Genomic DNA, 140,480 nt, shown 5'->3' on the forward strand with positions numbered 1-140,480 from the left:
TCAAAATTTCCGCTACCGGTTCTCCAGAACCTGTCAGAACCTGCTGGATTTCACCACTGATGCTAAGGTCTTAACCCTTAAGAACTGTCTGTTCAAAGCATCTGCTTTTCCTGGGACTTGCCCTGCTGGTGGCTTCAGTCAGCCTCAGCCGAAAGGGGGCAAAATGGCAAAAAGTTTGCAGATCTGACCAAGACTTCTGAAGGACCAGGCAGGGCTTTTGGCAGTTGCGGTTTAGAGGTTTTGTTTGCAAGATGGAATCACACACCACGCCAAGTGTAATCCCGGTTGCTGTTCCACTCAATTTTCTAGGTTCCCTGTAGGATTGATCAGTAAGTGGGTTGGGATTGCAGAACATGCTCTGCTAAAAAAATGTACTGGTGAGTTTGTGACTCAGTGTGTTGTGCCAATAGCCGTACTTTATCAACTGATGGTAGTGCCAAGAGATTCAGGTTGTCTTTGCAAACAAATTTCAAATTTAGCCTGATTTCTGAGTAAATGTGTTTCTCCGGTTTCTCAGGTTTCTCTGGCGAAATATCCAACTCTCTCACATGTCACAATGGACTGGATAATTCTTAGGCCATCTTGTAGTCATCTTTGTGGCAGTATAAAGCCTGACTTCATTAGTGTTTTACTGGCAGAAAAATGCTTGGATGCCATTGTAAATCACTAGTGAAGAAAAGAATGTGGTTTCCACACTAGGAAACTTTATCTAGCCATCTAGTTTGAAGAGGGTTTACATTGCTACAGGAAAGTCTAAGGTCACTTGTCACTCTGCAGAGAGCTGTTTGGATGATCACAGTCACATAATTAGGGATTGAGAGTTACTTATATAATATTTTAGGACCAGGTGTTTGGCTGACCTCTAAGCATATTTAATGAAATCTTAAAAGTGTCGCTTGGAGTAGTCCCATTCCAGCAGTAAAACACCCAAGTTTGTTATGAATCTTATGGTATTGTTGAACACTCTACCAATTCCTCAACAATACTTTGTGGGCTGCTGGTTCCTTCCCCTGGTTTGATTGATCCTACCATGGCTTCACTTTCACTGAAACGAGCAAGGCGAGAAAGGGGTATTGGTGTGAAAGTGGGTGAATGAACTCAGGGTGAAAATATCTGCCGTCTAAGTACTATTTGGAAAGTGACATTAGGGTATGTCCAAAAGGAAGACCACACTTGAAATAATGCATCCAATTCTGGTCACCACAATATAAAAGAGATGTTGAGACCCTAGAAAGAGTGCAGAAAAGAGCAAAACAGATAATAAGGAGTCTGGAGGCTAAACCATATGAAGAATAATTGAGGGAACTAAGTATATCTATCCTAACAAAGATAAGGCTTAGGGGAGACATTATAGCAGTCTTCCAGTATTTGAGAAGCACAGAGAAGAAAGGGTTGACCTAGTCTCCAAAGCACCTGACAAAAGGACAAGAAGGAACCTGTGGAAGATCAATAAGGAGAGAACTAAAGAGAAATGTCCTGACAGTTAAAACTATCAGTGGGACAACTTGCCTCCAGAAGTTGTGAATGCTTCATCACTGGAGGTTTTCAAGAAGAGACTGGACAGTCATTTGTCCAGAATGGCGTAGGGTCTCCTGCTTGAGCAAGGGATTGGACTAGAAGACCTCCAAGGTTCTTTTCAACCCTATTATTCTATAGTCTAAGAAACTTTTTCTGAAGGAAGAAACAGCTCCAAATGCCATCACTTGCCGAATATTAGTTCAATACACTGGGAATCCTGGAACGGCCAATCTGTTTCTTTCCATAACGTTTTTAAAATGTGCCTTTTTGTGGGGTATTTGGGAGATAAGTTAGCTTTCCCCCTCATTTGTTCTGGCCAGCACTAAGATATATATTTTGATGGAAAACCTGCACTTAAAAAAAGTATAATCTTTATTCAATATCAAAAGCATTGCTGGCTACAATAGCCCTTTCCCACCTAAAACACACTTTACACAACAACTTCATTTACAGGCCTATATGTATGGATTTACTTCTGACTGAACATTTTTTATAACCCCACAGGGAGGGTAAAGGATAGGATGTCAGCAGCCTGACCTGCTCTCCCATTATAATTTATTTATAACATAATACTGTAACATTTGGGTAACATTTGTAAAATAAATACATGAAAGCATGACCCCTCAAGCACGCGCTATATCATTTTCAAGAAAATACTTTTTTTGAATTTTGTAGACAACATGTGGTGTATGCTTTATAATGAATGGTGTACAGTGGAAAGTATTTTGGTCTCAGTTACAGGTTGTCATTTTTAAGACAATAAAGTTATTGACGAACTATTGTTTAACTTTTCTTAGATATTTCAGGGTTTATTTTTTTTTTGTAAAAAAGGCATTTGAAACTTCATTACAATACAGAATCAACAGAAGTTTCATTAAAAGCATGTATTTGATTCATATTAAGTGGCCCTTTCATCTTAACCATTTTTTTCAAATGAAGGAAACCCAATTGCTGTCTTCATATAACACCCTGACCAAGTCAAATAACAATCTAGCAACTTCATTTGCAAATACACTAAGGTTTTGGGAGGTTTTTTTGGTTAATCTTCCTTAGTTTATTTCTGTCTTATCTACTATCCCACCACACCAATTTTTATTAGTTTATGCTTGAATAGATTGAACTAACTAAAAAAAATGGGTTAATTCATTAGGCAGATTAGAGTAAGTGACTTGTTTCAGGAAGCCAATAATAATGTTTCGGGAATTGGAATGGAAACATCATAGATGAGTCAAGACTTCTACAAAATGGTACTAAAGGCACGTCAATGATGTCAGGTGTAGGAAAGCTAAAAGCACTGATTTGCAGCCAAAGGTTGAATCCTTAGCCTATTTGCTTGCAGCTCCCAATTCTGAGCAAGAGCCCAGGAATTCATGGGTTTCGATACCAATCCTGCATTATTTTTAGGCAGGTTCTTAACACAAACATGTAACGTTGGATTTTTCATTGCTACACAATGGACTGCAGTCTGCAAAGGTTCATTCATTACATCAACAGTGGCAATATTCACTTAGATATTTATATTCCAGACACAATGATTTAAACCTCGTTAAGACTGTGGTAACAAAACCTTCTCTCTGATTTCCTCTAGTCTCAGATCTAATTTCTTGACAGGTTAACAATAAGCAAGCAAATAAAGATTTTGTCAACAGATTCTGGGAATTTCCCATTTTTCTTTTTAAATTATTTTAAACGGTAATATCATTATAACACTAGAGTTTCATACCTTGGACTCCTTTAGCTTTCCTCCGGAGCAATAACGGATAACCCTCTCCCCCTGGAATTAAAACCATTATAAATTAAGAGATTCAAATCTTAAAACTAGGGAAGTCTTGTAAGGGGCAAAAGCATTTTAACAACCCATTTCTGTGGGGAGGGTTTTTCTGGACACAGTAATTGATTTTCGACTATATATAGTTGCCACACTGCAAAATATATGCATTTATAAATCGGGGACAGAGAAGGAACTCAACGCGTGCGCTCCAGTTTTAAAAGGCATTTATTTTTAAAATTTATATGATGCTGACCTCACTATCCAAAGTGACTCTGGGAGGCTCAAAGGAAAGTGATCAAAGGAAAGTGATTCAGAGCATGAGTGAGTGAGATTTGAAGCTTCTGGTAAAATGAGAATGTGCTCTTTTTCCCCCAATCTGATTTGTGGCTCTTCAGAAGCACAAATGCCAACTCTTTAAATTTCTTTTCCCACAGATTTCAATGGATATTTTGAATGTTTGGACATGGGCAGTCCTGAAGCATAGTTAGCTTCTCGTGATTCAGAGCTGTAGCCCAGCCTTCAACACTCCCTGATGCCCATTACATTCCTTAAGGCACACCTGCCATCATCCCCAGCTATTAAGTCCACTCCAAGGCAGCTGGAGAGAGTCAGGTGTTTGCTGTTGGGACTTTCGAAGGAAATCCAGCCCAATCTAAACCTGGCAATCCGAAAGGAAATCCACCCACCACTTGGTATTATTTCTCCTTTCCTTTGGTGGATGAGGCGCAAATATTGAAAGTATGCCCATCTTCTTTAAGGGCCCGACCGGAAATCCCGAAGCGTTTGGAGATTCCGGAGGACCCCAAAACATTATTCTCGTGAGCCGGGGAGGGGGAAATCGCGGCCAAGACAACCTGCAGCTGTTTTACGGCGAGCGAAACGCAAACTTTCGTCCTCTGAAAGCTCAGCTCCGGGCTAGGCTTCCTCCTGATTCCCAAGCGACTAGGGCGAATCCACGGCCGTTCCAGCCCAAGAGACGAGGAAGGAGGAGCTGAAGGAGAAGCCACGGCAACTTTCTGACTGAACCTTCCTGTTTCTCTCGATTCCACAGTTTCTCCTGACGCCCATCAACAAATACTGCAACATTTTCAATCCGCGGCTCGGTTTGAACCACGGAAGGTAAGATCCAGGCAGAGAAGTCGTCGCCCCCGCCTTAAAACACGAAAACCAGAAAAAATAAACTACCATAGCTTCAGGACTAGCAGTGATGATCTTATCTAGTTTGGGTAATGAAACATCTGCAAGAAAACAACCAAACTCAGATAGCGCTAAGGAATCCCCATTCACCAAGACAAATTCCTTGTGTGTCCAATCACACTTTTTTTGTTTTTTTTAATTTGATTTATATGCGGCCCTTCTCCGAAGACTCAGGGCGGCTTACAATGTGCTCAGCAATAGCCTTCATCCTTTTGTATATTTATACAAAGTCAGCTTATTGCCCCCACAAACTGGGTCCTCATTTCACCTACCTTAGAAAGGATGGAAGGCTGAGTCAACCTTGAGCCTTGGCGAGATTCGAACCCTGCAGTAATTGCAGGCAGCTGGTCTTAATAAGCTTAATAACAGGGTACCTTAAACCCCTGTACTACCAAGGCTCTTACACTTGGCTAATAAAAAATTCTATTCTATTCTATTCTATTCTATTCTATTCTATTCTATTCTATTCTATTCTATTCTATTCAAGTGTCCAATCCAGGGATGAAATCCAGCAGGTTCTGACAGGTTCTGGAGAACCGGTAGCGGAAATTTTGAGTAGTTCGGAGAACCGGCAAATACCACCTCTGGCTGGCCCCAGAGTGGGGTGGGAATGGAGATTTTGCAATATCCTTCCCCCCAGGAGTGGGGAGGGAATGGGGATTTTGCAGTATCCTTCTCCTGCCACGCCCACCAAGCCACGCCCACCAAGCCACGCCACAGAACCGGTAATAAAAAAAATTGGATTTCACCACTGGTTCAATCACACTTGGCAAATAAAGAATTCCATTCCATTCCATTCCATTCTCGGTACAAGGCAAAGTCTTGGAGCAGCACGTTTATCATTACGGCTTAAGCGTTCAGATGACTTCCTCTGTTGTCTGGGGTGCCAAAGAAAAAATCATAAAGAGATACGGATGAAAGAAATAAAAGCCGTGGCGTTGGAAGAAGTCGATCCCCGTCATCCAAAGCAGGAGGGAAGTAGGATCCGAGGCAGCCGCCTTTCAGGCAGGGTCACCCTGCCAAAGAACCGACCGCGCCAAGGGCAGAATGACGCCTTTGCCCCAACAGCAAAGTTTAGAAAAGTTGCAAAGCCTCCGACTCTCAGAGCTGGCGACTCGAGTAAACGGCCGCTGAAAACGCTGCGGGTCATTGATTGGGCCAGCGCCACATTTCTTCCGAATAAAGGACTAATATCCAAGCCAATATCCCTGGCCCCTTGCCGATCATCATCCTGCAGTGAATGGAGCTGGTTGCTTTCGCAATTTCAAGCCATTGCTTAGCCTCTCGGGACTTTCAGGCCTTCCTTCCCGGCTGCTGGACTTTTTGGCTTCCATGAACGCTTAGACAGTTTGAGATTGAAGTCATCCTTTGAGTTACAAGAAGCCAAAGTGACTGACACCTTACTCCACTCTTCCATTCCTGTCCAACCCTGAATAAGCTCTAGCATTTTATATTAATTAATTAAATAGATAGATAGATAGATAAATAAAATATGCAAACCAAATACATATAAAAGTGAATCCTTAAGGCGGCTTTCGGCATTCTATTCCAATGCTGCAACCTTTGATTTCTGCTGCTGCAACTCCTTGCTCTGCTTATCTCCAGAAAAACAGTTTCCATTGGTCAGAAATAGCCTTATGCTACTGCCAGATTTATTGATGACATTTTTGGCTTCTCCAGCCTGTTAGGAATCTAAGTTATAAAACACAGTAAAAACAATTACTCTATATCATCAAAGGAAAAAGTGGGAGGAGGGAGAGAAGGCAACATTGGCCTAAAAGACAAAATATAGTACATGGGATCCCTCATGAGCTGTGATTTATGCTTGGTGATAGAGCCAGTTTTTATAAGAGAGAGGGCCAAGGTGGGAGAAAATAATCTTAGAATGATGTTCCGGAGGACAAGTGCTATGACAGAGATGGGTCCCACTTCAGTGGTGGATTTCAAATTTTTTTACTACCGGTTCTGTGGGTGTGGCTTGGTGGACGTGGCATGGCTTGGTGGGTATGGAAGTGGAAGAATACTGTAAAATCTCCATTCCCTCCCCAATCCAGGGGAAGGTTACTGCAAAATCCCCATTCCCTCCTGTTCAGCTGGGAATCCCCATTCCCTCCTGTTCAGAGGCAGAGAATAGATGGGGGCAGGGCCAGTCAGAATTTTTACTACCAGTTCTCCGAACTACTCAAAATTTCCACTACCGGTTTTCCAGAACTGGTTAGAACCTGCTGAAACACACCTCTGTCCCACTTGGTAAATATGGTTTAGTCAATGAGATCTGAGGTATGCTGACTCCATCAGTTTGTGGGAGGTAGGTAGAAACTGTGAGATATAGGCAGATGAATATAGATGAATATAGTACTTGCAAGTCTCAGAGTGTCTCCCCCTTCTCATATCCCCAACTTAAACAACCTGTAACATGAATTTGAAACTTGCCAGTCCTATGGCAAATTAGTAATATTCATAAAAGTCCCAAGAGTTTTGATGAGGATTTCATTTAGACATGGATTTTCCACTTTGTACGTTTTCCGTCAATGATGTTCATCCATCGTGTTTGAAGAGGACCTTGACATCTAACAGGTTGTGGGCTGTCCACGATGTGTCCGCAGGTGGCTGGTAAGGCCTATAGGGGCACGAAATATTTCTGCCACATGTTGGGCAGACGTGTGGGTGCCATTGTTGCAGCGTTTGCAGCTCTGGCTTGGCAGAGTGCTCATTTCTCTTGTGCTATGATTGTTCTTCTGTCTTCAGATGTCTGGCAGCCTTGTGCCATGTCGATCGATGTTGTGCCAGGGTTTCCCAGGAGGTGGTGTTGATATCCAGGGACTTGAAGGAAGCTTTCAATGTGTCCTTGAGACAGCTCACCATAGAGGAGCTGTTTAGGGATGCGATGATCTGGCACCCTTGCAACATGGCCTGTCCAGCGTGTCTGGGCTTTCATCAGCAGAGTGTGAAATGATAGCAGGCCTGCTCTGGAGAAGACTTCTGTGTCTGGCACCTTGTCCTGCCACCGGATCCTCAGAATTCTACGGAGGCAGGTCTGTCAATGCACTTTGAGCTGCAGTGCTAAATGGGGATGTCTGAACCTGCTGACTAACAAAATTGAGGGTGTGTGTGTGATTGGCCTAAAGTCAATCAGCTCGCTTCAATACTAAAGGTGGACTAGAATCTGAATCTCTCCATTCAGCATCCAGCATCTTCTCTCCGTCTCTTCTGCAGCATCTTATTAGTCAATTAAGGATTATTTCAGGCACTTTGGAGGACACAAGGCTCCTTCCTTCCTTCCTTCCTTCCTTCCTTCCTTCCTTCCTTCCTTCCTTCCTTCCTTCCATCCATCCATCCATCCATCCTTCCTTGCCTGCCTTCCTGCCTAGAAGTGGAGGAGGGGCCCCTCTGATGTGCTGTGGTCCATGAGATTGCAAAGGGTCAGACATGATTTGGCAACTGAATCGTAGTATTTCGTAAGACTATGAGTTTCCTGGAGAGAGAAGCAAGATGAAAAAAGTCAAACCAGTGTTTCCCAGGGGCCACAGAATCAACGAAAATCTAAAAGTAGCTGGTCAGGTTGCAGACAGTGAGCATTTCACTGAAAAAAGTAGAAGTCATTAAGAGTGACTTATAAATGCAAACAAGATTCCAGATTTAATCTTCTTGATAAAATATTTGTGAACTAAAATCATAGAGCAGTTCCAAAGTGAAATTTTCTTATGTGTTTTTCAGATAGCAAAAGATGCAATTGCAAGATGCTTAGAAGAGCACGGAAGAAGAACATGACAAGTGTTTTGCTCTGTAAGCTCTGAGAACCTACAGTTCAATTCTCCTGAAGTTGACATGGTCTTCCAAAAATATCCTAGATGGAACATGTGTGGGAGCCAGTTGGAACTCTTCAGTGGAAAAGTGCACTCAAACTAGCATGAGAAATTACAGCTGGTTAACCTAGCTAAATGAGATTCATATGCTATTTTTACACAGTGCTAATGATAGTGGAGAATATGTGCACCTTAGAACTGAAATGTTCAGATCTTAGCATTTGCTGAGCTTGGTTTTTTTTTTTCCTGCAAGCATTTCATTATCAGACTCGGTAACCCTGTCAGTTCTTTGATGCAAAAGGAGGAGGATTTGCTGGTTTTTAAGCTGTGGCGATGATGTTATCGATTTTAGTAATGAAATTTTTACAAGAAAAAAAAACCAAGCCCAGTGAATATCTAGATCTCAACAGTCATGTATGTAGGTAATGCAGGGGATTTATTTATTTAGCGTATGGCTGGTCACACACAATATTAAAACACTTCATGTTTACAGGTTAAAACAATTAAAACAATTAGAAAAAAAGCAGTAAAAAATGCAGGGGAAAATTCATATGTGCAGCAGATCTGAGCACACCGGCTTAGAAACAGCTTTTGTGAATTTCAATAAGAAAAAAAAGCCCTAATTAATAATATCCAGATATTAAATTCAGATTTATAGCTTGAATCCAGTTCATTCTGGATCTTAAAGATTACCATTTTCGCAAGTGATGCGAAACTACAGCTTCCAGCTTTGTGAAGTTCCCTGATGAATTAAGCGTTCCAGTAACCATTAGCAATGGGGGTATTATTTTTAAATAATGTTTGCAAACCCTTTTTTTAAATGCAGGACAAATATTGCCTTGGGGCAAGAGGATAATTGTGGTGTTCAGCTGGACAGAGCTGGGACACTTACGGCAGAGAGAAAAAAACTGATTTGTTTTTTTTATAGCAAATGTATTACAAAATGCATTAATTCTTTTCCATTTGTACAATAAGTAAAAATAAAATTAGAAACAAAACCACAGCATGCGAAAGGAAGAGCATTTTCTTCCTATTAATATTATCTATTTGTAAACACACAATTTTATAATATGGAAGAACAAAGACAATTCAGTGACTTTATTAGGTAAGAGGAAAGTCAGTTTCCACATTCATGTAGAAAAAAACCAGCACCTTCTAAATTGTTATTTTAATATAAATTGGTTTCTGAAACCCTGTGGAAGGACTTGACATTCCAAACCTTTGGGTAAAATCACACAGCACTTTAATGTTATTAATATTTACTTATACTAGAATGCAAAACTAATGAACATGACATTCCTAATAATTTATTAGGAAACATGCCCCTATGAAAGAAATTTGAGGTGTTGTTAAGCAAAGGTGGTTAAAGCTGAAGTTGAAACTTGGAAACACAAGAGTTAAACATAGGCAGAAGAAAAAAAATCTGAAAAGTCTCTTAGAGACCTGGAATTGATGGAACAATCTCTAAATGTGAATTAAATCCAACAGCTGTTTTAGGGCAAGAAACAGCAGTGGTCAAAAAGAGTTCGGAATTCTTCTACTTCCAGAAGAAAATAAAAATAGCATTAAGGTTGATGTCAAACATGAGTCAGAACAATTTCTGTGCCATCACCTGGAGGTAAACAGGAATATGTCAAAATCAGGTTGAACTGCATTTGAGTTCACTGAACCATACCAAATAAATTTTAACAGCAGCAAAATGCTTTCAGGTATGTTCAAAATCAACCCAGTGAAATATTCTTCCGTGCACCATCCTGGATTTTGTATTATGTATTTGTTCTTTGCAAAAATTGCAGAAATAAGGATCTTGCCAATAGGGTGACATAAGAAAGGAATTGTATTAACATTATGAAAATATGTAATTATTCATTTTCAAATGAGTATACTGGGGGGGGGGAGGTTGGTAGATAGGCCTACATTCTTGGTGGGGATTATTAATTCTATTCAATATGTTCCATACTTGATGCAATATATCATAGATTATATATTAGGGGGGAAAAACCTGATTGCATGCATTTGGTATTCTACTACTACTACTACAACACCCAACAGTTACTATGCAGAGTGCCACAGGGTTTGTTGCTATCTCCTCTGCTATTTAACATCAAGATGAGGCTGCTGGGTGAGCTCATCCATTGCCATCGGATGAGGTATCAACAGTATGCTGATGATATCCAATTATACATCTCTGCCCCAGTGAATTAAATAATGTCTTGAACATCTTATCTCAGTACCCGTAGGCTATGAGAGTCTGGATGGGGAACAACAGGCGGACACTGGCAATACTCAATGGACTGTTTTGGAGTCTATTGGTTCTAGGACTATGCCACCATTGGTGCTGAATGGGGTTGCACTGCCCTAAACAGATCTGGTGTGCAATCTTGGGGTTCTCCAGGACCCACAGCTTCTGTTAGAAGAGCAGGGGTCAAACATGGCTAGAAGGGTCTTTCCATAGCTTCGTGTTGTGTGCCAGTTGCATCTCTTCCTGGATTAGGGGTGGGGGATTTGCTCACAATCACTCATGCCTTGATGACCTCCAGGTTGGACTACTGCAATGTGCTCTACATGGGGCTGCTCTTGAAGAATAATTGAAACCTTAAACTGATGCAGAATTTAGCGGCGTGGGCAGTTATGTCTGTTCCCAGAATAGTACATGTAACACTTTGGTCTGCAAGCTGCATTAACTGCCAGCTTGCTTTACTGCCTATTAGAAGAAAGATAAAAGGGTAATACCGATATTTGAATTATATTGTGGTCTGGATCATAAAAAAACAAATAGAAAGACTCCAGTTATCAAGATGTAATGCATTAGCACCTTTCACTGCTAATATATAGACTTTTCCTAAAATACTTTCTGCACATTTTATCTCATATACCTTTTTCAACATTTCTGTTCTTGTTTGCTCGGAACACTTCATTGCAAAAGTCACATTAAAATGGAATAGATTTTTCTCTCCAATCCTTTATTTATCCTAACTGTGCCCTAGCCACAGGTTTATCAATCTTCTTTATGTTTGTGCATATGTATATATGTGTGTGTGAGATAACTAGTTGTTAAATTCTTGTTTTTGTCAATCATTTTTAAAGCTCATTTTCATGTTATACCATATAACCATATCAATAAAGGTAAAGGTAAAGGTTCCCCTCGCATACTGGTGGGTTTCAAAATTTTTTACTACCGGCTCTGTGGGCGTGGCTTGGTGGGCGTGGCATGGCTTGGTGGGCATGGCATGGCTTGGTGGGCGTGGCAGGGGAAGGATAGTGTAAAATCCCCATTTCCTCCTGATCAGCTGGGACTTGGGAGGCAGAGAATAGATGGGGCCGGGGCAATCAGAATTTTTACTACAGATTCTCAGAACTACTCAAAATTTCCGCTACTAGTTCTCCAGAACTGGTCAGAACCTGCTGAAATCCACCTCTGCCCTCACACATATGTGCTAGTTGTTCCCAACTCTAGGGGGCAGTGTTCATCTCCGTTTCTAAGCTGAAGAGCCAGCGCTGTCTGAAGACATCTCTGTGGTCATGTGGCTGGCATGACTAAATGCCAAAGATGCATGGAACGCTGTTAACTTCCCATCAAAGGTGCTCCCTATTTTTCTATTTGCATTTTTTATGTGCTTTCGAACTGCTAGGTTGGCAGAACATGTAACAGGTGCTCACCCTGTTACGCGGCACTAGAGATTCGAACCGATGAACTGCCGACCTTTCGATCGTCAAGCTCAGCATCTTAGCCACTGAGCCACCACATCCCTCAATATAATCTATACCATATGATATATACCATAATGATCTAAAGAAACACAGTGAAATCACTGGAGATGAATAAGGAAATGACAAACTGAACTTATGCCCTACATGAGCTGGTCTGGGCAGCCTGAAGCCCAAGGTGAATACAGATTACTTTCTTGGAGTCTGCAGTCTTCCTTTCTCTAGGGAGATTCTCAATAATCCAGGTCCTGGTTGTCCCAAAATGCTTTTCAAAAGGCAACTGGACTGTCTTGGGTTTTTTCCCCCCTGAAAATGTTTTGCTTCTCATCCAATTCTGAAGAAGTTTTTTGGATGAGAAGCAAAATGCTTTCAAGGGGAACCCCCCCCCAAATGTCCAGTTGCCTTTTGGAAAAGCATCTTTGGAACAATCTCCCCTTGGATTTTAATGACTGAAAACTGGAGATAGGACTTTGTACAACCATAATCTTAACATATTTTAAAGGACTGAAGAGATCTCTCAGAACCCTCCCACCCCAAACCCAGGAAAACAAATCTTGGATCTGTTCATTTGTATCGTTATCTCTCCTCTCTCCCAAATGTTAAGATGGCCTTCAGCCATTATGAGATTGTTCTGTACACCTGAGCTTGGATACTTTGACATCAGTTAGGAGAGACCTGCTGAATTCAGCATCTGTCTCTGAGCACATACTTTCTGAAGTGTTTCATGCTGGAATGAACAAAGGAGGGATTTGTCACAACAAGGTCATACCTTTGTTGAGTAACTGCAAGGTTAAGTAAACAAATTGAAAATAAGAATTTAACATGCTGGAATCAATCTCTTAGCTGGATATGGGGCATTTAATCAATGCCTATTACATCAAGGCATCTGAATAACTGTTTGATTATTGTAAATTTATGTCTTAAATGCTGCTGGCATTTTCTTATTGAAAGACTACAGAAATACTCTGTCCTCATCCTCCTCAAGGCCTTGAAGCAATTGGTTCTTGGCTTCTTTTCTCTTTTAAGTCTTTTGTTGCCTTCTTTGTCTTTTTTGAAAAAAATTGGCAATTGCATGTCGTCTCTGTTTAATTCTCTTCTAAATAAATAATATTATCTGATGTGAACTCCTTGGTTGTTAAAAGGTGATTCACTTGCATAATATAAAAATGGAATTGCTTTTGTGCTTTTGAATAGGACGGGGATACTTCTTATGTGACACTCACAAGAGAGAAATATACCCTTTGATCTTTGCCTTGTTATGTACCTTCATAAAACTCATTAATTTTAGAACATCTATATTTTCCCTCCAAGAGGTTTAAGAAAGCATGGGTAGTTCTTTCTAACCATATATTATAGTTAATACCAGATAAATTAGTGTGCAACAGACTGCTTGGCCCAAGATTACCTGGATAATGGAGCTTTATTCCTGGAAGGAGATTTGAATCTGGATCTCTTCAATTAAAGCCAGCACCAACATACTTCATGGGTTCATATCTAACATTTTGCTTGCCTTCTTGCCTATCTATTTCTTTAAGAGAGAGGATGGGAGAGATTGAGAGAGAGCTATTTTCAGATTGTTTTAACATCCATATGAAATGTGATAGGGATTCCCATCTCTTTTGGGCCAACAGGCACATCATAGAGTAATTGAGGAAGCATTGAGGAAAAGGAACTCATAAATGCTTTGAATCTGTTGAGAAACATTGAGGCTTCATGTGTAGATGGAATAGCTGAAGAAATACTATAAAATGCATGTGGTCTGCACATGGAATAGCTGTGCAACTTTTTAATGCATACAAAGACTGCATTTATACCTGGCAATTCTAAAGTTATTACTGTCCCTTTCTGTAAGGAAGGGGGACAATAGTAAATACAAAACCTTCAGTGGTAGTAGTTTGTTCAGAGTGGAAAATTGGTTGGCAGAATTTTGCTTGGAGGATAGAATGTAGACAAAATATGGGAAGTATAGTATAGCTTTATTTTGGTAGGTGTGGACACATTAAATTATTATTCTTTAGAATTTTATTTAAAACTCTATGAGTGTGAAAAAGAAAGTTTGTTGATTTAGTGGAAGTATATAATAAAGTAAAAAGGTTTCATTATGAATTGATTTGTAGAAAGTTTGGGTACCGAAATGTAAGAACAGTATATGATAAAAATAAATACAACATTTAATGAAGGATTAAACATGTATTTATTCTTCAGTATTTATAACCTGCCTCATTAGTATAAACTCTGGGAAGTTTATCAACAGAATGGAAATATCACATCATCCATTCCAATTACAGGTAGTGTGTTGGTTGGTTACAAATTTTTTGTGCTTCATCTCATATTCATCATTTACTAACCCTCTAATTTCTCATATTATCAATCTAACATATATCTTTATATCATTATTCTCATTTATCATTCATTTAACAATGGCATTTTCATCCCATTAATATCATTTCCATATATTGTACTGTAACATCCATTTCATATTTCATATTTCATTTTCATGTTTTATTATCTAGCCATTGATAAAATAAATCCCATATCTTATAATATTGTTTATCTTCCTGTTCTCTAATTTCAAATGTCAATTTGCTCATTTCAGCACATTCCATAATTTTTCTAATGACATCATCTTGTTTAGGTATTTCCTCATTTTTCCAATTTTTAGCAAACACAATTCTAGCCGCTGTTAATACATTCACAACCAAGTAACTCAGTTCTCTGTTATATGTTTCTGGTAAAATCCCTAATAAAAAAATCTCTGGTTTAAAGTCAATGTGCTTTTTAATCATTTTCTCCAACCATGTGTGGATTTTAGTCCAGTATCTTTTGGCTTGTACACATGTCCACCAAGTATGGTAATATGAGCCCGGTGTTTGATGACATTTCCAGCATTTTTCCGATTTGTTCTTGAACATTCTGGCTATTCTCGTCAGGGGTAGATGCCACCTGTAAAACATCTTATACAAATTTTCCTTATATGCTGTTGACATTGTCATTTTATAATTTTGCAACCACAATTTTTGCCATTTCTCTAAATCAATTCCATGCCCAAAGTTTTTCCCCCATGCAAACATTGTTTCTTTAACTTGTTCATCTTCCAATTTTATCTCTAATAAATAACCATATAGTTTCTTAATTACATAGTCATCAGAACCTGTTAAAATTTTATCCAAATTAGTCAAATTGTTATAAAAACCTTATGTTTGACAATCTTTATCATATCTAGAACATGTTTGTATATAAGAAAACCAATTTATCTTAAAACCTTGTTCTTCCAATTCTTGCTTGGATTTAAGTTCACCCTTTTCATTCAATAAATCACTATATCTAACAATTTGTTCCCTTTTAAATGTTATTGAATGTGAAAATGCTTCAATTGTCGACACCCAGACTGGAATTTTCAAATAATGTTGTTTTTTGATCTTCTCCCAGTTTAACAACAAAGCCTCTCATATGTAATGTCTTCTAAAATATCCCTGTGTTTTTGTTCCCTTATACCATAAAAAAGCATGCCACCCTAACAACAAATCATGTCCTTCTAAAGTCAATAATCTAGTATTTCTTAACATTATCCATTCTTTAATCCACATCAAACTTGTCGCTTGGTAGTATAGTTCCCAATTAGGTAAACCAAAACCTCCTCTTATTCTAGCATCTTGTAACAATTTTAATTTTATCCTCGCCTTTTTTCTCTGCCATATATATTTCAACACTATTTTATTCAATTCTTCAAAGTAATCTTTCCCCAATCTAATTGGAATTGTCTGGAACAAATATAAAATTCTAGGCAATATATTCATCTTAATAGTTGATATCCTCCCTATCAATGATAATTGTAAATTCTCCCACTTCACCAAGTCTGTACCAATCTGTTGTTTGAGTTTATTATAGTTATTTTCTTTAAGTGTGCTACATCTTGCTGTCAAATATATCCCCAAGTACTTCACCTTGTTTGTGACCTGCATCTTAGATATTTCCGCCAATTCTTCTTTTTGTTTTATTAACATATTTTTTGTCAAAATCTTCGTTTTATCTTTATTAATTTTCAAACCTGCTACTTTTCCATAGTTTCCTATTTTCTCTATCAGAGTAATTATTGACACCAATGGATCTTCAAGAATAAAAACCAGGTCATCTGCAAACGCTTGTAGTTTATATTCTTCCTTTCAAATTTTCATTCCTTTTATTTCTTTTTCTTCTCTAACCTTTCTATTTAGCACTTCTAATGTTAATGCAAACAACAGAGGGGACAGTGGACAGCCTTGTCTCATTCCTTTTTTTATCTCAATAATCTCTGTCAATTCTCCATTAATCATTACTTTTGCTATTTGTTTATGATATATAGCTTCTATTGCTTGAATAAATTTTCTTCCGAAGTCCATCTGCTCCAGCTGCAATAATATAAATCGCCAGTTCACATTATCAAAGGCTTTTTGTGCATCTAGAAATATCAAGGCCATTTGCTTTTCAGGATGGGCCTCATAATATTCCAAAGTGTCCAGAACTATTCTCATATTATCTCTAATCTGTCTTTTTGGCAGAAATCCATTTTGATCAGAGTGTATACAGTTATTTAACTATCTTTTGTCTTTTAAGTCTGCCAATATTGAAGCAAAGATTTTGTAATCTAAATTTAGCAGGGATATAGGTCTATAATTTTTGATTCGTTGTAAGTCAGTATCTTCTTTTGGAACAAGTGTAATATATGCTTCTAACTATGACTTGGGTATTTTCTTCTTTAATATAACTTCATTCATAACTTCTAACAACGGGAGACTCAATGAATCCTGTAGTGTCTTATAATATTCCGCTGATAATCCATCCGGGCCTGGCGCCTTCCCATTCTTTTGTTTTTTAATTGCTTCCGTTAATTCCATCATTGTTATGTTTCTTTCTAGCATCTCTTCAGTGTCTTTTGAGATCTGGGGTAGATTCGTCTTTTGCAAATATTGTTTAATATTTTCCTCTTCTATATTTTCTTGTTCATACTGTTCAGTTCCTGATGCTAGTTCCTGATATTTTGATGCTATGCTGGATAGTACTTTAGGTGATTAACAGCACTTTGATCTGGGCCCAGAAGTCTAGTAACAGTGAATGCAGGAACCATTGGTTTTATTCTATTGTAGGAGAGATGATTTCACTAACAATTGGCTGTGGCTTCCAGGTTGTCTTGTGTATAGCCCAATGGAGGCTATGCTACATAATCCAACTGAGTAGTGATCACTCAGGCAGAGTGTTAGTTACTATCACCAGATATGGTTGCAAGTAGCATATCACCTGAAGCTAGATATAGGTCTTCTGATATGGTCTCTCTCAAATCTTTGGGAAAATCTTGAAGTGCTCTCTGAATACCAGATCTATTAGGTGTCTGGGATGGCTCACTTTCAGGTGGCTTCCACCTCTACAGAAATCTAAAGCTCAGATCTGTAGTTCAACCAGAAATAGTAATGGCAGATATCAGTGCCTTCATCCTCTATTCATGTCTTATCTGGTCTAAAGTGAACATCAGATTCATCACATGCCTGTTCAGGTTTGCTGGGGCCATAACTGCCTGTGATACATTTATAAATCATGAACTCATGTGCCACACTTCTCCCTGATCCCCAAGCATGAAGAATGGAGAGGAGGTGGGATCAGCGCAGGGCAACCTGACAACTCAGGAGGAGGGTGCGCCACCCCTCTTCACAAGGCTCACCTGGGGAATGAGATTTAAAGAGACTGCCTTCTTGGACTTCTTGGCTTGGTTGCTGCCTTGCTAACCTTGCTGGACTACTCGCAGCCAGAGGCTGTTGGAGGTGCATGTGAGAGCTTTGCTCCAGGACTTGCAGTAAACGTGGGGAAGTTTGGGGGAAAGTTGAAGCAATAAAGGGGAGTTAGAACTGTTCTCTGGCTGTGTTGCTTCCATGCTTTCCCCCAGATCATCATATATGGCAGTGTTGGCTAACCTTTTTGCCATCGTGTGCCAAAATAGGGGGGAGCAGGGGTGTGTGTCAAGCACGCATGCTCACACCCATAATTCAATGTGCCCCGCCCGCTGTGCATGCACGCGCAACACCCCTGGGTGACTCCGCTTTTGGCACGCGATGTCACAGTAGGCCCAGTAGGCCCATTTTTTGCCCTCCCCAGGCTCCAGAGGCTTCCTAGGAGCCTGGGAAGGGAGAAAACAGCCTTCACCATTCCCCTGGATGCCAGAAAGGCCCATTTCCCGACTTCCAGTGGGCCCAAAAGGCCCAAAAATCAGCTGGCTAGCGCACGCATGCGGGCTGGAGCTGAGCTAGGACAATGCTCGCGTGCCCACAGATATGGCTCCACGTGCCACCTGTGGCACGTGTGCCATAGGTTCGCCATCACGGATATATCATCTTATTTTTTATACACACTTAATGAAACTAAGGTGCTCAATAGTTCAGTCACCTGGTCCAGATTGGAGCATCTGAACTTAGAAGAGACCTGCATCAATATGCACATCCTGTTTCCTTTGTAATAGCCATTCAGGAACCCCGGACATATCTATCTCTGCTTATGATGGTCTCCATTTGAATTTCCAGAATGATTTTCTGGAACTCCCCCAGAGTAGCCCTCAGTCCTCTTTTGTTTTACATGCTTCTGCCATTCAGTCACCTCACTAATATTAGCAACCCAGTACAGGGCACTTCTGCAGATTTAGTTTGGCATCTACACACAATAAACTTCATTGACCACAGGCACAAAACCTTCTTATGATGCTCAATATCTACTGGTCTCTAATCCTACCGCCTCTTCACTCCATCACACAATTGGTCTCTTTCAAACCTTCTCAGAAACCTTAATTTGCTCTCCATGCCATAGCCTAAGGCCCTTCAGTACTCTACTGTTCCCTTCTGAGGTGTGCAATCTAAAAAGTATTTTACAGTTGATGCTTGATTGTTTGTTATGTTTAGATCAATTATATCAGCTCTACTGCAGCTTCCACACCACTTTCCATATTGCTCCAGGAAGAGAACACTACAATAGCAGCTGCTCCCTTTTCTTCCATGTTACTGGCCTCTGTCATATTTACATATTAAATGTAGCTTTTCAAAGTTAGTGCATTTGCTGCCATGGAATTATAGTTGAGCTGTTTCAACAAGTCTAGAAATTATGGAATGAAATGCCACTGTGAGGATTGATATAAGTATGTAATCTGTGTAGTTATGGAGTTTAATATTTTATTCATTAAGTGCAAAATGTAGTAGCCAAGTTGTAACTATTATGGGATTCTGGAAGCATTTTATCCTTGTGTTGAGAGACCAGCACTATATTGTCTATCTTGAGCTTTAAATCCAAGACTAACTATAATTTATAGACTGTAGTAAGTGTTAATAAAGAACTAAGGTTTTATTTGCTTTTTTATGGCAATGTCACATATATTTCAGAGAAGACTGTGCTGGGATTAATAGTAATAATAAACAATACAGGTGTTATGGCTAAAATGAGATGAGAGTTTATTTAGAGGACATTTCCCCCCGACCTTTTAAACAAGACAGAGAACAGATTCAGTTCCACATTTCATATAATATTTTCAGATCCAAAGAAACAATTCCTGCTTCTCAACAAAGCACCTGACCCTTTCCTTGCTGAAAAGACACTGCTTATCAATAACAAAACAAAGTCATTGAGGAAATTGGAGGGAAGTCACAGGTTGCTCTGGTAAATCACTCCTGTCAGGCCTCCTAGTCCTCCTCCAACTCTTTATATTTGGCCTCCCAAGCCTTTCCCCAGCCTCCCTTGACTCACATAGGGCCTGTGCTGGTCCTCCCAAGGCCTCCCTCATTCCCCACCCCCAGCTCCCCCGTACTCCTTACCAGTGGCTCCTGCTGTTTCCCACTTAATAACCACTTGTTTTAGGGTTACAATGGCAACAAGGACTGCTGGGGTTGCTGTTGCTCAGTGATATCGTCATGAGAAGTGCTTTATGACTGCATTGGTTAGGGATGGTAATACCCATCTCAATTGCCATTGTAACCTGAAGATTACTATAAAGCAAATCTAAAAAGGAAATTGCATTGTATAATGGGGTGATACTTGCCTAATCTGATTATTGTCCTCCTCTTGTTAACAGGAGACAGTGCATTGCCTTAATAAAATGGCTCTTACAGCATGACATTTATCCACTTTTCCTTATATGGTCCTAATATCCTGACAGCAAATCTGAACTCTAGAATTTCCCACTCCACAATTTAAAAATCTTATAAAAGGTCTTTCTTTTCTGTTCCTCTCCTTGTGAAGCTGGAACCCAACCATTGTTAGTTGGTTATTTCTCCCTAGTGTTTTACTCTGTCCTTCTGAATTTTCCATAACAATGGAAGACATTTAAGGAAGAATCAAGAACAAAATACATACCTCCTACACATGTTGCACATATGTTGATTTTCAGAGGGAACCTGTGACTAAGAGGGGGAACTGGTGAATAGTAACTAGACATGTCCTAATTAGGTGGGTAAGAAGGAAAATGAAGAAGCTTCCTTGGAATATTCTATAAACGGCAAGCAAATAAAGCCACTGTTGTATGTAAATAAGGAAAGCCTCCAGCCACATTGGGGGGCAACTTGGCATGAGCTCATTTTATTATATTATCATTATTTATAGAGTTTTCAGGCTGTTTCAATCAACAAATTCAATCCTATCTTTACTATTCACCTTCATGCTGCTTTGGGCAAGTTCTCCCAAAGTGTAGCACTGTGAACAGAAAAAAACCTGACTGACTGATTGAAGAGGGAATCAAAATGTAGAATTCTTTAAGTTTATAAAATGAAAAAAAAATCACTTCTCAGACATGTCCACTTTATTTACAATCTGTGTTGTATTCTCCTCTCTATAAATCTTGCAGTACTGATTTTATCATTCCATCTTGCTTAGAAGCAAACATAATTAAATAAAAGTGTGCATGAGTCATTTTTTGCTTTTTTTTTAAAAAAAAAAACCTGTTATGATGAACTCATATTATTTTGGGCCAATAATCTAACTGAATGCTAATATTGTTCCTCATGCCTTTGGGCTCTCCCACTATCCCATCTTTTCTTTTGAACATTATTTATTCATCACTTGCTTTTGGAAGATACTTTCTATGGAAAAATCTGTTTGGGACTGCAACTGGTTAAATTAACACCTGAGTCCTATAGCTGGCAGCAGGTTCTTGTAGGGTGCAACTCACACCAGCTGTAAAGGGCAGGTAAACCTGTTTGCTCAGGGAAACAAAGGCATGCAAATAAGGAACACTTCACAGTCTGGCAAAGATGAACTATCATTCACTTGTAAATGAATGTTCATGTTTGATGTTGGGATAAATTCCAGTTTTCATTAAAGACTTAATTACAATTAATACAATTACTGCCTTTACTTTTAATAATTTCCTGCTTTCATAACATCAGACGTTTTGGTTCATCTTTTGAATGAAGTAGTATGAGTGGTGGAGGCAGAGTGGAGATGTATTCCCATCCGATGTGCTTTGGTGCTGATCACTATTACTCCAACCCTCTCTTGATTCTCAACTATATGTGACTAATAAAAATAAAATAAACTTTCAGTACGTTGAGGGGAGGAGTAGGAAGGAGTTATTAAAAAAATGTCTCCCAAAACATAATTAATTTGCAATCCTCTCTGTTTATAGCTAGGGATAATAAATTATTGTAAAATATGTTATTGGATCCCCTTCTAAGACATTATTCAGACCTGCAGAAGCTACCCTAGTTAGTTTCTTTTGCAATTTTCTAAGCTATGTTTGTTACAAAGATAACAAACAGAACACCAATAAATCTTAACTCATCCTTAACACAGGCGATGCCCGATACCTTCCTCTTGGATAGGGCTGGGACAGTGGTTTTGCAACATCGAAAAATGTATGAACGGTCGAAAGAGAAGAAATGATACTTTGGAGAGCACGAATAGCCACCCACACAACCCCCTCCTGGGTTGTTTATTCACCTGATCTCTTGAAAAAGTGACGATAATTGCAGGACCCATATTTAGCTGTGTGATTTACCTTTGCAAGAGTTATTCTTTAAACCTACAAGAAAAGGGACCTGCTTTTTCAAGCAGACCACTTTGTCCCATTTCCTACGTTTATGGTTTAGTGGGCCAGCACTGAATACAGAGCGTGGGAAACTGCCGTCTGGATATGCCCTAGAGCAGCAATAAAGGAACTATCCTCCATCTGTTTGTCTGCACTTCCCTCTTGATGTTTCTTCTTCACCACTGAGTGATTTCTTCTATTAGAAAGCCTAATTGTATTTTCTTTCTCAATTGTTTTAAATGTTACCATAGCACTATTCAAATCTTATTGCTTCTTATGTCCAGGTTCTTTTGCTTTTCCTAGAGCCCACTTAAATGCAGGACTGACATACGTATTGTTGTACAATATCATTATGCCCATATTTAGTGTAAAATCCAGACTGATCGAATGGATTGTGCCCCAAATGTATAGATTCAATATTCCTCTGGTACTCTTCCTTTTTCTTTTAACTACCAAGTATTTGTACATAAAACTGTAATAAAAAAGCAATTACATTTGGCTACTGTAGACTGGGAAGCCAAAGTAAAATCCTGAAAGGAAATGGCAAGTCACTTTTGTATTGTAGTCAAGAAAACAACCTAGATTCATGTAATTATCAATAGTATATGTCATTTGTATCAATGACAATTTTCCTGGTATGTGTCAGCCAGTGGTGAGTTGCCCCCGGTTCACACTGGTTTTGTAGAACTGGTAGTAAAACCGGCGGGAGGCCCTGCCCACTGACTCTGATGTCGTGAAAACGCTTCTGCACAGAGGAGTGCGTGCATGCATGCGAAGTGAGCGCGCGCACACGGCCCCGTTGCAAACAGATAATAAAAGTAAGTAGAACCCACCCTGGTGTCAGCCAATGTATCTGTCTATCCTCTTTTTCTTTTTTTGAACAATTACAAATCCTGCTAGGAAAAAGTATTTCTAGAAAACTAAGAAGGAAGAAAAGACAGGATAAGACATGTGACCAAGGAACTTATGTTCTTACCCATAGACTGTAGCTCCTTTTTGATGTAACAGAAAGGAAAATCTTTTATGAAGATAATAATGGAGAGAGATAGAAACGGAGTACCTGTAATAAGTCACACTGAAACACTACATATTTCTGTGATTACATCTTTTAAAAATAAAAGCAGATTTGCCCAAACTTATTGTAGTATTTTCTTTATTAACAACTCACTATCGCATTATTCTAAAAACAGAGCATTTTTAATTTATTGATGAAATCCTCTTCTGGGAAAAAGTAACTGAGGTTACTTGGAATTGTTCTTACTAAATCAGGTACTATAGTGACGTTCTCCACTCCACTTTTGCTTGCATTCAAGATCAGAATAACTGAATAACAGAGTTGGAAGTGGCCTTAGAGGTCTTCTAGTCCAACCCCCCACCCAAGCAGGAGACCCTATACCAGAGGTGAGTTTCAGCAGGTTCTGACCAGTTCTGGAGAACCAGTAGCGGAAATTTTGAAATTTTACCGGTAGTAAAAATTCTGACTGGCCCCGTCCCCATCTATTCTCTGCTTCCCAAGTCCCAGCTGATCAGGAGGAAATGGGGATTTTGCAGTAATCTTCCCCTGGATTGGGGTGGGAATGGACATTTTACAGTATCCTTCCTCTGCCACGCCCACCAAGCTACGCCCATCAAGCCATGCCACGCCCATCAATCCACACCTACAGAACCAGTAATAAAAAATTTTGAAACCCACCACTGCCCTATACCATTTCAGAAAAATTGGTTGTCCAATCTCTTCGTGTTATAATTTCAGAAAAGAGACTTGGAGAGGATGGGGAAGCAGAGATGAGTAATATGGGGCTATGGTTTTTTAAATTTCTTCCTAAAGATAGAATCGATCTTATCCTCCCACTGAAAAAAAGTTGTACTAATTAAGAAAAAAAACCCATTCTTTTCCTGCAAGCGAAAAGGCTATTTCTGTGAGGAAACTTTCAATATTTGCATATTTATAATAATATTGGAAACAGAAAGCTTATTTATTTTTTTTAACAACACAGCCGAAAAATAACATACAGTATGTAATGATGGCAGAAATCACATTTTAAATAAATGAAAAGATTTTTTTTAAAAAAAATTGTAACTCTCCAATTTATAAGTAATTATAGCCATGAAAGAACCTTCCTGGTATGCTTAATGACCATCTTTTGTCCTAGCATGAAAAGTCGAGGTGTTTTCATTCAAGTCTTTGTTCTCATCAGCTTATTCCTGGCTGGTTGGAAAAGATAGAGGCAGCTGTTTTAATGACATGCCACATAGCCCTTCTTCAAGCCACCCAACATATTCTTGTGAAAACCAGCTGAGTGTATTCCGAGTCTCTTGAACCAGTCCAGAGAAAGATATATGTGGGTCAAATCAATAGAAAACTGCCTGTATAAAATATATGGGAAATATACTGCTGAAAATTGTTATTTTTTAAATCTCCAAACTTGGCAAAGAATACCTACCACTGTCTTACTACTTGGGATGTTAATACTCTAAATAAGGACGATGATGTACAAACAGGGCCGGATTTAGATGAAAAGAGGCCCTAGGCTATTCCACTTATGAGGTCCTTTCACCTATAGTGAAAGTGTAATTTTAATTTTGCTAACAATTTGAATGTAGGCCCCTCTTGATCTTGAGGCCCTAGGCTGAAGCCTAGTTAGCCTATAGGAAAATCCGGCCCTGTGTACAAATATACCTTTTTAGTTTCATCAGTAATTTTAGATTTATTGGTCACAATTGGAATAAAAAACATGTTTCTTTATAAAAAAGAAGCCAACAAATAAGCAATACAATAATCTAGATTGGATATTCTCAAGACACTGTCTGAATGTTTGGCCCTGTCTACCAAGAATAAGCATTCAACCTCAAAGGGACATTTATTTATGCACCAAAAAAAAAAAAAAAAAAAGATTAAATATTTCAATTTTTTTCCAGTCCTCAAAGGGTCAAACCTAGTTTGTTATTTAGTTGGGGAACTACAAAGAAATCCCAAACTCTGTAGGCTAAATTGGGAAATCAGAAAAAGATCCTGGAAGAGATCAGTAGCAAACAAGAAAGATGTGAATGTGATCATAAAGTCATCTAGAGTCAAATTCTTTAAGTGTGAACACATTCCATTCTTAAGAACTCTTTTGTTCATCTCCCAAATGAAAGGAATTTCTAATAAAGAGTTGATGTTGAAAAATTTGTTGATGCCAAAAAGAGAGAAAGGCCAAAATAAAAGAAAATGCTGGATAGGTGGCCCATATTTAAAGTATATATAATCTTGTTTACAAGCTCAACTTTTATCTCTGGAGCGCTTTAATATTTTAATCCAATTTCAACCTGAAAAAGCAGTAATATTCTTTAATAACTGAAACAATCTGTTGTGATCATGTTTAGGCTTGCTAGCAGTTTAATTTTATTTATAAATACAAACTTTGATGTAGTGGCTCTGTTTGCATAATACGTTTAATGGATCAAATGAAAGATATTAAGGCACCCTGGGTATAACACAATAAATTCGAACTAACCTATCAGGAGATAGTTTAGCTTGGAACAGATCTAAAGCTGATTTCCCCAAGTCAATTGTTCATGCAGAAAACACTTAAGTGTCCTTTCCTGTTTCTACAAAAAAAGGGCAACATTCTAGAAAAGTCCCAGAAAAAGAGGGCTTGAAGGCTCCCTTTCATTTTTTATCCCCTATGGCCAAACCAGGGAAAGGAAGGAGAACAGCAAGTCCCCTTGCCAGTTCTGTCCAAGGTGATGCCAACCAGGGGTGGGTTTTACTTACCTTTACCCAGGAGTGGGTTCTACTTACCTTTACTACCGGTTCGCAATGGGAGCGTGCATGCGCATGCACAGATTGTCAATTATGATGGGCGGAGCCTCTGGCCGCTTTTACTATTGGTTCTAAAGAACCGGACAGAACCGGGAGCAACCCACCACTGCCTTTACCACTGGTTTGCTGATTTCACTGGGGTGAAATCCTCCCGGTTTGGACCGGATCACCCGATCCAGTAGCGATGGCGGCGGGTGGTTTGGATAACCGGTAGCAAAAATCCCTGCGCCCCCCCCCCCATGCCCAGCTGAGCCACACGATCATCAGAGGCTTTTTTTTTACTTTTAAAAGCATTTTTTCTACAACCTCTTCCGATGAAAAAATGCTTTTAAAAGTAAAAAAAAAAAGCCTCTGATGATCGTGCGGCTCAGCTGGGATCGTCAGAGGCTTTTCAAAGCATTTTTTTCTGCAACCCCTTGGCCGAAGAGGTGGTAAAAAAAATGCTTTGAAAAGTCTCTGACGATCCCAGCTGAGTTGCCTGATTGTCAGAGGCTTTTTAAAGCATTAGAAAAAAATGCTTTGAAAAGTTAAAAAAAAAAAAGTTGGCCACGCCCACCCAGTCACATTACCCCCCTATAAGCCACGCCCACAGAACCGGTAGTAACAAATTTTACATTTCACCCCTGTTTTCCCCGTGTGCACACGCTCGCTTCGCGCATGCGCTCACTGTCCACACATGTGCCTGGCCTTCCATGCATGCTCATGCGCCTTCCGCGCATGCACCCGACCTCAAAAATATGCCTAAATAGCACGACTTGGAGCCAGGATGGGTGGGTGACCCCATCCCACCCACCCCACCCACGATCGCCACTACTGGTTCATCCAAACCAGTGTAAACCTCCTCAATACCACCTCTGATGCCAACCTAAATTGTACTATTTTTTTGAGCATATTTTCCTGTTCATAAAGAAAAGACATGACAACTTTCTGCCTTTTAGGAATTAGAAAACAGCTACTTTATCATTGATGGGTCTTGGCAACCATGTGCTGCTACTTCAAGGATGTGGGGCAACAAGAAGGAGCAACAAGAGAAGCCCAGATTGTTTCTGAAAAAAAAAACAAACTTGTGGGAAGTTCAGGAATGTTCATGCTAAGGAAGCACATGGTTTGTAACAAATTGATAGCAGTGGCCATTCCCTGGAATCCATTTCCTTTAATGCATTCTAGTTAATTTCAAATCTATATTGTCATAAACCAGTTTGCTCATTTCCTCTGAATAGGAGAGGTTTGGTTTAGCTGCTATCTGAACAGCTGTATGGAGTGCACTATATTCCTTATCACCAAAAAGGAAAGTTTGATTTGCCTCACTTTGTTAGCCATTAATTATAACTGATTGTCATAAGTAGGCCACATCAAGCCCAATAACTTTCCAAAATGGCTATTAAAATATTCTGTAACTGGAAAAGGCTGAAATAATTGGATGCCTTCCATTGATTTCACAGAAAACATTCACTCTTAACGGAATACGAGAGATGGAAAAAGAGAACATGCAGCATTTTAAGATAAAGCATACAGGTAAATGACTGAGTACCTGGTTTGCAATCAGTGGTTTTCTATTTAAGGTCCTGGCATTGTTCCAAGGACTTCTTTTCAAGGATGAAGCAGAGACTGATGAAGTTTTGAAGAACTTGGGCCACATGTTTTCAACAACACATTTAATTAACAAGCCTGAAGACAGTGAGGCCCTTGAAATCATATTAAAACAATAGCTGCATATTAAGCCAGCTTGTGAATGCTGTTGTGAAGTGAACAGCTTGAAAATACCATTAAATTGCCATGCAATTAAAAGTAAGTTTTAATTTTCATTCAAGGTTTTCTTTTACTTGCTGTGAATTGTAATCTTTGAAAGGATCTCCCAGTCTCATCAAAGAAATCATTTGTAAACAACAAAACACATAGAATGCACCTTGAACAAGACTGCAGAAAAGTTTTGATTTACCTTCCGAAGTACTGTGCTTAACCATTACATTCTTTATGTAAAGGGAGGAGTACCCTCAACAGCTATAATTATTTTGGCTGATGTGATTAGGATTGTGTTATGTTCATTTTTTAAAAAAAACACAAGCAGATGAAATCTGCAAAACAATGTGCATGATGAGAGAGTTCAACATCAAGAAAACCCTGATGCAAACTTCTTGAGAGCTTAACGTGGAAAGTTGGCAGTACTTTCTGTTTGATGTGCTGAAAGAAATGGAAAAGGTTGGTTTCATATCTGCACAGGCTTAGCATCAGCTTCCAATTTTGGGAGATGTGTCCAAGGTCATACGCAGCGGCCTAGGAATAAACTATCCACAGACCCAGGCCATCTGAGTTCACAGAACCTCACTCTAGTTCTTAATACCTTGAAATCACAGCACTGAAATTCTGGTTATGTCCCAGTTAGGTAATGTGTTACCAGATGATCATTTGCAGCACTTCTGGAAGCTTGGAAGCTGATTTGCAACCCTTGAACCCACAAACTATATTGAGCTATGCTCCAGTCCATTACTCAAATATTCTGAGAAGACTGGGTAGCAGTAGTGAATACCTAGGAAAAGGTATTTAAATTGCCATAAATACTCTGGGCTGTGTAGTTAACATAAGCAGATTGTCAGTTATCATAGTGGTAGAAGAAATGCAGTCTCAGATATCATAAAGCTTGTTGTAAAGGCAGTTATGACAAGAGATAAAAGGAATTATGCTAGAGGTCTTTTTACGCTTGTAGCTAGACAGAATCCTATTCACATCTTCATTGGGACTTCTTGGCAGTAAAAACCAGCAAAATTCCTTGTGACTTCTTGGCAGCAAAAAACGTACTGGCAGCAAAAATCACATTGTAGTGTATTACCGTAAATTTTTATTCTGAAATGAATCAAACATATTTTTTGCAAAGGGGAGAGAAATGTCAAATAACTGTACATGAAGACAGCTCTGGTTAATACTTTTCTCTTTGGTAACTCTAATGATTTTCTATTTACAATTTTCTCAACAATTTCATAAAGTAAATTGTGCTAGTAGAAAATCCCAGAAAAGTTTGTATTGTGAAATAAACGCCCTGAAAAAAAAATGCTGAATGTCTTGCAAAAAGGTGCTTTACACAATTAAACATATATAGTCATGCATTTTAATTTTTCTGATATTTCCACAGACAGGTGCTATGTGGCACGGCAGTATGAATCTTGTTCAAACCAATGTGACCTTCCATTTCATTAAACTGTCATTCAGAACATCTAGAACAGATATTCCTTTTGCAATAAAAGCAATGCAAGCTATGATGTTTAAAGCAATAAATTCAAAAACATGTCGGAAACAAAAATAGTACATTAAATCTTTGACTATTTGCCACTGCCCTTCAATTGTTTTGCTGTCTCCCGATTAGATGGACTCATCTGATCCTATAGAATTGGTCACAATTGATGATTGATTTAAATCCTTCCACAGCAAAGGGTAGTATTCTTAATTCTACCTCTCAATTTTCTCCATAGTAATGATCCCAATTATGTCAGATATCTTTGAAACATATTTTGTCCAAAATTTCCCAATGTATATATTTTTTGTTCCTAAATATGGGCTGGACCTGGAACCTGGTCTTCCTCATCTTAATCTAATACTTTAACCCTCAAACTATCCTGTCTTATACATTAAGATTTAATTCAAACATATTTTTTTTGATATTATTAAAGGTGGAAAACAGTCAAATCAACAGTACACTAGAAGGATGAAGACTAAACAGTTTTTTCAGAAAAAAGCTGGATTCATGAGAATCATAGCCTAAAACATTTGAGGGGAAAAAGGAAAAGCTGCATTGTAATAAATTCCACTCTCTCCTCAAATTAGAAACCTTGTTTCAGCCCTTAAAATAGGAATTGATATTGTTTCATGCAATAATGGTTCTCTTGGGTAGATTTTTCTGTTATTTCCCATGAACTTACAAGCACAATGAACAAGCCTTCCTACACATTTTTGGTGAAGCTGTTAGGGCAATGTTTGTCAAACTTGGCAACTCTAAGACATGTGCACTTCAACTTCCAGAATTTTCCAGCCAGCCTTGCTGGCTAGGGAATTCTGGAAGTTGAAGTCCACATGTTTTAAAGTTCTCAAGGTTGAGAAACTCTGAAATAGGGGATTGCCCCCGCTCTCATTTCTGAAGTTTGTTTTAATTGACTCCAGTAGGTACATTAACAGATGCATTCCTTGCTGTAGTCATAACATATATTCATGACGTTCCCTACCCCTTCTCAGCATCTGAGATCTGTAGGAGAAAAGAAATTATCACACAAATGATTTTAAAAGACTCAAAAGGGCCTGAGGAGTTGAAATGAACAGGGTTGGAAGTGTACAGAATTCTTAAAAATTGTTTCCTTTTTGTTCATTTTCTCCTTTGCTTAGTTATACCCTGTTTAATGAAGGGTCTACTTAAACCCTTTTTTCCCCCAAGCTAGTGTTAAATTAGGCGTTTGAATGACATTTTGTGAGAATTTTAGAGAAATATGGTTGTTTTTTGTTTATTTATTCATAAGATATTGTCTCTCCCTCCCTCTTTCCCTCAGTCAAAATATTGGGGGTGGGGCGGGTGGGAGGGAAGCGGAAGGAGAAATGGAAATCTGCCAGAAGAGAATTATATTTATTAACTTCCAAAGAAATAATATGCTACACTGATCCCTTTATTTTCTCCTGTTATTAATCCTGGGATGTGATAATCTTTGGTTGTCATCTAGTTATATTTAACAAGCTGCCTGTCATTGTTTTGGAGGTCAATAACCCAGTGTGATATGGATAACGTTGATTTGTTAATTAATGTAATCATCTCTCCTAATAAAAGCCAGATCAGACTGGCAGAAAAAGCTTGTTATCAATCCATGGATACTGGTAGACAGTAATTATAGGTAATGATGTTTTTGTCTTGTGGCACTCAGTAGATCATCTTGAGCTGCTCCTCTCAGGCAGAGCAAACGGACTGCCATGGCAATTCTCCTATCTGACCTCACCTTCCCTTCTTTCCAAGGAGAGAAATTACAGCTTGTTAGGTGGAAGCAGCTCATTTGAAGCTTTAATTTTCTTTGAGTGTCCGCCTCTCATTGGAAGGACCAGGTGTGCTCGAGCCACTTGAAAAAGCTACCGTCGCTTCCACTTATACATGCAAACTTTTACGGCCTTCTACAAAGCTTCAGATTCGTTTTCTCACTGAACTTTCCTCAACCACTGAAATTTCCCCAAGCCTTCATTGCATTTTAGCATTAAACAAAGAATTAAAGTGTGTTAATGACGCTGGGGTAAGTGGGGAAGTCAGTAGTTTTCTTGGGTCACAAAGCTGATCCGTTTCCATCTTTCCTGTTTCTTATTCTTTAACATTTCCCTGTCAGCTTTTCCAAAAGACACAAAGGAACATGTTTGTTTATCTACTCTTTTATCCCTGCAACTTTTCTGTGAGACAGGATAAGACTGTAAAGACGGATTTGTTAATGATCACCCAGTAAATGATATGGCTGAGGAAGAACTTCATCCCACAATCCCACAAGCACTTGTCCAATATTTCAGTCATATTACCATGCTAGTTCACATAGGCAGATGTAGAATTTTTATCCCTTTAAGCTACAGCAAGCTATAGTATCTTATTTGATCCATATCTATGGCAACCTAGAGGAAGCTCAATAAACTTCTCAGTATTGCTATTTAGGACTCTTTGGCACAGTACGAAGACTTCAATATTGCATTTAAAAGATGGAAGTTAATGTAGTGCTTCCGCAGTTTAGGTGTTACTCTACCAAAATGTTTCTCATTTGTCAGCAAGTGGGCCACTGCAATTTATATCAACTGCAGCTTCAAAGACAGACCCAAGTAGAGTGCATTAAAAGGTAAAGGTTCGCCTTGCACATATGTGATAGTTGTTCCCAACTCTAGGGGGCGGTGCTCATCTCCGTTTCAAAGCCGAAGAGCCAGCACTGTCCAAAGACATCTCCGTGGTCATATGGCCGGCATGACTAAACGCTAAAGGTGCATGGAATGGTGTTACTTTCCCACCAAAGGTGGTCCCTATTTTTCTACTTGCATTTTTACGTGCTTTCGAACTGCTAGGTTGGCAGAAGCTGGGACAAGTAACAGGAGCTCACCCCGTTATGCGGCACTAGGGATTTGAACCGCTGAACTGCCGACCTTTCGATTGACATTATTACATTATATTATTACATTATATATTATATTATTATAGTGTATTACAATAATACAAATGTGAGATGATGCCTGCTGTAACTATGGTCTTGAATATATAATTAGAATTAGTTATGTACTCTTTTTTATCCTTCTCTCTCTCTTTTTTTTTTTTGAAACTGATGATGCAAAATATCACATTGATTTGGATCTAACTTAAATTATTTGCACAAAGTCTAGTAGTGGATTTAATAGAAGGGGCTGATTCAGCTTTCATACTATGGAGTCCAATGTAAGTAACACAACTCTAGACAAAGTGCATTACCTGATTAATTAATACCCAATTAATCAAAGCCACGCAATACTATTTATTCATATTTTGAATATAACCTAGGTAGACTTAGATTTTTATTATTTTTGGTCCTAAAATGAACCAATGGTTTTCAGAGAATGTTTTCATTTTGCATTCTTTATTCTAGCATCTTGATAATGAGAATCAGTGAGGTGGTTGAAATATTGGACTAGCAACAGGGAGACATGCTCAAAGCCACAGGACTCATTGAGTGATTTTGGGCCAGTCATTTTTTCTCAGCCTAACCTATCTCCCAGGGTTGTGACCATAAGGAGAGTGGAAGAAGGGGAATACTTTATATGCCACCTTGAGACCTAAGCAAAAGATAGGCTGTAAATCTAGCAAACACATAAATAAATGAATATTGTCAAAATTAGAAGGCAATAAAGGATCATAATTTTTCTGATTATGCAAATAAAGCAAAGCTTTAATATAAATATTTAAAGGGGCCACATCTTATTTGAGATCTGGAAAACATTCTGGGGTCTCTTAACATGAATGGTGGTTAGAAGGGATGTAATGGACAAATCCTGAGAATGAAGTGGGATCCTGATTTTTCAGACATGACAAAAGGAACTTGGAACCCCAAACTATTTTCAGAGACTTTTCTATTGGAGAAATTAAACTGAATCAATACCTTTGCGCATTGTTGGGATTGGGGGAAAAGGTTCCAAGCACTCAGCTTTAAAGTAAAACTGAACTTGCACAGATTCAGTTTGATCAGAAAGTTTGTATCTATTCCAGTTCTTTTGGTGCAATTGCAAAATGAAATATATTTAGCTTGTATACATGTCAACTCCCAATGACTCTGGGCAGATTACAATAATATTACAATAAAACCGATAACAGATAAAAGATGGCAAGCATGACAGACCACATAGAATGAAGCAAGGGGTTTATCTTGCCCTTATGTCTTCACCATTCTTTTGAATGGTGAATCTGGATCTTGGGTGAATATTATTCTGTAGAGAAAGTGAACTTCTGGAGTCAAGATAGATGATATCCTTTAATCAAAAAAACCTGGAGCACACCAACCAGCAGGATTAAAGTGGCTGGACTGGACTGATATTGTGTTATGAACCGCATTACATTACAATGAAAACAGCAGATAGATTGCAGTCATCATAATGAGTGGAAGCAGAATGCTTATGTGGAATCTTATAATAAGCATAAATTTGGCATGTTACTCTTATCAAGACACATAAAATCTAACTTGCTTACTGTGTTTCTAGTACCCTGTGGAACAGTCCTCTTTGTGTCACTGCCATTATGGCAAGTTCCATAATAAAGAGCAAAATGTTTTTGTCATTTGTAGCTTGACTGAGCCACACAACTAGAGTTTTTGGAAAATGGAGGGCAAAGAAGGATTTGAACAGAAGGGACACACACAAAGACAAGGCTATCAAAGTTGCTTTGGAAGGTTTGAATAAAATCAATTAAGTTCTCAATTCGGTTTTCAATTCGGCTTTAAATAGATGCCAACCCTTTCACGTAATTATTGAAAAAGTTGCACTCTTAGGCTCAATTCACAACTAAATACCATCTAGGCTAATCATAAATATTATGATTGGTGTTCTTCATTACTACAAGTGGGCAGTTTTTAATTATGATTTGTGCATATGAATAATGATGAACGGACTCAATATTCATCTAATATCTATAGTTCCCGGGAAGTGTTGTGTAGTCTACAGGTTAAATGTTTACTAGGTGAAGATTGACGTCTAAGCTATGCCTCAATTTTTTTTTCAAAAACAGAGATCCTGTAGCAGGCTTCCTTAATAAATAAAATTGATGTGGACAATATTCTATGGAGGGATGATATATCTGACAAAAAATCGGAAATTATATCATATATCCTAATGGACAGAACTAAACTAAAACAAAATCAATGTTAAATGAGTCAGTGCACACATGCAACTGACATAAATGAAGTATCTTTTTATTCCTCTCAACTAATTTGAGTGAATAGGCCCTAAAATAAGCAACAATATACTCCCAACTTATTTTAATTCAAACACTTTGTAACTAATGGCCCTGCAAGTGAAGTTGATTCTCTTTCTTAAATGGCTTTCTTCTTACATTTGGCTAATGTTTATTTGTATATTCATAAGAAAAAGAAGAAAGAAAAAACCTGAGGACCTGTGGCCCAGACCTATTATGTGCTATTCCATCTGTCTGTGATGAACCAGAAAGACTGACATGTTAGGTCTCCCTGGTCTGCAGTTGCTATTTTCCCACACTTACTTAAGCTTCCTTGCACATGGACACACACAAAGCAGATGCCGGTGCCTCAGCAGGCCTTAGAGGCTCCTCCTGAGTGTGACATATTTTTATACAGCCAAGTCCCAAGGACTTGCTGCTGGCAATACCAACCATACATACGAAAAGCTGCTTATGGTTGATCTCAGACAACCTGAAAACTGGTCTACGATTGTTTTAAAGGAAACTGTTTGGCAGCCCATCAGTTATATACCACAGCAATGTTCAAAACCTAATTGTGATAGACTTTGAAATGTACATTAACAAAAATATTTCAGAAATCTGGTTTTGTTTTTATAAAAAAAAACCTGTATTAATAATTAAAAATCTATTACATGTTTGCTTGACAGCCATTGAGTTCAATGTGGGTTATCCCAAGCATGTGGATATAGATTTTCTAATGGAAATAAGATACAGTAATAACTTATATAATAGAATGGTCATTAATTAATGATATATTAAAGCATGATGTAGGGAAGAATAGAATCTTTGACTGCTCAACATTTTACATAATTTTAAGCATACATTTCTTCAGATACATGTATACACATTAGTATTTATTTAGTATTTCCAAGAATCAGAAGTATTTTGTACAGATTATTTCACACCAAGAAGACCTTTACCTTTGGCATTATTGTCCTCAATTATAAATGGAGTCTAAAAGAACAGAGACTTGGCTGGGGGTCTAGGACAACTCACCACAGTCAACCAGCCACTGTCAACTCACCACATGTCAATTTGTCACAGCCAGCTTGCTGTGGGGCAACTTGCTGTGGGGCAAAAATTACATAATATTGAAGAAATGGAGAAATAGAATCATTAAAGAAAGGATGCACCGATTTTAAAAATGTTGAATTTGTAACAGATTAAAATGCATGGTTATTATATGAAATGATCCTTGAAAAAAAAGAGATAGAGTTGTTGAATCTCAACAATTTATCTGAAAGTGAGCCTGCTTATACAGAAAAGAACAATCAATGATGTGGCATTGATGTGGCATATAAATTACATAAATAAAATAAATAAATGGTATCCTGTGGGACAATGAGAAGAAGGTAATGCAGTTTCATCAGTTTGCGTTGTGGTGTTTTGTGACTGGCCATACTCAAGGCATACTAACTGCAAGGCTTTACTTCAAGGTCCATGCAGATGGAACCCTTTAGAGAATGGGTTCTGTAGCAGGGCCACTTTCCCAGATATTTCAGGAAAGGCAGATTAATTTTGGAGCAGGTAGTCTGGAAAATAATTAGGTCCTGAATCATGCAAGTGTTAAGGATGACAAACAGCAACTTGAATTGCACCCAGAAGCTAACTGGCAGCCAATGTGCTTCCCAGAGTAGAGGATAATGTGAGTAAATCTAGATACTCTCATGAATAACAGAATAACAGAGTTGGAAGGAACCTTCTAGTTCAACACTCTGCTCAAGCAGGAAACCCTATATCATTTCAGACAAATGGTTGTCCAATCTCTTCTTAAAAACTTTCAGTGCTGGAGCACCCACAACTGCTGGAGACAACTTGTTCCTCTGATTAATTGTTCTAAGAGGAAATTTCTAAGAGGAAAGAAAGGTTGGTTCTTTCCTTGATTAGATTCCACCCATTGTTTCTTGCCTTGCCTCCAGGTGCTTCGGGGAATAGATTGACCGTTGCCTCCAGGTGCTTCGGGGAATAGATTTACCCTCTCTTCCTTATGGCAACCCCTCAGATATTGGAACAATGCTATCATGTCACTCCTATTCCTTTTTTTCATTAAACTAGACATACCCATGAATGTCTAGTTCATGGGTATGTCTAGTTTAGGACACTGAAACAGTTTGATGCTGAAACAGTTTGAAGCTCTAGGTCAGTGATGGCGAACCTTTTCGACATTGAGTGCAGAAAAGGCTTGCGTATGCGTCTGAGCCGCAACCCAGAAGAGGAGCTGCCCAGGGTGCATGCACGCACCAGAAAATGAACTTCCAGTTTCAGCTACTGAACTTCCGGTTTCAGCCAGCTACTTTTCTGGGTTTCTGGCGCGCATGCGCGCACAACGATCAGCTATCCGACGTGCATGCTCATGCGGGAAAACACAAGACCGGTTCTTCCAGTCTCTGGCACTGCAGCATGCAAAAAGGCCAGCTGATTGTTGCGTGCTCATGTGCGCCAGAAACCTGGAAGGGGAACGGGTGACGCCGCGTGTGCCAGACAACATGGCTCCGCATACCACTTCGGGCACGTGTGCCATAAGTTTGTCATCATGGCTCTAGGTCTTCAAGGGCAGCCCAAATGTAAAGCAATTTCAAATAGTCAAATCAGGAGGTGGAGAGAGAATGAATCACCATATACAATTCTCCCTGATCTAAGAAAGAGCTTAACTAATGCATAAGATATAATTGTGAGCTGCCCAGAGTCATTGGGAATTGGGTGGCATAAACATTTTAATAGTAAATATTAAATACTTGAGCATGATCATTACCTGCTGCTGAAACAAAAGTCAGAGGTCCAAGAGAACCCCCAAAATGTGAACAATGTCTTGGCTGCAATCTCCATCTGATGCTCAAACAGGAGGGCAACATCATCCAGATCTTTGTAGTGACCATATCTGGAAACAATAAGCTTTTTTTTTTCTTTTTGCCAATAACCACTCCATCTTGCTAGGGTTCATCCTGAGTCTATTCTTTCTCATCCAGATAGAAATAGTGTCTAGCACCAAGTCAGAAAGTTCATCCCATTATCTGTTAGGTACAAGGCTGAAATTCAAAACCGGGTATCACTGGCACAGTGAGGATACCACAAACCAAGTTTATAATGATCTCACTAGCAGATTCATGTAGATGTTAAATAATAAAGGGGGAAAGAACTGAGTTCTGTGGCACTCCAGAATAACTCTAGGGTTGATTTCTCCCCCAACAACAGAGACTATTTAGGAAGGAAGTGAAGTATTGCAAAATGGTGTCCACCTCTTTCAATCCCTGAAGCTAGTTGATAAGGATGCTATTGTCAATATCATTGAAATATTCTGACAAATCTTCTGACAATATTTTTGAAATCTTTTGACAGGAAGATCTATGATGGTTACGTTTCCCTTATCCCACTCTTACCAAAGATTTCAAGTTGAGTGAACAATACATTCAATGATCCTAAATCAAGGCTTGGATTCTGATTTATAAAGATCTAAGTTAATTGGCATCAGCACGGGGCAGCAGTAATATAAAGGTATAGTGTACAACAATGTCAAGTCAGAATAGAATAGAACAGATTCAAAGGGCTGGAAGAGGCCTTGGAGAGTTCTAGTCCAACCCACTGCCCATGGCAGGAAACCTCATATCATCCTGGACAAATGGTTGTCCAATCTTTTCTTGAAGACCTCTGATGATGGACACCCACAACTCTTGGTGTTTCCTTTTCTATCTTCTTGTTTGTCCAATGGTTTAAAGTAGGGGAATAGCAGAATATCTGAAAGTAAAAATGTCATTTGATGTAAAATGCAGAAGGCAGCAGAAGGCAGCAGGAATACAAGTACAGAGTACTGTAATGATGAAAATAACTAACTAATGTGTGTCCCAATAAAGAATTGATTGGAAAGAGAGAGAGAAAGAAAAAAAAGAACCCTGAGCACCAGGTTGTAAGAGAAGGCAGAACTGCTATCTTGGTTTAAACAGACCCTTTCATAAGTGGAACCCCTATGTAAATACACAAAGGGGAACAATATCTCTAAATATGGCTTTGTGGATTGCAGCCCTGTTCTTGTTTCTCAGCTGGCTCCACTGTCCAGGAATTGTTGCAGAAATAAAGCGAAGAAGGCTCCATGTGTGGCATTCTGAGTCCTGGACCAAAGATGGGATCTAAATCTATAAATAATGCAACTTTTTTACTTGGCTCCCACCTGTAACCACGGCACTTGTATAGGAGATGTTTCACCCAGACTTGGAAATAAAGTGCAACTCACCTAGTGGTTCTCTGCTGGATAGGAACCACCGCTCTTTAATAAAGCTTTAGCTTCATTGTACCTTGCAATATTTTTTTTTAAAGTAAAAGGTATATCCCAGTTGACCATATGAACATGTTCCCATTCCCTCCTCAGGCCTTTGAGCAATTTGCAGCCTTTTGTTAGTACATAAAGGGTCTTGGAGCCTCCTACTTGAGTGTGGAGTTTACCAGCTGCTCTCCACTACCAGGCCTCATTAGAAGCCTGCTGTTCTGCTGAGAACCAAACCACATGCTACTCTCTCTGTTGTCTGCTATTAGCCTGTTGCTGCTCCTTAAATTACAAGCCACAAAAGCTTATTCTGTTTCTCCGCAGAGAACAACTATTCTTAGTCCTGTTTCAAGAGGCTGTATATCATGATCTCTCGAACTAATTAAGGTTTGTAGACAGGCCACAGGTTGCTTCAGAGAATTTGTCCCCATGGTTGATATAATGCCCTCCCTGCTTTTCCTTTCTTCTTCTAAAGGTCTAAACCTCAGGATTTTCCAGCTTACTGGTGTCTTAATAAAAATAAATATGACAGTGTGTTGAAAATTAAAAGAAGCCAATTTTTTATTCATGTCAGATGGTACTGCTCTAGTTGCAGTTTATTGAGGGAGATGAAATAACAATAACATGCCATGTAGCCTTGAAATATTTATTTGTATTGAATTTCGTTTTTTTCAAAAATTGCACTGTTGATAATACACTGTAGACTAATTATTAGACTTTTTGATTTGTGTGACTATTATCTCAGGGCAGGCTGGAAGGGGCTGCGAAGAGGTGAAATTCAGCAGCATAAGGTAAATCAAGAGAGGATATATATAAAATTGAGCAATGTTATATAGATGGATGGATGCATAGATGGATGGATAGACAGACAGGCTGGTAAATTTTGTTCTCAATCCAAGGCTAAATTAATATTTTTTCACAGTGGTTAGTTATATTTTTCTGTGTTTCACATACATAAACTGACATGTAAAGTAACTGCAGGTACTCTGAATTTCAGAATTTCAGCTAGCAACTTTCTTTGTGAAAAGAATGGATTTTCCCAGATTACTATGAAAGCAGTATTGTCGAGAGTAGGATAAATTATGAATTATGAGATAAATTGGTTTATCTGAGTGAGGCTTTGGTTGCAGGATACATTTTAAGGCAGTGAACGTGTGAAAATGTTCCTAGCCATATTTTGAGGGCTTTAATTTTACAAGTAGCTTCCATAGAGATTTTGCTGCATGGTTTGTTTTGCAGAAAACACAGTATTAGACAAGCATCAGTCCTGATTCCCCAATTTTTGGAAAATAAACTCTTGCAATCAGAAATCTTGGATATATTGTTCTTTATGTATAGGTGCATACGCCCCTATACTGTGCCCTCCAGTCAATGTTGACTCCTGGCGACTGCTTGGACAAGTCCCTGCTGTTTCCTTAATAAGATTTTTTCAGTAATGATTTGCCATTGCCTTTTTTCTGGGTCTGAAAGAATAACTGGTCCAAGATTGTCCAGCTGCCTTTGTGCCAAGGTGGAACTAGCACTCCCGGTCTCCTGGTTCTAGCCTGGGGCCTTGACCATTCCACCAAGTTGGCTCCTGTTGTTCTTACTCTTCTTTATTATTAGATGGCTGCTTTCTCTGCTCCCATCTTCATTCTATTAGGAACCGCCTCCAACTAACAAACAGTTAAGAGCAAAGTGAACCCAAACAGGTGCTATAGCACTCTCAGCGCCTTCAAGCCGCCACTTTTTTCCTCCCTACCGCAGAGAAGTCACATCCAATAGCCCTTCATTCTCCAACATATTCACTTTGCATCTATTCAAGTCACAAACATGGTCCTCCATCTCTCACCTGACTCTACCCATCCCCGTCTCCTTTAATCTTAGTATTTATTCTAAATTTGCTCCCAGAGGGAAAGATTTAATTACTTTCATCTATCAATGTCTAAAGAAATATCTTTATATCTGTTATTGCTAGTCAATGTAATTATTTGAGAAATATCACCTGCGATCACTTTAAATCAAGCCTTATGTTAAGAGAAACCCCTAACTTCAGGATGTGGTACAAATTGATGTGCATAATTATAATCCATAAATGGCATTCAGCAAAAATTAATTTCAGTATAAAACTTTTTTCTAAATAATGTTTACACGCCCACAAAATACACAAATACCCCCCATACATCAGTCTGTCATTCTTCTAAACAAGAAATTATAACTGTTACCTCATATAGAACTAACTCTATTCACTTTGTAGAGACAATAAGCATAATAATGCTTAATACAAAAAAGTGGCAAGAAGAAAAAAAATCAGTATTTAAAATTTGTTTCATTTTACACTGAATCATCTTTCAGAATTGTTGAGCTTTATGACATTATCACGTATGCAATGCCAAGTATAAAAAAAATCTGAGCCAACATAAATTCTGCATTTCCAGAAGTTATTTTGATTATGTATTAAGCATTAGGATAATATACCAACAACAAAACCTTGTACCAAATTTTTCTTAGTGTAATATTCCCCCACCCCCCCGGCTAGGTTGTGCTGCCTTTGTGGCATTTGTCTTAACTGCAGGATCTGTACAACTTTCCTGAAAGCTCTACTAATTGATACAATTAGAGTGTTACAACAGGGTAGACCCACAGTCTTCTAGTTTAATATAAAATCTTTCTAGAATATGGGATAAGAAGAAAATTAAAACTTGAATCCTGGCATATGAGAATTGTACTCAAAGATTTTCACATACACAGCTGTGTGGTAGAAGGTGCAATTAGTATTTGACAAAAGGATGCTGATTATATACACACATACCAGGAATAAGAGATGCTCGGATCTATTGTCAAATAAGGGGCAGTGGGGGTGGGAAAATGAATAAAGCTGATTTAGTGACAACAGCTGACTGAACATTTTCAGTAAAGTTAACATACAGTGGACTGTGAATTGTATTGCTTGCTAAAATATTTATTTCATCTAAGCTAGCATTTTTACATGTTTACTGGGGAGTAAGTCCAACTACGCTCAGTACAACTTATTTCTGAGGCGATATGCGATATACTTTGGACTGCCGATAATTTTAGTATTCAGAAAAAGAAAAAGAAATTGAAAACCTCCCTTAAATTCTTAGTTACTAAGCCATTTCTCACAGCAAATCTTTACAAACCAGATAGGCATCATCGGATTCTATGTAAAATGTCTTTAAAGATCTTTGAAATTCAGAAAAAAATCTGTTTTCAATTCAGTCTTCATTTATGTTGGCATAGAAATATGCCTAAAAAAAGAAGAATTCTTCTTGAATGTGGAATAACTATTGGCAGGATATAAATGATTATAAATTACATGAATGATTTAGTCATTATTCAGCCTTAATACCATAATACCATCTTTAGTATATTCTAACCCTGACATTAGTTAGAATATACTGTACATCTAAGATGTCACATACTTGTTATAACAGAGAACTTGTAATATTCCTGTTTCTAAATATTGATTGGCTTTTCTGCTCTTTATGGCTTGTAACTATTCCCAGATTTTATTTACGGTTTTTTTCTGTCTCCTTGATAATCATTTGTCTTTCAACGATCTCAAATGGAACTGTGATCTCCTCAGAGTTTTCATTGTTTACTGATGAAGCAGTCCCCTTAAAACAAGAAGTTTAGTCCTTGAACAACCTGGTTAGGTGGCTCAGTTGCTAAGACACTGAGCTTGTCAATCAGAAAGGTTGGCAGTTCGGCGGTTCGAATCCCTAGTATAGGTATCCGGCATGAGCAGTATGTTGGACCAGAGATGGGTTTCAGCAGGTTCTGACAGGTTCTGGAGAAGTGGAAGTGGAAATTTTGAGTAGTTTGAAGAACCAGTAAATACCACCTCTGACTGGCCCCGCCCCCATCTATTCTCTGCCTCCCGACTTCCAGCTGATTGGGAGGAAATGGGGATTTGGCAGTAACCTTCCCCTGGAGAGGGGTGGGAATGGAGATTTTACAGTATCCTTCCCCTGCCATCCCACCAAGCCACGCCCACAGAACCGGTAGTAAAATTTTTTGAATCCCACTACTGGGTTGGACTAGATGTCCTCCAAGGTCCATTCCAACTCTGTTACTGTTACTGTTATAACTGTTATAAAAATCTATTAAAAATAACATGCAGAAAATATATGCAAAATAATGTAAAACAGCTTTATACAAATAGTCCTTAACTTACAGCAGTTTGTTTAGTGACTGTTCAAAGTTACAACGACACTGAGAAAAGTGACTTATGACAATTTTTCATACTTATGACCATTGCAGCATCCCCATGGTCATATAATCAAAATTCAAATGCTTGGCAACTGGTTCATATTTATGACAGTTGCAGTGTCCTGGCATCATATCATTAATTTTTGTGACCTCCTGACAAGCAAAGTCAACGGGGAAGCCAGATTCACTTAACAATCATATTACTAACTGAAGAACTGCAATGATTCAATTAATAACTGTGGCAAGTAAGGTCATAAAATGGGGCAAAACTCACTTCAGGCTATCAAGAAAAGCATTGGTAAATGGCATTTATTATTGTCTTGTTTCAATTTGCTAAGATACTAGATGAGTTTTCACAGTATCAGCAGAAAAAATAAAAGATGCATTCAGGAGAAATGGGCCTTTGGGAAAAGTTGATATCCCTTTGATAAGTTTTACAAGGTTGCTTTCTTTTGTGTTAGTAAATAGCAATAGCAATATCACTTAGACTTATATACAGCTTCATAGTGCTTTATGAAGCAGTTTAAGCAGCTTACTCTCTAAGTGATTTACAGAGTCAGCACATTTTCCCCAACAATCTGAGTCCTCATTTTACTAGCCTCGGAAGGATGGAAGGTTGAGTTAACTTTGAGCTGGTGAGGATCGAACTCCTAGCAGTGATCTGAATTAGCCTGCAATGTTGTATTTTAACTACTGTGCCACCATGGCTTATACTTACATTGATGGAAAGTCTGGTAGATCTTATAGGAAGGAGCAAAAGCTATGTTTGCATTCCATCTCCCCTTATAATAAGCACTTTGCAATTTTCTGTATGGATTTTAGGATTGTAATATATATGATTGTATCAATAGAGTTGGCCATATAATGATTGCAAGAACTTTAAGATAATCCGTTGGTGAAACTTCCAGGTCTGTCTCTATCTCTGCTTGCTATTCTGTCTTTTACTAAATGTTATGCTTCACAATAGTTTCAAGTTGTAGAAATAAAAAAATGCAGAAACAACATGCTTGGATAATGCACAATTCTGTATTTTTCTTATATTCTGTAAACAGCTTTAGGTTCATTATTGTCATTTTCTAATTGATTGGGAAATAATTTAGATTTTCTTTCAGTGTTTCTGTAACTCTGGCTGAGATATGCAATTACTATTACTGTATTTATGATTGTGGAATTTATGTTTTTGTTAGAGAGAAATAGAAAGATAGAAACCTGTCCACCAGGAGCTAAGTTGATTCCATTAAATTGTTTTGGATGGATCAGCTAGCACCTGTCAGAAAGAGAAAGTTGGTTGTCTTGATTTGGAAAGCTATCTTATGTTGTCTGTCCTATGATAAGATCAAGTGCATAGTAGTTTATACAATGTGATGAATGCTTGTTGATTGTGATTGTTCTGTGTACTGACAAAGATAGGACCTTCCTCCATTGCTGCTACTTCCCTTACAAAGAAAAACATATCCAGAAATGATGAGACAAAATATCTGTGAACCTTTTAGACATAAAAGCAATATAATAATAAATAGATACCACCTGAGTGAAAAATGTCATTGCACAAAGTATGCATCAGCTTGGACTCGTCTGTGATAGCTAACTAAAAATGTTGAATCTAATTTTAAAATATTTCAGTTTTTATTACCATGACGTACATACATACATAGATACATAGATACATACATAATAATACCACTTCTTTAAATGATTCATATTAAAATACATGGAATGGGTTTGCCTAATCCTTGGCTTCCATAATCACAGTTTACTGAATGTATTCAACATAGCATGATTATCTATTTTCATTCGTATAGGTAAAACATGGGCACTGCTCATACTGGAATTTAAAATTTTGATTTTTGATAATTGACCACAGTCCATTTTTTTAAAAAAAAAATAATCCCGTATCACTGCTTCTTTCACTGACATTAATAGTATCAATTTGCTTTAACTGAAATCATTTACTCTATTAGTCATCAGTTCTGTTAAACTGCTTAATTCTAATAAACATGGCATGCAATGAACATTCTTGGATTGCTAGATTACTAGCATACCCACAGACTGGAACTACAAAAGGGAGTATCATTGCAAATTGCTCTAATCCCATTCCTTTCCTCACTGTTTGATAACAGCTTTGAAATCCTCAGATCTATGGCTGGTTTCTTTCCACTGTTCTGTGTACACAGTCACTTCTCAGCCTTACTTTTTCATTGCTGGCAACATTGCTGGCAGAGCACTTCAAACATAAGGGATGGGGGAGAAAGCACCCCGCAGATATGAAATTCCCACTGAATGGCTTTGCCTGACATGTTCAGTAATCAAGAGCCAAATAATCTTTGCTGCACTGAGATCAAACCAGCCCCAGCAGGCACAACATCACAGCATCATCGGCCAACATTTGGTGGCACATGTCGAAGACTAAACCCCCAGCAGAGGGCCTGCATTTGGTGCCTGAAACCTCCTGACCTTCAGCCAAATTATTGCTGCCTCCTCTTAAAGTAGGGACAGGAGCAAAGAAAAGCCACAGTAACTTCATAGCAACTTAATGGTTCCTCTTGCTTTCTTTAACCCCCTCAGATAATACTTGAACTCAGCTGGAAAGGCGGATAATTGAGACTGAATATAGAATATAGTGGCAGGAGAGAGGAATCCCACTGAAGAGCTCATCAAAGGTCCTTTCATTAAAAAAAAAAAAAGAATCTAGAAATATTGTTGAGCTAAATATACAGAACTTCACAAATGTATAATAGAGAGAAAATCAACTGGCTGATGAAAAATTCCAGTTTCTAGAAATATGTCATAATATCTGTGGTAAAGAAGGCATGTCAAATATCAGATTAAAGATATTGTGAGTGTTCTACCTTTTTTTGAAAAATAATTTGTGAATTATTTGTATTGGATTGCAGATTATGTCATAGCTATACATTTTATCAATCACACAAGTACGTTGTTATATATGTGTGTGTTATCTTTTCAGTTTCCATAATATATCTTGTTTAGTGTTGTGTTGTTTCAAATTGTCACCCTTTCTTTATTGTTTATATAAGCTGAGTTAAATTAATAGCCCATGTAGTTCAATATTGATAACTTAAGCTGGCATGTCCTTTAAAGTTACAAAGGCATTACTTGAGATCAGGCTGTACCACAAACTGTTTCCCATCTGGAAGAGATTTATTTATTTATTGATTAGATTTGTTTGCTGCCCATCTCACTTTGAGGCAACTCTGGGTTGTTTACAAACCTTAAAAGCCAATAAAACCATGAACAATAAATATTCCTAATAACAGTAAAGGTAAAGGTTCCCCCGCACATGTGTGCTAGTCATTTCCGGCTCTAGGGGCAGTGCTCAATTCCATTTCTAAGCCGAGGAGCCGCGCTGTCCAAGATGTCTCCATGGTCATATGGCCAGCATGACTAAACACTGAAGGCACATGGAGCGCTGTTACCTTCCCACCAAAGTGGTCCTTATTTTTCTACTTGCATTTTTACATGCTTTTGAACTGCTAGGTTGGCAGAAACTGGGACAAGTAATGGGAGCTCACTCTGTTACATGGCGCTAGGGATTCGAACCGCTGAATTGCCAACCTTCTGATCGACAAGCTCAGCATCTTAGCCACTGCACCACTGCGTCCCTTCTAATAACAGTAGTAAATTACAATTAAGAAGATGGGGAGGAAGATTGGTTCCCCATTTGTTAGAGATGTTGTCTGTTTTGTATTTATACATTAGATCAGGGGTCCCCAGGCCCTGGACTACAGCCCACTACTGGGCTGTGGCAGTTCAGAAGTGGGTTGCATGAGCAGTGGGCCTGCGTGCATGTGCACACATAAGCCGTGGGCTGGTGTGTGTGGGCTAGTACACGTGCACACAGCTCAACTCGCGTGAGCCAGTGCACACACACGCACTGGCCCACTACTTGAACAGGCCAGTTTCCCTCCCCCCTGCGGGGCTTCCAAGCCATAAAAGTTGGGGACCGTTGCATTAGATGTAGAGGTATTTAAACAGATGATCGTGTATCAGGATACAGTAATAGTAGATTTGTATCCTTGGTTTAGGATTGGGCTAGTTGATCTGTAAGATCCCTTTGTTCTATGGTTCTGGGCTTTTGAAGTTGGATAATGCAGAGTTGGGGTTCATCTCTGATGTAATTTAGCCTAATATGTTGTTGCAGGAAATCTACTAACATGGATCAAAATGGGACCAGTTTAGATAAATTGGAATATTATTATAGAAAGTAGTTTGGTAAGCATAATAGTGTACATTATCGTTTGGGTTGAATATGGATTCTAGATAAGTGAACGTGAGATAAATAGAAGGTTCACAAAATATTGTATGAAACCTCCCCCCAGAAGTGCTTTTGAATGTTTAATGGAATGAATCCTTGAATAAAATATTTCAAACTCATGTACCTAAAGTTCAGTAGACTGAAATCTTCATTAGAATGAGATTTTCACAAGAATGGACTGTGGTTTGGCAGATCTTTTATTAGAAACAAGCTTTTCCGATTCTGTCTTGTGCTTTACCTGTAAAACCAGAAAAAAGAGTCATCTATTAGTACAACAGTTCATTATAAGAAGATATTTATTTAATGCCCTTGGCAAGAAAGACAGATAGTTGCATTGGTAACAATGATTTTAAATTCATATGATGTACAAACCATACCACAGGCCTGTTAAACTCTGATTTAAAAAGCTGAAAATGAGGGTCTGATCAAATTGCCACCACGAAAGAAGACTAAAAATTCAATTTATATTAAATATATCTCAGTGACATGTCAGAATTATTCAATCACCATAGCAGTGGTATTATGTTGTTATTTACAGAAGTACATAACAAAGCTATTCTGGCACAAGAACTGAGTGTTATTTTCTCATTGTGGGATACAATGCACATCCCAACAAAATGGTCAACAGTTCTATTCTGAATACAGGAGTGAAACTGGTCCTGCCAAGAATAAATAAACATGGCAATAATGAGAAAAGTATTTACCCTAAAACCTCTGTAAGAGAAAAACTATACAACTCTAATTGGATTACATACTGCCATTTCCTAGGGCTTCATTTGCATTAAAAGATAGCTATTATACATTCTAAAACAGTGACAGCATTGTGTCCTGAATAAAGACTGATTAATAAATGTATATTGATAGGGATTTAAATTTAAGTACAATTAAATATTAAATTTTCTGGGTTGAGGGTGGTTATTTGCTACTGATCAATGGGGATATATTCTCCTTGGAAATCCTGAGATGGGGGATGCTTTCCCAACAGTGCTTTGGTTTGAACCTGACTGCTTTCACAATCTTGTTCCTTTTTATGAGTTGAGTCACTTTATTTCTCATTTTGTTACAATTTATAGGAAGCAGCCACAATTTCAAACTTCGAAATTCTGCACATCTTCTGGGTGACAAAAACTGTTGATTCACCCCATCTCCTATCTGGTAGATTCAGGTAAGTCATTATTGTTTCTCTCCTTCCCCTCAGAATGTCAGTATCCTGTTCTTGGAACCTATTTCTTTCTGTGTGCTTTGTTTAAAATTTACCTCCTTCCCCGCCGCTGTCCAGCCACTGTATTTGAAAAAGTGCAATTATTTCCTTTGTGTGTGTGGGAGGGGGGAGGGGGAAGGGGGGAGATTTCATTACTATGGTAGCTTGGGGCAGTGGTGAAATTCAAATTTTTTTACTACCGGTTCTGTGGGCGTGGCTTGGTGGGTGTGGCATGGTGAGGCTTGGTGGGCGTGGCTTGGTGGGCATGGCAGGCCGAAGGATACTGCAAAATCTCAATTCCCACCCCACTCCAGGGGAAGGATATTGCAAAATCTCCATTCCCTCCCCACTCCTGTTTACCGCCCTGAGTCCTTCGGGAGAAGGGCGGTATATAAATTTAAATATTAAATTAAATTAAATTAAGGATATTGCAAAATCTCCATTCCCATCCCACTCTGGGGCCAGCCAGAGGTGGTATTTGCCGGTTCTCCGAACTACTCAAAATTTCCGCTACCAGTTCTCCAGAACCTGTCAAAACCTGCTGAATTTCACCCCTGGCTTGGGGGCAGGACACTGTTCTTTATGGTCTCATATTGATTAGTTGGAGGGAAGGCTAGTAGGCAATGATATCTCATAGTCTTCTTTCCCTTTTGAGATAGGCAGAAGTGATGAACATCAAGGGATAGTTTCAGATTGTTTTGTGTGGGATTTTGCTGTTGAGATAGTGTGGAAAAGTGCATTGGTTGCTCCTATATGACTTGAGACAAATCAATCAATATGGCCTGATACTGAACATTGACCAAGGCATGCTAAATGTGCTCTCAATTCAGAATAACAGAATAACAGAGTTAGAAGGGACCTTGGAAGTCTTCTAGTCCAACCCCATGCTTAAGCAGGGAACTCTATACCATTTCGGACAAGTGGTTGTCCAATCTCTTAAAAACCTCCAGTGTTGAAGTACCCACAACTTCTGGAGACAAATCGTTCCACTGATTAATTGTTCTGTGAAGAAATTTCTCCTTTGTTCTAGGTTGCTTCTCTCCTTGTTTAGTTTCCATCCATTGCTTCTTGTCCTGCCTTCAGATGTTTTGAAGAATTGGTGACTCCTTCTTCTTGATCTGCCCCAGCTCTGGATTTCTGAGGATATTGACACACACCAACGGTCCTTATCAAATTTATTAAGTAGCAAGAATAAACAAGACTGGCAAAGGTTGGCAACCAGCCCAGAAAACAAGATATGATAAACCAAAATACTCTGATAATAATATGAGTTGTTTCCAGCAAGAACACACTAGCTGCGTGCGACTTAAATAGGCTAAGGGAGTGGCCAATTATCCTCAAGGCCTACTCTCGAGTAGACCTCCTCCTCCTGAGTAGCCACTCCTGCCTTTTGGCAGCCCTGCATGCTCGAGCATTGAGGAGAGGCTCCTCCACTTCGCTCTCTCCACTTGAAGGAACCTCTGGAGGTTCTGAAGGCCCTGGCTGAGTCTCTGCCTCTGGCACCACATCCTCTTCAACCTCCTCGCTGTCCGACGCGAGTGCTGGCTGTGCAGGCTGCTGGCGCGATATCACACCAGCCTCCTCTTCATCGGGATCAGGCACGATCCGCGCAGGCTGCTGGCGGGCCACAACACTTCTTTATGGCTGTTCCAAATCTAAAACAGAAAACTGGCAAAAAGCCAGCTACCGTGTTTTCCGGCGTATAAGATGACTGGGCGTATAAGACGACCCCCGACTTTTCCTGTTAAAATATAGGGTTTGGGCTATACTCGCCGTCTAAGACTACCCCTCTTCCAATGCACACCAAATAAAAATTAAAAAACATCAACTGGCTCACCCACAAATTAAAAGCAGCTGTGCTAGACCCAAGAGCCTTGATAGTACAGTGGTCTAAGCACTCTGTTATTAACACAGCTGCCTGCAATTTACTGCTGGTTCGAATCTCTCCAAGGCTCAAGGTTGACTCAGCCTTACATCCTTTCTAAGGTAGGTGAAATGAGGACCCAGTTTGTGGGGGCAATAAGCTGACTTTGTATAAATATACAAAAGTATGAAGGCTATTGCTTAACGCATTGTAAGCCGCCCTGAGTCTCCGGAGAAGGGCGGCATATAAATCAAATTTTAAAAAAAAATGGCCCCTGCAACAAGCAGGAACCTCACACAGCCACAAAAAGCCCCAAAAAACCCAACTTTCACACTTTACACACACACAACACAACACAACTGGCTCACCCACAATGTAAAAGCAGCTGTGCTAGACCCAAAATGGCCCCTGCAACAAGCAGGAACCTCACACAGCCACAAAAAGCCCCAAAAAACAACTTTCATACTTTACACACACAAAATTCCACATACAGCTTTGTGAGATTTTGTGTGTTTGTGTAGTTAGAGTGAAACACTACAGAAACACACTAAATCTCAGAAAGCTGCACAAATATTATTTTATTTTATTTTATTTTTATTTTTATATGAAAACTAAATTTAAAACTTCCTAAACTTTAAATGGCTAGGTCTAAAAAAGAACAACTAAAAAAAACTCCAATTAACTATTTCTTTTAAAGCTCCCAAAGGGGAAAAAACTTACCCAATAGAACAGGGGTCTCCAACCTTGGCAACTTTAAGACTTGTAGACTTCAATTCCCAGAATTCCTCAGCCAGCTTTGTTTTGCTGGCTGAGGAATTCTGGGAGTTGAAGTCCACAACTCCCTGCCTGCTTGACTGCAGGCAGGGAGTGGCTTGCTGATGGAATGGATTCAGGCAAGCGAAGCAAGGCAAGCATTGCGACTAGCAGCTAAGGTAAGCAAGCTGGAGGGGGAAAACTTTTTTCTTTTTACATGGCTCTGGCGATCCCAGCTGCATTGCCTGATTAGCAGGCAACGCAGCTGGGATCGTCAGAGCTTGGATCGCCAGAGCCATGTAAAAGGAAAAAAGTTTTTTTCTTTTACATGGCTCTGGCGATCCCAGCTGCGTTGCCTGATTAGCAGGCAATGCAGCTGGGATCGTCAGAGCTTGGATCGCCAGAGCCATGTAAAAGAAAAAAAGTTTTTTTCTTTTACATGGCTCTGGCGATCCCAGCTGCGTTGCCTGATTAGCAGGCAATGCAGCTGGGATCGTCAGAGCTTGGATCGCCAGAGCCATTTAAGGTTTGTCAGAGCCTTTTGGGCTGGTCTGCCTGGTTACAGGAGAACGACACCTGGCGTATAAGACGACCCCCGACTTTTGAGAAGATTTTCATGTGTTAAAAAGTCGTCTTATACGCCGGAAAATACGGTATGTTATTTTGAGTCAGTCACTTTCTATAACCCCTAGGAAGAAGGCAGGGGCAAACCACATCCAAAATCTTGCCAAATAAATTGCAGGAGCTTGTCCAGGCAATCACCAGGAATCAAAAACTGACTTGGAACAACAGCAACATTAAAATAGAAAAGATTCTATGCTAAATGATGAATATTAGAAAGAATTTTGGAATAAGGTTTTACAGTTTGGAAATGAACTAGCTAAGGAAATTTACTGCAAAGTGATGGAGAAAGGGGAACCACTTCCATCACAGCACAATAACAACGAGAACAAGTTTTTAAAACTCATGCAACTTTTTTTTAAAAAAAAGTCTAATCCTATTGAAAATAAAGTTTAAAAAAAACCAAGCCTGTTTTACAGCTTAAAGACAGATTTTAGCATATTGTTAGCACAAACCAATCACCTTCTAAAATATATGGGTAATTTTAAAGGCTTTACTCAGTAATGTATGTGCATCTCTCTCTCTCTCCAAGTTTATTAAGAGCATCTAAATACTTCTAAATGTTCTTAAAATATTTAAGATGTTTAAAATCCCAAATGCCAAATAATGTTTATTAAAGAAATGGCATATGCTGATTGATTGATTGATTGATTGATTGATAGATTGTGTGCTGTGGAGTTATTTTCAGCTTCTAGTGACCACATAGATAGATTTTCTCCATGAACATACTCTGAAGCTTATATCTCTCTGTTTTCTGTCCTCGTGGTTGAAAAAAAAGATAGTACTCCATACTTTCCTAAGAATATCAGTCTTCCAATCAGAAAAAATACAACAGAAAACAAGAAACACTCAGTGAATCCCTTGCTTACTGTTGCTGTTTCTGTGCAGTGCACAGAATTGTTAAGCACAGACTCAAGATACAGTTCTGTTTCAGTGATCTTAATCACTTTGACAATTCAGAGTCTTACAGGATGGCTCTTTGAACCATCCAGGCATGAGATCAGCACCAAAGCTTAGCACAATCAATGTTTTCGCATGGTCAGCTTAACTCTCTCTTGAGAGGCATCTAGCTATCTTTTTTAAAAATGTCACAGGTATTCTGTAATTTTTAGCAAGATTTTTTTAAGCAAAATTGTAGCAAAAGAGGTTCTTTTTGAGATTTCACTATCCGTGTTATCTTCTTTTTGGGAGATTTTGATTTTCAGCATTTCAGCTGACCCATTTCTCCAGATTATTCTTATGTCTGCATTTATTTATTTATTTTTATTTTTATTCATTTATTTATTTGCCAAGCATATATAAGATAACAGATAAAAGTATAAATATGGAGCCTGGATAGCTCAACAGATAGAATCACTGTAATTTAAGACCAGCTGTCTGCAATTAAAATAAGATTGAATCTTGCCAGGCTCAAGGTTGACTCAGCCTTCCATCCTTTCTAAGGTAGGTAAATTGAGGACCCAGTTTGTGGGGGCAATAAGCTGACTTTGTACAAATATACAAAAGTATGACGGCTATTGCTTAACGCACTGTAAGCCGCCCTGAGTCTCCGGAGAAGGGCAGCATATAAATCAAATTAAAAAAAAAGTATAAATATGATTATAAATATGTGAAATGGATACGAATAAAAAGGGACATTAGGACAGGGACGGTAGGCATGTTGGTGAGTTTATACACACCCCTTACAGACCTCTTAGAAATGGGGTGAGGTCAACAGTAGACAGTCTAAGGTTAAAGATTTGGGGCTTTGGGGAAGAAACCACAGAGTCAGGTAGTGCATTCCAGACATTGACCACTCTGTTGCTGAAGTCAAATTGAGTTTGGAGGGGTTTACCTTAAGTTTGAATCTATTATGTGCTCGTGTATTATTGTGGTTGAAGCTGAAGTAGTCATTGACAGGAAGGACATTGTAGCAGATAATTTTATGTACTACGCTTAGGCCAGACTGAAGGCGGTGTAATTCCAAGTTTTTTAAGCCCAAAATTTCAAGTCTGGTGGCATAAGGTATTCTATTGCGAGCAGAGGAGTGGAGGACTCTCCTCGTGCAATATCTCTGGACTCTCTCAATTGTATTGATGTCCGATATATTTTTGACCTCCTTGGTGCCCATTCTTCTGCCTCCTCCAACATTTTCTCACTCATCTTCTCTAAAATATTTATATTACACTCAATTTGTACTGAAAGACTATAAAAATGAACACATACTTTGATGATAAAGCAAAGTGCTACACCAACACTAGTTATTATTGTATGGATAATCCATTCACCCATACCCCTTATGGATGATCAACAGGATAAGCAGTACAGAAAGTCAGGGTTTCTGAAACGGCACTGTTTCTGGATAGAAAATTTGAAGCATCTGTTCTGCCTTGCACAATATGTTATGTTATATCACAATGTGATGTGTTGCTTCATCCAGAATGTAATCACTTACTCAGAATAGGTTTGCATAAGACAGAAAGGCCTTAAAAGGAATGATTCCCTAAAAGTTAGGAGGCGGTGAAGTGGTGGTGAAGATGATGGTGTATTGGTAGAATATTGTCATTAATTATGGCAAGAGTATTGGGAGCTGAAAGGCTGAAGAGCACCTTGCAGACTTCTGAGGACTTCATGCATTCAGATGAAAGTCAGAGAGAAAGACTCACATAATTTTGTGTTGCAGGATTCCAGGGAGATGAAGCAACCAAACACCACAGAGTGAACAAGGAGGCTGGTGCTGCGGGGACCATTCTAGGCTTCGTGGATCAACCTCAAGAGAGTTAATGGTGGGAGCAATAAGTGTGGCAAACCTGGGAGAAAAGTGACACCATTTACCTTGGTTATAAGAAGCTGAGCCAAGTAAGCAATTAAGGGCGAGCAAGCAAAACAAAAGCCCGCTGTTGGACTGTCAACACAACAGAACCACCAGCAGATAGTGGATGCTATACACTGAAGAGAAAAAGCTCCTAGACAATTCCCACTGGGTTTACTCCTAGAAAGTTGCATCCAAGTGGAGAAATACTCAATAGCCATAAAAAGAAAAGATCTTTACATTATAAATGGCTATTTGCAATAGGGGCTTTTTTTTTATAGCACTATAATAAAGAGTCATCCCCCCCTCCTGTGCCTATAATCATCATTAAAATGTCTTCTGTTTAATATTTTTTTAAACCAACCCAACTAATATGCCGAATGTGACTCATACTGCAGTCCTACTTCTTTAATTTTGTGTAGGAAGTTACCTCCCTTGAACTTATTTCTGTACAGATCCATATAGGACTCCACAGTAAATTGCATGCAAATTACCTTCTTCAGTGTGATAAACTTACTTTGAACCTACTGAGTATAATAATTCTGGCATATTGAATGACCCTAGATCATTTACATTAGTGTTCTAATGATTAGAATCCTCATCCTATTAAAGCAAATTTGATAATGTATTAAATATTATGATAGCTTTTTCCAGAGTGAATAGCCAGTTTTAGAATTCACAGTAGTAGAGGGAAGAGTTCAATATTTTTTTAGTTTATAGTCTGGACACCTAACTAAAGCCAAGCATTCCATCTATTATGATACTCCCCGAGTTTAATCTCATTAATTTGTAGGGAACACTTCTATAGTAAAGAATCCAGATTATGCATCAGAACGTTCTGTATCTGATTTAAGCAGGGCATTTTGTGAAAAATGTTGGTATTTGTATGCACCTAATTGTATTTAAGATTACAATTTCTAATTGTAGTCCAGTTTCTAAAATAACTTTATTGCTTTTAAAATTGCAGAAAAAAAGCCAAAGGAACAAAACACAAAAATGCATACATTAGCCAAAAAAAAATCACCAAAAAGTACAAGAAGTGCTTAAAAATAAGTGAAAAAATACAACAGGAAAAAATAACATAGTACATGTGTTAGAACAATAAAAAGTTACAATTGTATATAGAATTATCTAATATAATATTATGTAAATTATATACTTATAAGGCTATCATGCTTTTTTTGATTACTGTAGTTTTTCCATTGACATTCTAAAATAAGAAATTAAGGCATTAATTAATCTCCCATTGCCCAATATGGGAACCTTTAATATACTATTCCAATTTAATATTTTAAGTGAATTGTGAATGCCTGGCATTTGTATGACTAATATTTTGAAATTATCTAAAAATGAATCATTAGAACATTAAACATTAAAAAGCTGAGCACACAATTGCATTGCATTATAACCTAGCTATTATTTGTCAGTAACTTTGGCATTCTTAAATTAATGATTTCCAACTGATTAGTAGGAGCATACATTCCAGATTTTAAATAAAAGTCTCTACTGTTATTTTAAAACAATGAAGCATGTTTTAATGTTCTTGGTGACCACATATTCTAAACTAATGCCAACATTTTTTTAGAAGTGTTGAAATTTATTTAAATATATACACGCATACACAAACAAACAAACAGGTGCAAGTTTATTCCAAGCATCTCTTTCTCTCTCTCTCACAGACACACAGACACATACACACACAGAGAGAAAGAGAGAGAGAGAGAGATACAAACATAATCCCATAATGAATACATTATTTTCCATGTGCTTATTTTCTTGGCATTTGAAGTTTGGTTCGTGTGCGATAGGAGATGCAAATGCTTCAGCTATCTGCATAATGAGTCCGCTATAAAATGACTGCAACTCATGTAAAAGACAGGGTGGCATGTTTTCGGTTTTAATGGGGACACTCTGAAAACTTCCAATCTTTCTTGACATTTCTTATAGCAAAATAAATGTGGTTGAGGTTGGAGTGTCTATTATGAAAATAAGAGAAGAGCAAGTCAATTATATTTCAATGACTGAATAGCCAGGGGTCCTCATTAAAACGATCAGGAAGGCTGCAGTGTTGCTTTCCTGTATGTAGCCACTGATTAAGTTCTATAAGAATGACATGGCTCTTTTAGGAGAAAAGGGGAGAAGAGGCCTTGGGATCCAGCCAGCAGCCAGAAATTTTAACACTTTAAAAAGTGAGATATAGACTTGGTCAACAGAAAAAAGTTTCCTATGGGATCTTGAGCTCCTGATAATATTTAAAAATGGTTATTTTTTTTCCCATTCGATGGTCATAAGAGGCTTTGAATTTATACTACATTATATGAAACATGCCTGCAGTTTGGTGATGATTGGTGTATTTTCCTTTTAATTAGCTCCCATGACGTGGCATTCCAAGAAGGAAAAAATATTTTTAATAGTGCAAATGTTGATTTATTGACTTAAAACTAAGTCCATTGAGTTCAAAGAGATTACTGGTACTTCTTGATAAGGGAAAGAAGCTTTGTTGCTTTGTCATATTACAACAGTCTATTTGAATTGAAAGTCCAGTTATTAGTTTATTACTAATAATTTCTCTAACACTGAGGGACACCCCCCCTTGAATTTAACATTATCCTGTCACTCACAAAGGATTATTTGTTCTTTTTTAAAATAGTAATTTTATTAAAGTTTACAAGTACAAAGATAAAAAAGGATACAAAGTAAGAAAAATATAATAGATTAACATGACAGAAAAGAAAAAATTTAAAAATGCAACAAGAAAAAGATAAACATATATAAATAACTGTCCACTTTATTGTGACAAGTGAAAAAGCTAATATTACCAAAAACCCACTCCTCATTTCATGTCTCATCCAGTGGTGGGTTGCCCCCGGTTCGGACCAGTTCACAAGAAGATAAGTGATCTGCACATGCACAGAAGCTTCTGTGCATGCGCAGAAGAGCGCAGGCACGATGCGAACTGGTAGTAAAGGTAAGTAGACCCCACCCCTGGTCTCATCTCTTTATAAACAGATTCTTAAAATCTCATCATTTAATTCTGGTCATCAAAAATCCACTAAGACTATGAGAAATAACAATCTACATATTTTAATCTCAATTAAAGAAGCTAGCTTTATATTCCTTTCTTTTATTTTTAACACAGTCTGGTTAGCCAAAATTCATTAAGAGTTACCAGAAAGGTCAACATATATATTTTAACTTGATCAGATAACCCTATATTATATTGCTTCATTTTGCTTTTAACAATCTTGATTTTTATTGCTCTTGAATAGAGTTGCAAGACCTGATTTCTTTCCATGTTCTCTTTGTCTCTTCTCACAAAGTCCTTCAAAACTTTAATACATTTCATTTCATTCATCTTCATTTGTAAATCCCAAATGAAAAAGATATCCAAGTCACTCTTCTGGTTTGTTATTTGTATATCTCTTTTAATTGTTAAGACTTCAGCTGCTTTCATTTCTATATCCAGTGTAACATATTTATCCATAACATTCTTGTTATGTGTCACATTTTAAATCCATATTCCGACTCAGACTTGTTAATAACAGGCAATCTTAAAAGTAATTTCTGAGTGCGTTGGTCCCAAATATCCTTAGATTCATCCCAAGTTAGAATAATTTGTTCCATTCTGTTTTAGTGGGTCTCTTCTCCTTTAATTATAATTTTTTTTTAAAAAAAAATGGTTCCTGCTAGGGTTTAACCTTCAAAGTCTCATCAAGTATTTTTCTGATTTAACAGCATTTTCTCTTGGGAAGATTTCTTATACTTCGTTTCAAAATGTGTGCTGTGTGTATGTGTGTGTGTGTATGTATGACACACACACAACACACAACACACACAAAAACACACAAACACAGAGAGTTTTAGTCCCTTTGTAACTTTCCAAAATCAATGCCCTCTAAGACTAATGTTCTGGAAGAAGATAGCGGCAAAATAATTCCAGACTGTTATTAAAAGTGTCCATTTGTTCATCAGAAACTTTCTTTCTTTCTTTTGAAAGAATCATTATATTTTCTCCCACCCCCAGTAAGTAAGAATATAGTGCATATAATTGATCTAGTGTCAAATATCCACTTTCATATGTCCAGATTCACTTTCAGAGACTGCTAAGATTTTTGGGAATATATTAGAAGTGTTGTTGAAAGGTGGCTAACAATCTTCTATTTCCTCATCAGAAAATATTGAGTTTGTTCTAGCATACCTTTCAGTGCAGAGTGGAAAAAGGTAAGAATTGTGAAATATTGGATATAGCAAATTATTTTAATTTATTCCTGTAAAACAGATCCCTGAATCCTCTTCAAACCAGAGGAAATGAAAAGACAATCATATGGAATATTTTCAGTGGTGAAATCCAATTTTTTTTACTACCGGTTCTGTGGGTGTGGCTTGGTGGGTGTGGTGTGGCTTGGTGGGCGTGGCTTGGTGGGCATGGCAGAGGAAGGATACTGCAAAATCTCCATTTGCACCCCACTCTTGGGCCAGCCAAAGGTTACCACCAAAGGTTTGCTGGTTCTCCGAACTGCTCAAAATTTCCGCTACCGGTTCTCCGAACTGCTCAAAATTTCCATTACCGGTTCTCCAGAACCTGTCAGAACCTGTTGGATTTCACCCCTGAATATTTTCCCTAAAACTCCAGTTGCCAGTATCCTCAGATACAATCAGTCATCAAACTCCTGGAAAGCAGCAACAACAGTATGAAAAAGCAGTGATTGATACTAATAGCCATGTACAGCCTCGATTTACGACTCAAATTGAGCCCAAAATTTCTGTTAAGTGAGACATTTGTTAAGTGAGTTTTGTCCTATTTTACTACATTCCTTGCCACAATTATTAAGTGAATCAATGCAGTTGATAAGTTAGTAACACAGTTGTTAGGTGAATCTGGCTTCCCCATTGATTTTACTTGTCAAAAGTTTGCAAAAGATGATCACATGACCTTGGGACACAGCAACAGTCATGAGTATGAACCAGTTGCCAAGCATCTGAATTTTGATCACATGATCATAGGGATGCTATAAAGGTTGTAAGTGTGAAAAATGGTCATAAATCACTTTTTTCAGTGCTGTTGTAACTTTGAATGGTCACTAAATGAACTGCTGTAAATTGAGGACTATCTGGGCAATAAAATCAAATAAATGCTTAACTATTCATTCTATGGGAAATGCTTAAGGAGATTTTTTTAAATCATTTTTTTCAGAGCAAATTCTATTGTGATCTTGTTTTAGAAAGGTAAAACTAAATTAAATAACCATAAATTAATCAAATAATAAATAATAAAGCAGTTTCTGAAAATGTGCATGATTCTTGAACAATTCCTTCAGTACAAATCATGGCTACGACAAAGAACTTGAATAAAATGCAGATCAGGTTTTCCGTATTTCCAGACTGAAATAGTTTTTATGGGTGATACCAGTGGTGGGATTCAAGTAAATTAACAACCGGTTCTCTGCCCAAATGATTTCTTCCAACAACCAGTTTGCCAAACTGCTCAGAAAGTTAACAACCGGTTCTCCCGAAGTGGGGCGAACTGGCTGAATCCCACCACTGGGTGATACCATTTATTTCTTTGAAAATAAAGACTTTATTTTGCATTTGTATTCCAGTATAAAACAGATACAACTTAAAATGATGTTTATGTAGATTACTATAATTAGGAATTTTATGTAGCTGGTAATCTGAATTTGCAAAGCCATTGTACTTTGTACAAGTAACAAGTAACAAATAATGTTTAAAATGTCGGGTTTCTTTGCATTATAGATAGAAAAAATGGTTATTTCATTATAGGTAGATAAAATGATTATCATTTCATTTTTAAACTATCATTTTAATAATTTTAAAAATCATTTTTTAATAACAGTCTGGAATTATTTTGCCATTATCTTCTTCCAAAGTGTTAGCCTTAGCGGACTTAAGATCCTTTTGTTAATGATATTATTTTCCACCTTTTAAATAAAATGTTTCATTAAATATCTCAAAGCAATTAATTTATATAAAATTATATTTCATACTTTTGAATCTTACACTAACTTGATTCTTTATAATAGACTTATACTGGAGTATTTGTGATGCTTTTGTTGTCAGATTATTTAAGGAGGAGGGGTTGTTTAAAGGGATAATATTTTATTGCTAAAAGTGATCAAATTTATAGTATTCTATTCTATTATGCAGCCAATATGCATCTTCTCAGAAGTTAATCCAACTGAGGTGAATAGGATTAATTTTTAGCTAGTGTGAAATTATTACAGACTTTATTGCATTATTTTCTGTTGCGAAGTTGGGAAAGGTTAATAGAATTTACTACCAGGAAATACTTTGCTGGGCTCAAAAGTTCCTGAGGAGGAACTTAAAATAAAGTTAAATAAATGTAACATAAAATAAAGAGATAATTGCTATTTGGGAAAAAGACACATTTTGATAAAATATCAAAATGCAGAGATATCATACTAAACAAAAATATGTACTATGAAGGCCAAATACAGGGAACCCAATAATGCAAATAGAAATGTTGGCATGTTTATCAATTAATATGGACAAAGATAGAAATGTATCTAAAACAATATTTTATTATTAGTGCATGCATATCAACAGAATTCAGAATTTCTGTTCCATGTAACTGTGTTGGAGAGTTGTTGTCCAATAATATACAGTTAAATTCATGTGGCACTGAACACCATTCAAATTTATTTGACCATAATAATAGCCCCTTCTGGATGGATATGATGTTTGGAAATACTGTATTTTACTACAATTGATTACATATATAAATGTTAATGAGCAACTTTTTTATATAGTGGTGTATAGTTAACGTGTATATACTGTATGCATGTGTAGTCACAGAAGGGCGATACTTACCTGAAGTACATACAGCTCATGATATATGATCAAAAGCATCTATTACCTTCAGGAAATCAATATAGAGGAAACTGATGCATGAATAAATGACCCTAAAGTTTGGATCTTGAATTGTTTTTCTAACAAGGCATATGCTGATTAGGTAGCTATACATACATACAAACAACAAACAAACCAACAAAAAGGTTCATGTTAAAAAAAATCCATGAAATTCTGAAGTCACTCAATATTTTAGGGCAAGTATTAATTCTTTGTCCTCCGATACCAACAGGGAAACCCCATGACTCAGGTTTTTCTCTGTGGACCTCACGAGAAATAAAACTTTGGAATAGATTGAATGAATTAATGAACATTAAAAATGCAAAAGATGCTGAAAAGTCAAAATGTGAACTATCCTTATTATAATAATTGTCATGAAGGAACCCATTCTGGATGAGCCCCACCTAATGTCAACAGTCAATTGTTTTAGCCAGCTTTCCAACCTGCATCATCAGAATAATTGGCCTTTTAGATGATTTGACTAACTGACAGCTAAGGCACTAATAATAATCTATGGCAGCATTTAGATTATTTATTTACATCTGAATGCCACAGTAATGGATGAATGAATGTATGTTAAGAAACAACTGCATTTGAATGTTTAGGTTATTGTTGGTGTTCTTTGTGGAAATATCACTCCACTCCCATAGATATACCACAGAATCTCTTTAATTACAGGGATGAAAAAACATGCTTCATAAGCTCTCTTTGATGTATAAGCCACCCATAATGCTATTAACAGTATTAATTTAGTCAATTTATTAAAGGATCACTTCAACTTTTGACAGGACTTCTGTGTTGTATTTTATAAGACTCAGAAGTCAACAGAATGCTTATTTCATAAGTTTTGCATTACATGATCTTCGTGTACAAGGTACTGTAACCATCATTCATATTTAATTCATGCTGTTAGAATTAGTTCTTTAAAAATACTTATTTTTCCATGTATGAACAATACTTTAGCCAGAGTGTGTTATGGATGCAACTTCCAAGATTCCAAAATTAACAAATGAATGGATGGATGGGTGAATATATGGAAAAAGCGAGTGAGAGAGATGAGGTAGGATACGTTTGGAAACTATACCATGATAATGCCTCCCTGAAATGAGTCAGGATCTACTTTTTGAATGCATATATATTTTGCTAAGTAAATTTTATAAAGTTTTTAAAAAAATAAAAATGTCTATTTAGAGTTAAATTTAAATGTAAGAGTCTAGCTCTCTTAGCATTAAACTCATTTAGATCAATTATAAGTGAAGAATTTAAAGGAAATGTATTTCTTTCAGATAAGCACTCTATGAAAATGACTGAAATGGTGTGATTTTGTTGTTAAAATTACACTTATTATGGCATTATGTACCATATTTGCTATACATATTATGTTGTATAGTTGGTACTAAAGGTATTTTTACCATGGTATTATGTTTTGTATTTACTACATATAATATTGTACAGTTAATCTAAGAAATGAGTTATAAATAAAAGCAAACTCAACATGTACTAGGAATCAGTTCTAGGAATCTAGGAATCAGTTCATTACTAGGCAGGGTCAATCAGTTGCATACTCAAAATCTTTTATTGCTTTACTTTTTTACAGTAGTAATTAGAATTGTGTTATTTGCCTTTTGGCATTGCCATACATTATACAGATTTCTTTTTTATTACAATATTTGTTTATTAATTAATTAAAAACTATATGTTGTATGACTAGGAAAATAATATTATTACAGAGTTGTCATTAGAGAATTACAAGCATGTACTTGTATTTAAGCAAACTTTATTGACCATTGAGATAAAAGAGATACAAAAAACATTTTAAAAAATTGGACCTTTATTTTTTTCCCCCCAGAAAACATTTTAGATATTTTTCTAGAAATGTGGCAGGGGATAAAACTATCACCAGAAATTTAGTGGAATATATATGTACTAGCATCTTTGATTTGCATTACCATTGTCTATTATGATATATTTATGTATAAGCATAACATTTAGATTCTAAAGAACAAAGTTATATTTCTAACTATTTGTTCTTTTTTAATAAGTACATTATTATAAGACATTACATGCATTGTAACAAATGGTTTGCTACTGCTGTTTTTCTCGGTTTTGATTATAGGTAAGGACTATAAACTATAGAATGCAAGGTGATAAATTAATTAATTAATCGTTGATATTTCTTTTTATTTATTATTTGAGCTTCCCTCAATCAGCAGTACCTTAGGGTAGATGAATCTATATTACAGTGGTTATCTTCTGAAGATCCTGCATGATCATGCTGTTTAATTTTCCAGCTTCTTTCAATGAATTTTATAAGACTGTTCAGATTTCTTCTCCTACAAGATGAAGAAAAACTACTGCCTTCAGATATTGTTTCTGAATCACGCTCCCTCCCCACTTTATATATAGTATGGGATTTTCAGACAAAATCTTCCTTCAGCACAAAATTTGGCAATTTGGCAATTTCAAAAAACTCATCAAGATATATTTTTTTGATTGTGTGCAGTGCAGCAACAATTTGTCTAACATGACTCATTAACAGGAGGTATATCTTTCTTCTCAGATATAACCAGAAGCATCTGAATAGATCCAAAATGCAAGATATTGTCTGCGCATTAGAGGTTTTTCATGCTGAAGCAACAACAAAATATTAGAGGAGCTAATATATTCCAGAAAAGTGGCATCCATGTTTTTCACTTTCCAGCTAGCTATCTTCCAAGAAAAAATAGATTTTGGGCAGGGGTGAAATCCAATTTTTTTCCCTACTGGTTCTGTGGGCATGGCTTGGTGGGCTTGGCAGGGGAAGGATATTGCAAAATCTCCATTTCCACCCCACTCTAAGGAAAGGATACTGCAAAATCTCCATTCATTCCCTTCCTGTGGGAAGGATATTGCAAAATCTCCATTCCTACCCCACTCGGGTCAGCCAAAGGTGATATTTGCCGGTTCTCTGAACTACTCAAAATTTCCGCTACCGGTTCTCCAGAACCTGTTAGAACCTGCTGGATTTCACCCCTGGTTTTGAGCCATTATCATAGGGCAGTCAGTTAGTGTCCAGTACCTGCACCAATGACCTGATCCTTATGGTCTTCAATTACAGCAAAATAGGCTGTTTCAAACATTGCTTTGCAGGAGCAGAGACCTGGGAAAGACATGAGCTCACAGATGGCTCAGTTGGTGCAGAGTTTGTTGCATTTTGAGAGTGGAGAGCAACCCGGAGAGCTAGTAGAATAGAGTGAAGAATGGTGGGGTAGGGCTGGCCTAGACTCAGACCAGTCTATTAAATCATCTCTAAGAGAAACAGAAAGCACCGATTATTGCTGTTTTTCTACTTCTATTTCTAAGTACCATTCAAAAGCCTCAAAATTTTTAGAGATGGGAAATGGGGCTTGTTCTTATTGTTTCCTTTTGTAGCAATAGCACTTAGACTTATATACCACTTCACAGGGCTTTACAGACCTCTCTAAACGGTTTTACTTAATCAGCATATTGCCCCCAACAATCTCATTTTACCGATCTCTGGAAGGATGGAAGGCTGAGTCAACCTTGAGCCGGTGAGGACCAAACTCCTGACTTAGCCTGCAATACTGCATTCTAACCATTCTACCACCACAGCTCCTTGTAGGAAAAGTTCATCTGTTTTTGGCTGCTTGGTTGTGAATGCTGTGAGCCACGACTGGCTCCGTGATGCTTCTTCCTTTTTCCGATTCTCCCAAGTCAGAAACCTTTGACTCCTATATTTTTTCTCTCTCTCCTGGTAAGTTACAGGTGTATGAGTGATATCATTTTCTTACTTTAATCAGTCTTAAGCAGCACTAAATCGAAGAGGCTGGAACATAAAACAAAAGCTCACAGGTTGCCATTTTGTGCCTGCCTCCTTCTCTGAACTAAACTTATTTTTCAAAAAACTGATATCACAGAACCCAGGCAGTATATGCTATAAAAACCTCTTTCTCCTCCCCCTGTCCACCCCTCTTTCTGGAGAACTAATTATAACATCAAGTAGGATACTACACATAATAGAGTGAATGAGAAAACCTAATCCAATAATTATTTAAAAGAATAGGTGTTAGCTTCTGGTCAGTTCCAGTGGTGGTGGGAGCTTCAAAGTAACAATAAATATCTGACCATTGAAGAGATTTCATTCCCTTATTCATAGTTCACAGCATTATGAAAATCTAGTAGATTTTGTCTGTTTTTCAATTACACCTGCCACTTGTGCCCATACTGCAAAGCCTTTGCTGCGGTTGTTGTGGTCAACAAAAGACAACAAATAGCTTTCTAAAAAGCGGTAGATGAAAATGCTATCACAATAGCTTTAGGTAATCAGAGGCAATCACCTTCAACTGGAAATCTGTCAGCACAAAATGAACAGGAACACATGTGAGCTTTGAAGTCCATTTTTATGCAAAGATCAGTTAGCTTTGCCACGTTTTCCTTTCATAGTTTTGAAGTGTAAATATACACCAATGAGTACCAAACATGGTTTCTATGCCCCATTTTATTTTTGCATGAATTTTCTTTTTAAAAAGTACATTTGGCCACTAATTTATTTAATTGGTAATCTCTCTCTCTCTCTCTCTCTCTCTCTCTCTCTCTCTCTCTCTCTCTCTCTCTTTCTCTTTCTCTTTCTCTTTCTCTTTCTCTCTTTCTTTGTCCAGGAAAATTGCACATAGAAGTATAAAGGTTGCAGTCCTATGCTCATTTTAAGAGCACCATAATTTCGAGGTTTCCAAGTGAGATAGAACCACATTTTCCAGCCATTGATTGTGTTGAAAGTAAATTCTACAAATTATGGTCCCAAAGCATTTTGTCTCTTGAATATACAAGAGATTATATTCACTGATTATTCTCTCTCTCACCCCCCCACCTCTCTCTCTCTCTCTCTCTCTCTCTCTGTCCGTGTGTCCGTGTGTCCGTGTGTTTATTCCGTGCAGTTTCCTTGGCAAGATTTTTGGAAGTGAAAAGGCTCTTGTCTTCTTAGGCTGAAAGAAAGTGATTAGCCCAGGAGTAGAGTTCATGGACCCACAGTTTCTAGCTTGGTGCCTTGGCCACTATTCTAAACAATCTTACTCCCTTCTCCTCCACTAGCCTCATATGTGCTGTACTGTAACTTACAACTCCTGTCAAGAGACAGTTCAATCTCTCTTTTACCGCTCTAGTTACATTCATCGTTCCAGCCCAACAGTCAGTTGCCTATCCTGCAATTATTATTATTATGTGGTAGAACTGTCATGAAACAAAGTTCAATATTAAATACAAAAAACTCAGTGAAGACATCTGTTGAATATTATGCAACTGGGTGGGATGAAAATTTGCTTACTTTTAATTTCTGTCCTACCAAATGCCTATCAATTTATAAGCCTCAACTAGACAACTATATAATATCTATTTTATTTTTTCTGCTTAATGTGAGTCAATATTGCTCTTAACAAGTTTCCATTAACAATTCTCATTCCTCATTTTAAAAGATAACAAAAATCTATAGAAATATAAAACCTTAATCATATAGAAAGGAAGAGTAGACTGGATAAAATCAGATGAACACAAATCTGTCTTTAAGAGCTAATGGAAAGTAAGATTTTTGAGTAAATTGCAGGGACTTCTGGCAGATATGCCTTAAACAACTGTATGCCACCAATAATTAACTTAGTCCAGTTTTGAAAGTGCATCTTCAGGACATGCTCTGTATGTTCTGTATCAACAATATGATAGAAAATCATTGGTGATCAAGTATTATATTATTCATCCAAATGGAGCATTATGCTTATGTTGTTTATTTTATATACTAAATAACTCATAACCTGATTAAAAATAGTTGACACAGCCTTTATTTTTCCAGATGACATTATTTCTCTCTCTCTCTCTCTTTTTTACTTAATTGTCTTCAATGCAATAGAGTACAACCCAGAAATATATTTTTGTCATCTAACAGAAAACAGATCATATATCCCAAAGTCCATTAATAGTTTATATAGCCATATATAGTATCTCAGCACAGGTATCTTAGGGGACAGAAAAAATAGATATATTAATAAAATAAAATAATTCAGACAATATCAGATACATATACTGAATGCTAAGCAGGGGTTTGGATCTAATGGTTGAAACACTACTTTAAAACACCAGACCCTGCATCAGAAAGTTTACTGCTGTGCTTCTTTAATGAAATAGGTTATTCTGAATTCTGTAGTTGTCTTGGTTACCGTTTGAAAAACTGGTCAATATCGCCATCTTCTGCCTATCAGTAAACCAATATTTCAGCAGTTTAATTGTAAACCTAATTTTGCTTGCCTGTATATGAGGTTTCAGATACACCCGGTAGTGATAGGGGCGATCTATTTATATATTTATTTTCTAGAATTTAATCCCATTTACAAGAAGATGATTATTTAGTACCTGAATGCAGGCAGAAATTTTCAAATTGATTCCCTGGTTTGGGGAAGCGCTCTGCTTGTAGGGTCATGGAAAGCTGCTGACAGTCAAAGAAGATAAAACTTGGATACACGGGCAAATCATTTGATTTAATTGAAAACAACTTTCCAAAGTTGTTATTTGCAAGGACCGTTCCTCTCTGTAGGCTGTGGGACTTGTTAAAACGGCTATCCCCCAAAACTGATGGATTCCAGAAGGCTCTGGAATACTTCCCAGCAAGTATGTTTAGCACTCCTGTCCCAGTCCCAAAGGTGCTTTTTCAAGAGGTAACTGGACTTAGTATTTCCTTGAAGACATTTTGCTTCTCATCCAAGAAACTTCTTCAGTTCTGACCGAATGGTGTGGAATGGAAGGATTTACAGTCAGGTCCAGAAATATTGGGACATCGACACAATTCTAACATCTTTGGCTCTATACACCACCACAATGGAGTTGGAATGAAACAAACACAATGTGCTTTAACTGCAGACTGTCAGTTTTAATTTAAGGGTATGTACATCCAACTCAGGTGAACGGTGTAGGACTTAAAGCAGTTTGCATATGTGCCTCCCACTTGTTAAGGGACCAAAAGTAATGGGACAGAATAATAATCATAAATCAAACTTTCCCTTCTTAATACTTGGTTGCAAATCCTTTGCAGTCAATCACAGCCTGAAGTCTGGAATGCATAGACATCACCAGACGCTGGGTTTCATCCCTGGTGATGCTCTGCCAGGCCTCTACTGCAACTGTCTTCAGTTCCTGCTTGTTCTTAGGGCATTTTCCCTTCAGTTTTGTCTTCAGCAAGTGAAATGCATGCTCAATGGGATTCAGGTCAGGTGATTGACTTGGCCATTGCATAACATTCCACTTCTGTCCGTTCAAAACCTCTTTGGTTGCTTTTGCAGTATGCTTTGGGTCATTGTCCATCTGCACTGTGAAGCGCCGTCCAATGAGTTCTGCAGCATTTGGCTGAATGTGAGCAGATAATATTGCCCGAAACACTTCAGAATTCATCCTGCTGCTTTTGTCAGCAGTCACATCATCAATAAATACAAGAAAACCAGTTCCATTGGCAGCCATACATGCCCACGCCATGACACTACCACCACCATGCTTCACTGATAAGGTGGTATGCTTAGGATCATGAGCAGTTCCTTTCCTTCTCCATACTCTTCTCTTCCCATCACTCTTCACTGATAGTGACAGCTCTTTGGATCTCATCTTGAGAGTTGACAGCAACAGATTCCAAATGCAAATAGCACACTTGAAATGAACTCTGGGCCTTTTATCTGCATATTGTAATTGGGGTAATGAGGGAATATCACACACCTGGCCATGGAACAGCTGAGAAGCCAATTGTCCCATTACTTTTGGTCCCTTAACAAGTGGGAGGCACATATACAAACTGCTGTAAGTCCTACACCGTTCACCTGAGTTGGATGTACATACCCTCAAATTAAAGCTGACAGTCTGCAGTTAAAGCACATTGTGTTTGTTTCATTCCAATTCCATTGTGGTGGTGTATAGAGCCAAAGATGTTAGAATTGTGTCGATGTCCCAATATTTCTGGACCTGACTGTATATTCCTTGCAGTCATCTGGTCATTAGCACTCTTTCTGGGAGTCATTGAGGCCACTCCTGTCCCAGATTAGTCTGCCCTGTGAAATGGAATCATGACAAAGGTAGTTGATACATCAATCTTGTGCGGTTACAAACATTTACAGTACACAACCATTTTATCAGTCTGAGAACCAATCCTTAGATCACAGGGAATTTATCAGTTGCTTTTTTTAAATCGTCCCACATTAGAACAATAATTCATCAATCTCTTTGATACTGTAACAAAAAAAGGGTGCAACAATTGCAGAATTTTAAATTTCATGCAAGCATACTTTTCTGATGGGTCAAGGAGGCATATTAAAGATGGTTCCACCACTGTAGTTCCACACTGATGGAAGCTGTCCTGCTTGGACAGCTAGATATGCAGCATTGATGTAACTCCCAGACTAGAGCCCTACCTGTAGACACCACATCACTTTCTCCACTGAGCAGGTGACCGAATTTACAAGTAATCCTCGAGTTACAACAGTTTGTTTAGTGACTGTTTGAAGTTATAATGGCACTGAAAAAAGTGATTTATGACTGTTTTTCACAGTTACGACCGTTGCAGGAACCTCATGGTCATGTGATCAAAATTCAGGCACTTGGCCACTGACTCATATTTATGACAGTTGCATAATTATATGATCAACTTTTTACAACCTTCTCACCAGCAAGGTCAATGGGGGAGGCCAGATTCATGTAACAACCATGTTACTAATTTAACAACTGCAGCGATTCACTTAACAACTGTGACAAGAAAGGTCATAAAATGGGGCAAAGCTCACTTAACAAATGTGTTGCTTAGTGACAGAAATTTTGGGCTCAGTTGTGGTCCTACATCAAAGACTACCTGTACTTCAGGCAATCTAGGAACTGGGATCAAGCCATTTTTTCACTAGTGGGAATTTTTTGCCTCTCCTGCTTCTAATGCTGGGGTGAAATTCAGCAGGTTCTGGAGAACTGGTAGTGGAAATTTTGAGCAGTTCAGAGAACTGGTAGCAGAAATTTTGAGTAGTTCGGAGAACCGGCAAATACCACCTCTGGCTGGCCCCAGAGGGGGGGTGGAATGGAGATTTTGCAATATCCTTCCCCCAGGAGTGGGGAGGGAATGGAGATTTTGCAGTATCCTTCCCCTGGGAATGGAGATTTTGCAGTATCCTTCCCCTGCCACTCCCACCAAGCCACACTATGCCCACCAAGTGACGCCCACAGAACTGGTAGTAAAAAAAATTGGATTTTACCACTGTTCTAATGCCTTATTTCCTTCTAGAATAGGGTGGGCAAGTATAGACCCTTTATGGCTTGTGGACTTCAACTCCCAGAATCCCTGAGCCAGCATACCCGCTCTAGAACAAGGGTCAAAATGAGTATCCAGCGGATCTCATGAGACCACTAGTACCCTTTTTGTCTATCTCCAGAGCTCTTTATTGTGAGAAATAAAAGGACACATTCTTCAACATGTTATCCTGTTGTCTGAATACATATGACACAGTGGTGGGTTCTAACCAGTTTTACCACCTGTTCGCATCGCGCATGCACTTTGCGCGCGATCGCCATGTGCTTGCTCGCTTCGCTCGCATGTGCGCCAAGCTAGCGCTTTGCGCAAGCGCATTGAGTAAAAAAACAGCTGAGGCATGGCAATCCACTCTGCCGCGCCTTACAGCTGAGCTAAAAACAAAAGAAATCAAGGTAGGTATAGCACGGGGGCAGGGAAGGAGGGTCCAACTAATGTTCAGAGCGAACCAGTTCGCTCTCCTATCAATATTTCCACTACCAGCTCTCCTGAACAGGGGAGAACTGGTAGCAACCCACCACTGATATGACATGAACCAGTGCTTTTTCTTCTCCAGCCTTGGATATCCGATCCCACAGCCCTGATCCTAGCATTAGCCTTCTTTAAGGTCCCTCAGGCATTTAGGCTGGATCTTAGGCAAACTCAGATGTTGGTTGGTTTAGTAACGGTTTTCTTGCTGATTGTAAAAATGAAATGAATGTTTAGATCGTCACGTGTTATTGTTGTTGTTTGCATTTGCTATTTTTTAATGTATGACTGTAACTTGTTGCTGTATCCTTACGATTTATATTGATTGTTTCCTAGTATGATTTGATTGCTTATTTGTACCCTATGACTATCATTAAGTGTTGTACCCTATGATTCTTAACGAATGTATCTTTTCTTTTTATATATGGGCCTGGTGGCTCAGCAGACTGATAACATTGTGATTAACACCAGCTGTCTGCAACTACTGTAAGTTCGAATCTCACCAGGCTCAAGGTTGACTCAGCCTTCCATCCTTTCTAAGATAGGTAAATTGAGGACCCAGTTTGTGAGGGCAATAAGCTGACTTTGTATAAATATACAAAAGTATGAAGGCTATTGCTTAACACATTGTAAGCCGCCCTGAGTCTCCGGAGAAGGGTGGCATATAAATCAAATTAAAAAAAAAAATACACTGAGCATATGCACCAAAGACAAATTCCTTGTGTATCCAATCACACTTGGCCAATAAAGAATTCTAATCTAATCTAAAGTTAATTGTGTTTGTGTTAGATTTAAATTTACTGACAAAGAAATAAAGGGAGACTAGAATAGCTATTTCATTTCTTTGTCGGTAAATTGAAATTTAACACAAAAATAGTTTGTCGCAGAATTGACTGCCCGTGAAGGCTACTGGAATGGGGCTGAAAGGCGAAAGCGGAAGCAGTATGCTCCATCCCATATTTGGGTAGACAGGTGCCCCTGATAGACTAGTCCCAACAGAAAAATAGTTAATTGTGTTCGTTTTTTTGTTACTGTGTTAATTTTTCATTATCTAGAGTCACTGTTGAAAGATAGGCAGCTGTATAAATTGTGTGTGTTTCAGGGGTGAAATCTACTTACCTTCCTTACTGGTTCAGAAGTGCACATGCCGCGCACATCACATGCACACAGAAACCTTCTGCGCATGCGCAAAACCTTCATTAAAATAACATTACTTCCTGGTTAAAACCAGGAAGTAATGACATCTGGGCGGCGATCGCTACTGGATCGCTGAACCACAGGGAAAAATCGCTACCGGATTGGGTGATCCGGTCCAATCCGGGACCATTTCACACCTGGTGTGTTTGTGTGTGTGTCTGTGTATACAGTATATATACACACAGAGATCAATTTGTTCTGCTGCAGTAACAGATTTAGGCAACAGATGGCATGTTTCACTTACCAAAAGTGAGAATCGAATGTTACATTTTTAGAATTAATTACTGTACCGAGAAATATTATTCTGTGACATCTTATTGGCAGTAATTCAGCCTTAATAAAGTAGCTAGTCATCAAGAATAGACGACAAAAATAACTCAAATATATAGTAGCAGAGTGAGAATCACCTGGAGATCTGGTTTGAATTTGAGGTGTGAAGATGGTAAGTTGTAAATCAAATTTCAGATGCAGGTTTCAAAGACAACACGATGTAATGCAAACTGATCTGAGATTTGCTCTGATCCAAATTTTAACCATAAGGTACAGTAGTGGCCAAAATTGTGAAAACCTTTTGGGGAAAGTGTATTTTTGAGGTTTGATGGCTAATAACACCACTTTTTTTTGGAGTAGTACCATAAAATTATATATCAATGGAAAGATAATTTAATCAAGAATGTAATACAACGAAGTTTGTTCAATCATCTGTATTCTATGAAAAGTCAAAGAAATAAAGAATTCCCTAACCATGATTCTTTCAATCTGAAGTGTGAGTGTTGGCCCTTCATAATTTATGGGGAGCCGGAGGGCTGCAGTGGGGTGGGTAAGCTTTTGTACATGAGCACCAGGGGTGGGTTCTAATTTTTTTTTACTACCGGTTCTGTGGGTGTGGCTTATTTTGTGGCTTGATGGTCATGTGACAATTATTTAGGATTTAGCAGAGGTACTGGTCTACCAGGCTTTTAACTGCTTGCATTTGTTTTTGGAGGCATTGGTCTACCCATTTATTTTTGCAGGCACTGGTCTACTCATTTGTTTTTGGAGGCACTGGTCTACCCATTTATTTTTGGAGGCACCGGTCTACTCATTTGTTTTTGGAGGCACTGGTCTACCCATTTATTTTTGCAGGCACCGGTCTACCACTGCCCTGACTTTTAACACTGATCAGCTATAGAGCGGCCCTTTGAAGCCCCGCGGCAAGAGTTTAAACAGCTTTTTTCCTTCCAGCTGATCAGCTGGGACTCAGGAGGCAGCAATAGATTGGGGGTGGGGCCAAATAACAGGTAAGAATAATGTGGGGGGCGGGGGGTCACTACTACCGGCTCAGCGGAACCGGGCCAAACCAGGAGGAACCCACCACTGATGAGCACGAATGTCCCCTGCAACTGGAAATATAATCTGAGCATGACATTATGAAGAGGCAGGTTTTATAACTCAAATAGAAAAGAAAGTGATTGAAGGAAGTATGTGATATGATAAGCAAAGCCTAATACCTAACCATTATTGCATGATTATTTCCATTTCTGCAAGATTTCTGCTATTTGCTCTCCCCTCCTTTTTTTTTTTAATGCCTTCAAGTCATTTTTGCCTCCTGGTGACTGCCTGGACCTGGTCTTGCAGTTTTCATGGCAAGATTTCAGGAGTGGGTTGTCCTTGCCACCTTCCTAGGACTGAATGAGAGGGACTGGCCCAAGTCACCTATATGGTTTTGTGTCTAAAATGGAATTGGAACTCAAAGTCTCTCAGTGCCTGATATCTTAACCAAGATACTAAATGTGCTCTTGGAATCATAGACGTGGAAGGAACCTCAGGCATTATCTAGTGCAATATTCTGTTCAGTGCAAAACCCATCATCTGACAGATGACCCATTTTTTCTAGTCTTGCCGTGAAGGGCAATAGAGAATAACTCCATTCCCTCTTATACGTGGCAGCTTTCCATGCAGTTCTGAAATTTTATAGAGCTACATAACAAAGCTATATAAAATATATCTCTGTTGTTAATATAAGAGCAGATGTTTGTTTTATTAATCAATGAATTGTTTCCGTATCTTAGGATCATTTACTCCCGATGTATCCGTTTTATGGTTGAATACTGATTTATATCTATGATATTTCATACTGAAAGAACTCTTCTTTTTTTTAGAAACTAACTTGCCAATCAAAAGCCAAGACAATTCAATAAAAAGATTAAAATACCTTAGCACAGTTTGCAAAAATGTTTTCCTATAATCTTAGCCAGATATTTTATCTTAATACTTTTTCAATTATAAATAAAAAAATAAAGAAAAAGCAGACTTTCTGTGGCTGTAAGACACAGAATTAACAAAATTAACATTTTGTTAATATTTAAACCATTTCAAACATTAGAAAAATTGAATCTGCAGAAGAAAGTTTCCGTGAATTTCATCCATAACTAAAGAGATGTGCAACTATTGCCAAGAAAATAAAGTCGTCAACAGTTGCTTTCTCAAAACTTGATTAATTTCCAGATTTGAAAGAATAATACTTGGCTGCCATATGTAATTAAATGGATCAGGATTCCCCCCCCCCTTTTGTTGAAAAAGTTATCTCACACATACTGTATGGTGTGATATTTACATTGACCATCTACAAACAAAACTATCACATTATGTGAAACACTTCTATTTTCATGGAAACTGTTATGTAGTAAAACCGGCAGGAGGCTCCGCCCACCAACCCCGATGTCATCAGAACGCTTCTGCACATGCACAGAAGAGCGCGCGCGTGGCCCCGTTGTGAACCGGTAGTAAAGGTAAGTAGAACCCACCCCTGTACAGGTCTGTATCATGACTACATTCATTGAGAATTTCTGAATATATCTTTTACTCATTTCTGTTTTTCCTGAAGATGCTACTCAAAGAAAATCTAGCTAATTTCTTTCTTTATAACTTAATTATGCAAACAAATAAAAGAATTTGTTTGAATATGACATTACACAAATGGATCAGCACAATCACAAAACAAGAGGCACAGCAGGGAAAAAAGTGCATTAAGAATGCTGATGTGACATTTCTAAAAGAAAATCACAATTGAACAAGCAGAACCAGGAGCCAAAAGAAAACTATGCTGATTTCAGATTTGTTTCCTGATAAAAACATAATTGTTTACTGAGAATTATTCAGAAAAAAGCCTCAAAATCAAAGCTTCAGACACTCTTGCTAAAACAATATACCATTGTTTTAATGGTATATTAAACATAAAAGTGATGAATAAATGAATGCATGGTTATCATCAGGGTTAATGCTCAAGTCAGAAAAGAAAATGAAGGAAATACCAAGGATGATCAATGTACCATCATGTGCTATTGAAGTGGATCAACATCTTGAACAGCACTTCCAGCTTTCACTGACCTAATGAATGAAAAACTAAGCTAAAAAAATAATTACTTTGCCAGACATGGCATTAATTACTGCTTATTTTAAGTGCCTATATTTCATTTGTAATTTGCTTTTATTTGAGCTGATTAGTCTACAGCGAACTTAAATCAAAGTTCTTCCTTTTGATCCAACAGAAACTAGATTGAGAGGACTACAGTATGTTGGGGCAAATTAATGGATGGTCTTTGGGTATAAAATTAGATGAGATGAAATGTTGGGTCTTTTACAATATATTATTATTATTTATATCATGATTGGTCACCCGGTCAGCAAGATGTTTTGACTGGATATGGCATTTTAATCCCCTTATTTTTAACATGATTTAAAATTATTATTTTAGTTATTTGATTCTTTAGGCTAAGCTTGCATATTGGCAAAATATTTAAACTCCTTTCTTGTCTTAACAGCATGGTTATTTTCATGACCTGTTGATGTTTTTGTTTTCACAATCATTTTAAATCCAATATACAAATAAACCTGAATGTTATTGCTACCTAGAGATAAATAACCATTTCCTAAAACTGCTACCATTTACCAACATTAAACAGATATAGCAAAAAAGGTGCTTTGCCAATTTTATTTAGCCAAGGTACATTATTTGCTGAAAGATAACCTCCTCTTATTACATATCCAAGCGAGCCAGTGTAATGTAGTTGTCAGTAATGCTCTTGTTCAAACTTGTCATCAATCATGGGAAACTTAGTGGGTGACTTTGGATCAGTTGCTCTCTTTCATTTCAAGCTATCCTACAAGTTTATTGCTGCAGAGAGAAGCATAAAGGGAGATTTCCATGAAAATTGCTCTGAGCTTCAAGAGAAAAGATTGGATGTAATTCAAAGCAATTAAAATAATCCATGAATAAATTCATCATGACAGAATAATTACAGAATTCTATATTCTTCCAGGCTTCTACGGTTATTGAGTTTCTGCGTTGCGGGGCAGAAGGCTCAAAAGATGATGTTTCAGTCTCCTGCTTGGATCCTCCAATCAATAGGAAGTGGGCTTTTAGGTAAGCAAATATTCCTGAACTAGGTTGGTATTTCGAATAAGGCACCAGACTAGTAACTGGGTGGCCATGAGTTCTAATCCCACTTTAGGCATGAAGCCAGCTGAGTGACTTTGGACCAGTGACTTTCTGTCTCTCAGCTCTAAGAAGCAAGCAAGGAAACACTTCTGAAAAAATCTTACCAAGAAAACTTCAGGGACTAGTCCGAACAAAGAGCAGCACAAAGGCCTTTAACATCATATGCCTTCCCAGAAAGTATAAGCTACAGCTACTGTCAGCCTTAGCCAGCATGGGGAATATTCAGGGATTATGGGGACTGTGGTACAATATTTTAGGAAATTACTATTTAATACCATCCATGCATCCATGCATCCCATCCCATCGCATCCCTTATTATGGTCAATAACCACATGTAGTGGAGACCGTGGTGGCTCATGTGGTAAGACGCTGGGCCTGCACACCGCTGAGGTGAGTGGCTTGATTCCCGTGAGCAAATAAACCACTTAGGGACAAAAAAGGAGCCTCCCCTGATTGCCTATCGGCATTCAGGCATCCTGCAGGTAAAGATAACACCACCTGAAAAAATTCCTTTCACAGAGGCAGCCAGCCACCTTGGTGATCCCTGGCTATAACACGTGTCATACGCTAAATAAATAATAAACCACATGTAGATATAATTCAGCAACACTGTTACAGGGAGGAAAGGAGAGAGGGATATCAATTTAGACAAAGGAGAGAAGAAACAAGAGAAACAAATTAAAAAAATCCATCAGACTTGGAGTAGAAAACCATATTTAAGGTATGTAATATATAAGGCAGCAGGAACTGCAGGACTTAACTATTAAGTAAGTATAAAGCTATATCACCGTATGACAGTTTACTAGATTATTGAAATAGTAATATATTAAAACATTCAGATAATTAAAAATAGGCAATTAAATAGCAAACCCTTTTGTATGGACATGCATTAAACATGCATCAGAGTCCCTAGAAAATTCATCAGAGTGCTGAGGAATGATTAGGCAGGAATGAAACTGTTTCATACCTAATTATTCAGGAACTTCCTGTAGCCTGAACTGCATTAATTACCATATTTTTCAGTCTATAAGACACACTCCCCGCCCCCAAAGTGGGTGGAAATGTCTGTGTGCCTTATAGAGCGAATGTTGCCAAAGCCCCGCCCACCCGCTGGCCCTCACCGTTTGGCCTCTGCCTCCCAGCAATTTGCCTCCTTGCAGCAAACAGCCTGGTCAGCTTCAGCACAGCCTGATTCAGCTGATTGGTAGTTGGATCGGTCTCTGACCAGGCTGTTTACTGTTTGCTGCAAGGAGAGCAAATTGCTGGGAGGCAGAGGCAGATTTTTTTTTCTTGTTTTCCTCTCTAAAAGCTAGGTGCGTCTTATGGTCTGGAGCTTCTTATAGTGTGAGAAATACAGTATTTCAGTAATTATTCCATAGGGTAATGTACTGGTCAGTAGCCTGTAGGGAAAAAAACAGTCTGTAAAGATGAACATTTTTGTCTGATAGTCTTTTCCACCAGCCATTTTCTGCATTTCTAGTAGAACTACCAGAGATTGCTGCCATCTACAGGTCATTTACATTTTTGCAGATTTGGGTGGTTTTAGCATCTTACTGTATAATAATGGTGCCATTTCAAATAGTAAAATGTGCATGTCAGAGATTTAGGTCTCTGGATAACATGTAGAATGGTGTATTAACTGTACATGAAGCTACAGTAGACTGTAGTGGGCACAGCTGAGGTTCACTGTGCATTTTCTTTGGGCCCACATTTGCATGTGTCAAGGCAGCTGGGATCTGGATTGATTTTATAATGCAAGGCTTCAAACCCTTGCCACATCAGCAGATCAGTAAAATGACTTGGAAGCCCAAGTCACTTCTGGATAACTCTGGAAAATGGTTCTATAACAGTCATTTCTGAACAACTAGAAGTGCTTTCCTATGATTTAACTATGCTGGAAAATGTGGTGGGCATTGGACTGCTATGAAGAGGGCATACAGGTAAAGCAGTAATGTCAAACTCGCAAAATGTCATCATGTGACGTATCGCAACTTTCCCCAACTTCGCTAAAATGGGGGTGGGCATGGCCAGCGTGTGTTGCATCTGTGCTGTGAGTGTGATACCCCTGAGGTAAAGTATAGGGTCATTGCATTTAGCCACAGAATTACTTTAGGTTTGTTGATCCAGAAAGGGAAATGTCACAGGGAAAGCATCAAATCCACAGGTACACCACACAACATGTGCGCCAGAAATGGGTTTCAGCAGGTTCTGACCAGTTCTGGAGAACCGGTTGTAAAAATTCTGACTGGCCCTGCCCCCATCTATTCTCTGTCTCCTGTGTCCCAGCTGATCGGGAGGAAATGGGGATTTTGCATTAACCTTCCCTTGGAGTGGGGTGGGAATGGAGATTTTACAGTATCCTTCCCCTGCCACGCCCACCAGGGGTGGGTTCTAAATTTTTTTACTACCGGTTCTGTGGGTGTGGCTTATTTTATGGGTGTGGCTTGATGGTCATGTGACAATTATTTAGGATTTAGCAGAGGTATTGGTCTACCAGGCTTTTAATTGCTTGCAGAGCTGTACCGATCTATCCATTTATTTTTGGAGGCACTGATCTACTCATGTATTTTTGCAGGCACCGGTCTACTCATTTGTTTTCTTTTAACACTGATCAGCTGTAGGGCGGCCCTTTGAAGCCCAGCAGCAAGAGTTTAAACAGTTTTTTTCCCTCTAGCCATCAGCTGGGACTCAGGAGGCAGCAATAGATTGGAGGTGGGGCCAAATAAAAGGTAAGAATAACACGGGGGTGGGGGTGGGGCGGGGGGGCAGAACTGGTTTGGTGACATCATATCGTCACCGCTACCGGCTCGGTGGAACCGGGCCGAACCGGGAGGAACCCACCACTGACGCCCACCAAGCCACACCCACCGAGCCATGCCACACCCACCAAGCTACACCCACAGAACAGGTAGTAAAAAATTTTGAAACCCACCACTGATATACACCGATCTTCAGCTAAATGGGAGGGAAGTGTAAAGAGGGGGCCAAGTTTAGAGTCTTTGCACTGTAGAAAGCAGCACAGGCCTGACCTCTCCCAGTCTTCCCGAAGCCTTATCTGACTGGGAATGCAGTCAGTCTGGGAGATTGTCGTAACGTAAGTAACTAACAATAAAGCTTCTGCTTGAGATTATTCAGGAGAAGTTCCAGTTGCTTGCACCAGACAACTTGGCTCCTTGTGACTCTTGTCTGTTTTGATTTACAACATACAAGTCCTGCAAGAGCTACATTGTAATAAATGGTAAGGTAAAAGGTACAGAGAGGGATGCGGTGGCTCAGGGGCTAAGATGCTGAGCTTGTCGATCAAAAGGTCGGCAGTTCAGCGGTTCGAATCCCTAGTGCAGCGTAACGGGGTGAGCTCCCGTTACTTTTCCCACCTTCTGCCAACCTAGCAGTTTGAAAGCACATAAAAAATGCAAGTAGAAAAATAGGGACCATCTTTGGTGGGAAGGTAACAACGTTCCATGTGCCTTTGGCATTTAGTCATGCCAGCCACATGACCACGGAGACGTGTTTGGACAGCGCTGGCTCTTCAGCTTTGAATAGGAGATGACCACCGGCCCCTAGAGTCAGGAACGACTAGCACATATGTGCGAGGGGAACCTTTACCTTTTAAAAGATAAAGAAGAACCAAGTTAGAGCAGATTATCATCCTGAAAGTACTCTGAGAAACCCACAAATGACAAACAGCCAATATCAATCCTGGAGATTGAAGAAATAAACAGGTAAACAGGTTGTTCTTGATTGTCTCTGAATTTGTCAAGTCCCGCTTTAAATGTAGCGATTTCACAGTTTAAACCTGCATTGGATGAAGATGCACTTTTTATTTGTCTGCCAAACTCTGAGACTGTATAATGAAACAAACAAGATGACAACAAAGCAATACATACCAAGATGAACTGACCACAAAAGTCAATTAAAGCAAAGGTATAAGTGCAGTGTTTCTCAAGCTTAGCTTTGCTGTCTGGGTAATTCTGGGAGTTGAAGTCCACAGATCTTTAAAGTTGCCAAGGTTGAGAAACACCGATATGATGGGACAGAAAAGTTTTAATCACTTGCACTTTTTTTTACAAAGATTGTAGGTCAGAGGTCTTCAAACTTGGCAGCTTTAAGACTTGTGGACTTCAAGCTATGCTGGCTGGAGAATTCTGGGAGTTGAAGTTCACAAGTCTTAAAGCTGCCAGTTTGAAGACCTCTGTAATGTAGGTGATAAGTGGATTCAACAGTTTTATAGAATTGATGCTTTGGTTTTGTAAGTGATACTAAACCATCTTTCTGGACTAGGTCCACCAAAATGCTTTGACATGCGTGCTGGTTCTTTGAACTTGCTCACTTTCATACGCTAACAACAGACACATTACTGCAATGCGTCATCTTTTTGTTGCTACTGTTTAACTATGACTATGTACAGTGACTTTTCAGCAACGGGGATGAATCTCCACAAATTGCATGTAGTTGTCCCATGAAAAAAAATGTTCCATAAATAAATTTTCATGTGAAAATCAGCCCCAGACAAAACAGTCGTCATCTTTATTACAAAGATTAAATTGATATTCGACCCAACCTGCTCGTTTCTGCTGCCCCATCATCGGTGATAAATCTAAATGCTTTTAAAACACCTGGAATCCTATCCCTAAAAATTCTATGAATTTCAGGAGGTAGAATTATCATACATCTGCAAATGTCAGGTTTAGGGAAATGTCATCCTCATCTTCAACCTTGTTGAATTTTAAAAAGGCCAGCAGTAATCATTTTTCACACTATGACAGTTTATTTAGCAAACATGTAAACATTTATTAACAGCAGATTGTGTACAGATCCATTCAAAATTAAATCCCATAGACTCTAAAGGATCATATTCCAAAATGATGTTTATACTCTAGGTAAAAACTGGGCCACATTGGAGTACATTGATATATGTGCTCTGTTAAATTGTTTAAACAAGCTTTCTCAAATCTTTTGTGATAATTCCTTAGGAGAAAGGCAGGAAGAGAGAGGGAGAGAGGAGGGAGGAGGGAGGGAGGGAGAGAGACAGAGAGAGAGAGAGGGAGAGGGGGGGAGAGAGAGAAGCAGCTAATGCTGCCATACATTCATTATATGAAACTGGGAAGAGAAACTGTTGATCAATTCAGCAACCACTGGATGTCATTGTTGCTTTGTTAAACTTCATCTAGGGATAGAATTGGTTGAGAGAGGAAAAAATATAAATCTTCGTTCTTTTTCAAGAAAAAGAAATCAGAAATACATATCCCTTTTCTCTTTTCAAAACTTATATTTTGAAAAATGTATTTTAAGATGAAATTAAGATTTTTAATTAAATGTAAGCATTATTTACCTAAGTGGTTTCAGATGATCTAGTTAGGGAGCTGAGTATTATTTCTTTTGAGATAAAGATTGAAGGGTGGAGCTGTGCTTTAACTTCCAGCCATTGTGACAACCTCCGTCAACAGAAGACCTTGCAAAGTAGCACCAATTCCTCTGTGATCTATATACCACCAGGTCAGGAGCTGCATCAAGGGAGCCTGCAGCAAAGGTCATAAGAAATGGATAAGGTTGCACATGAACATGTACCACTAATGATCAGAATGGCAGAACCATCACAGAGTGGCAACGAGTGCCAGCAAATTACAAAGTACCGCTACTGTAGATCATTAAATTGCAGCTTAGACTAAAACAGCATGCTAACCTTAACTATTTTATCTCTCTGCTATGGAATGGAAACCGTAAAACAAAAGCAGAAGGAAAGGATAGCTGTGGAAGGTTTATTACAAGGAAGCCCCCTTTGTATAGAGCATGTTGGTACAATGCTCTAGTTTCCATGGTTACACCAGCCACTAGGTAACCCTATGAAATTTCAAGGCACTTCATACCCAGTGATAAAAAAATGAAGTAATCTTGGCTTGCTTGAAAAGCTGGTGTTTTCCAATCTGTAATTTACAAAGATCCTTCCTACGCTATGTGCTTTTACCAAATATTTGAATTGACCAAACAAGTCCAAAATACCATGAGGTTTTTGTATGTTTCTTACTTGTGAGTACGTTATACAAGAGCTTTCCTGTCTTAAGTTTAAGGTCTTAAATTCAATCAGCTAAATTCATGTCGGTTCTTTTTGGGGCTCATGATTTGGCAGCATTTGAGGCTAGTTACTGAATTGGGCTAGCACACCATACTCTGTGGAGATACATGCCGAGTAGTAAGTTAAGACCAGGACCTTAGCTGCATATTTTAGCAGAGCAGTTAGCACTCTTTCACACAAATGAGGATATAGCATAGGCACAATTGATGGAGCTTGAGAAGTTTATATTTTGTAACCAACATATCTGGATTAGCTTAGATCAGGGGTGTCAAACTCGATTGCTGGCAGAGGGTTGCAGGAGACCGTCACAGCTGAAAACGGAGCTTGGGAGGCCAGCGCGCGGCCCTCCCGAGCTTCATTTTCACTGGCAGAGGCACCGTGGGCTGGTCCTTCATTGTTTCCAAGGCAACCCCGCAGGCCAGATCTGGCCTGCAGGCCTTGAGTTTGACATCCCTGAACAGTGGTGTACTTTCAAACTGCATCCTGTGGAACAGACAATTGGCCATTAGCTGTTATTCATTAGATTTTCTAGTCAAAAGCTGACCTCAAAGCTAACAAGACAGTGTTAAATATATGTAGACATCCTTCCCCACTAGGTTGACCCACACCTGTTGCTTTTCCAAAAAAAGCATAGTTTTGTCAGTAGGCCTAGAGAACCAGGAATGTAGACACAGCTGATCAAATAGCTTATTTCAGTGGTGTTTTTTAAAAATAGGTTTTATTAGCAGTGGGTTTTTTTAAATGTAACCCACCTTTGTGATTCTATTTAAGTTTGTTTAATCAATCAACCAATCAATCAATCAATCAAATTCAGCCTGAGGAGGAGGAGCTCCTTTGAGCTTGAGCATGATATAACTAGAATCTTGGTATTTGGTGAAAGGGAGGCTGAAACCTTCAACATATACTGGCATTGCAGTAGGAGGACCCCACTCAAACCTTAAATAGGTAGCCTAGCATTGCTTCTAACAGAAATAGTATTGAGGGTCTTTTGGTGGTCTCTGAGCTTGGTGGTTTTCTTGTAGACATTTCATTACTCAATACACTGATGATGTTAGTTTGGGTAATGAAACATCTGCAAGAAAACCACCAAGTTCAGAGATCACCAAAGGACCCCTCATTTCAACCTGAGCTACAAATATTTTCCTTTATTGGTAGAAATAGCATTTCAACAGGGTTATCCAGTTACCCAAAAGTTAACTCCTCTTTGCTAGTTCATTCTGGACCTTTGCTTTGGGAGCAGAATGTTAGAGCAGATAGACTTCTTGTATGGTTTAGTTCAGCTCTTATAATTTAGAAAGTGTCAATTCCTTTTTTAAAAATAAAAAAATGTATTGACTGCATTAATTCATATGCTGTAGCTACCAATTAGTTGTCCTTATAAAAGGAAACAAGAAGAAACGGAAAGAAAATGAGTAGAAAGGCGAATATATTTCCAGCATCAAAATATTACCTTAATGACACACAAACACAAGCAAATGATCATTTCCTATAATTGAAAATGAAAAGCTCTGATGAAGCCCTGTTTGAAGTAATTGCACAAATGTATGCTATGAATAAATGCTTTAGTTTTGTGTTTCTCAGTGTAACGGTGTGGGTGTTTTTGTGAACTTGCTTTTTATTGTTTGCCATATAAAATCAGTTGCTTCTAAATCGTATCTAGTGAATGAGATTAATAGGAAACATCTAGATTTAGGGCAAAAAAATGTTCATATTTCAGAATAATCAGATAGAAATGTAGGAGATGGGAGTTGTATTTACCTTGTCCTTGTCTTCCAGGAAATGTCAGTCACAGTAAAAGAAACATAATTCATATTGTTTATAAGATGTACAAGAAGACAATGGATAATGAAAACATATAAATCTTTACTTTCAAAATAGCATGGAGTCTAGTCTTTCTAAATGTCACTGCTATTAGTAAACCATAAAATTGTTGCAACATTGAAGAAAAATTCCAGTAACTAGCAAAAAATATAAACTAGATGTGTCTCTATATACTGTAGATATAATAAGGTCCATGTTTTTAAAAAGCCATGATTATTAGAAAATTGCAGCTATTTGGATTCTCTATGCATTGAAATCTTCACAGAGGATCCTGGTAATTATCAAATCTGTTTATGATCTGAATGGTTACAGAGCCACATACTCTTTGAGAAAGACCAATTGGGGTGTGTGTGTGCTGCAGACGTCTCTAATTTTCTAATTGGTTGCACAAATTGTGGGTGCTCCAAACACTGGAGATTTTAAAGAAGAGATTCGACAGTCATTTGTCTGGAATGGTATAGGGCAGGAGTGTCAAACTCAAGGCCCGTGGGCCGAATCTGGCCCATGGGATGCTTAGTTCTGGCCCATGGAGCCTTCCTGGAATCGGCAAAGGACCCGCCTCCTGGGGCCCTGTTTTCACTGGCACAGAGCTACAGGAGGTTGTCGCAGCTGAAAATGGAACAAATGATGTCGAGCTGGTCATGCCCATCCTGGCCATTCCCACCCGGTCCACCAAGGTCAAAGCCAACCCTGATGTGGCCCTCAATGAACTTGAGTTTGCAAAATCTCCATTCCCACCCTACTTTGGGGCCAGCCAGAGTTGGTATTTGCTGGTTCTCTGAACTATTCAAAATTTCTGCTACCGGTTCCTCAGAACCTGTTAGAACTTGCTGGATCTCACCCCTGATCCTCTGTTTGAAATTCTTGGAAGCATCACTGAATAATGATGTAGTGCATTTTCCCATGGAACTTTGAAAATACTTATAGTGGTTACCAGGAAATCAACAGCTTTTCTGCCAGTAAAGCATCTGCTGTTGCCCCCTTTCACTCTTCACAGAAAAGATTGTGCCCCACCGTGAGCCACTTGCTTGTGAAATGGGCAGCTACATAAATCAAATCACAGAGATAGCTAGCTAGCTAGCTAGATGATAGATAGACGGACGGACGGACGGACAATAGATAGATAGATAGATAGATAGATAGATAGATAGATAGATAGATAGATAGATAGATAGATACTATAGATAAATGGATGATAGATGATAAGTGGATAGACAGGCAAACAGACAAGCAGACCCAAATAACTGGTGGGTTTTTTTTTGTACTACTTGAATTGGTACATGAGGAGGGTAGATGTGTGTCCAATCAGCAGTTATTCAAACACATGCAACCAATGCGGTGATATTTAGTTTGGTCCTTAGTTTCACTGAAGGGAAAGAAATGCAAATTGAGACCCTGTATTTCCTAGCAGGATATACTGCAGCTTGTGAAAAAGCTTTCAGACAATCAAGGATGGCTTTATTTCCTGGTACACTACTCAGTGTGATTTAAGAATGCATCTATAGCTACTTCAAAAAGCCAGATGGCAGTGACTTCAGTGCTATTCATTAGTGAGCAGCCTCGATTATGGATTGTTGCCTAATGCAAAGTAGAACCAAATAAATACAAACATGCTATTAATGTAATATTTTCCCAAGAAGTTTTTATTGCATATAATGTTGAGTGCATATGATATAAACAGGGATGGGTGTAAAGCAGATGTAATTTCTACCCCTCATTATAAATGAAAGTTTTTTTTTTAAATAGTGTTCTGTAATTCAACCTCTCTACTTTCCTGCAACCCCCTCCCACAATACCTACCCAAAATGGAATGCCAAATACATTCAGGAAATACTTCAGAATTATTGCCAAACTCAGCATTCCTATTTATTTACAAACTCACAGCCACTTATTAATGATTTCCTTTCGCTCGCAAGTTCATAAAAACGCCTTTTTAAAAAACTGTAAAAACTAATTATGCTGCAACTCCATTGTTGACTTGATAAACAACCTAGAATGCATTGCATTTCAGGGGGATTATCCCAAATCCATTGCCACGATTCAGAACGTTGTATATTATAATTCTCATAAGCTTTATGTACAACTGGGATTCTCCATTCACTTCATAAAAGTGACACTTCCATCTAATGAAGTGGGTGTGTAGAACTCAAGCAAGACTAGGGATATGATTGCAAATGGCTTTCCAGATAATGAGAATATTCTGCGTTTATGGCTGAAAAATGACATTTAATGCAGAAACGTGATTTCAGTGTACAACAATGTTGTAAAAATTCATCATTTATTTTAAGTCTTTCTAATACAGTCAATAGGATAACGGGGAAAATTATTTTTAATTTGTTAGAGGATTTCCACTAGACATGAACAAACAGGCATGTTTGGCTTGGGAGCCAATACAAACATGTCAAAGTCATCTGATACAGACAAGAGAGGATGTATCATCTTAAATTGTGATGGCAGGTTCACATATTTGAATATTTACCATACCGCAAACATTTTGCAATAGGACATTGGCAAATCAGGAAATAGCTGAGTTTTTTCACTGACATATTATGCTTACACAGGAATTTGACAGTAACTTTGAAGATTAGAAAGAAGCACTAGCAGTGAATGTATCCCAAGGGCCAAATTGTGGATTTTATACAAGAAACACAGAAAATGTATAGGAATGACTACTTGCACATCTGCTGTTACTACTTCCTGAAACCTTTCTTGTCGCCAACCTACAACAGTTTGCCCTTTAGTATAAATTTCTCACCCCCAAGTTTCTAATATCCAGAAGAACAAGTATTGAATGTTGCTGTGATTCATTATATGAACTAAACTGCTTCATAATTTCCAAACTAATGCATGAAATGGAAGACAACTCTACAGATTATAGTAGGATTCTCAGATTGGAAAATACAAACATTAGATACACTTTTAACCAAAGTACATGTAAACAAAAGGAGGAAACAGGTTACGAAAGATGTTTGTTAACATAAGCAGCTTGCAGGAAAATTCACAGAAAGATGCATATATGTGCATATAAAAGAACTTCCCTGTAGATTTGGGAATGAATGTAAACTGATGGAGAAATTAGGCAGAACGAACTTGTGAAAATTCTTCTTCTTCTTCTTGTGCCATATCCATCATCGGACATTGGCAATCATGTTGGCGATCCTATTTTTATTAACAGCCGCACAAAAATGGTGTTGTAGAGTTTTGTGCAAACCAGTCCCTTAGATTTTGAAGCCATGATGTTCTTCTTCTCTGCCTGGACCTTGTTTGCCTTCAATCTTTCCTTGGAGGAGTAAGTGAAGTATGCCGTATTTTTCTGGGTGTCGCATCACATGTCCAAAATAGTCTAACTTTGGCTTTTTTATGGTTTTGATGTTTTTCCTTGGCTTTCATGTGAAAATTACAGAAAAAGAAAGAGATGATTCATCCATAGCTAGTGAGGTCACCGAATCTTGGACAGCAACACAGAATAAAGCTAGAAATTCTGCAGGTAAGACATGCAGGCAAAGTGTCTCATTACAGATTTGAAGCAAAAGACAGGATCTTACACTGTTGAAGAGAGTAAAACAGAAGTCCATTCACCTGGTGTCATTTATAGTTTAAAGGGCCAGTGACTGTTACAGGTGCTATTCAGGAAATTCTTCCACTGGCACACAAGAGGTAACTATGCAAAAGCTCTCCTGAATACAGCTATTCCTATTCCTGATGCAGGACCTGTGAGCCTAAAAGAACTCCCAAATTGCTGACCATGTCCAAGCAGGGAAATATGTTCCGAAACAGAGATAGAATTTCCCTGGAATCATTAAGATTGCATAAGCATTAAGAATTCTGTTCTGTTCTGTTCAGTTCAGCTCTGTGCCGTTCCTTGCCATTCCATTCCATTCCGTACCGTTCTGTTCCATTCCGTTCTGCTCTACTCCTCTCCACTCCATTCCATTCCATTCCATTCTCCATAAAATAGAGCACTGTGGATAGATCTGGACCATCACTGACTGGAACAAATCCTCCAGGAAGGAGGGGAACCATTACAAGATAATACTTCCCATCCAATTCCAAAGACAGTCCAGAAGGATGCCATGGTGTCAAAAACTACCAGGAGATCAAGGGGGACTGTGCATGTTGAGGTGTGAATATTGCACTCCCCTAATTCTTATTGTCCCCAAAGTCAGCTACAAGTGCAGTTTCTGCCTTGTGCCTTGACTGCTGAATGGCCGAATAATCTGATTCCTCTGGGGCCCTGCCCAATTGCAGGGCCATCAATTTTTCCACCACTTTTCCAAGAAAAACAAGGATGGAGACAGGTTTATATTTATTGAAGACAGTTTGGCTGACTGAAGTTTTATTGAGCAAGGGTTGCTTCTTCAGTGGTGACAGAAAGGCCAGCTCAGATCAACACTGACTACTGTTTAGATTCAACTTTCTGCCACCTCACAGGATGCTATAATCAATCATGTGAGGCAGGGATCCAACTGAATAAGGGCAGAACAAACATTGCATCTACTTTCTCAGTTTGCATAGACTCAAAATGATTCTGGATCGTTTCACAAGACAAAGTGCTCATCATTTCCATTGGCAATGTCCAGCTTGAATCTAGCTTATTGTGTATCTGAATGGCCTTGTACATCAATATTATGAATTCTTCACAGTAATATTTTAGGTAGTATTGACAAATATCCTTCACCAGAACAGAATGAGTTGCCTGAAAGAGACAAAATATTTCAATTTTGCTGTTTCAATTGCCACAGTGAAGTTCAAGCAAGAAGTCATGCCAGTGTCTGATCAGACTTGAAGTGGGTCTTTTTCCAATGGTTGTCTAGATATCTCCTCTGTCCCTTAACCTTCCCAAGCTGGAGTAACCCAAACTAGCATGCTAAATTCCTTTATTCCAATAGGCAATCAGGGTGCTGGACTGAGCTGCCTGGCAAATCTTCAGGAAACAAATTGTCAGCTTGAATCTACTCTAGAAATAAAGCAAAGCAAACAATGGAGCACCATTTATCCTTAAAAAGAAGGAAAACAGGAAATAAAAGTTATGAATTACTGATCCTTATTAAATGTAGATTGGAATTTCGATCATATTTTTGTATTTATTGAATATCGAATGTCTCTTTGGAATTGCTATGGTAGAAAACAATAATGGATAGTTTGTTTTTTAATAGGTGCCTCCATAGAAATATATTGTAGTCAGGGGGCTGTATAATTTCATGATTATTACCATTACGACAAATTTGCCTTTTAATTGCCTGATTTTGCAACTTGAAGCAAATTCTTTGAACTCTTCATAGTTTGCTTGGCTGTTTTCTTATAAGTCTAAATAATTTGATAGCCACAAAATTGGGTATATCAAAATTTATTCTTGACTACAGGTAATATATGAATAAGGTCATTGTGTAATCTGCCAATGTTATCCCTGTTTGCAAGTTATTACTCCATAAAGGATCCGAACTTTTTGTTTGATGACTATTGCATTTTTTAAGGAGAGTTTGGTCAAAAAAACCCCAAACCACCCAGCGAGAAACCTTTTGGAAGTACACTATATGCCTACAAGTCTTCAAGTATTTTCAGGCAATTCAAAATATTTTAATTTTGTTGTTAATATTTTAACAACAAAAACATTCCATTTCATTCTCCATAAAGAATGACAAAATTACAAATTTTACTGGAAGATGAAGAGATGCCCATTGAAGATCCTTCAGTTTTGGAGACTTTTTGGAGAAATCATAATTTCCATATTTTTAAAAAACTTTTCAGTTTTATATTTGATTTGAAATTGCCTCTCTTATCACCAGAATGCTTTTATATCTAAAAAAAAAAAGATATTCAGATGTTTGTATTCATCTTTCATTTTCCACTGTAAAGAGTGGTACTAATGATTTTGGCATCATTTCTCTGTAATTCGTTCACAGTAATCCAAATACCTCTTTAGTTGATTTTCACTTTCTTGTTTACTTAAAGTTTATTCAAATGTCCTTCATATTTTTTTCTTTTATTAGTTTTGCTACAGTTTGTGCTTCTATGTTCCTTTCTAATTTCTCTTAATATTTGATATCTTTTATACCTTTGCTCATTCTCTCTCCCTATTATCCTATTGAACTGGCTTATATGTACACCGTACAATATACATTTTAGTGGAGCTTCTACTATAGTAATTTTAAATGGGAAATATTTTAAGGAAACCTGACTTCCCAACTTTGCCTTTAACTTTCTTTTAAATTAATTCTGAAAGTTTGGAAAAGTTGCCTCTTCTGAGCAACCTCACCTCCCCTGCACACATATTCATAGTACTGTACAGCCATTGTTTCTGATCAAATTGACAAGATTTTGAACTCCTACCAAATCCCAGGATATTCCTCAGATTTAAGCCAAGGGTAACCTCCCTTGTCAGATCCATGATGAACGGCTCTGACTGCTATCATCTATCATATCTAGAAAAAGTGCCTTTGTCTTGCAATGTATATTTACCCTGTCAATCTTAGAGTACTTGAAGTCACCTGTTATTACATTTCCTCATTTGGCTGTCTCCCTAATTTCTTTTCCATCCCAAGGTTATCCTCAGAGTTTGAATCAAGGAGGTAATTGTATGACATTAGGGCTGTGCATTTCAGTTTCTTTAAAGTGTTTTAGTTTATAGGATAACTTGCCTTCCTCAGAATAAAGTAGTCTCATAATGAAGTGGATCCCAATGGCCACAGTGGCTAAGAAAAGCCAACTTAGTATTAATACATTTAATTTCTAAAAGGCAGACAACAAGTCGATCTACCTTGTAGCTGGATATTCTTTTTTTCAGTTTCCTCCCAACTGCTAGAATTAGGGGACATTGTACAGGTTGGCTTCTCCAGATAATTTCAGACCTTCAGCACTGAAAGATCTGCCTTCTGCCTGTTAACTTCTTGTTTTTGCTTTATAATCTGGTTGACAGAGGTCAGAATGGGAATCTCAACATTTGGATATAAACATATGAGCCCCACAGACTAATTGAAGCTAGTAAAACTTTTTTTTTGTCACCATGATATAAAAAGATGTTGAGACTCCAGAAAGAGTGCAGAGAATAGCAACAAAGATGATTAGGGGACTAGAGGATAAAACATATCAAGAACAGTTGCAGGAAATGGGTATGTCTAATTTAATGAAAAGGACTAGGGATGACATGATAGAAATTTTCCAATATTTGAGAGGCTACCACAGAGAAGAGGGAGTAAATCTAATTCTACAAAGCACCTGAAGCAATCAATGGAAACTAATCAAGGAGAGAAGCAATCTAGAATTAAGGAGACATTTCCTGACAATAAGAACAATTAATCAGTGGAACGACTTGCCTCCAGAAGTTGTGGATGCTTCAACATTGGAGGTTTTTAAGAAGAGACTGGACAGCCATTTGTCTGAAATGGTATAGGGTTTCCTGCTTGAGCAGGGGGTTGGATTAGATTACCTCCAAAATCCCTTCCATGTGTTATTCTGTAATGCGGGCAGATCTAGAGTTTGCAATCCTCTTTTCTTTTTCATCGGCAATCACCTAAATGGAGTCAAACTGCTGTATCCTTCAGTTTTTAATGGGATTACTAATGAATTATTAAACAGAAATTAAGATTGTAGGAATCATTGTAAATCTGATCCATTTTAGTGTTGCATGTAGTCATCCAGTTTTTCAGTGATTCCTTCCATTTAACATTAACTGGAAAGCTGCAGTTTTTGAACTGTGGTTTTTGGATACAAATATTCTTTAAAGAATGTATTCTTTATTTCTGTGCAATGTATGTTATTTTCCCTCATTATTTTTTCCTCTTTCCATCTCCAGTGTGTTCATGCTATTTTGTTTATGTATGTTTTTAAAAAATATATAATTTTAACACATTTTTCTATAACCCCCCCCCCCGCAGTAGAAGTTACTCGATAGAATCTTCAACAGAAGGAGAAAGAAAAGGAATTTATTTAACATAATAAACTTCCCTGGTTGGCTTTTCAACAGACTTCATTTGCTCACTTGCAACATGTTGTTTGGTACACACTGAATAAGGCAAGCTAATGCCATCCTGAATAATTTGGAGTCTGAGAAAATGTCATGCCCCAATCATTCAACTTTCTTTTGCCTTTATTGAATTGACTGTTGATGTGAAACAACACACATGGTGTGGCTGGAGTTCCTTGAAGTTAGGAATTGTCTTGTAAACATGTGGCTCACATACATTTAGAAGCTTTGAAATGGTCTGAAAGGAGCACTTAGTAATTGAATAACCTTGCATATATGTGCTTTATGTCACTTTATCACCGTACAAATGAAAGAAGCTTGCAATTTTCCACACTCTTCCATGCAGTCATTTGTCTAGTCTTTTTCTTTCACTCTTTCTTTTCTCTTGTCTTCTTCTGCCTTGATTATGGCCTCCCCACCTTTTGGAGAATGGCTTTTACTACAATTGGAAAATGTGGGTTGAAAAGGAGTAAATTATGTATACGTGTGGGTTGCTCAAACTCAGCATCCCCTTTTGCCTTACATGCCTGATTTTCCCATAATTGTGATTTGATTCAATTCCCCCTCCCCCCCTTTTTTTTAGCTTTCTGCTAGAGTAGAATAAAATAGATTGGAAAGAATGGTTTTGGATCTTCAAGCTCCTGTTTATCTCTAGTTCCACAATGAATCAACAATCAAATTGTTGATTCATTCTATTACTATCCCTATTTCCTCTCCCTCTGACCTGCTCTCTGCCCTATAACTTCTGGAAAGCCAAACCTCTGTGACTCCATAAAATTTGTAATCTCCTCTAAAATTAAACACTTTTGAATGCCTTTATCAACATTCAGATTCATCTATAAGTCTATGGAGATTCTCATCCAGGTCATGGTTGTTCCAAAGGTGCTTTTTCAAAAGGCAACTGGACATGTTTTTCCTTGAAGATGTTTTGCTTCTCATCTAAGAAGCCAGATGAGGAGTGAAATGTCTTCAAGGAAAAACAAAGTCCAGTTGCCTTTTGAAAAAGCACCTTTGGGATTTGTCTATAAGTTTCTAGAATAGAATAGAATAGAATAGAATAGAATAGAATAGAATAGAATAGAATAGAATAGAATAGAATAGAATAGAATAGAATAGAATTTTTTATTGGCCAAGTGTGATTGGACACACAAGGAATTTGTCTTGGTGCATATGTTCTTAGTGTACATAAAAGAAAAAATACGTTCATCAAGAATCATAAGGTACAACACTTAATGATAGTCATAGGGTACAAATAAGCAGTCAGGAAACAATATCAATATAAATTGTAAGGATACAAGCAACAAAGTTACAGTCATACAGTCATAAGTGGAAGGAGATAGGTGGTGGGAATGATGAGAAGATTAATAGTAGTGCAGACTTAGTAACTAGTTTGACGGTGTTGAGGGAATTATTTGTTTAGCAGAGTGATGGTGTTGGGGAAAAAACTGTTCTTGTGTCTAGTTGTTCTGGTGTGCAGTACTCTATAGCATCGTTTTGAGGGTAGGAGTTGAAACAGTTTATGTCCAGGATGTGAGGGGTCTGTAAATATTTTCAGCAAGAGGGATACATATTAAAAGGGACAGAAAGCTTTCCTGTAATGACTTTAAAATAATTTTCTTAACTTAGTGTCCATGGCCTACTTTTCCATGCCAGATTAACATGATTTGGGGGAGGGAAATCAATTTCTGTTATTAAGTTGCTTAAGGGTTCAGTTGAGCAGAACAGAGATTAAAGGTGCATGTATCCTATACCCAGTCATTTCATTTTTTTTTCACTGCATTTTAAAAATGTCATTTTGTAGAATATTCAAGTTATTGTTTAGCGATTAAGATGTCCATATGTGGTATTTCACCCCTTTCTTATTAGATTATAAACCATTCATGCTTGCATTTAAAAAAAATATCAATGTGTTTCAAGTTGCTTGCATTTAATTGCATTCATGCTTGCGTCTTAAAAAAACCAATTTTGTGAGTTACTGGGGTAGGGTGGGGTGGGGGATGGGAACTCACTAGATGGCAGCACCTTCCCAAATTTCAGTATTGCTTTAAGGATACCTTTCTTAGCATCAGTATAGAAGTGGCTTACCATTGCTTTCTGTTTGTTATTCTTGCTGTTTCTGGGGTGGGGGGACCCATTCAGTCTACCCTACAGCCTTTGAGATCTCACATACAGATCCCCAAATCAACTCGCTTTGCTTCTGAGCCCAGAAAAGATCAGTCCAGTATTTCCAAATACATTTTCCGTGAGAAGAATGCATATGATTACAAGCTATCAGTAAACTGGTATTCTCTCTGTTCAGAAATCAATTCCACCAGGTTCAGTTGAATTTATTCCTGGATAAGCACATACTGCTTTTCTCAATGTCATTTGAATTGAAACACTTCTGGAAGCCAAAAAATGCTGTCCAGTTTTTTGTTTTTGCAAATAGTATGATACCAATGGCAAGTTATTTTTAAATCACAGAAAAGTAAATAGATTTCCCATTCTCCTTAAAATCCCCCCCAAAAGCTAACAAAATCAGCAAAAAATATTTTGTGTCTTTCCAGTTGTAAAAAATAAACAAGCCTGTAGTAAATATTTCTAGGTTTTTCAAAATACACACTTTCTTACTTGCAAAAAAGTATTTAACCCATAATGACCCATTATTTTAAAGCAATTTTGGTTGAACCTTACTTTTCATTCATTTGCTTCTTATTTCATTCCTTAGGTCCTTCTTCTACATTTTGCTTGTAAATGTGCACTGGGCACTTGTTGCCTTCATTCCCCTTTTCCCCTTAAGTTCTCTGCTTTAGCAAGAACATCATAGTTCATTCTTAAAATATAAGTCTTGAAGTTCCATTCATTTTTTAACACTTATCTTTCTCCATAAATTCACTGGAATTGTTAATGATTTATTTATATCAATAGTAATTTCAGATACATCATTTGAAATAATAACATCAACAAATGAAGAACATTTTCTTGGGATGCTTATTTTTTGAGAGATTTAAACAACTAAAAAAAATGGTAAAGTGTTGGATTTACAGAAGTTTATACACAGGTTGCAGCCTGAAGGAAATATATGGAACTTCCTCCATCTGTGGCACATCACCCTTGTGGCCTTAAGAGGTGTAAACTTAAGATCTGGGATGCAAAATTCTGAAACAGAGTTTGAGTTTTCTCTATTTTTTGCTCTCTAATGGTCACTTTTAGTTTTAAAATCCATGCTCCCCTGTGAAGTCTTTGGCCCTCTTCTTCATCCTTCCTTCTCATATCTTATTCTTTCTGTATCAGCCATTTTAGCATCCATATCTTCTGGACCAGTGGTGGGTTTTACTTACCTTTGCTACTGGTTCGCTCGCGTGTGTGCGTGCACCACTTCTGTGCATGCGCAGAGTGTATTCGATGACTTCTGGGTGGGCGGGTGTAGCCTCCTGCTGCCGCTACTACCGGTTCTCCCAAACTGGTATGAACCGGGAGCAACCCACCAGTGTTCTGGACAGCTACTACCATCACTATGACACAGGAAATATTTTTAATTTTTTTTCTTCTCTCAAAATATGCCTAGCTTTCTTCCCTAAATAGGAATTACTTCTCTAAATAGGTAAGGCTTTCTTGTGCAAATAATAAGTCTGTTAGTTTTATGTTATAAAAATTCAGTCTGCAACTGATTGATTGATTATATACTATCAGGTTGATGTCAGCTCTTAGTGACCCCATGGATAGATTTTTTTCCATGAGATCTTCCAACAATATGATCATCACCTTGGAACTTTATTCATCAACCTTGCTGCTGCTTGTCCTCTTCTTCTCTTTCTTTCATCTTTCCCAGCATTAGAGCTTTTTCTGGAGGGTGAGGTCTTTGCATAATATGTTTGAAGTATGATCAGCGAGTCTTGTCATTTCTGCTTCAACTGACAACCTTGGGTTGATTTGTTCAATGAACCATTAAAAGGGCCTGGTGGTTAAAAGGGCCTGGTGGCTCAGCAGACTGATAGCATTGTGATTAACACCAGCTGTCTGCAATTACTGTAAGTTTGAATCTCACCAGGCTCAAGGTTGACTCAGCCTTCCATCCTTTCTAAGGTAGGTAAATTGAGGACCCAGTTTGTGGGGGCAATAAGCTGATTTTGTATAAATATACAAAAGTATGAAGGCTATTGCTTAACACATTGTAAGCCACCCTGAGTCTCCGGAGAAGGGCGGCATATAAATCAAATTAAAAAAAAACAAACCATTGATTTGTTTTTTTGGTCCATGGCATTCTCAGAAATCTTCTCTGAAACCAAAGTTTAAAAGTGCAAATGCTCAATTTTAACATGCTTCACAGTCCAAAACAGCCACTAGGTAGCAGCTACACATGAATCTCTTTGCTGCCATTTAGTGGCTGTCTGGATTTTTACATCCCAAATACAACCTGGTAGCCCTAATAAAAAGAATTATTATTGAAGACAGTAAAAAAAATGCAATGACATTCAAAGAAAGGTGAGGATGAGGATTACTGATCACAAAACTCTGCTTGGACATTTGGATTAAATCATTTAGTAAATACTACATAGATCAAGGAATTTCTTCATTAGCACACCAGGGTTGTTTACCAAGAGCACGTAGCTTATTATATGCTTCATGCTTAATTAAAAATGCAAGAAAGGAAAAACTCTCCAAATTCTGCAGGCTTCATGCTATGATATAATTTTCCTCTTTTGCTGTCCAAAGCATTTCCAAAGACCTATGCAAACATGGAAATAATGCTATTCATATGTAGGTGGCATTCTTTGGCAACATTCTGGAAAGAAACAAAATTAACATATGGGAATATAAGCATATAGGCATATTAGGAGCCCATGTTCTTCATAGAGCTTGATCAGAATAAGATAGGATACAGAGAAGTCTGGTCCACTTGACAAACCTTTGACCAATGACCAACACACACACACACACACACACACATCAAAAGAATTCAAAATTAGTGGTTTAAGGAAATGTAAAATGATGTAAAGACCACAGAATAGAATCTAAGCAGGTATATACAAAAGTATGAAGGCTATTGCTTAACGCATTGTAAGCTGCCCTGAGTCTCCGGAGAAGGGCGCCATATAAATTGAAATAATAATAATAATAATAATAATAATAATAATAATAATAATAATAATAATAATAATAATAATAATAATAATAATAATAATATAGTTGAAGTATTCTAACCCCCATCAACAATAGTCAATACAGCTACTGAACAGGTTTTTGCATACTCCTGGGTGCCCACATCCAATGTTTTTAGGCCTTTATAGAAAGCCAACAGCAAACTAGCTGTTTTGTGTCAAGAAATTTGAACTTTTTTTCCCCTTTGAAATATCCATCTTTAGTTTCTTTAGTTTGAAGGGGTATAGTAAAGGTAAAGGTAAAGGTTCCCCTCACATAAATGTGCTAGTCGTTCCCGACTCTGGGTGTGTGTGCTCATCTCCGTTTCAAAGCGGAAGAGCCAGCGCTGTCCAAAGATGTCTCTGTGGTCATGTCGTTGGCATGACTAAACACCAAAGGGGCACGGAACGCTGTTACCTTTCCCACGAAAGGTGGTCCCTAGTTTTCTACTTGCATTTTTTATGTGCTTTCGAACTGCTAGGTTGGCAGAAGCTGGGACAAATAACGGGAGCTGACCCCGTTATGCAGCACTAGGGATTCCAACCGCTGAACTGCCGATCTTTCGATCAACAAGCTTAGCATCTTAGCCACTGAGCCACCGTGTCCCTCGAAGGGGTATAGTACTACATGCTAAAACCATCTAACTATTTATATGAGCTTTTGACTCTGCTCACTGTTTAAGTTGATACTGAAAAATAAGAAATTTGTTGTTTTGAATTAAAATTCATTGCATTTGAAGACAGTGTGCAAATAGGTAGGATTGCATCCAGTTTTAGAGCTGCTTAAAGTAAATCTACTAACCTTAATAGGATTAATTAATTAATCATGACTATATTAATTTTGTGTGTGTGTGTGTGTGTGTGTGTGTGTGTGTCTGTCTGTCTGTCTGTCTGTCTGTTCCTTTGACTCAATATTGACTCTTGGCAACTATTTGAAAAGTTCCTGCAGTTTTTTTGGCAAGATTTCAGAACTGGTTTACCATTGCCAGCTTCCTAGGGCTGAGAGACAGTGACTGGCCCAAGATCACCCAGTCGGCTTTGTGTCTAAGCCATAACGAGAACTCATCATCTAAATCTGAATTTTTCTTCTTAGTTTAGTAATTCAAAAATCCGATATTAGCAAAACTGATGTTTGTAGACTTTTAGTTTTATTTCAGAGATTGTCATCTTCTTTTAGGTTGTCTCTCCTTTGTATTTTTTAAAGAACCCTAACTCCTAGTCAAAATGTGACTTTCGCTTTGTAAGAATGCCTACTTTTCTGGATAACAAATAAAATACTGGGTTCAGTTCTCGTCATTTTTTCCCCCTGAGAATGCACATGAACTTCCTTCCTTCCTTCCTTCCTTCCTTCCTTCCTTCCTTCCTTCCTTCCTTCCTTCCTTCCTTCCCTTAGAGAACAGGAAGTAAGGTGATCTTCAATTACCACAGTTGTAGTGTCCAACTTTAATGGATGTAGCTGTATTACATTAATGGCTTTTGTTTTAGGTTTCATAAGAAAAGTAGAGCAACTGGCTCTCAGTCATCAAATTTACTATAATTAAGAATGAGCAATAAATATTCTTATAGGATGACAGTTAGTATCTAGAATACATATATTCCATTCTAAAATAAACATTCACCTTTAGTATAGGAAAATGTACTTCTTATGAAGTACATGAAGAAATTATTTTCATGAGAAACTGATCTACAAATTATTCTAAAAAGATTTCCTTATGAACAACATTTGCCTCTTTTTAAAAACAATCATAGGACTTAGATTGGATTAATTAATAGAAAATAAATGGATTATATAAATAATGTTATTTCATTTTATTGATTTATTCCTCATTTTTCTATTCTGACAAGTACTTAAAGCAGCCAATAAAATTTAAAACAAAATATTAAAAAAAGAAAGAACAATTAATAATAATGGAATAACATTCATTTATAATTAAAAACCTTTTCATATTCATTTATAATATTTCTAGTGATAGAAATATTATCTTTATATATTTTATAAAGTGGGGCCAAATGCAAGTTTCCACGGCCTCACCCTGTGGACCTTTTTTCATGTGCCAGTGAGATGAGCTGCTGAGAGCAGGAACACTTTGAAAAAAGTTGCTTCCTACCGTGTTTCTTAGTGGCCAGACAAGATCACAGTGACAGAGATAGATCCATAGATCTGTATTTTATAGCTCAGTAGATCTATATTGTCAGTATTGTCAGTATTTGGTGATACTGACAATATCACCAGAAGGGAATGTAAGAAATTCCATAAGTGTAGTCCAGATGTTTCAGGTGTATAAATCAAACCATTTAATCTGATCCTCCATCATGGAAGACGTTGTACCAACTGAAGCAGTGGTGGGTTTCTACCGGTTCACGTGAATTGGTAGTGACGGCAGTGGGAGGCTCCGCCCACCCACCCAGACATCATCACGGACACTCTGCACATGTGTGCCCACAGTTCCGCACTGGTAGCAAAGGTAAGTGGAACCCACTACTGAACTGAAGGTTTATAGCCAACCAGATAATAATTCGGGCACAGTCATAAAGGATTCAGGTCACAGTTTCACCTAAATATATATTACAACTGGTGTGTGCCATGTTGCATTAGTGGATCCAAATAATAGTTGGAAGTGGTCCATAGTTGTCAAAGAGGACATTTTGAGCTGCTCTTGAGGAGTCAGTCCGGGCATGGACACTAAAAACTTTTAGGTCAAGAAGTATAGGCCATTTTTTTTCTCTCCTTTTTGGTACAAATTTTTGTTCTTGTTCTTGTTAGATGTATGTTTTTCTGCTTTCTCTGTTTTGCATTTTATTCCTTTTGATAAAACAAAATAAATATATGTTTTTAAAAAAGAAGTATAGAGTTAAGACCACTGCACCTAGCCCAGGAATAGACATGGCTAAGAAAAGACAGATTAAGCAATTCTTATGCAATGTAGATATTCTACCTTCCCACTTTCTAGTCATAGCTCCAGTGGTGGGTTGCTCCCGGTTCTGTCTGGTTCTTGCGAACCAGTAGTAAAAGTGGCAGAGGCTCCGCCCACCCACCTGGACGTCATAATGGATGATCTGCACATGCACAGAAGCTTCTGCCCATGCGCGCGCACACACTCTCCCATTGTGAACCAGTAGTAAAGGTAAGTAGAACCCACTCCTGCATAGCTTGCTATACCAAAGAACAATTACAACCACCATCTATATTTTCATTACTTACAATATAATATTGGAAAATAATTAGTAGAGAAATTAAGATTATATTCTTCTAAAGTAGAGAGGAGAAAAGTATTTTTATCAATTTTTATTTTAAAAAATAAAGTTAAAGATGCAGTCAGATATACTTACATACTATAAATGTACAAATCACCATTCAAATTGAAAAACCACTGCTACTTAGTTGGTGAACTCTCTGGCAATATCCCTGATTTTTACTGAAATATGCCACATATTTATTTCAATAAAAGTATTGTAATATGCTTATTGAATAAGGTGCCCTATATTTCTAAACTTTAATGTTCTGAGTTTTTTAAAGTATTAAAAGAAGAACCCAGGATTTTAACCTGATGCTGGAAACTACTCAGTGGTGATTTTAAAGGACCTGAAATATGTGCTATATCCAGCCCCAGACAACAATTGATCATTCTGAACCAATTATAATGTTCATTGTTTTTCAAAAACGATGTATTGTGACAGTCTACTTTGGCATTTATTAAATATAAATTACTGATGTCAGGGAAGGTCACAGTTTACTTACAGGAGGACATAATTTATTTTCCAGTTAATTACAAATCAAAATAATTTCCTAGTCACGAACATTATGTAAATATTGAAAAGAAGAGTAGGTAATCTTTTATCACATTGTTGGGGACATGGACGGCCATGACTGTTGTGATGTCATTGTAGAAGACTGGGCCAATTTTTTACAAACCTGAGTTTGTTTTGAGGAGGCTGTAGGATTATGAAGAAAATGGAGCCAAATGGAGAAAACTGCTTTTACTCGTGTTTCCATATAGTGGATGAAACCTTTCTTCTTTCCTTCCCAAGTTTAGCGGCTGATCAGCCAGAGAAGCTGTGGTCAGTCAGGATCACTGATGAATCAATAAAAGTCTGTGCTTAGCATCAAATGGCACCATCTCAGCCGGCCAGAATAAGAGCTCATTCTTGCCTCTGGTAGGACTAGCAAAGCAGATGCAGCCTTATTGGTTTTGTTACCTTGTAGAGAAATATTTCTTTCTGTTTTGTGAGGACAAGCCAACTGCTTTGCTGGCAATAGCAGAGACAGCCCTGTAGGATAGGCACCCAACTGCAAAGAATCATCACAAAATGTGCTGTTTCCTTTCATATTCCATGGCGTCCTTGGAAATGGGACAATTATTTATATTTATACCCACACCCAGCTGGTTGAATTAAAATCTGACTGGGGGAGGGGAATAAGAGATGTATAAACAGCCATTTCCGGCTTATATTATTTTATTATTGTGCCCTTGCTAATGCCTCATTGGGGAGATATCTGTCTTGTCACATGGCTGCACCATAGAATCAGAAAGATGCATTTCAGGTAGTCATTTGACAATGACAAGGCTCCATGAGACCTAGAATATTTTCTGAGATGCTGGAAGAAACCTTTGCTCATGTTGCCAATCATATATAAGTTAGATTTTAAAATATTGCCGCCACAACATTAAGGCCTTTTGTGTACCACAGGAGTAAAACAGTTCTCTGTCAAGCCAACTTACTCAACAAAGTGCTTGCCAATTTGTGAGGCGCTTTCAGTATACAGATAATTCCTCCATAGAGACTATTCCAGAAATTCAGGTCTAGGAATGTTAATGTATTCTCATTTCCATTTTTTTTTTACTGAATATTCACCAGCATCTGTTCCATGATTAATTTAAAGATGGAGATTTTGTAACACATGGCAGCCAGTTAATAAACAGTTTGTTTATGTACTTTGAGCGTTCTTTTTCTAAAATGGAAAATCTGTTTGCTGAGCATCTTAAATGACTTGGAGATTCATAAACTGCGGGCAATTTAACAATTCAGAGAAGCATACCATTCCTGGATTGGAAGGGGCCTGAAATTCTCATTATAAACCCCTGCTACAAATGAAGCCACATAATAATGAACCTGCAGGTGAAAAGAGTTACATATCGTGCTGGAGAATAGATGTGGGCAGCAAACAACTCTTAAGCCACATTATTCTACAGCTCTATTCCAGGAGTTCTGCTCTTTCTTTAACTTACAGCAATGTTCTTACATCAGCGCTGTCTTCTTTTAAAGGGAGAAATGTTACTTCTGGATTGACCATCTGACCAACCTCCATTATGAACTTTTTTAAAAAAAGAACTTTCTCTCCAGACAAATGCAAAACAGCCTCATTTGTTATTTATTATTAGTTTTTTTAATCCTGCTTTTATTATTTTATAAGTACCTCATGGTGACAAACATACCTAATATTTGTCCCTCAACAACAATCTTGTGTGGTAGATTGGGCTAAGAGAGAGGACCTGGCCCAAGGTTACCCAACTGGCTTTCATGCCTAAAGTGGGACTAGAATTCACAGCCCACTGTTTTTAAATCAGCAACTTTATTTATTTATTTTTTATTTATTTATATACCGCCCTTCTCCGGGGACTCAGGGTGGCTTACAAGGCATTAAGCAATAGCCTTCATACTTTTGTTTACATCAAACTAGTCTTTGTATTTAGTTTTACATTGTTTCTGCCATTGATCTGCTGCAACCGAACAAATATTGCAAGATGAGTGGCACACCAGTTTGATAAATAAATGTAAATAATAAATAAATATCTGTCCCCCCCCTTTTCCCAATTTATTCCCCCTGCTATCTATGGTTGAATTCTCTTTCATCACTACCTTAAGTGGCGTTGTAAATGATTGGCACAGAAAAGAAGACTTTGCCCATATATGACTGGATCTTGGTTAATACTGGATCTCACAAATATCTATCTGTCCCTTACAGGTGCTTCTGCATCCTCTGGAGTCGGCATCTTCCTTAGCAGTAAGCAATCTAGAAGTGATTGCTCAGTCAGCGGGATAAATTGAAAGAATGAGACTTAGCACAACTGGAAAAAGAGCAAAGGGTCATGCAAAAGGGAAATCTTATACAGCGTGTAATTCAGATCCAGTTCTCATAGCCCAAGGAAAACAATGAAGTGTCTTTATTAAATGTTGCAAAGAGTAAATCATAGAATCCTTCACAATTCTGTTTACTTCTCTCACTGCTAGGTGAGGGATGAAATTTGAGTGGGAAAATGTAGATTTGGAACCATCTGAAAGTAAAATCATAAAAAGCATATTATTCAATACATTTCCTCTTTTGTTTATATGCCCTTATGCATGTTTATAACAGCATCAAAAACACGCAGACTTTAGCAAAAGCATGAAAAGTGAAGCTGCTCAGTAAATATTTACTTTTAAAAGTTCAGGAACTCTTTTAGACTGGAACGACCCTTGGAAATTCAGCTTTGTTATTTTTGGGTAGCTTGAATCTCTCGTTAAGGATCTTTTGATATTTCCAACATTGTGTTCATTGTAGTTTTGATATTTTTAATCTATGTGAAGGAAAGAATTTATGCATAATTTAATAATTTAAATTTTTGGCCTGCTTTTCCTGGAAGAAGGCATATTCACATGTCATTTCTTCACCTTCTGAACTATTGTGGTTGGGAACTCGAGACCAGGTGGTAAAAGCAGAATCAAGTAAATCATTCAAAGAAACTACAACTCCAGAAGGTTAGCAGAGAAAAAAAATACCTTCACCATATGGTATGTCAAAGTCAAAGAGAAGTTCAATACAAAATAAACATTTGGTAAAGCAACTCCTTGGTGCAGATTGCTATATATAATATCTACAAATAAAAGTCCATGTGAAGAAATAGGACCATCATATTAACCCAAAACGTGGCTACAGGCAATCTATATTTACAATATTCTGAGAATGAAGTTTGAACTAGTGCTGGGGAAAAAAAAACAATTTAAAAATATCACTAATAGAATTAAATGAATATAACCTTGGGTGGTTCATATGCAAACTCTTGTCTAAACAAAGAATGCATACCCACCCCTGTTAGACATTATATACAGTACTGTACAAATGTTCCAAGATATTTTAATGGCGAGATTCAATCATACAATCTGTTAAAAGTCATTAATCATCTCTTTAGTTATGACATAATATTTTGGGGGTGCTGGAGGCAGAACTATAAAATTACCCCATTTGGGGTGAAGGTGGGGATCCCTGGGTTCAGCCTGTATTAAATACATCACATGTTTTTTTTGCCTTCCAATCGCAAGCTTATTTATAAATCTGGTATAAGACCAGTATAATGTTATACAATTTTGCTTAATTTACTTCATGGCTGTTGCATGTATTGTTTCTATAAACTTTTTATTAGTCAGAGGAAGGGAAAGGAGATGTATACATGCAGTATAAAACAAGTACGACATTGCAAAAGCTGGGATTTAAAGTGATTTGTATTTTTAATTTTGCCCAGAACTGTTTGATATGATGCTCACAAAAGGATTAACATTCTCTTTAGGCCAGTGTTTCTCAACCTCAGCTCTTTTAAGATTTGTGGACTTCAACCAGTTGTGGGTTTCAAATTTTTTTACTACCGGTTCTGTGGGTGTGGCTTGGTGGGCATAGCATGGCTTGGTGGGCATGGCAGGGGAAGGATACTGCAAAATCTCCATTCCCACCCCACTCCAGGGGAAGGATACTGTAAAATCTCCATTCCCTCCCCACTCCAGGGGAAGGATACTATAAAATCTCCATTCCCTCCCCACTCCAGGGAAAGGTTATTGCAGAATCCCCATTTCCTCCCGATCAGTTGGGACTTGGGAGGCAGAGAATAGATGGGGGTGGGGCCAGTTAGAATTTTTACAACCGGTTCTCTGAACTACTCAAAATTTCCGCTACCGGTTCTCCAGAACTGGTCAGAACCTGCTGAAACCCTCCTCTGACTTCAACTCCCAGAATTCCCTATCAGTGTTTCTCAACCTCAGCAAGGAGTTGAAGTCCACACTTCTTAAAGCTGCTGAGGTGAGAAGAACTACTTTAGGTTCCTCAGATTAACCATAAGGTGCTGTCTGTGCTAGAGAAAACACACACAGAGAGAAATATCTTCTACTGCCTTATGCAGATAAATAGTGGCAGCCACTCTTAGAAGACCAGAATTGTGCCAGGAAAACATCTTTTATGATTAGCTTTTGGTTGGGAAAAAGGATTAGAAGTACTCAGAAGTGAAGAGAAATATTGAGAGTGTGAACCAGAATAAAGGGCTTGCTTCTACACCATCATAACAGTTTATTCAGCAACATGGTTTATTAATTAACATCATAATAGATAAACAGAATTCAAAGACATATGACCAGTTTTATAAATACAACTTTTCGTTTTGGTAGCCCAAGGGAAAAGACATTCCAGTATACTCTTATTGTTTTTCTTGTGAGTTTAAGACTGCATGGATTCAGACCATATTTTTTCTCCATTCCAATTGGAATTTATAGTTCATAGCATCCTCATAAATTAGCTAAGCCACACTCAACCCAATATTAATAGTCTGTAAAGCTAAAATATTTTTTCCTGTGTTTAAGTCAGTGAAGCTTATTTGTAAGGAGATGTGGATACACTTGTATTGCAAATCTTATTAATGAGAAATAAGTACAGGCTTATTGTTTCGATTATTCTTGGGCCTAACATTGATAACTCTTATTTTATACTCTCTCCGAATGCGCTGCTGAGTGGAATTGGTGAAATGAACACACTTGACTGGCTTATTTACAAATGACTGTTTACTGTGTTCATAAGCCTTTGTGAGGTCTATGTAAAAGGAAGTATAAAATACTGGCAAAATAACCCAAACTGGTTGCCTTACAAATGAACTGGACCTTTCACCTTTTAACCTTTCAAGGTGGAACATATTTGAAGGAGAGAGGCTGAACTAATTTTAGATAAAGGACCCTTCAGTAGGGAGAGCATGAAAAAAGACTAAAGGTTCTGATTCAACTCTGCATTATTAATCAGAGAGTAATAGATTTCTATTTCTGATAGATTAGATAAATAGAGAGATAGATGATAGATAGAATGTATCCATAAAACTCGTATTTTATTGCAATTTTAATTTGATTTTATGTTCCCTGTCACATATAGGTGGGTGAATGGATATGTACATAAAATAACATTAAAGATATATATATAAAACACACAAACACACACACACACACACACACACACACAAGTATATATCATTATTGTTTCATTTTTTTAAAAAAATTGATTTATATGCCGCCCTTCTCCGGAGACTCAGGGCGGCTTACAATGTGCTCAGCAATAGCCTTCATTCTTTTTGTATATTTATACAAAGTCAGCTTATTGCCCCCACAACTGGGTCCTCAATTTACCTACCTTAGAAAGGATGTAAGGCTGAGTCAACCTTGAGCCTTGGCAAGATTTGAACCTGCAGTAATTGCAGGCAGCTGGTCTTAATAACCAGCTTAATAACAGGGTGCCTTAGACCACTGTCTAATTTTAATGTTGGAACTTGGAAGAGACCTTAAAGTAAACTAGCAAGATTTTTTTTCTCTCGCCATGTACATGTATACATCTAAACTAAGTAATATATGTGGGTATGTGCATAATTTTGTATTTATTTACCTAGTTATTTATCTGTCTATTTATTTATATTGTCATGTTTATGTAGTGTATATTAGAGGTGGAGACCCTTTGAGAGTTGTATGCAACGAAATTTCTTTTTAATGTATGCCGATTGGTGTACATTCAAACTGACAATAAAGTTATTCTAAGTCTAAGTAAATATAATCTAAGTTTCTCTAGTCCAAACATCTGCTCAAGCAGGAGACTGTATACCATTATTGGCTGTCCAATCTTTTCTTAAAAACTTCCAGTGATGGAGCATTTAGAACTTATGGAGGCAAGCATTTCCACTGATTAATTGTTCTCAGTGCTAGGAAATTTTTTCTTAGTTCTAGGTTGGACCTCTCTTTGTTAAGCTTCCACATGATTCATATGGATTCATACATATATAATATCAAAGAGAATATCATACTCATATGATATCATACTTCATATGATTAAAGTAGCACAGAAGCATTTTCAAAGAATAATATGTAAATCTATATAATAAAAATGTAAATGTCTGTTTGTACATAACTTGTGGGCAATCTCAAGTCCTTTCCTTGTCTGGAAAGGAATGATTGAAGAACTGGGCTATTCACAGGCATTTCATTCTACTGTGGTCCTTGGTTCCACTTTTCAGAACTGTCTTTAGTCTGCCATTTTTTCACTCCAGAATCCCAAACCCTGAGATGAATTCCTTTAACTACTTGCAGATTCCCCACCTCAACACTACTTGAATTGTAACATGGTCCAAAACATTTTTTAAAACACATGCCTAGATGTACTGGGGAATAAGTAGTGTTTTCTTCTTAAGACAACGCTAGTCAATGGAAGTTGCAGTCTTTTCAAAAACAGTCATATTTTGTTACCCCATGGAGTCAGAGAAGAAGTCAAGTGACCTTGAGGGAGAAACTAGCACTCACTGTTTTTACTGAAGAACCATAGAGTATTTTTACTCATTGTCCTTACTGTTTTAGGGAACCAGTGAAGAAAGTGGTTTCAACCAATCACTTTGCTATCATGTGCTACACATGCAGAATTCAAATGGAAGAGAGGCTATTATACAAGATCCCAACCATTTTATAATTACATTTTTTCTTTTGTTTTCTAGGTTTCTAATGTATTATTGTTCAACCAATAATACAATAAGAAGGTGTCCAGATACAGCCTCAACAAAGAAAGATTATTTCTTGTCTCTGCTACCCATTCGGTTATTTTTTTCACAATAAGAAACTGAGTATAATCCCAGGGCTCACTCTGATTAGTTAATAATTTTAGTTTTGTGTATGAATTAGAAAAAACTGGCAAAAATAGCCACAAGCTAAATATCTATCAAATATTAGTTTTAGAATGAATCCAAAAATTAATTGCATAACAAAATTATGCTATAATCTATGGAAAAAAAGCTGCTCGGAGAAAAAGCAAGAACAGATGCAACAAATTAAACAATGAGCAGTCACTGTTATTACAGGAATGCATATCCACAAATATAACAAGAAAGACAAATGATCTGCAAATCAGAAGATCGGCAGAAATGAAAAAAACTGACATTTTTATTCCTGGCTCATCCATTTGGCTTGGCATCCAAATCCAGAAAGCACTAACACTTCCTTGAACTTTAGCTGGGTATTGTTAGCAAGCAAATTGCTTAGGATCATCTGCATTTGGTGGCAGGAAAAAAAAAAACACACCCCGATATATCAAGATCAAAGATAATCATCATACATCTGGTTATTATTTGTAAGGACTTAACTGTAAGTTTTAATGATTAATTTATCTAGCATCTAATGCCTTAATAGATCATGGGAAACATCAAGGGAGGAATGTGGAAGTGAATTTTTAAAGTCTCTTTCTATGTCTCTGAATGATAATAGGCATGGAAGCGATCATTAGTCTTTTTTACATGATGGCTCCTTTAGGAATCTCCTATGTGTTGCCTTTTAGAAGGAAGGTCAGACAGCCCCCACCCCATGGGAGTCCCCTGCAGGATACAGCTAATGCAGCCTGAAACTGTATGGAAATGGCTAAATTATCTTTGGGGAGACCTTGGGCTTTCCCATCAATCAGGCCCTTCTGAACCAGTAAAACAGATAAGCATCCTGCTGGCAAGAGTGTTACTATCCATATGTTTGTCATGACTGTCAGTACCAATTCATCAATTAAAAAAAGAACCCCGTCCTTGTTGCCTAAAGAAAACAGAATGTCTATCAATAGACACAAGATCCTCTGTGCAATTTAGTTTTAACAAGAGCTTCGTGGACACAACAGAATTAACTTAAGGGTGGAGTAGATAGAAATGGTGGTGGGGAGAATCGCAAAAGTTAAATATCTCAGGAAATCATCATCTAATCGTCTATACATTGCGTGGGTCCTTAAGGCAACGTTTTTACTATGTCAAAGGTAGAATGAAATATTATGGACTTTGTTACGTTTCATAGTTTATTTATTTTATTTTTTTCATAATTCAGTTCTGTTAAGCCAATGATCTATTTCAAGGCAACTTTTTTCATTCTTGAGATACTTAGATTTTTTTTTTTTTGTTCTGTATTCAATTCTCTGCCTAGGCAGTAACTGGCCAAAGGTCACCCAGCTGGGTTTGTGGCTAAGGCAGAACTAGAAGTCACGGCACCTGTTTTCTAGCCTGGTTCGTTAACCACTACATCAAACTGGCTCTATAGCTGTACTATGTTTTAAAATATTTCAACACAGTTCCATGATAAAATATGTTGTAGAATATCTGGTCAATGGTTATGTGTTTCCACCTTTTCACAGAAAAATCAGAAGAAAGAAAGACTGAAGTCTTCCAAAACTGGGAATGGAAACCGAAAAAGACATGCAGTATATCCATTTTTCAAAGTAACAGCAGATAAATCAGTGGAAGATTATAAGTGAAGTTTGTTCATTGCATGGATATGATCTAGAAAGAGTCCAAAGTATTTTTTCCCTCAAGATTTTGTATTCAACATGGGACTGAGGAAAATTAAAAATATAAACACTGTAGGAGAAGTCACTGAATAAAGGAAATATAGGGTATAGATATTTTAAATTTTTAATATTTTAATATTTAAATAAACACTGTAGGAGCAGTCACTGAATAAAGGAAACATGGGATACAGATATTTTAAATATTTTTCCATCTGATATGTTTGGATAGGGGATATATTGCCCTTCAAATTTCTATAATATTTTTTCAAAGAGTTTGAAAGTAACAACAAACAAACCAAACCAAACCAAACTAAACCAAACCAAACCAAACCAAACCAAACCAAACCAAACCAAACCAAACCAAACCAAACCAAATCAAACAGAACAAAACACAAAACAAAACAAAACAAAACAAAATCTATAGGGATTTTGCAGACACAGCAAATCCTGCCAAGTACAGAGCAGAACCCATTAAGCTGCTGGATCTGGAAAAACACCCTCATCTCACTTCAATAAGCTATTGTTGGCCATTTTTCAGAACTAGTTCTTTGTTTTCCCCCCACACTGGACGACAAAGTTGGAAGAAGTGACAGAATCAGGTTATTTTTGGAATGATTTGTACACAGTATAATTCAATGTCTGCCTATCTGTTTTATACAGATATAGATTTGGTTCTGGTCAGGTCAAAGGGAATCCAGCGTTGCTGGAGTCAAGGAACACAACAATAGCCATAGCACTTAGATGTATATACCATTCCATAGTGCTTTTTACAGCACTATCTGTGTGGTTTACAAATGTCAGCATATTGCCCCCAACAATCTGGTGTCCTCGTTTTACTGACCTCAGAAAGATGGAAGACTGAGTCAAATTTGAACCAGTCAGGATTGAACTCCTGGCAGTGGGCAGAATTAGCTTGCAATACTGCATTCTAATCACTATATCACCACAGCTCCTAGAGAGAGAGCATAGAGGTGGCATGATTTTATTTATTTATTTATTTATTTATTTATTTATTTATTTATTTATTTATTTATTTATTTATTTATTTATTTATCAAATTTCTATACCGCCCTACTCCTGAAGGACTCAGGACGGTGAACAGCCAAGATAAAATACAGATAATACAAATATTAAAAATCCCTTAAAATTATTAAATACTTTGGCCGAAACACAGATTAAAACACCCAATTTATAAAATCACGAATTAAAAATTTAAAAGAGGAGAGTAGGCCAGGCCAGTCTGCTGAAATAGAAAAGTTTTAAGAGCACGGCGAAACGTGCACAGGTCCGGGATCCTCTGTATCTCTGGGGGGAGCTCGTTCCAGATGGTAGGTGCCCCCACAGAGAAGGCTCTCCCACTGGGGGCCGCCAGTCGATACTGTTTGGCCGACGGCACCCTGAGGAGCCCCTCTCTATGGGAGCGTACTGGTTGGTGAGAGGCTATTGGTAGTAGAAGGCAGTCTCGTAAATACCCCGGTCCATGGAGCGCTCTAAAGGTGGTAACCAAAACCTTGAAGCGCACCCGGAAGACCACCGGGAGCCAGTGCAGCTCGCGCAGGAGGGGGATCACATGGGAGCACCACGTCGCTCCCATAACCACCCGCGCGGCCGCATTCTGGACCAGCTGGAGCCTCCGGGTGCTCCTCAAGGGGAACCCCATGTAGAGAGCATTGCAGTAGTCCAAGCGGGAAGTAACGAGAGCATGAGTGACCGTATTTAACGAGTCCCGATCCAGAAAGGGACGCAACTGGCGAATCAGGCGAACCTGATAAAAAGTCCCCCTGGCCACGGCCGTCATGTGCTCTTCTAAAGACAGCCGTGAGTCCAGGAGGACACCCAAGTTGCGAACCCTCTCCGTGGGGGCCAATGACTCGCCCTCAATAGTCAGTGATGGCACCAACTGACTATATCGGGATGTCGGAAACCACAGCCACTCGGTCTTGGATGGGTTGAGCCTGAGTCTGTTTCTCCCCATCCAGATCCGCACGGCCTCCAGGCACCGGGACATCACTTCAAGGGCATCATTGGGGTGGTCCGGGGTGGAGATGTACGGCTGAGTATCATCAGCGTACTGATGGTACTTCACCCTGAAACCACGGATGATCTCACCCAGCGGCTTCACATAAATGTTGAACAGAAGGGGCGAGAGGACCAACCCTTGTGGCACCCCACATACAAGGGGCCTCGGGGTCGACATCTGCCCCCCTGTCAACATGGACTGTGACCGGTCAGAGAGAAAGGAGGAGAACCACCGTAGGACGGTGCCCCCCACCCCTAGCTCCTGTAGCCGGTGCAGCATGATACAATGGTCGATGGTATCAAAAGCCGCTGAGAGGTCTAATAGGACCAGGACAGAGGAACAACCCCTGTCCTGAGCCCTCCAGAGATCATCAACCAACATGACCAATGCCGTTTCCGTGCTGTACCCAGGCCTGAAGCCCGACTGGAATGGATCCAGATACGACGATTCATCCAGGTACTGGGGGAGCTGTCGCGCTACCACACTCTCAACAACCTTCGCAACGAAGCGAAGGTTGGAGACTGGACGATAATTTGCCAACACTGCCGGGTTCAGGGAAGGCTTCTTGAGGAGAGGCCTCACCACTGCCTCTTTCAAGGTGGCAGGGAAGACACCCTCACTCAAAGAAGCATTTATAATCCCCTGGAGCCAGCCTTGTGTAACCTCCCGAGAGGCCAGCATCAATCAGGAGGGACACGAGTCCAGTAAACATGTGGCTGCGCTCAGTCTGCCCAGTATCCTGTCCACATCTTCAGGCGTCACAGAATCAAACTCTTCCCAGATAATACTCACAAGACCTGCCTCTGTCCTCCCCGCTGAATCTACCCAGTCAGAGTCCAGGTGTTCCCGAATCTGAGCGATTTTGTCATACAGATACTGTACAAAATCCTTGGCTCTACCCTCCAAGGGGTCCTCCCGCGCTTCCTAGTGGAGCAGGGAGCAGGTCACTCTAAACAGGGCGGCCGGGCGATTATCTGATGACGCAATAAGAGTGGCAAAATAGTTATACTTCGCCACTTTTATCGCCACCAGGTAGGTCTTAATATGAGACCTTACCAGTGTTCGGTCAGATTCAGAATGGCTGGCCCTCCAACCACTCTCCAGGCGTCTTTTCCGGCGCTTCATCTCCCTCAGCTCCTTGGTGAACCAAGGAGCCAGGCGAGATCGATGCCGGGTCAGAGGCCACAAAGGCACGACCCGATCCAAAGCTCCAGCGGCCGCCCTATCCCAGGCAGCAACCAGCTCCTCAATCGAGCCATGTGCCAGAGCCTCAGGAAATGGCCCAAGCTCCATCTGGAACCTATCAGGATCCATCAGGCGCCTGGGGCGGTACCACCTCAACTTTAGGGTTAGACCAAAACCAACACACATTTCTAACTTCTTACTTACAGTAGTCAGCATTGCCATTTTTATAAATGCAGGTTAGAAAAGCGTTTTATCTCTGTTTTGAAAAAATGTAAGTTGGACGATATTATATTATATTATATTAACTTAAATAGGCACCTGTTTCTGTCTTTTTGCTAGTAATTTATATACCGTGAAAGACATTATTCTTGTTCCTCTGGTACAGAAATTGAAAGAAAAATGCTTCAAAATTAATTACCATTTTTTAAAGGACATGATTTTGGTTTATCGCTCACACTAAGAGAATTCATTCACGCTTTGTAAAACTTCTGTGAAATGCAGTCATGAAATATGAGTTAGGAGAAAGGGGACTGAGCTATGTTTTACTGGCTTCTTAGGTCATAAGAAGCAAATTAAGCAATCACTCCATCCATCAACATGATCCTATGAGACTGAAACAGATCTTGTAGCCATCATCCAAAGTCCTTTGCTCCAGGAGCTCAGAGGGAGATTTGGAGCTAGACAATTTTTTGTACGGATTGACTGACTCAGTTTCCAAGCAAGCTGTCAGGACAGCTGTAACTTTTAAATCATCAGTATCTCTGCAGAAATCTTTCAAAGATCCGAGATGCAGCAAGTGTCAAGAAGAAAGGGAAGTGAAAACAGAAAGAGAACAAGAAAAGAAAAGAAAAAGAAAAGAAGCTATCACAACAGGTCTAATGCAAAGAATGCAAAATCAAATAAAAGAACTCTAATTTTAAATAGAATAGAATAGAATAGAATAGAATAGAATAGAATAGAATAGAATAGAATAGAATAGAATAGAATAATAGAATAGAATAGAATTATAATAGAATAGAATTCTTTATTGGCCAACTGTGATTGGACCCACAAGGAATTTGTCTTTGATGCATATTGTTATGTATGTATCTATTTTGTGCGGGAAATTCAAATGCAGGAATGCTTGTGATTGGTTAACGGTTATTTCTGAACTGTATATAAGGAGGGATTTTGCCTGTGAGTTTTTGCTGAAGTCTCACCCTGAATTAAAGAGCTGTTGTCACTAGCTTGCTTGTGCCTCTTGTTATTCCCGCGCTACAACACATATGCTCTCAGTGTACATAAAGAAAAATAAAACACATTCATCAATAATCATATGATACAACACTTAGTGATAGTCATAAGTTACTAATAAGCAATCAAATCATACTAGGAAACAAATAAAACAATATAAGTTGTAAAGATACAAGCAACATGGTTATAGTCATAAGTGGGAAGAGATCGGTACTAGGAAGGATGAGAATAATAATAGTAATACAGTCTTAGTAAATAATTTGACAGTATTGTGGGAATTAGTTGTTTAGCAGAGTGATGGCATTTGGGAAAAAACTGTCCTTGTGTCTAGTTGTTCTGGAGTGTAGTGCCCTATAGTAATGTCTTGATTCCCCCTACTATGCACATTTTCAAACTTGCAAAAGTTTCCTATTGAAGAATCCACCCTACCCATTATACTCCCTATTTTAATGATACTCTCTGAATCATATGCATCATATTGAGATTCTCACACAAATGGAGCTTCTGGTGCAATACTATAGAGTTATGCAGGATGAAAAATAGTAAAAACAGGCCTGAGTTAATTTTTAAAAAACACCACACAAACAAAGGACTAACAGCGAGAAAGGTATCTCAGCATCTCACCAGAAATTCTAATTTGGTAAAACATATTCCGATGAAGACGTAGCTCCCTTGAGAAAGCTCTAATGATGGGAAAGGTGGAAGGAAAGAGAAGAAGAGGCTCAACAGCAAGCAGCAAGGTGCATAGAGTCAGTTACAGTGGCGATGGATGAGCTGTTGGGATGTTTAGGAATATAAGTGGCAATACAGTTTTAGAGTTTTTGAAGGGCTTGTTCAAGAATTCAAGCAGAGGTCAGCAGTGTCAAAATGGTGGGCATAACTGGGCAATAGAATCCCTGCCCCCCCCTTTTTTTGGCAAAAAACATAAAAAAGGAGCAGGATTTTGATTGTCCAGTCATGCCTACCACTGTGATATTGTCAACTTCTCAACTCTGAGACACCCTGGACACAAGTTCCATTAGAAAAGCGAATTAATTCTAAGAGTCTACTTGTGAAGAAAAAAAACTAAGAAAATGACAACTTATTGGTATTGTTTGCTGATGATAATATAAAAGTTTTACAAATACTCATCTTTGTCTAGATTTCTTTTGTGTGCCTAAAAATAATTTGACTTTTTTTTTTTAAATCAGTTTTATATTTCAACACGATGTTCTGTTTACACAGCTTTTATTTTATTTTACTTTTTATTTCTTTCTCTCTTTAAATTCAATTTCAGCAGCTAAATTACTTTTAAAGAAATATTTGTTATATTAAGAAGTGACATTTAGTTTTCCTGAAATAATGTTTGCAAATTAATGATATTCCCTGCTAACATTTGCAGTTAAGCCTGTCTTCCACATTTTTTAGGTGGAGACCAAGACTCCTTTGATTATTTTCATTAGCCTTCTAGGCATTAGGAGAGGGGGAAAAGGTGTCATCAAGCAATGCTACTGGGAAAGATCTCTGCCAAATATGCCAAACTACATATTATGTTAAATAACGTAATTGATGTTGCATGTAGCTCTGTATGTGTTTTAGAAAATTATGTTTGCAAATGATCCAAATCAAGACGGGAGATTCAGTGCTTCACTCCCCACTCCTATTAAGACACATATCAGTTAGTGCTCAGTGATAAGCAAAAGTATTTTTTTATTAAGATTATAGTCTCTGATCATGATCAAGATTTGTCTTTTCAATGTTTTTAAGCACAAAAAACCAAAATCCTGACACGCAAAGGAATATGATCCATATGATCCATGCAAGGCAGCCAAAAATTTTATGATGAAACGAGAATCATATGGATTGAATCAATGATATTTTAAGTTTTGAATATTTGACATTCGTGACCATCGCAAAGCATTTTGTTTAAATTTCAAAAGCAGGTTGCTATATATTGTAGGGAGAAAAGTTTTTGCATAAAGTGACATGCATTTACTTGGCCACCAAGAGAAAACATGGTTCTTGATGGGCCTTTTTTGCAAATCCAAAAGGGCTGTTCCTAGCTTCTTAATAAGACTCCTAATCCCTTGAAATACAAACTTTATTTAAAAATGGATCTCATGGAGTTCTATGATTAGTTGCACCTAAAATGAAGATTCCCATATGCATAAACTCATATACTGTAATTCCAATGGATCTTCTTTTTTCTCTCTCTCTCTCCCTCACTCTCTCTGCTTTGTAGCTGTCATTGCCTGTCTTTGCATCATCTTTTAGTGCTTTGCTTGTAGCAGCATTCATAGCAGGGGCAAGGTTGACAAAAGCAGTATTGTGACACAAACCCCATCTTATCCCAGACATGTACCAAGGAGGGCAGGAGTTGGGATGTGATGCTGTCATGTCACTTTTATCATTTGGATGAAAGCAGCAAGCTCTTGCAAATATCCATGTGTGACTGTTTTGCAAGTTCAGATGTAACTATTATTAAAATTAGTGTGACAAAGCAAATGGAATGTAACTGGCAAGGCTGTTGCAGACTGTTGAAGAAGGGAGAAAATAGCTTACCAGTGATTGAAACCATGTGGATCTGTCAAGATCTGGCTGTTCCAGAAAGCTTTTGGGAATTGATGGTTTAACAGGCTTTCTTCCCACAGAAGGTAATTGTTGCAGTCAGGCATATCTGCAGGAGAGCAAAAAAAAAAAAAAAAAAAAGGCAACCGCAACCATTTGATTGCAACTCTACCAGTTTTTAATGTGTGTCACAACAGTCTTTAAAAAGGCTTGGACCACATGGCTGTGACTGTCATCTTGACTTTTTGATCTCGATGGACACATCCTTGAATGCTGTTCAAGCTGTTTTCCTTAGTCGTCAACGGCTAAGAAATTGATTGTCATATAATTTAGAGGACTGGTTTTATTTCTATTTCTTTAAATTATTAATAATATAATTTAAAATAAATTAATAATTCCATCATTCATGGATAGGGTTAACACATAAACTTAATGTCCAGGAGTGATACGTACAAAACCCTGTTTTCTATGAAGCCTTTGTATATGTACAGGCTTAAATGAATCTTTCCTAACTTTTTCCTTGATGAGGTACAGACTTATTATCTTTGCCCCATAGTTATGGGGGCTGGAGATGATGGAAACTAGAATCCAACGAATGAGATTTGGAAAGTCCCCTTATTATAACTAACTGAAAATTATTTAGCTGAAATAATGAGAATTTTTCTTCTGTCCATTCCCCTCCCCTTTCTTTGATTAGTTTTTATAGAATAGAATAGAATAGAATAGAATAGAATAGAATAGAATAGAATAGAATAGAATAGAATAGAATAGAATAGAATAGAATAGAATTCTTTATTAGCCAAGTGTGATTGGACACACAAGGAATTTTTCTTGGTGAATACACTCTCAGTGTACATAAAAGATACATTCATCAAGAATCATAAGGTACAACACTTAATGATAGTCATAGGGAAACAGTCAATATAAATATTAAGGATACCAGCAACAAGGTTACAGTCATACAGTCATAAGTGGGAGGAGATGGGTGATAGGAATGATGAGAAGATTAATAGTAATGCAGACTTAGTGAATAGTTTGACAGTGTTGAGGGAATTATTTGTTAAGCAGAGTGATGGCGTTCGGGAAAAAACTGTTCTTGTGTCTAGTTGTTCTGGTGTTCTGGTAAAATGATAAAAAATATCATTTTATATTTTAAGAACATTGATCATGGACTGGACTTCTCAGATTTTAGACAAGCATTAAATGATACCGATTACTATGACAATATGCTCATTACTTTTTAATTCAGAAATATAAGAAATGAATTTGGACCAATCATGGAAGATTTTTTTTAAAATCTCTGTTTTACTGCCTCACTGCTTCACTCTAAAGTGATGTCCCTAATAAAGAGGTCCTGGTGCTATCTTTTTTCTGTGTTTTCCCATTGCATTGCATTGCATGTTATCCTCAGGCCTCTGCGAGACAGGTTTGTGCCATCCAACTATACTGGTACTTTATTAAGAACACTGTTTTCTTTCTTATTTTGACACTATTCTAGGGCTTCAAAGTGTCTAAAATCTGTGTTAGAAAGAAATCAAGTGACTAGATGTTATTGGGAAGAATGGCCAAAAGGGCAAAATGTTAGGCATGGGGACATTGCATTTTATGTCATCATGCCTAACTGCTAACTGAAGGATGAGTTGATAGCATTACAACCTGATAATGGGGAAAAAAAAACCTCTAAGTGAACCCTTGAGGAAAATAGCCACTCCTTGGATCAATGTGCAGAGAAGAGCAACAAAGATGATTAGGGGACTGGAGGCCAAAACATATGAAGAACGGTTGCAGGAACTGGGTATGTCTAGTTTAATGAAAAGAAGGACTAGGAGAGACATGATAGCAGTGTTCCAATATCTCAGGGGAGTCAATCTATTCTTCAAAGCACCTGAGGGTAGAACAAGAAGCAATGGGTGGAAACTAATCAAGGAGAGAAGCAACTTAGAAGTAAGGAGAAATTTCCTGACAGTTAGAACAATTAATCAGTGGAACAACTTGTCTCCAGAAGTTGTGAATGCTCCAACACTGGAAGTTTTTAAGAAGATGTTGGATAACCGTTTGTCTGAAGTGGTGTAGGGTTTCCTGCCTGGGCAGGGGTTTGGACCAAGGTCCCTTCCAACTCTGTTATTCTAACTGTATGTGAATGTAGTCCTGATACTCTCTTAGAGATGGCTTTCTTCTGAGGAACTGTAAGAATGGTAATAACAACAAGAAGTTATAAGTAACTAAATACAATTATGATATTTAAGTATAATGATAATAATTGGGGTACTTCACAATTTGCCCATGTTCAGTTGCTGTTGTTTGAGCTGATTGCAGTTTCCTTCTGGGTCCAATACAAGGTGCTCTTTGTCACTTTTAAAGCTCTAAATGGTGCAGGGCCGAGTTACATGAAGGTCCATGTCTTCCTGAGAGTAGTTTCCCATCAGGTTAGATATGCTGGGTAGAGTTCAGGTCCCTTGCTTTAAATGTTGCCATCTGATGGGCCCTCAGAGACATGTTTCTCCGTAAATGCTCCACCCTTTTGGAAGGGCCTCCTCCCTGAGAGTCTGAAAACCCCAATCCTACTGAACTTCTGGGGGGGGCTTTGAAGACCTGGCTCTTTACCAAGGATTTGGGCTAGACGTGCACCTAGCAAATGCTAAATAGGTAGACTTTATGGCATGTTGTAGCAGTGTGATTGAGAAATATGGGCCTTGTTGTGAATTGCTTGGTTTTTATCTACAGGTAGTCCTTGACATACAACAGTTCATTTAGTGACCCTTCACAGTTACAACGGCACTGAAAAAAGTGACACAATTGTTTTTCACACTTACGACTGTTGCAGCATCCTCATGATCACACGATCAGAATTCAGATCAGTGGTGGGTTGCCTCCTGGTTCGAACCGGTTCGCAAGAACCGGTAGTAAAACCGGTGGGAGGCTCTGCCCACTGACCCGGACGTCATCAGAAGTGATATGCGCATGCGGGCACGATGTGAAACGGTAGTAAAGATAAGTAGAATCCACCCCTGATTCAGATGCTTGGCAACTGGTTCATATTTATGATGGTTGCAATGTCCTGGGGCCATGACATCCCCTTTTGTGGCTTTATGACAAGCAAAATCAATGGGGAAGCCAGATTCATTTAACAACGGAGTTACTAACTTAACAATTGCAGTGGAAAGAAAGATCATAAAATGGGGCAATACTCACTTAACAAATGTTTCACTTAGCAATGTAAATTTTGGGCTCAATTGTAGTCATAACTCGAGGATGGCTATATGTATTCTGCTTTTTCCCCGATTATTATTATTATTATGAGCCACCCAGGATTATTCTGTATAAGATAGGTAGCAAAATAAATTTAAAAATAAATAAATATCATAGATATTGACAGGATAGCAAAGGACTGTTGTAAAAGACAGACAGAAAGAAAGAAACAAGTAACACTGCATATTTTGTGCAGAATTGCATGAATCTTTCTACTTTTGATTACCATGCATCTTTCTCTCCCAGCTCTCCCTATTCTATTTAACTAGCATCCTCAGCCTAGTCCTGTTAAAATAATGAAAATCTTTTGTTCCAAGAGGGAGAAACAATCTCAGGAGGTCTAACTATTCCCAGATTTAACACAGCCTATTATTGTTCTCACATCCTATAAAAAAAAAAATGGAGGTGATCCATCATGGCACATCACCTACTCTTCCCACCAGAAAAACCCCAAGCTACACATGAAGGTTATCTTCTGATCAAAGCCTGGGTCTGAATAATAAAACATGACATGCAAGTGCAGATGGGAGTGAAAGGGAAGGGTGAAAGGGGTGGGTGGGTGGGCGTGAGACAGATGCCAAGGAGTAGTTCTTACCATTCCATCCATCATCTTTTAATTCTAATCGTTCTGTTTTAGACAACAGGGCTGATTGCTATTGTTTTCCTGATTAACTATCCTCTCTTCTTTTCCCCCAAAAGGGATGCTAGCAAAGTCTGCTTAGTAAATATTGACACCTGTAAAGCAAGCTGCCTGGTGCTTTGGGCTCTGGGTTTTTTTTCCCCATCTGTTGCCTGAGAATTTTAAGTAAACTACTGCTCTCTTTTCATTGAACACTGTAAAAAAAGAAAATCTCTCCTGAACTAATCCAGGAGCCACATGGCTCTGGAAAGAGGCCTAATAGTAACTGAAGGAAAAGGTAGCACATGTGAGATGCATATGCCACTGGCCACTTCTGCTCGCTGTTCTTTAGTTAACAGAATGCCAGGGTAATCTGCTTAGCTTTCTCTTCCCTTCCCTCCGAGATCACCCTGACCACGATCAAAGTCCAAACACATTCCCAGCTCACTCTATTGTTCCCAAGAGTGGGATTAATGACTAATTATGTCAGGTCACTCATCCAGATGGCCTCTCAGATGTTCCTTTGTCATTGCCTGACCTTCCATATGCCCCTTTGACCTTGAGGTTTATTGCTATGGCAACGGCGAAGCCTCAGTTTCCTTGTTGAGGGTGCCAAGAATTGGCCAAATGGGGGGATGTGCGATAATCTAGACACACTTGGTATTCTGCTTCCATCTCACGCCTTGTTAAATCCAATGAATAGATAAAAAATGCGATCTGGCTTCAGTTGAGTGATGACCGTGGTCATGAGTCTATGTTACATGCTATGTTTTTTAAATTAGGAGGCAGCTTTGTACATGGAAACACGCATTTAATTTGAAGAACATCAGTCGCCATAATGCGATCTTTTTATCTCATTAATGTTAAGCAAGGGTAATAGAATGGAATTACAAAATATCACTGTGAAAGGAATACAACTCAGAGAATTATAGATATCCCCCATTAAAGCCCTAGAGAGATTTATATAAGTCCACTTCTTCAGTTTCATAAATTAAAGATTCTTCACTATCTCTCCCCCCCCCCAAGTTTATATTAAGATTATATTCTGATCTTAAAATGTTGATCTTATGCTGAAGAAAGATTTTAGGGTAGTTCAAGCATTGGGGAAATGTACTAGAAAACAATAATAAGTAAATAAATACAGGGAAGGAAAGAGATTCATGAACTCAATTGACTAAAAAGGTTGAGTTTTGGGTTTTTTTAAATATGTGATGAGTAGCATTTTCCATTGAAAGGAAATTATCAATAATAGCTGTGTCCTTGGTATAAGGAGTCAGACTGATACGGCAAACTGATTAATGCTGTTATTACTCTTACATTGGAGCAACAAAATAATTAATTATTTCAGCAGTTTTCAAGGTTTCTTTAAATGTCTCTGTGTGTGTATACACACACACATATATGTATATAAACATATAAGTGTGTGTGTGTGTGTGTGTGTGTGTAATCGTTATGAAAATCTTCCAGATTCTTTCCCCACCAATGGTTTCTGTGAATGATTCCACAGGTACACAGATACAAATCACAGTGTGATTTGGCTACATAACTTATGCATCCAACATGCTGGTCTATGCTGGTCTATGACAAAAAAAAAAAGCTATTCTTTTCCATCTCCCTGCCTTTCTCTCTCCTACTGTACATCCAAATTGTTTGAATTAGTGCAACCATATATTGCTAGAAATGGTACCGTCCTCTTAGAAGTGCTATGAAGCTACAGACATAATAACTCTGTTGGTCTTTCAGGAACTATGACTATGCTCTAGTCCTTCAGCCACCTGAAAACCAACCTGACATTTGGTACCCCACCCCACCTCTATTTCTTTTTTTTTTTTTAATAGACTTTATTGAGATTTTTTACAGAACAAAAAGGAAAAAAAATGAGAAAAACAAACAAACAAACAAACAAAACAATCATTCAAACAATAACATAAAACACATAAATATAATAAACATTTTTCAATTTGTATCGGATATGCAGTGTTTTAACTATTTACATAAATAATACTTGTTGATATTTTGACTCACTTTTAACCAATATTTAACACACCTTTGATCTTTCTTCCATTTTATCATGCAACCACTTGTACCACCTTTCCCACACCATATAGTATACTGACTTTTCATCATTTAATTCATAAGTTAATTTAGTCATCTCTGCGCACTCGAGTATTTTCTTAATTGTAAGCTCTTCTGGTGGTTGAATTTTCTCTTTCCAAAACTGTGCATATGCCAATCTAGCGGCTGTAATTATATGGATACCCCACCTCTATTTCTATCAAACCTGTTTAAGATTGACACACACAGGATAAGGAAAGAATCTCCCTTCCCATCAAGCATCACCACCTGGCAGGAAAACCATCCCCAACAACCAATCTCCTTAACAAAGAATAGTTTTGGGGGCTGGATAAGGCCAATTTTAACAGATGGCTAGATGGGTTTTGCCATCTCTCTAGGACTTGCTTTAGGTTTTGTTCAAGGGTTTTGCATGGGTGGACTCAAAAGGAGCAATAACAAGAAATAGATACTGCGGTGTTTATACAGAGTGGTGTCTTCTCTTCCCTATGCAGGCCTCTCAGAACTATCAGCTGTTGGTTGGGTTTCTTAACAGCTGATGGTGATGTATGGTGTATGTATCAGCAAAGAGATATTTCTCAGGTTGATAGATCTACAGATCAACTGAGTTAACCTACTATTTACCTGCCACCTTTCCAAACTAAGAATACATTTTGTGGGTTGGCAAAAGTAGCAGATGAAGTGGAAAGTCAGGTTTTAAAGACGGGAAATGTGGGATCTGTTGTGTGGCAACCTGGAACTCGTGCAGGTCTGAAAGAGGTGCAGCCATTGCTTTGGGGAAAGAGACAGAAAAAAGAAAGTGTAGGAGACGATCCAGAGATCAGAGAGGTGGGGTACAAATTGTACAAATTGGCTAATAGAAGCTTGGTGGAACCTCACCTTCTCAGTGTCACTTAATTGCCATTGGCAGAATGATTAGTAATACGTGTTAGATTGCTTCAACAGCAAAAAACTGAGTTGAAACCCTCCATTGCTTCCTAAACAAAGCTTGTAAGAATCAGGACATAGGCATATGTTGTCTGTATAAAGAAATAGAAGATGGGAAAATGAATCATGTAAAAATGCTGCTAGTGACTCAGCTCCAATTGTGACTCCGTCTTTTGTCTTTTACTTTTTTCAGCTTAATTTGTGACACAATGAGTTGGAGAAGGAGGAACACAGGAAGGGCCCTAAAGAAGATGGGCAGAAATCTGCAGCCAGATCTGTCCCAATCTAGCTGCTGTGTCATTGTGGGTGGATGTTTTTCCCCTCAGCTGGACATGAGATGTTTTTCCCTTCTCCAGCTGAGATCCGCTCAGCTGGAGAAGGAGGACAGGCAAACTAGAGGACTCAACCAGTTTTTTCCTCATACATTGCTCATGGAAAATCAAGACTCCTCATTGGGAACCAGAACAGTAACAGTAGAATCAAGACATGGATTAACAGTGGGGGATAATGTATCAGCAACAGTCATGCCAATATAATTTTCTATAAGGTTAGGATGAGTGGATAGCAGGGGTGAAATCAACTTACCTTCCCTACCGGTTTGGAAGTCGGCGCTCCATGGAGCGCACACTTCCAAACTGGTAGGGAAGGTAAGTAGATTTCACCCCTGATTCATACTGTGTTGTGGCCCGTCAGCGGCCTGTGCAGCTAGTAGCTGATTCCAACAGCGAGGAGGCTGGTGTGGTGATGCTGAATCTCTGTGCAGCTGGCACTCGAGTCAGACAATGAAGAGGCTGGAGAAGATGTGGTGCCAGAGGCAGAGATTCAGCCAGGGCCTTCAGAACCTCCAGAAGCTCCCATAAGTGAAGAGGAAGAAGAGGAGGAGCCTCTTCTTGATGCACAAGCGTGCAGAGCTGTTAAAGGCAGGAGTGGCTCCTCAGGAGGAGGTCTCCTTGAGAGTAAGGCTTGGGGCTAATTTGCCACTCCCCTAGCCTATTTAAGGAAGGACGAGGAATGATGCAATTTGCAGGAAACAACTTCGTTCATATTCCTTCGCGTCTTGATTCCAGAAACATTTGATTGGCTCTTGCTTCTCTCTTGTCAGTGTTCCTGCAAATTGCTTCTGGGCATTCTGCCAACCACAGTAAGATTTCTGTTATCTGAAATACTGTGCCTCAGAATTGAGTTATTATTCTTTGGATTCTTGTTGGCTGTTAATGAAGTTAAATTAACAGCTCTTGTTCAGAAAAGACTGATTTAAACTGTACTTGTGTTCGAACAACTACTAAGAAAGCTCATTAGTAGTCCTTAATTAGTAAACTAAGGTTTGTACGGACTTTGTGTGTGCTGCGTTCTTTGGGGTCCGTAGCTGGGGCAGAACATACTGCTTCTTCTTGCTGGGAGATCCTTGTGAAGTCCAGCAGTCAGAATGTATAGACCAGGGGTGTCAAACTCATGTTGTCACGGTGCTGTCATGTGATGTATCGGGATTTTGCCCCCCTTTGCTAAACCAGGTGTGGGCGTGGCCAGCGCGTGATGCATCCAGCCTGTGGGCCTGGAGTTTGACAGCCCTGGTATAGACTATTTAAGCTTTTGACAAAGGCTAGTCTACATTGGTCTTCATAAAACCAATGAACAAATAAGACTCCAAAATAAATATGGAAATAATAAGCTTTATTGATGTGATTTAATAAGTCAAGAACTTCCAAAGACCATATGTTGTTATGGAAACAAGAGATAAATGAAATTATGAGCAGGGGTCTTTAGAACAAACAAATAAAACTTTATTCCATGTTAAATTCACCCCTTTTCTCCATGAAGATGTCTCCAATCTTGAAGGCCATGTACACATTCTATAAAATAAAATAATAAAATAAAACAGTAAATAATACTGTTTCATTGTCATCGTGAGGCCTTTTTAGATTAATTTTTTATCTCTTATTTCAACATTGCTTTTAACTCTTATTTTAGTACATTTTATTACATTTTATTATTACATTTTTCAGTTCTCCACTTACCTAGTTTTATTGCATTTTAGATGGATCAGGGGACTAAGGTGATAATGGAAATACCACAAGGCCTTTATATGTCAAAGAATCAGACCTATTTGTTTTGCCTTGCTGAATTTTCAGAAAACTAACTCCCTCAGCTTATATCAATTTGCAAGCACCTGTGTTTTTACTGCAGTAGGAGAAAATGTAGAACCCTATCTGTTTTTATCTTTCAAATCTGCATGTGATGTTGAAAATTAAGTATGCCTTAGAATGGTGGAAGCATTATTACTCCAGATTGTCCATGCATTAAGGCATATTTCCAAAACATTTGATCAAAGGATTACAGACTTTTATGTCAGCTATTTTGAAGTATATGGGGCACATAAATTTTATGCACTTAAAAATACTGGAAATTTGCTTGGCATGTTCAGATAAACTCAAAAGATTTCTGGTTGACATTGCTATGGTCTTTGATGTATTATAATCTCAATGATTTCTATTTTTTATGAAGTACTAATTGCAAGGAGTGATACCTTTAAGTAGGACTTGCCTTGACCTGTTCTACTTAACAAGGTTTCCTGGAAGGTGATTTAGATACATTAACACATTCCTGTAAAAATGTTAAGAATGCTATGAGGGGAAAGAATACTTGGCATGCAATTGTACAATTATTAATGATACTTTATTAATTTTATTTATATATTGGTTGTGTTCCCAAAAGGAGGCTTCAACTAGACAATACCTGTGTTTTACCAACCCTGTTGAAAGAAAAGGAAGCGAAAAAGGATCAAGAATAGGAAAATTACAACTAAATTGCACCAGAAATCTACCCAAATCCTATTTAAAATTTATAACTTATTCTGACAAAAAAGCTAAAACCAAATTGATTGTTAGATAATGCCTTCATAATAAATCAAAGTAGCCCAATCTTTTAGATGAAGCTGGCAACCAGTTTCATTGACTAAAAACTCCTATTTTTTATTATCAAAGTGTATATGAAACTATTTCAGTGCATATTAGATATTCTCCAGGTCGCCTCTACATTGCCAACTTTCATTCTAAAAGGAGTGAAGCAAGGTTGTTCCTCACCTTTTCAATTCTGACATCAGATCCATAACCCAAACTCTAGAAAATATTGAATTAGATGATAAATTGATTTTGGTTTTTCTATATGCAGGTGAATCAGCCTTTCTCTTCACAACTCAAATGGCCCTGCAGTGGCATCTTCAGGCTGTTATATTATATTGTGGAACTATTACTTACTGACATCACTTATCCTAAAATACAGGGAGTGATGTTCACCAAAAGATTTGCTGGACACATTCAGTATTGGATAATAAAATGCACAACTAGTGAACAAGCTAGTATCATTCAGTATCAATGAATAATTTTTCAATCTTCCAAAATTTGGAGGAGACAGTGGAAAGATGAACTCTGAACAAGATGATAAGGCTGTTGATTTTTTTTCTGGGAAAATGGATGCATTTCCAAATAAAGCTCTTCCTTTAAAGATGCCAATGGGAATATTTTTTTTAAAAAAATACTATGTTAAAGGCTAAAACTGAATTGTAGCATGCTGGCTTCTTCTTTTAAAAACAAAAGATACAGTAAATAAACAGCTTTGGTAGAACCAGTAGTCTGAAGGGCATCATACAATTTTTGCAGGCATTCTTGTATCTGGCAGTTCCATGTGGCCGCTTGTCTTATCCCAATTATGTATCAATCTCAAAATACTTTTTGGGATGATGTTGTGACTCTTCTGAGTTCAGTGGTATAGATAACTTTCGGTTCCATATTTAATAGTCTTGTGGGAATCAATCAATGAAACAAAATGACATTAAATTCAGATGACACAAAGGCAAAGAACTTCTTTGCACCTTGCTTATATTACTTTTAAAGTTCATCACACAGATTCAAAGGCAGTAAGCCTGTCAAAGGCTGTTAACCATAAGAGCTAAATGGAACTTACATTTTCAGAGGCAGTCTGTCTCTAAGGGACAGTTGTTACACAGCAAACACCAGGAGAGGAGTTTGCCTTCAGTTTTCCAGATGGCAGCATCTAACTCATTTTGGTTGACCTCAGAAAAGGTAAAGCAGCTTTGTACTTGAATGGAAGTCAAGGCAGTAGTCTAGACTGGGAAATTTCCCTCTCCCCAGACTATAAATTCAAAAGAAGGAAAGGCAAACCACTTCAGTGTTGCAAAGAAAACATCATGGACATGCACATGATCAAAAGAACCAAAGGAGACGTTATCTTTTATTTTCCTTTGTGTGCTTCCCGATAATAACTGACTGATCACTATGGGTGATCAGTCAGTTGAACATCTTTCATATGCGCTGTCTCTGATGAATTCTTGGCATCACCTGGCAGGACAAAGTTCCAAATAGCGCAGTCTTGGAACGTGCTGGAATTTCTAACATGTATACACTATTGAAACAGCGACGTCTATGCTTGCTTGGGCATGTCGTGAGAATGGCTGATGGTTGGATTCCAAAAGATCTCCTGTATGGAGAATTAGTGCAGAGAAAGCACCTCAGAGGGAGACCACAGCTGCGATATAAGGATATCTGCAAGAGGGACCTAAAGTCCCTGGGAATGGACATTAACAACTGGGAAACCTTTACCTTCGATCGTTCAGCTTGGAGGCTAAAGACGCAGCAGGGCCTTCCCCAATTTGAAGAGACACTTGTTCAGCAGGCTAAGGCAAAGAGGCCATCCCGGAACCAGCGAAAACTGGGGGCTGGGCAGGGGACAGAATGTATCTGCCCTCAGTGTGGAAGGGATTGCCACTCTCGAATTGGCCTTTTTAGTCACACTAGATGCTGTTTTAGGACCTCTTTCTAGAGCACGATACCATAGTCCCTTGAGACTGAAGGATGCCAATGGACTATGGGTAACTCTAGCACACCAACCCAAAAGCAACCTTTTGCATTTTCATACCGTATTATCTCATGAAACAGGAAAGAAGGGATGCTGTATCTTTATGAAAGACAGAAAAAAAACCCCAAATGAGTAAAAGTTGGAATAGAATGGACATTATACAATAGAAAGTACAGAAAGACAAAAACATTACAAATTCAAAATTAGTATTATCAAGATTTCTATTGCTTATGTAATATGATTTCTGCTCTTTTCCCATCAGATCAGGAAAAGATGGACACTATCTATTTCCAAAGCTCTAGAAAGCAGGACAAAAAGTAATGGATGGAAACTAATCAAGAAAAGAAGCAACCTAGAACTATGGAGAAATGTCCTGATGGTGAGAACAATTAACCAGTGGAACGGCTTACCTCCAGAAACTGTGGGTGCTCCATCATTGGAGGTTTTAAGAAGAGATTGGACAGCAATTTGTCCCAAATGTATAGGGTCTCCTGCTCGAGCAGAGTGTTGGACTAGAAGACCTCCAAGGTCCTCTCCAACTCTGTTATTCTGTTATTGTTATTGATTTGTAGACATTTTAAGGGACAGGTAGATTAATTTATACATTGTCTATAAGATACCGTTCTTCATTGAAGAAGCCACAAATGATCAGGGACCTCTTCTACAATAGTCTGAGAATCCTGTTTAATGAATCTTTTACTAAAGGCAAGGCAGGGTTTGAACCATATAAAAGCTCATTCACACCACAGAGTAAATTCATTGGCTTTAATTGGGCAGTGAATTAACTCTATCCCTAGCCATGCGCAAGCTTACATTGATGGCTCACTTTTGGTCCTAAGTGCACGCCCATGTGAATACATCTTCTTCCAGTCTTTCTGTTCATAATCTGTGCTCTGCCTCTGCCAAGCCAAATTGTCCTTTCCCATCATTTAAAAGTGGCAAGTGTCAATCACAAGCATAGCTACTAAAACCCAGCAACCGCCTGCGATTATGTTTCACATTGTACAGTGATTGACACTGCTCCCTTTTCCGTTCAGCTGGACTCCAAATGTAGCAGCCAGACAGGTTGTTTTGTCAGCTGCCCCTTTGGTGACAGCAGGCCATGAGGCTGCTGCTTGACCGTCTGAGCAGGGACTCTGGACGCTGCAGGGTTCCCTCCACAGCCTCTTTGCTTGACAGACTGTGGGAATTGGCACACTGCTGGGCCTCCAGACTTGGTGATTCGGTATAGCAACAAGCTACTGGTGCCCCTGACATCTTCCCTCCTTCCACCTTCTGCCAACAATATCTGAGATTTCAGGTGTGATCAATGAGGAGGGGGAGGAAGCATGGAAAGAGGGGGAGGAAGGGGAAGCATGTCTGACTCCACAAGTATTTGCAACAATCTCACTCTCTCCTTCTCCTTCTCCCTCTTTCCCTCTCTCTCTCTGTCTCCCTCTCCATAGAAGGGTAAGTTGAAAGTGGTTGTTTCAGTTTGGCCTGGCTGTCAAATTCACTAAGTGAAATACTCTTCACTTTCACCAAATCCCTTCTTTCCAAACTCGACCAAGGATACCGCCAAGACACTAGCCTAATTCACACATTCACCTGAACACACAGAGAGGATGGAAAGGAGTTGCTCCTCCTTTTTCCAGCAGATATAAAGAGGAGCCATATTTCTAACCATTAGAAGGCAATTTGGGTCCCTGCTTTTCATGGGTCCTGAATCATGTGTCCTGAAAGCCATACTGAAGGAGATACGAGCATAGATTTTTCAGTCTTCTTGAACCTAGGCGGTTGGAGCAAGGCAAGAATAGGCTGGGGTCCTTACCCCCATTGTCTCCCCATTTTGAGCTCCCTACACTTTCAGGAAAAAGACTGAATAGGATGACTTTGAATAGTTGATAGAGGAGGGTGTCTTATTTAAAGTTTGGTTTCTGCTTTTTGTTTTAGTCAAGGAATGTTTCCAGCTTATGTTTCTCCCAGCCATACATGGGAATTTTGAGAAGTGATGAAGTAAAGAGGAATTTGCTCCCCACCCCAATGCTTCTGAACTGCAGTTCCTTGCAAGTCAAGAGGAGGATTGCTGGAGTTTGTAGTTCTCCAAAATTTGGATGGCCTAGGTCAGAGGTCTTTAAACTTGGCAGCTTTAAAACTTGTGGACTTCAACTCCCAGAATTCTCCGGCCAGCTATCCTGGCTTGAAAATTCTGAGAATTGAAGTCCACAAGTCTTAAAGCTGCCATGTTTGGGGACTCCTGGCCTAGTTTCTCCACTATCCTAGGCTACCCACTGATTATGAGTAGTGTTCTTTGCATTCATTCCTTACAATATCTTCCAGGATGCACCCTACAATCATAGTTTAATATCACTTATTCTACCCCTTTTTAAATCACCAGTAAAAGATAGAGAAGAACAAAGGGAGTTGTCAGGGTAATTTTCAGGAAGTGAGCTCACTCAGTGAACAAATAAAGGGTTTGGCAGTGAAGTTCAGCAAGTGATCAGAGATCTGAGACTTCAACTATGTGTAATGAAATCTTCTCTTGGATAGTTGATGATTGTAAAGGTATGATCTGACAGCTGATGATTGCCCATTGTGGGTGAATGAGTGACTGCTTCCTGATGACCAAGTGGAGATGTTAATAGGGTCACCAGTTAACAAATCAACAATCAGTTTTAATAAATTATGGAAATGTACCTGACATCACCTAATTGAATCTCTCTTTCACACATACACTAAAATCCCTTTCTTGAATTCTAGCTCAAAGAATACTTATAATAGCTGCACCTGAAATCACAAATCTAGAGGGGAGAGAGAGGGGTGGGAGAGGGAGAGAGGAACTACTTATTGCCATCTAATAGTCATTAGGTTGACAGATTTAAAAAACTGAGTTAAGTAGGGAAAAAAACCCATACTTGAAATACTCTGACCAGTTTTGCTTGCTTGCTACAATACAAGAAAGTTACTGAAAATTAGATAGAGAAGAACAACAAAAATAGCAAGGGACTTGGAGGCCAAATCCTAAGAAGAAGAGTAAAGAGAATAAGACAAGAACTAATTCTATTTATTTTTTTAATCCAGCTTTTATTATCTTTATAAAATAATTCAAGGCAGCGAACATACCTACTACTCCTATTTTCTTCACTCCTGTGAGGTGGCCAGGTTGAAAGAGAGTGACTGGCCCAGCTGGCTTTCATGCGTAATGGGAGACTAGAACTCATAGTCTCCTGGTCTGGGGACAAATTGGCTGTTTTCTGTATCAGGAGCAACTCTATTTGGTGGGACTGAATCTATTGTCCCCATCTAAATTCTGGCAGCCTCCAAGACATTAAGTTGAGAATTCTAATACATCTCCCAACTGGTCAAGGGTGAAGGTACTTAACTAAATATCTGCATAATTAGGATTCCTGCTGCTGGATAACATCTCTCAACAACTTCCTTTGAATAAAAAGGAAAAGTGGACCACATCCATGCATATACACATTTAGTAATAAAAAGGATATAGGATGATAATCTGAAATAGTAGTTGTATAAAACTGGGGAATTCTCTATAACTGGACTGTCAAACTCTCAGACTGCGGGCTGGATGCGTCACATGCTGGCCACGCCCACACCCAGTTTACCAAAGGGGAAAGAAGTCCTGATACGTCACATGACACTGCTGTGACAAGGTGAGTTTGATACCCCTGCTCTATAACAACACTATTTCCTACAGTAGAGTAGAGTAGAGTAGAGTAGAGTAGAGTAGAGTAGAGTAGAGTAGAGTAGAGTAGAGTAGAATAGAATAGAATAGAATAGAATAGAATAGAATAGAATAGAATAGAATAGAATAGAATAGAATAGAATAGAATAGAATAGAATAACAGAATTGGAAGGGACCTTGGAGGTCTTCTAGTCCAACCTCCTGCTTAGGCAGGAAACCCTATACTATTTCAGACAAATGGTTGTCCAACCTCTTCTTAAAAATTTCCAGTGTTGGAGCATTCACAACTTCTGGAGACAAATTGTGCTACTGATTAATTGTTCTAATGGTCAGGAAATTTCTCCTTAGTTCTAGGTTGCTTCTCTCCTTGATTAGTTTCCACCCATTGCTTCTTGTCCTGCCCTCAGGTGCTTTGGAGAATAACTTGACTCCCTCTTCTTTGTGGCAGCCCTGAGATATTGGAACACTGCTATCATGTCAGTTCTAGTCCTTCTTTTCATTAAACTAGACATACCCAATTCGAGCAACTGTTCTTTATATGTTTTAACCTCCAGTCCCTTAATCATCATCATCATCATTACCACCACCACCATCACTATCCTCATCTGTACACTGTTTCCTGCTATTTAGAAATAACATTTGGAATATCAGCATTGGCAAAACTTGCTTGGAAACATTACCAAAGCAATTGTTTCCATCTGAACATGTTTGTTTCACAAAACATTTAACCTAATTATTTTAGTAATAGTTTAACTTCACCAATATAAAAATGCATATCATTCTAAACACTACCTGGCTTATATTCAATTATAACTTTAAATAATTTAAAGAGGGTAGGATAACAAGGAAAATGGAAATTGTAGTCATCTAAATAAGCCCATGGGGGAAAAAATGATTCAAGAGAAACAAATGTCATTTTGCCGCATACAATAGCTCTGACAGCAAGCTGAAGCAGGGAAACCAAAGATCCTTCTGTTTTCATTAACTAATCACAGCTATCATTATTACTGTACTATTGTTCTGTTCCTTGCAGACACCCTGCCCCCCCTTACTAAATGGGAAAATATCCATTCAAAACATGAATGCACACACAGAAGAAGGGAGGGGGGGAACTATCCTGAAAGATGGACAGCTGGATCCACAGTTCAGAGCGACACTTACACAACAGGGGGTTATTTGTGCTCTGCATGAGTAACATCCCATTGCTCCAGCACAGTGGAGGCATCCATTAATCTGTAAAGAGATTGCACATGCAAAATCTGTTGTTCCCTATCACTCTCAAACTCTGTTCACACCAACCTTACCTCAGCTCTGCAATGCTACTTTCCCCCTGTTCTTTCTTGCTGCCGGTTGCACTGTTGTTATGTGTCATTGAAGAGAGTTTGTCCTGACACTCCCACCTCAAATTTTTGCTGCACATATAATGCAGGGAGCTAGTGTATTAAACCAATGAGAATTCTATGATGGTCACAAGCAGATTGTTTCATTAGAAACAATGAAGAATTGGAAGAATTGGCTCCTTTCGTGAAACCAATTTTTCGGTTTGTGAGCATGTGAGAGCAAAACAGTGTGTGTACTAGAATTTTATACAGAATATTCTTTTGCTGATGTCTAACATGAAAATGTTATACATGTATAACATATTATATGTTATACATATAATAAAAATGTTCCTGAAATAGAGTGGGATAGGTTGAGAGATAGCCAAGTAAATTTCACTTCATAGAGGGTCTCTCTGAATTCTACCTCCCGCTACAACTCTTTGTACCTAAAGCTGCTCCTAAGTGTTGCAGGATCCTTTGTCCTGGCACAGGATGAAGCATGAAAAGAATTGAAATCTCAGAAGAATTATATTCTATTGTTCTGTTCTGTTCTGTTCTGTTCTGTTCTGTTCTGTTCTGTTCCGTTCTCTCCGTTCCATTCCGTTCTGTTCTCTATTCTGTTCTGTTCTGTTCTGTTCTGTTCTATTCTATTCTATTCTATTCTATTCTTTATATTGGTGCTCTTCAACTCACACAAACATCTTTAGATGCCAACCACTGAGTCGTTCCATTTTTTTCAGCACCATTTCAGGTTAACCAAGATTCTCACAGAGTGATTGATTTCACAAGTACTTTGTCACTACCAGGTATAATACTGTATGCCCATGATTAAAGTGATTGTGGTTTCAAGAAATTTGGCATCTCTAACTTAATACTCTGGTCTCTGCAAGTGAGACATCAAGAAACAATATGAGAAGTTTGTTATTGTATGACTCCTATTCATTTAATAATAAGGAATGAAATCAATAACTGGAGGATATTTCTTAAGTTGAGGGCACTTTGGAAGATCACCCTTTAGATATTTTTTGGCGTCCTTCAGAAGGGTGATGCGAACATTTTTTTATTATTATTATTCTCAGCAATGCTGCTGAGGATGAAGGGGAAAACAGCGCAGCACATCTGGAAGGTACAAAATTTGGAAAGGTGCCTTGCATCATTAGACCCTTTTTTGATGAAATATAGACCATGTTCCATTTCACAGGCTTGCGATACCTCTGACCTCTGGATCATTTATGTCTCTATTTTTTTTTCCTGTGGCATGACAGACTACATGCCAATGTACAGACCAGAATTCCTTGCCATTGTGATTGATTGTTTACAGCTGTTCTAGCATTTCAGACATGGCAGCTGCTTTTCAGATGTCTTTAGACTAGAAAGTCTTTAAAAGTGCTCATTTTACTGAGAACTGGAATGCTGACACAAAAATAAGGCGGAGGGGAGCAACTGATTGGGGGGGGGAAATCATCCAAATTTAGGCCTAAAAGCTCTTCATTGATCTTAGCCTTAAGGGCAAAAGAAAATGTTTGGCTTATTTCATAAGCTAATTAGGTGTGAGAAAACCTACTTGGCATTTGCTAGGCGTAAGCAAAAAAGAAAGTGATCGTGGGCAGCGTGCTCGATTATGAATCAATAAGAAGCGAGTGATTGGATTAGCCACTTGATCAATGCATTGTGCTAATATATTAACAAGCAAATTACCAAGCAGCCCAGAAAGTAGTCTGCTAACTATAATTGCATTACAAATGGCCGTGATTTAATGATCCTTGAAATGCAAGAGGTGATTTATGCAGTCAAAAGACTGGAGGAGAGGAGAAGGGGAGGGAAGGGAAATGGTATGTCCTGCTTTCTTATTTCAAAAAGCAAATATTTTCCCTATCATGTTATTTAGATACTAGAGACTTTCAAAATCTTGGGATTTACACCTGCAAAAGATTTGGATATGTGATGCAACACCCAGAAAATTACAGCATACTTCATTTAATCCTCCAAAGAAAGATTGAAGGCAAACGAGGTCCAGGCAGAAGAACATCATCGTTTCAAAATCTAAGAGACTGGTTTGGACAAAACTCAACAGCACTTTTTTGTGTGGCTGTTGATAAAAATAGGATCACCAGCATGATTGCCAATGTCTGATAACAGATATGGCACAAGAAGAAGAAGAAGAAAAGATTGAAAAAGTGTTGCCTTGTTAATCAACCTGCCAGAACACAATTACAGAATAACAGAGTTGGAAGAGATCCAGAGTTGGAGATCTTCTATTCTTTTCCATATATAGATCTAAGATCTATATATGCTAGAACTAAACATTGTAAATCCTTTTTCAGCTTTGCTTTCTTGGGGCAGTTGAAAAACCTTAGAAAAACTGTAAAAGATGTTGGAAAACCAACATCCCATGAATGTCAAAGAGATTTGAGAAAAAAATGATAATGTCAAATACAGATTCATTTTTCCCCTACAAATTCCAACTGAAGACTAAAAAGGAAATTTATAAGTGATGGACATAAATTTGTCTTCTTTTTCACATATATTTTCTCTACTGTAGTACTTCAAAATCAAATGTGCTGCCATGTTGAAAAAAAGTTTCCAGAAATATATCAGAGCTTCGAGAGATCTACTGAGTCAACAATTTGAATGGCTATGAACGTTTTAAAGCTATAATAACTGCCTTATAGATTTTCACCATCAAAATAGGCCTTCTGAGTAGCAATATTAATCTAAGGCTGTTGAAAAATTGCACAGACAAATCAGCACTGGTAAATTTTATTGTGCTGAAATACCTCCCATGGCCAACTGCCATTTATTCAGAGATGTACTATCCCTGAAAATGAGCAGAACAGAGATAAAGAGAACAAATATGGGGAAATCACAGTATCAGCACAAAAACACAATAGCCCTGTTGGATCAGACCAAAGGTTATCGAATTCAGCAGCTGGTCCCCTTCAGTAGTCAAGTGTGGTAGATAAACCTGAGAAATACAAAATTAAGATATGAAGTCAGTGATTTGTTGCTGCTGCTGCTTCCCAACAAATGGCATTCACAGACACACAGCTACTAATCCTAAATGCAGGTCAATATGAATTATTAAAATATATATCTAGAGGTCAAGGTGAGATATAAAAGTTAACGAATAATAAGAACATATGTTGCCAGGGTACTTCAGTAGTCATTGTTTACCTCAAAAAGCTCTCTCATCAAAGAGACTCAGTGAAACTTGGCAGTCAAGAGGTCTGTAAGATCAGTAGCTGGTTAAAGAACAGAAGCAGAGAATGGAACTAAATTGACAATTCTCACACTTGAAGGATGTAAACACTCATAGTATTGTATTGGAACTGATCCTTTAATTCTATGTCTAATCTAAGGAGAAGAAGGACTAGACATCTCTAGTCTGTCTCCCTGTTAGACTAGACATAGAATTAAAGGATCAGGAAATTTAAGTTTAAGAAGTCCAAAATTTAAGACACAATAGTCTTCCAATACTTGAGAGGCTCTCGGCTGTGTGTGTTTTTTATTTATTCACCAAAACAGCAGAGGACAGGACAAGAAGTAACAAGTAGAAGATCATTAAACTGAAATCCAGAACTAAGGAGAAATTAATCTAGAACTAATCTAGAACTAAGGAGAAATTTCCTGAAAGTGAGAACAATTAATCAGTGGAATGGCTTGTGCCCAGAAATTGTGAGTGGTCCATCACTGGAGGTTTTGAAAAAGTGATTGGACCGCAGTTTGCCTGGAATGGTACAAGGTCTCCAGCTTGAGAAGAGGGTTGGACTAAATATCTCCAAAATCCCTTCCAACTCCCTTTTTCTATATATTCATTTATAAGTTACCTGGAGTCACACCTGAATAGTAAGAGGCCATGTTTCCTGACTTATGTTATTATTACTTAAAGTAAGCTGAAGCTTAAAACAAGACAGTCAAGAGATTCTTTCCAGAATAACTGCTTAACCATTAAAGTAGCATAATAGCAGATCAAATAGAGGCAGGGATGGGCTGCTGGGGGTTCACAGGGGTTTGGGAGAACCTCTAGCTAAGATTCTGTGCAGTTTGGAGAACCCCCAAATCCCACTCCTGGCTGGCCCCGCCCACCCCACCTCCCCCCAGGAGTCCCCACATGGCCTGTTTTGGATGCAGGTAAGTGCAGGGCACGCACGGAGACTGGGGGAGGGCAAAAAAAGGGCCTACTGGAAGTTTGGGAAGGCCAGAACAGGCCCCTTTCCAGCCTCCAGAGGGCCTCTGGTGCCTGAGGAGGCTGTTTTCACCTTCCCAGAGGCTCAAAAATATCCTCTGCAGCCGGGTAAGGGCAAAAATGGCCTCCCCCACCATGGTGCAGGAGGCTGACTAGGCCATGCCCACTATGGCCACACCCACCCAGCAACCGGGCAGAGAACCCCTTGCTAACATTTTTGAATAGAGGTAAAGGGAAAGGTTTCTCCTGACAATTCACATCCAATTCTAGGGAAGGTGATCAGCTCTGTCTTCAACCTGAGAGCTTCTCTGGAAAGTTGTATTCTGAAAATATAGTATTTTATACTAAATGACTAAAAGTCAAAAATTCTGACTAATTTATCTATCTCACCAATCAATTTTACCAGTTTAATGTTCTAGACTGTCCACTTTGCAGCCATTTTCTGAACAGAGAAATATGTGTGTGTGTGTGTGTGTGTGTGTGTGTGTGTGTGTGTGTGTGTAAAATGTGTAATAGAAGACCTGCATGTAAAAAAAATGAAAAACAACAACAACAGTGGAAATGTTCTGGAGATATTAATATCAAAAAGATATTATAACTTTTTAACAAGAATTAAAGCTTTATTGAATGGCTCACCAGAATGCAGAAAGGTTTACTGACTACATTTTATTGGACTAGGAGAAAAAGCTTATCTTATATGAACAGCATATAAAATATTTGTTATGTAACACTCATAAATTTTCTGGTAAAGTTTAGACAAGCTTCCAAAAGATTAAAAAAAAAACTTCTAGTTTTATAGGTACAAATAAGTAATTTATAGATATGATTTCAATTACGTAAATGGTATGAAACTAGAATACAGAATAAAAAGTATTGTTGAAGGGAACAGCAATGTTCAGAGTTGGAAAGTGATTGTCCAAGCATTTATTAAAACTTGAGTTTGTATCATTCTTTACATTGTGTGTAGCATAATTGTATTTCTACTGAGAGATGATGTAGAAATATATCACTACAAATGTGCCTTAAAAGGTATATACAATGTTCTATATATCATGTTATGGTCTGAAATATTATTCTCTATGACCTAGGTTCAACTCAATTGTTCAAAAATTGTATGATAATGATAAAACTGAAGATGTTTTACTATTTCGGTAGACTTTCCCCATTTCTTTAAATAATATTTAAACATATGGAGCTAATTAATTATATATAAAAGCCTTCAATTAATACCTGCAAATATCTAAATAGAACTGCGTTTTTATAATTGTAAGGATTAGTTCCTATACTTCGTTTTAAAAAGGTATAATTTTATTTTATTTGTTAGATTTGCATCCTACCTTTCTTTTAACCACTCAAGGCACATTATACAGGATCTTCTTTTAATATCCAAAACAGCAGCCCTGTGAGATACTGTAGATTGCAGTGTGACAGATTGACTAGTCAGACTTTTTCTTTTCTTTTTTAAAAATATATATTTATTATGTTACATCAATGGGAATAAAATATAAAACAGAAAAAAACAGAAAAAGCATGTATGCAACAGTAACAAAGACAAAAAAATAATTTAAAAAGTGTACAAAAAAAGAAAAAAAAATGACTCAAACATTAAATAAGTCTAACATTAAACATAGGGGGGAAAATCCACTTCGGCTGGAAGCTGAAAAGGAAAATAAAAAGACTACTTAGACTTTTTCAATGAATTTCTATGAATCATGGTCATTTTATTTATTTATTTATTTATTTATTTATTTATTTATTTATTTATTTATATTTAAATTTATATACCGCCCTTCTCCCGAAGGACTCAGGGCGGTGAATAGCCAAAGGTAAAAAAAAAAAACATAGAATACAGAAATTTAAAAGCAATTTAAAATATGTTAAACAATTTGGCCCAACAATTAAAATACTCCATTTAAAATTAAAATTAAAATTAAAATTAAACAATTGGAGAAGTTAGGCCAGCCTGGCTTGTTGAAATAAAAAAGTCTTGAGGGCCTGGCGGAAGGTACATAAATCCGGAATCGTCTGTATCTCCGGGGAAGCTCGTTCCAGAGGGCAGGTGCTCCCACAGAGAAAGCTCTCCCCCTGGGGGCCACCAGTCGACATTGTTTGACTGACGGCACCCCGAGGAGCCCCTCTCTGTGGGAGCGTACTGGCCGGTGGGAGGGTCTCTGTGGCAGAAGGCGGTCTTGTAGATATCCAGGTCCTAAGCCATGGAGCACTCTAAAGGTGGTCACCAACAGCTTGAATCGCACCTGGAGGACCACCGGGAGCCAGTGCAGCTCGCGCAGGAGAGGTGCTACATGGGAGCACCATGATGCTCCCATAATCACCCGCGCTGCTGCATTCTGGACCAGTTGGAGCCTCCAGATGCTCTTCAAGGGGAGCCCCATGTAGAGAGCATTACAGTAGTTCTTGGTCTTAGTCTTAGTCAA

At 38.2% G+C, this 140,480-nt stretch overlaps 1 protein-coding gene and 1 long non-coding RNA gene across 4 annotated transcripts in view; one reads left to right on the forward strand and one right to left on the reverse strand.

Annotated features, from left to right (window-relative positions):
- Positions 1–2,293, forward strand: part of PRDM13 (PR/SET domain 13) — a 16,895-nt gene extending 14,602 nt beyond the window's left edge. Inside the window, exon 4 of the mRNA XM_087890050.1 lies at positions 1–2,293. This exon is cut by the window's left edge and continues 1,985 nt beyond it. The gene's annotated coding sequence lies outside the window, so the exon portion shown is untranslated.
- Positions 2,294–47,191: 44,898 nt separating this feature from the next.
- LOC117660800 (uncharacterized) lies at positions 47,192–121,499 on the reverse strand. 3 transcript variants are annotated; one of them, XR_004589801.3, is made up of 4 exons: positions 120,960–121,499; positions 117,110–117,224; positions 81,918–82,104; positions 47,192–47,250 (listed from the first exon to the last, which is right to left on the reverse strand). It is a non-coding gene; the product is annotated as an uncharacterized LOC117660800 (long non-coding RNA). The 3 variants fall into 3 exon arrangements; XR_004589803.3 differs by lacking the exon at positions 47,192–47,250 and adding an exon at positions 76,063–76,261; XR_004589802.3 differs by lacking the exon at positions 47,192–47,250 and adding an exon at positions 81,346–81,752.
- Between the last annotated feature and the right edge of the window lie 18,981 nt (positions 121,500–140,480).

The sequence above is a fragment of the Pantherophis guttatus genome, chromosome 1 (genome assembly GCF_059756535.1).
Source record: "Pantherophis guttatus breed Tessera chromosome 1, ASM5975653v1, whole genome shotgun sequence".
NCBI lineage: Eukaryota > Metazoa > Chordata > Lepidosauria > Squamata > Colubridae > Pantherophis > Pantherophis guttatus.